A 121,499-nucleotide genomic window follows, 5' to 3' on the forward strand; every position below is an offset into this window, starting at 1 on the left:
CAGCAGGAACACTGCAGAACAGACCTCGGCAGGTCCTGACTCGGTTGAGTACTTAGTTACTCTGGTCTTGTGCAAGTTAACGTCTCTGAACCTTGGTTCCTTCATCAGCAAAGTGGGACGACGATAGCCCCTATCTTGCAGGAATGAAAGATAAGGTGTCAAGTGACATACTTAAGGAATGGAAACTGCTGCTGAGAGAGAGAACATAGAAGGGGAAGCTTATGAGAACGTGATTTTTATCTTGGAAGCATTGTGCGTGAGGGACTTGGGACAGCTGCCTGCAGGCATCCAGGAGGACATTAGAGGCAGAATGGGACTCAGGAGGGAGGTCTGGGCTGGAGAGAGGAACCCGGGGTACCAGCCTTTTAGAAATAGACCAAGGCAAGGAGGTGAATGAGAATAACCCGAGAGAGGACTGCGGGGGCGGGGGGCACAGAAGGGGAAGGACAGCCGGCGAAGCCATGCCGCACGGAGCTTGCAGCGATGAGAAATCGGAAGCAGTCATCCCACCGGGGGCTGGGGCTCAGCGCGGCGCTTGCTGACTAACTGAGAAATCAGGACGTAAGGGATGATTTTGATAACTGAATCGTTATATAAACATTCCTTTTTGCTTTCTGGTATATTGGAGTAGACAGAGGGAAATACCTGACATCTCTGAATTGTAATCCAGCTGCCTTGATCTCTGATAATGAATGTATGACCTTTATCTTCTGTTTCTGTGATTGTAAAAAAAACTTATGACTAACCTTCATATGTACCCAGTTATCCAGTTTTTCAACTTTGGAATCTTGTAATCACTAAAGACGGCCCCTAATGTTTATTAATGAAGGGTCTTGGGTCAGCCCAGGACTACCCCACCCCAAGTCCAAAGTAGTCTTGATGACGAGACTGGATCTAACCAAAGTGGGCCCTCCTGACCTGCGCAGTAGCTTAGACTCTAACTTACAAGGCACCTATACCTCATTCCACCATTTTCTTACACAAGTTCTGTGACTGAGTATGCAATCCATCTGCACATGCCAATAGCCAGATCCCCTCTAATTACAGCATCTGGGGCCACTGTGCTCATTATCCTAAGCCCTGCCCATCTTGTCTCTAATAAAACTATCAAAATTATTGTAGTTTGGGGAGACAGATTTTGGGCCACTAGGCCATCTGCTCTCCTACTATGCACCTAGTAATAAATTCATTTTCTCCTTGAGTTCTGGTATCTCAGGAATTGGTTATTGTGTGCATTGGACAAAAGAATCCAAGGCTTTTGTCGGGTAACAATCTGAGCATACAGGTAACCTCTATAAATCTCAATTTTCTCATCTATGAAATGGGATGCTATTGATAATGGCTACTTCAAAAGAATTTGGTGAACTAACCTATGTGGAATTTTTTTTTCATGGGCAGGCACCGGAAATCAAACCCAGGTCTCCAGCATGGCAGGAGAGAACTCTGCCTGCTGAGCTACCGCGGCCCACCCTGGAATTGCTTTTTAAGCTAGAAAAAGCCCTTGTAAGTGATCCCTTGTGATCGATTCCTCCCAGACTGAAGCAGCCTATACCTAAAAGCAGGATAACTTTAACAGTGTCTCTTTGTCTCTGGCATCACTTGCTCGTAGGAAGCTCAGCAAATTCAAATTCCTCCTGAGCGGTTTGGAAATCCCTGGTCAGGCGGTACTGCCAAGGAGCCTGTCATGCTCTGAGTGCCCCACACCCCAACCCCGAGAGGAATGGGACCCCAGTGCACAAGTCTTCAGGTCCTCCATCACCTGACCCCCACCCCCACCCACTCTGGCTGCACCTGCTGGCCCGGGGCTGGGTCCTACTCCCGGGACAGCTGTCCAGCCAGCAGCTCCCTGAGCCTCCTGGGTTCCATATGCGGCAGGTTCTGCTGTTCTCCTGTGTTGGCGTTTGACTTGGGGGCATGTGGAGGGAGACTGACAGCTGACGGGAGCCAGCGTGGCAGAGATGGGGCAGCTCAGCCCCCTAACGTGGAGCCTCTCACAGTGGACTGTGGCAGGATCCCTGGTGCGGAGGAGCTGCTCTACCTCCTGCCATGCAAACTGTTTCCCAGTTTCTTTTCCCGCGTGTCTTCACAATAAACTCCTAGTGTTTACAGTACCTAAGAGTGTTGCTGTGTCTAGCCACTTAAAGGAATCTGTCATGGGAGAATCTCAAGCTCCTTTGGGAGTTTTTCTAGAGTAGAATGCATGGACGACTCACAGACTGGAGAGAAAGGTAATGGCTATTGACAGGGGGTTGGTAAAAAGAATCGTGGCACCCCAAGAGCACTCTGACTCTTCTGCAGCTGTAAAAGAGAACGAAGATGTTTATGTACTGCAGTGGTATGATCTGCAAGGTATATTCTTAAATGAAAAGTATGAGGTTTAGAACAGTGTATATAATTTATCACTTGTGTAGCAAAATGAAATTCATAAAATAACTTTGGAAGATCACACATAATCTAAAGACATAGTTGCTTATGAGGAGGGGAACTGGGTGGCTGGGGGATCATTGCAGGAAAAGGACTTTCACTATACATTCTATAATAATTTTCTAAATCTTGAACTGTGAAATTAATTCACCTATTTAAACAATTGAATCAGAGAAATATTTATCTTAAGAGTGTATCCTATCAAGCAGTCTTAAGTTCAAGGATGCCATAATTTATTGCTGTGTGATGTTGTGTAAGTTACTCAACCTCTCTGCAAGCAGTTCTCTCATCTGTAAAATTACAACAGTAATGCCTAAGTGATAGGCCTACTGTGACATTGCATCCTACTTGCCACATTGTAACCATTCACCTTTGATTGTCTAATGTTGCTGTGCTGATTTCAAAGGATTTATGTGCCCTAGAAAAGCCATGTTTTAATCCTACTCAATCTTGTGGGAGCAACGGTTTCTTCCAATCCCTATTCACTATAGGTTGGAAAATTGATTAGGTTATCTCCACGGAGATGTGACTCAATCAATTGTGGATATTAAGCTTGATTAGATGGAGATGTGTCTCCACCCATTCTACGTGGGTCTTGATTGGTTTACTGGAATCATTTAAAAGAAGAAGCATTTTGAAGAAAACTTCAGAACACCATAGAACCACAAAGCAGAGTCCACCAGCCAGTGACCTTTGGCGATGAAGAAGGAAAATGCCTCCTGAGGAGCTTCTGGAAGCAACAGGCCTGGAGAAAAAGCCAGCAGATGCCACCATGTTCGCCATGTGCCCTTCCAGCTGAGAGAGAAACACTGAACATTATTGGCCTTCTTGAACCAAGGTATCTTTCCCTGGATGCCTTAGATTAGACATTTCTATAGACTTGTTTTAATTGGGACATTTTCCCAGCCTAGAACTATAAACTAGCAACTTATCAAAGTCCCCTTTTTAAAAGCCATTCTGTTTCTGATATATTGCATTCTGGCAGTTAGCAAACTAGAACAGTTGCCATTACTGGTTTTCCCACAAGCCATTTTCCATTTCCCTTTTATCCTGTCTCATGTTCCCTAAGCTACAAAATTGCCAAGCAGTGCCAATCTTTTATTTGCACTTTTACTTATTTTTATTTGCCTTCTGCTCTCCCTAAGATAAAGGTCACGGGGGTTAGGCCAGAGAGATGAGTCAGCCCATGCTGTACTCAAAGTCAGCTCTATTTGAAATGGGCTCATTGCCTTTGGACACAGCATAAGCCTGACTCTCTCTCTTCCTTTATGATGAGTTCTTTTCCAAGCCCCATCTTGGTCTCTCAAGCAAAGAGTCTCCTGATTGCCCACTCTGTGGATTCTCTTAGCATTTCTAAATTTCTGGTGAACATACTTTATCTTCTCAAGCTGTTATGACATTACTGTCATAATGTGGCCACTCCCCACCATCTTTAATCACAGTATTTTGCACATTGTTTTCACTGAAGCGTGGCCAGGATTTCATTCCAGCACAGTGATGGCTCCAGGGCTGTGGTGGACAGATGGGGGCTGTGCTGTATGCCCAGGCAGCACCCAAGCCAAGACTGTCCCTTTGTCTTGCTGGCACTAGGGGGTGCTGCCTTGTTTAGCTATTTTCTTAGGCTTCTGAAAGGATGGGCCTGCTGCAGTCACATCTCCGAGTGGACAGTTAAAGCTACAGGAACGTGATTGTGGAAAGGGAAGCTGGGTCTGGGTGACCCAGGGAAGCTGCCTGGTTTTCCTCTGTGGAGAGTATTAATGCACATTCCCAGCCTGGGCTCTGTAGGTCTGGACTGCAACTCCGGAATGTGCATTTTAGCAAACACGCAGGTGATAGTGTTTGAGTATTCCAAATACCAGACGTGGGGAAGCAAGTAAAAGGCGGGGTACAGGCTTAGACTGGAACACCCCAAGAGCAAGAGGCTTCCACTGGCTCTTCAGTTATAATTCAGGGAGATTTGTTTCCAACATGCATTCTGCTGACTCTCACTTGCGGTGGTATGTCTCCTCCCGGGCCTGGGGATCTCTGAGTGGGAACTTACATTGGTTGGATCCTCATCTGCAGGAAATTTTTATGTTGGGTTTGCTCTCTTCAGGGATGAGTTGCAACTGTGTCTGCCTGGAGCTGGGGCCCCTGCCAACCTAGAACCCCTTTGGAACCTCTTCCAAGGTTCTGGCTTAATGTAAGAGTCTCCGGTTTGGCTTTCCTCCCTTGGTGCTGGATCATGGCGCTGTTCCCATCATTTTTCTGAGGGTAGTTCTGTCCTTCCCTGCTTACTCACTATTCCCAACTCTAATTTCCACCAATAGTTTGTTCCTTTTTGTGGGAAGAAATCTTGGAAATCTCGCCCATTTCTTACAAGCCCAGCTCTGTCCCAGTAAGTTTGCTTGATCTGGGAAGTAGGTGTTTGGCAGCAGGAGGGCCCACCAAAGAGATTGGTCTGATGTGTTACCAGTGGGAGTTTGTTTCTGTAAAATGTAGATGTTCTCTCAGGTAGTTCCATCTCCCTACCCCATATTAGTGACAGACCCTTCTAATACAAGAACTTTAGAATTGTCATAGCCCAAACTCCCCTAAAGAAAGTGATGGAAAGATCAAAGGTGATGGTGGAGTTATACATAGAAGATAGGACTTAACAAATGAATATGATTGCTGAATCATTAAGTTGATATCTCTTTTAGTCTCCAGTATTTTAGAACAGCTAGAAATAAAAACCAAAATTGTGGAACTGTAACCCCTGTCAAACTCTGAAATATGTTCTACATCTAATTATAGTGCTGTGCTTTGAAACTTATAGCTTTTTTGTACATATACTATTTTTCACCAAAAAAAAGAAGGAAAAAAAAGTCGATTGTCATGATAAAGAAATTATTTAAGCCCTCTAGCCTCCTATATTTGGGATCAGCTAGAAGGAAAAATCTGAGAGGATCATATGGTAGTCCATAACAAACTCTGGGATCTATCCTGTAACCACTTGTTGAAGAGTGCTCTGAAAATTATTGCTTTTTCCTTTCTTTGCCTTGTATACATATTATAATATACAATAAAAAATTAAAAATAAAAAAAGTAGATGTTCTTATTTCTATGAGATGAGAGGGTTGTACATGCCTTATGGGAGTGGTAGTCACCATGCATAGGCAGTTTGGCCCCCTACACTGCAGGTGGGTTGAAGAGACAGGTACCTGGTTATGGTATGTGTGTTATTCATCATATAATCGCCAGTTACATTGCACTGTGTTCTGCTCTAGGTGTCTTGCTGAAGCCTGACAAGGCAAAGAGCAGGGTCAAGGCAAGTTCTCCAATTCCATTTGTATCAGGACCCACCTTTCCTTCCCTCTTGTTTTAGTGGAGGAAGTGTCCCTCCTATATCAAAGCCCAGCCCTTCCCTGTAGGTTTTAGATCCCACCCTGTAATCTCTTTAAGGAGTTTGCTTCTTTTGGTACCCTCCCTCTCTTGCACCGTCACTGTCTTCCTCTCAGGTAGGAAATGTGCTCTATTTCCCATCTTTAAAAAACCCACTCTGACCTAAAATATCCTAACTCCACTTTTTTTAACTCTAACCCTTTTTAACCAAGTATCTCAAGACAGCTGTCTATACTTGCACCTTCACATCTTCATTTTCCATTTACTTTTGTTTTTATTTTTAGCAAGACTATTCACACACATATTTTCAAGAGATCAGATAGTTCTATAAGACTATCAAATAGTTCTTTAAGACAGCAGTCCTCCGCTTTCCTTCTCCAATGAGAGACAACTATTTATAACTCATTTAGCTGATTTTTCTTTTTGGTGTGTAACTCCTTATTTCTAAATAAAATGTGTTTCTTCTTCTTTTTTTTTTAAAAGACCAGAGAACCAAGAGTTGTTGGTCTTTATCATACAGAAGTGATGACATGCAGCATTAAATGAGAAGGTATTTGGCAGTGAACATTATGCAGATTCAAAATGAAGAAATCTTATTGGGATACAATATAAAAATAAACAGTGACCAAGAGTTGCGAAAAAGAAGTGAACTCAACTTCTATCCCCAATCAAGTTGAAACTTTGCACAGGAAAACCTGGTTTCAAAATCCACACTGAATTATTTAAATGGAAAGAAAAAGTTAAGTCAGGGAGAGACAACACACAAATGGGCTTTTATACTTTTAGAAAGCAAGAGTGGAGCTCTCTTCTGCCTAACATTTACAATTTGTTTCACTTTACACTTTGTTTCTTTTTTCTTTTTTTTTTTATTAATTAACGGAAAAAAAGAAATTAACCCAACATTTAGAAATCATACCATTCTACATATGCAATCAGTAATTCTTAACATCATCACATAGATGCATGATCATCGTTTCTTAGTACATTTGCATCGGTTTAGAAGAACTAGCAACATAACAGAAAAAGATATAGAATGTTAATAAAGAGAAAAAAATAAAAGTAATAATAATAGTAAAAAAAAACAAAACCTATAGCTCAGATGCAGCCTCATTCAGTGTTTTAACATGATTACTTTACAATTAGGTATTATTGTGCTGTCCATTTTTGAGTTTTTGTATCTAGTCCTGTTGCACAGTCTGTATCCCTTCAGCTCCAATTACCCATTATCTTACCCTGTTTCTAACTCCTGCTGGACTCTGTTACCAATGACATATTCCAAGTTTATTCTCGAATGTCGGTTCACATCAGTGGGACCATACAGTATTTGTCCTTTAGTTTTTGGCTAGACTCACTCAGCATAATGTTCTCTAGGTCCATCCATGTTATTACATGCTTCATAAGTTTATCCTGTCTTAAAGCTGCATAATATTCCATCGTATGTATATACAACAGTTTGTTTAGCCACTCGTCTGTTGATGGACATTTTGGCTGTTTCCATCTCTTTGCAATTGTAAATAATGCTGCTATAAACATTGGTGTGCAAATGTCTGTTTGTGTCTTTGCCCTTACATCCTTTGAGTAGATACCTAGCAATGGTATTGCTGGGTCGTATGGCAATTCTATATTCAGCTTTTTGAGGAACCGCCAAACTGCCTTCCACAGTGGTTGCACCATTTGACATTCCCACCAACAGTGGATATGTGCCTCTTTCTCCGCATCCTCTCCAGCACTTGTCATTTTCTGTTTTGTTGATAATGGCCATTCTGGTAGGTGTGAGATGATATCTCATTGTGGCTTTGATTTGCATTTCTCTAATGGCCAGGGACATTGAGCATCTCTTCATGTGCCTTTTGGCCATTTGTATTTCCTCTTCTGGTAGGTGTCTGTTCAAGTCTTTTTCCCATTTTGTAATTGGGTTGGCTGTCTTTTTGTTGTTGAGTTGAACAATCTCTTTATAAATTCTGGATACTAGACCTTTATCTGATATGTCATTTCCAAATATTGTCTCTCATTGTGTAGGCTGTCTTTCTACTTTCTTGATGAAGTTCTTTGATGCACAAAAGTGTTTAATTTTGAGGAGCTCCCATTTATTTATTTCCTTCTTCAGTGCTCTTGCTTTAGGTTTAAGGTCCATAAAACCGCCTCCAATTGTAAGTTTCATAAGATATCTCCCTACATTTTCCTCTAACTGTTTTATGGTCTTAGACCTAATGTTTAGAGCTTTGATACATTTTGAGTTAACTTTTGTATAGGGTGTGAGATATGGGTCTTCTTTCATTCTTTTGCATATGGATATCCAGTTCTCTAGGCACCAGTTATTGAAGAGACTGTTCTGTCCCAGGTGAGTTGGCTTGACTGCCTTATCAAAGATCAAATGTCCATAGATGAGAGGGTCTATATCTGAGCACTCTATTCGATTCCATTGGTCGATATATCTATCTTTATGCCAATACCATGCTGTTTTGACCACTGTGGCTTCATAATATGCCTTAAAGTCAGGCAGCGCAAGACCTCCAGCTTCGTTTTTTTTCCTCAAGATGTTTTTAGCAATTCGGGGCACCCTGCCCTTCCAGATAAATTTGTTTATTGGTTTTTCTATTTCTGAAAAATAAGTTGTTGGATTTTGATTGGCATTGCATTGAACCTGTAAATCAATTTAGGTAGGATTGACATCTTAACTATATTTAGTCTTCCAGTCCATGAACACGGTATGCCCTTGCATCTATTTAGGTCTTCTGTGATTTCTTTTAGCAGTTTTTTGTAGTTTTTTTTATATAGGTTTTTTGTCTCTTTAGTTAAATTTATTCCTAGGTATTTTATTCTTTTAGTTGCAATTGTAAATGGGATTCGTTTCTTGATTTCCCCCTCAGCTTGTTCATTACTAGTGTATAGAAAAGCTACAGATTTTTGAATGTTGATCTTGTAACCTGCTACTTTGCTGTACTCATTTATTAGCTCTAGTAGTTTTGTTGTGGATTTTTCCGGGTTTTCGACGTATAGTATCATATCGTCTGCAAACAGTGATAGTTTTACTTCTTCCTTTCCAATTTTGATGCCTTGTATTTCTTTTTCTTGTCTAATTGCTCTGGCTAGAACCTCCAACACAATGTTGAATAATAGTGGTGATAGTGGACATCCTTGTCTTGTTCCTGATCTCAGGGGGAAAGTTTTCAATTTTTCCCCATTGAGGATGATATTAGCTGTGGGTTTTTCATATATTCCCTCTATCATTTTAAGGAAGTTCCCTTGTATTCCTATCTTTTGAAGTGTTTTCAACAGGAAAGGATGTTGAATCTTGTCAAATGCCTTCTCTGCATCAATTGAGATGATCATGTGATTTTTCTGCTTTGATTTGTTGATATGGTGTATTACATTAATAGATTTTCTTATGTTGAACCATCCTTGCATACCTGGGATGAATCCTACTTGGTCATGATGTATAATTCTTTTAATGTGTTGTTGGATACGATTTGCTAGAATTTTATTGAGGATTTTTGCATCTATATTCATTAGAGAGATTGGTCTGTAGTTTTCTTTTTTTGTAATATCTTTGCCTGGTTTTGGTATGAGGGTGATGTTGGCTTCATAGAATGAATTAGGTAGTTTTCCCTCCACTTCGATTTTTTTGAAGAGTTTGTTTGATAGAATTCTTTCTGGAATGTTTGATAGAATTCACATGTGAAGCTGTCTGGTCCTGGACTTTTCTTTTTAGGAAGGTTTTGAATGACTAATTCAATTTCTTTACTTGTGATTGGTTTGTTGAGGTCATCTATTTCTTCTTGAGTCAAAGTTGGTTGTTCATGTCTTTCCAGGAACCCATCCATTTCATCTAAATTGTTGTATTTATTAGCGTAAAGTTGTTCATAGTATCCTGTTATTACCTCCTTTATTTCTGTGAGGTCAGTAGTTATGTCTCCTCTTCCATTTCTGATCTTATTTATTTGCATCCTCTCTCTTCTTCTTTTTGTCAGTCTTGATAAGGGTCCATCAATCTTATTGATTTTCTCATAGAACCAACTTCTGGTCTTATTGATTTTCTCTATTGTTTTCATGTTCTCAATTTCATTTATTTCTGCTCTAATCTTTGTTATTTCTTTCCTTTTGCTTGCTTTGGGATAGTTTGCTGTTCTTTTTCCAGTTCTTCCAAGTGGACAGTTAATTCCTGCATTTTTGCCTTTTCTTCTTTTCTGATAAAGGCATTTAGGGCAATAAATTTCCCTCTTAGCACTGCCTTTGCTGCGTCCCATAAGTTTTGATATGTTGTGTCTTCATTTTCATTTGCCTCTAGGTATTTACTAATTTCTCTTGCAATTTCTTCTTTGACCCACTTGTTGTTTAAGAGTGTGTTGTTGAGCCTCCATGTATTTATGAATTTTCTGGCACTCCGCCTATTATTGATTTCCAACTTCATTCCTTTATGATCTGAGAAAGTGTTGTGTATGATTTCAATCTTTTTAAATTTGTTAAGACTTGCTTTGTGACCCAGCATATGGTCTATCTTTGAGAATGATCCATGAGCACTTGAGAAAAAGGTATATCCTGCTGTTGTGGGATGTAATGTCCTATAAATGTCTGTTAAGTCAAGCTCATTTATAGTAATATTCAGATTCTCTATTTCTTTATTGATCCTCTGTCTAGATGTTCTGTCCATTGATGAGAGTGGGGAATTGAAGTCTCCAACTATTATGGTATATGTGTCTATTTCCCTTTTCAGTGTTTGCAGTGTATTCCTCACGTATTTTGGGGCATTCTGGTTCGGTGCATAAATATTTATGATTGTTATGTCTTCTTGTTGAATTGTTCCTTTTATTAGTATATAGTGTCCTTCTTTGTCTCTTTTAACTGTTTTACATTTGAAGTCTAATTTGTTGGATATTAGTATAGCCACTCCTGCTCTTTTCTGGTTGTTATTTGCATGAAATATCTTTTCCCAACTTTTCACTTTCAACCTATGTTTGTCTTTGGGTCTAAGATGTGTTTCCTGTAGACAGCATATAGAAGGATCCTGTTTTTTAATCCATTCTGCCAGTCTATGTCTTTTGATTGGGGAATTCAGTCCATTAACATTTAGTGTTATTACTGTTTGGATAATATTTTCCTCTACCATTTTGCCTTTTGTATTATATATATCATATCTGATTTTCCTTCTTTCTACACTCTTCTCCATACCTCTCTCTTCTGTCTTTTCGTAAATGACTCTAGTGCTCCCTTTAGTATTTCTTGCAGAGCTGGTCTCTTGGTCACAAATTCTCTCAGTGACTTTTTGTCTATAAATGTTTTAATTTCTCCTTCATTTTTGAAGGACAATTTTGCTGGATATAGGAGTCTTGGCTGGCAGTTTTTCTCTTTTAGTAACTTAAATATATCATCCCACTGTCTTCTAGCTTCCATGGTTTCTGCTGAGAAATCTACACATAGTCTTATTGGGTTTCCCTTGTATGTGATGGATTGTTTTTCTCTTGCTGCTTTCAAGATCCTCTCTTTCTCTTTGACATCTGACATTCTAACTAGTAAGTGTCTTGGAGAACGCCTATTTGGGTCTAATCTCTTTGGGGTGCGCTGCACTTCTTGGATCTGTAATTTTAGGTCTTTCGTAAGAGTTGGGAAATTTTCAGTGATAATTTCTTCCATTAGTTTTTCTCCTCCTTTTCCCTTCTCTTCTCCTTCTGGGACACCCACAACACGTATATTTGTGCGGTTCATATTGTCCTTGAGTTCCCTGATACCCTGTTCAAATTTTTCCATTCTTTTCCCGATAGTTTCTGTTTCTTTTTGGAATTCAGATGTCCTACCTCCAAATCACTAATTCTATCTTCTGTCTCTTTAAATCTATCATTGTAGGTATCCATTGTTTTTTCCATCTTTTCTACTTTATCCTTCACTTCCATAGGTTCTGTGATTTGTTTTTTCAGTTTTTCTATTTCTTCTTTTTGTTCAGCCCATGTCTTCTTCATGTCCTCCCTCAATTTATCGATTTCGTTTTTGAAGAGGTTTTCCATTTCTGTTCGTATATTCAGCATTAGTTGTCTCAGCTCCTGTATCTCATTTGAACTATTGGTTTGTTCCTTTGACTGGGCCATATTTTCAATTTTCTGAGCGTGATCTGTTATCTTCTGTGGCGTCTGGGCATTTAGTCAGATATCCCTGGGTGTTGGACCCAACAGGTTGAAAGATTTTTCTGTGAAATCTCTGGGTTCTGTTTCTCTTATCCTGCCCAGTAGGTGGCGCTCGTGGCACACGTTTGTCTGCGGGTCCCACCAGTAAAAGGTGCTGTGGGTCCTTTAACTTTGGAAAACTCTCACCGTTGGAGAGGTTCGCCTGCCAAAGTGGCTTGGAAGAGTGCCAGCCGGCCCGGGGTTCCAAACGCGGGGAGGGTTGCTGGCCGCCGCAGCCCGGGAGAGCACCCATCCGAATTTCCTAGTCGGCCCGGAGCGCCAAGCGTGGCGGGAGGGCACCAGCCGCCGCGGCCCGGGAGAGTGCACCGTTCCCAGCCAGACCGGGGAGTCACGTGTTTGGAAGGGACCCCCCCCGTCACCGTTCTCCGCGGCCTGGGGATTTCCCATCCAATTCTCTCAGTTGGTCAGGGGGGCCGCGCGTGGTGGAGGCGCCAGCCGCCGCGGCTTGAAGGGACCGCCTGCCCGATTCTGCCAGCTGGCCCGAGAAGGAGGAGGGGAGGGACTCCGGCTGCTTGCCGCCCCGCCCAGGGAAGCCTGCGCCCCTCGGCGATCTCACCAGAGCTGGTTCTCCCAGACAGTCAACCGTTCCAGGATGGGGTCGCTGTCTTTTTGATCTCTGTCGTGGCTCCGGGAGCTGTTCTGTATCGTTTCTACTCCCCTAGTATCTGTTCTGGAGGAGGAAAGGTGAGGATGGCAAAGTTGTTGAGGACGGTGGCGGAGGAGCCGGTGAAGGTGGAAGAGGGCACGGTGGTGGTTGGAGAGCCGCTGGAGCAGGAGGAGAAAGGAAGGATAAAATGACGGATGGAGCACCGCCGGAGCAGAAGGGGAAAGAGAAGGGCAAGATGGCGGCGGGCGCGCCGCCGGCGGAGAAAGAGGAAGAAGAGGGCTAGATGGCGGCGGGAGCGCCGTCGGAGAAGGGGGAAGAGGAGGGCCAGATGGCGGCGGGAGCGCCGCTGGCGGAGAAAGAGGAAGAGGAGGGCTAGACGGTGGTGGGAGCACTGGCGGAGTAGGGGGAAGAGGAGGGCTAGACGGCGGCGGGAGCGCCAGCGGAGAAAGGGGAAGAGGAGGGCTAGATGGCGGCGGGAGTGCTGGCGGAGAAGGGCTACACTTTGTTTCTTAAATTACCTAAGAGGTAGATACCCGAAAAAAAAAAAAAATCTTAATTGAGTTGGGGAATTTTTTGTCGAGCTAGGTAGGGTTGGGGGAGGGGATAAAGTTATAATCACTAAATTATTCTGTTCAGGAAGATCAGATTAGGCCTGGGTTATCGTATCAGCCCTGTGACAGCCTGTTTTTCTGTAATGGTCAAAAGGCAGATCCATTAAAAGTACGAGCAAACCAAAAACCTATTGTCTTTATATCCCCGAATACTGGATTTCATTTCAAGCTACTTTCGACCCTCTAATTTAGGTCTTCTTTAATAAAGCTTTTCTCTGCCTTCATTACTGGAGTGAAAAACATTTTAGAAATTTGGCCAGAAAGAGGGTTGTGTTGAATCAAGACTGATGACAGGAGAGTATCTGTAACTACAGACAAACTCTTATATACAGACAGGATTTCTCCAGGTATGTGGGGAGCCAAAAAATAGGGAGCAATAAGATCTGGAGTTCTTATGTCTGGACTCAGGGTACAGCTTGCTGCTTTTCAGTAAGTAAAATTTATAGCTTCCTGAGTTCAGTGCAGAGACATTTGAAGGAGTCTGGAGGAAACAGGGCAGGCAGGAGCTAAAGGGAGGAAACGCTCATTCCCCCTCCTCCCCGCCCTTATACATGCTATGCTGAAGGCACAAAGGAGGTGTTCAAAGATGACATTTGTTTTCATTTAGACTTTTGTCCTGATGAATGAGGGAAAATAAGAGAGAGTACTGAATATACTTCTGGTTCTAGAATTGTGAGAACCAGGTCATCAAATCTGGGACATTTTCATTAGGTTAGAAAAGGAAAAATGAGAAAAATCACAATCCCAAAGACCATCTCTTAGCTTTTTTTCCCCCTGTGCTAGTTTGAAGCTATTATGAGCTGCAGATAAGCCATATTTTAATCCTGATCCAATCTTGTGGGGGCAGCTGTTTCTTTTAATCCCGATTTAACATTGTAGGATGGAGACTTGATTAGATTATCTACACTGAGATGTGGTGTGCCCAGTTTTGGGTGTGGCCTTTTGATTAGATGGAGATGTGACCCTGCCCATTCAAGGTGGACCTTGATTAGTTTACTGGAGTCCTTTAAAAGGGGAAACATTTTGAAGAAACCTCAGAGCTGATGCAGATGCAGATGCTTGAGGAACGGTCACTCTGGAGCTGACAGAGACACACACAGAGCCCAGCAGAAGTCGCCAAGTGCCTTCCCATGAGATGTTAAACAGGCCAGAACCCAGAGCTATGTCCCAGAGGAGCTAAGTGAAAGCCCACAGGTGCTTAGAGAGGAAACCACTGGCATCAGAAGCTGGAAGCAATGGAACTGGGCACAAGCCAGCCACATGCCTTCCCTCTGACAGAGGTTTTCCGAATGGCATCAGCCTATCTTGAGTAAAGGTAACCTCTTGTTAGTGCCTTAATGTGGACATTTTCACATCCTTGGAGCTGTAAACATGTAACTAATTAAATTCCCTTTTTTAAAAGCCATTCTATTTCTGGTATATTGCCTTCTATAAGCTTAATAAACTAATACAGCCCCTTATTTGAAGACAGAATTATTTCAATTTGTGTATTGTCTCTCCCTGACTTAGTGTGAAATTTCAACTTGATTGGGGATAGGAATAATGAGACCCTACATTATTTAACCAGAGTCTGAGAGACAAAGTCTTGGAAAGAGCCATGTGTTTAAGATAGGAAAAAACATCAAACTTTAAAAAATGAAATAAATCATTTACTTTTCATCTCATCCGCGGTCTGTGGCTGGAGCAGTCCAAACCTCACTGAGACATTCCTGCTTACCCAAAAGCACACTGGATGAAACTAAGCCAGGAGATGGCAGAAAATATTCATTGGGAGTATGTAGTTCACCCCGTTTATTCCCCTCTGCAATGGAAGTATAGAGAGAAATAAAATCTGCTTATAATATCTGCGAAGTCTATGGAGAAGCCCTGATATTGCTCTCCCCAAACTGAGTCTGATTCGAGAGCAGGAAAAAAAAAAAAAGGATGCAAAAGCATCTCATCGCACAAAACCAGGTAACGAGGTCTCTAACAGTCATCAGTCAGCAGGGGAAAAGGAGGAACCCACCTGCCGGCTTTAGGATTTATTGAATGCTGCCACACAGCCCAGATCATCTCAGTGGCACTAGGCTTGTGCCCTCCACCTCAGGGTCCAGTTCTACCAAGTCCTTGGCTTGACTGATTGCCACATTATACTTCCCATGTGTCAGAGAGGAGGAGACATTCTCTAGCCCTTTGGAGGAATGGGCTAGCACCAGGGGTGCCAGAGTTTGCTTGTCCATATGCTGAGGTCATTTAGCCACGGCTCTGGTAGACCATCTTGCGGGTTTTTTCACTAGTTGCTGCTTCTCTGTAGTACTGGTCACTGGAGGAGTCGTCATGTCATATAGCAGGAAATTATGCCTCTCAGTGGTTAGAGTACCCTTCTCTATGAGGTTCTTTGCAATTTGTTCTCGTACATTCCTCAGCTGGCATTGCAATTTGAAGAGGTTCCGCGTCTCACCAGTGAGTAGCTCTATCCATGTTTGGATGGTTTCTGTGTGTCCTGTTGCTTTGACATGCTCAAACGTCTTATGCGTTATGCAGGAGAATGTCCTCTGTTGGGGTGTCTGACTTCAGCAACGCCCTTCTGTCTAGTGGTCATTTCTTAAGCATGATGGGAAGCTCTAAATAGAGTCGATCCCACGTGGCCAGCACTACCGGGACGCCCCCTCATAGGCCAGGTGATAAGCTGTCCTTCCAGGAAGATGTGTAACCCTCTGCCTTTAGTCCCAGGAACAATCAGGGCAAGGGGGATATCTTTACAGTCTCCAGAGTCTTCTGCACCTGTACTCTTCTATTGATTAGCGTCCTCCCCCCTTTTCCACCTTTACAGAGTTCTTCCTTACACCAAGTGTGAGGGTCTGGTGAGTTAAAGTGGCTGCTTTCATCTGTTTTTCCTTTAAAATATTTATCATAGTCTTTCTTTTGGAATGGCTGTATCTTAACTGTAACTTCATGAGGGCAGGGATATTGTCTTCTTGGTTTTTATGTTCTCCCTAGCCACTAGCACAATGTCTGTAATGTTGTTACTGATGTAATTCCTGGGTGACAGATGGACATAGGGTGCAGCTGGCATTCTACTGTAGGCTGATACCTGCCCACCTTCACCCCAGTCCTGGTAGGGGAGAAACTCCTCAACCACAGAGAGCACAGACTTCCTGATCCTTCAATGCAGAGCTGTGCTACTTCTTGATTCTTTGGTTTTAAGAAGCATCGACTGACTTTCCCTTAGAGAATGAGGATTTAACTTGCTCTCCCCCTTCCCACAGCGCACATGTGTACTCTTCCCATCCCCTTTATCCTGCCTCTAAGGTTGCATCACTTTTCTTAGGTCAATAACTGATTAAGGTCAATTATGACCACACAGTGATATTGAGAGCTGAGTCATATAGTAAGCCAAGATTACTTTTTCTTTCCTATAAAATTAATTTTCCTTGGAATTTTTTTTTAATTTGCTTAGTTTTCTATATATGTATCACTAATTCAGTCACAGGCTGCCATGACTTAGCTCTTCTCTCAAGATGCTATGCATAATTTATTCATTTTATTCTCCTGAATACTTCTCTTCCAGAGTCTTCTGACCTGCTGCGTCTTTTCTCCGCTGTAGGCCACAGCTCTCCAGAACCAGTAATGCCGTCTCCAGGGGCTCTTCACCATCATCCTGGGATTCCTCTTATCTTCCTCCAGGACCCTGGCTCCAAGTTTTCCTCTCTCTTGCTTCTGTAGAACACAACTTCCAGGTACTTCTTGAGAAAAGTGTATAGGAAGAAAGATCTTGTGAGTGAAAATATCATTATTCTAATCCTATACTTAATTCATCATTGTGCTAGAAAGAAAAATCTTGGTTGAAAATAATTTCTTCAGAATTTTGAAGGCAATGCTAGCCTTCAGGGTATGAGGTCATTCTGATTCTTAACCTTCTGATTGTGAGCTATTTTTCAATTTGAAAGCCTATAAGGCGCTTCTCTTTGCCTCCAGTGTTCTGAAACTTGATGAAGATGTGTTTTGGGGTAGGTTTACTTTTATCCATTTTGCCAGGTACTTGGTAGGCCTACTTAATGTGGAAACTCATGCCCTTCAATTCTGGAACATTTTCTTGAATGATTTCATTGTTTATTTCTCCCTTCTGTTTTCTCTCGTTTCTTTCTGGAACTTTTATTACTGGTGTTGGACTTTCTGAGCTGGTCCTCTGATTTTCTTATATTTCCTTTCTGATATACCATCTCTTAGGCTCTTTCACTCCACTTTGTGAGAAATTTCCTCAGTTTTATTTTTCGGTTCTTTTACTGAGGCTTTCATTTTTATCATCATATATTTATTTTCCAAGGGAACTTTTTTTCATTGCTATTTATTGCTCTCTCAATGTGCTTTTTGTTCTTTTTTTTTTTTCATGGTTGCAATATCTGTTTTCATCTCATTAGGGGTTTTAAATGTAATTTTTTGGAAGTTATCTTCTTATATAGTCTCTGTTTTTTCCAAGTAGTTCTTTACTGTTTGCTCTGATCTCTATCATCAATATTAAAGGCTTCTTCACATGTCTGATAATACTTGTCTGCTTAAACTTACGAGGGGGCTATAAAAAGCTGATTTGAAGCTTAGTCACATGGGGAGAGTTTGTCAGCTGCGGGCAATCTAGCTGGGCTGTTTCCTTGGGTAACCCTAATGCCATTAGCTTTCCATCTTCCCTCTGGGCTCGTCAATCCTCCTGGCTTGTGTTCTGGAAGTTGAGGAGGGGAAGAATCTGAGAAGTCTCCACACAGGTAAGCATACCGTTTTTAAATCTTCCTGCTTCAGTGTGGTACCTGCTCTTTCACTGAACCAGGTAAACTCTGAAAAAGATAGACTCAATGTTTATCTTCTATGGAGAATAAATCCAGTTTTCTCTCGGGGTGAGGAAGGGACCATTCAGAGGGAGGGGAGACGTCTTCCTAAATTGCTTTCAGCCAATTCTCCTTAGCTTTAATGCAACCCCCCACCCATCTGACCTTTACTTCCACTTCCAGAGTTCCCTGATTCCACCAATTCCTGGACTTTGGAGGATTTTGAGGTATAAATTGTGTTGGTTTTCAGTTTTCCCACTATTGACTTTGGTCTGCTAAATCAGTTGCTCCTTGTCCAAATGGTTTCCAGCTTTCAAAATTTTGCAATTGTTTTATCCTCTTCCCTTCTCAACTCATAAACATATGGGTTTATGTTAAAGATAGTTACTTCACTGTTGTTTTGTGGGGTTTCAGAAAGAAGTTAAATTAGATGTGTGATTTCCCATTCATTCATCAATCCGCTCTTATCAATATTCCACTCTTATCAAATTCACCAATGATTTCCATGGTGGCTTGGAGTTACATACTTCAGGAAAACATGTTCTTAATCTTAGTCCATTCCTGTGGATGTGAGCCTTTTGTAAATAGGGCCTTTCCATGAGGTTGGTTGGTTAAGGTGTGGTCCAACTGAATCAGGAAGGGCTTTAAAATGGATTACTGGAGTCCTTTATAAACGGAATGAAAGTTAGACAAAGAAGTCATGGGGAGCAGCTAGAAGCTGGTAGTGAAGAACCCAGAGAAGCCAAGAGGAGCCACTGTGTGCATTGCCATGAGTAATGGTTAGGTTTATGTGTCAGCTTGGCCAGGTAATGGTGCTCAGTTATCTGGTCAAGCAAGCACTGTCCTAACTGTTACTGTGAGGACACTTCATGAATTTAAGTAGTCTATAAACTGATTGCATCTATGACTGATCACATCTACAACCAACTAAAGAGAGTGCCTTTAAGGAGACATTTAATCCAATCAGCCAAAGGCTTTAAAAGGAGAAGTGATGACTTCTGAGTCAGAAGACAGAATTTTCATCTCTACTTCAACTTCAGCCAGCCAGCCAGTCCTGGGGAGTCCAGTGAACACCTGTAGTCTGCCCTTCAGCCTGCCCTTCAGAACTTGGACTCATGTATCTCCACAGTTAGGTGAAACACTTTTATAAAATCTCATATTTACAGATATCTCCTGTTGATTCTGCTTCTCTAGAGAAGGGAACAACAAACACAACCTCCATGTTCCCACATCCAATGGACATTTTTCCATCACTGGCTTACACAAACTTTTAGCAGCATGGACAAAGCTGAACACTCTGTTCTTCGTTCTCTTTTATTGGCTTCTGTGTCACCACGCCTTCTTGGTTGTCCTCCCACTTCTCTGATTTCCCCTTTTCAGTTTTCTTCTCAGGTTCATTTTTCTCTTCCCCTCCTCAGAGTGGCTTGATACCAAGCCTTCCTCTCTACTCTCCCTCTGTATTTACTACTGTCTTAGGGAATCTCACACTCTTCCACGGCTCCGACACTGACCTTTCTTTCATTGCTCCTTTTCTTTATCCAATTACCTAATTATCTCGGGCATCTTTTGCTCAATGTATCCAAAACTGAACTCCTGATTGTTTTTCTTTAAACTTGTCCCTCATCAAATCATTCTTCACCTACCCAGATATGCAAGCAGAAATCAGAGAGTCAATCTCGTTTTTGTCCCTTTCCTTACCCCTGGCATCAAAACATCAAGTCATCTCGATTCTCCCTCCATAGTGTGTCTTGAATCTATCCATTTTTCACATCTTCTCTTCTAGTCTATAAGCCACAGTCATCTCTTGCCTTGGCTATTGCAACAGTACCAAACTGGTCTCCCCACACTTTTTATTGACTCCCTAAAATCAGTCCTCTATACAAGTAATCTTTTAAAAACTGAAAATGAGATTATTCACCAATAAAAATACTTCTGTATTTGCTTTTCATGCACTTAAAGCAAAACTCAAACTTGTGACTATGATGTATGTCAGACACCAGGGTTTCTCTACTTGCTGCTTCCTTAAGGAACCACCACTTCTTGGCTCCACAGCCTCCTCCATTTCAGCACACGGAGCCCTGGGGGTGCCAATGCGTAGCTCTCTCTTATCTTTGTATACACTTCATTGAGCTAGAGGAGTGCCAAAGAAGTGAAGTTTGTGCCCTAACATCAAACAGCTTTGAGTGAAACTATTCTCTAAGTTCTGCTTACAGCCTTCTCCTTCCCATAGGATTTGGACACAAGTTCATAGAGAAGAGGAGTTGGGGGAAGGGTTGAGGCATGAATAAGGCAGGAAGGGAATCGGAACAACCAGATTAGGCTGCACTAAGAACCATCCTCTTTCCGACAGCCAAGACCTTGCTTTTTTGAGCAAGTTTGCTTTTCCCAGAAGACTTTCCAGTTTCTCCAATGAATAGAGTCCACCCTAGCCTTTGCCCAGATCTGTTTAGACACATTTGAACAATTTAGCTTTACCTGCCTCCTCCCGTTTCTTTAATGCTCTAATCACCACTTCCCCCCTCCCCAGAATTTCTGTATACATTCTTGAGAGACCAAAACAGGTTATACTGTACTTTCCATATAAGGTTTATTTGATAAGGTGGTTTTCAGTAAGACTTTTTTTTTGTTTTGTTTTATGATCCTAAAATTCTACTCTTATTTGAAATGCCTTGACTAAGAGTACAAGATTTCAGACCTGTGTGATAGCAGTAGTTCTCAAAGATTCATTAAATGAGCTGCTTGCTGGTAGCTAAAACTTGAAATGCACATTGGATAATTCAACCTTACGAAAAATTATATCAAGAGGTAAAAATCAACAATTCAAATGTTCTACCAGTCTGCACATAATTTTTGCTGGCTAGTATCTCCCCACTGCTGCCAAGATACACATCCTATGCAACATAGGTAATAAATCAAATCAAATCATCATTTGTATATTTGTGGCTTGTTCCTGGAATTGGTCATATGATTACTTACCAGGGAGATCTTAACTGTGCAGGGAATGTTTTTCATTCAATTTGCAGTAACTGTTCTATATTTTTCAATTCTGAATAGGATTACACACATCATAGACACTGCTTGGAACTGGTAAATTTCTCCCAAGGCCATTAATCATATCCACTTTTCCTCGCATGAGCAATAGGAGAGCACATGTAGCTTTCCCACAGTGAAGCCACCCTTGGGGAGGACCTCACAGGGGCTCCATCCAAGTCCGTGACACACAGGCCTCCTTAGATGGTTGCAGGTCACCAGCCCCAAGGGAAGAGCTGTAATGTGGAGCTCTGCCTCGTGCTGGAGAGCATGGACCACAGTGTCTTAGAGGCCTGGTTTAAATTCTGGCCTTGGTGCTTCTGATTAATGTTGGACAAGTCCTTAACTTCCCTAAGCCCCAGTGTCCTCATTACAAAAATGGCATCGATAACAGTACCCCCCTCCTAGAATTGTGTGGATCAAATGAGACAGTGCATGTTAAAAGTGCGTAGCATACAGGGACTGGGATGCATAAGTGCTTCATAAATGTTAGGGATTATTAGGAGGAGGAGCTGGGTGGAGAGGACGGCTGCCTCCCATCCCCAGCCACCACTTAGCTTTGTAATTATTGTGGCCCAGTGGGAGGCAGGACACTGAGATGCTGGTCTAGGAGGCCTGCCCATGTGCACCAAAGGCTATCAGATCTACTGTTTATCAGGATGTGTGCTGTTTCAGTTTGCTAGGCTGCTGAAAGCAAACACCGTGAAATGGATTGGCTTTTAACAATGAGAATTTATTAACTTACAAGCTTACAGTTTCGAGGCTATGAAAAATGTCCAAATCAGGACATCATCAAGATAATTCTTTCTTCCTAAAGACTGTGGCAAGGCATATGGCGGCGTCTGCTGTCTCCCCCTTTTCTTTTAGGTTTCTGTTGCTTTCCGATTCTTGCTTCCACAGCTATTTATCCCTGTATTCATCTCATTTATAGGGAACTCCAGTGAGAAACTTAAGACGTACCCTGGGCTGAAAACCTACTTACAATAAGTTTGCATTCACAGAAATGGAGTAGCTTTAAGGACATGATTTACTCGGGGTACATACGGTTCCAAATCACCACAGGTGCCCTTTCAGGGATAGACACTCCAAGGGCCCCTCGGTGGTTTTCATGGTCACTCAGGATGTAGAACACAGCTGCATCTGTGTAGAAACCAGGTCCTGCCTGTGAGCTCCGCCTCTCAAGCCAGAGATGGAGATGCAGAGAAAGGAAGAGGGGCCACCGTACTTTTAGAGCCTCAGTGGCTTATACCTTAGTTTGCAGCCTCCCTCCACCCCCCACCTCCCTCCACTATTTCTTGTCCTCCTCTGAGGATGCCAGGGTTTTCAGGACATCGTGAGTGAGGATGTCAGCATATGTTTGCAAAGTCAAAAGCAGGATGGAGAGGTGACCAACTGTCCCACTCAGTCAGGGAGACAACAGTGAAAGAATAAATGATTATTTATTTATTTATTGTTAGTGATTATTTATTTTTAGTAAATGCCTTTTATTTATTTTCTATTTGTAGAAAGTGACAGTTACCACTTACTGACCACTTGCAGTGTATCAGTGCTTGTGTATTTAAGCACTTTCCATGCACTATTCTTTCTTCACAGCTGTGAAGCAGGTAGAATTTTTGTTTCTGTCTCACAGAGGAGGAGACTGAGGCACAGAAAGGTGTCCATGGGCTTGCAGTTATAAGTGTCAAAGCCAGAATTTGAACACAGGTTTGTTTTGGGGGAAAAAAGTAAAAACCATTCTAAACCTTGATTTAATTACTTCCAGATTCAGGCAGAGTCAGGGCAGCCCACCAAGGCAGTATACCAAAACTTAATGAAAATGTACAGCTCCCATCTTTAAAATATCCCTGGGCTGCCTGACTTCTTTTTCATTAGCTTGTGAGCTGCCAGCTCTCTCCAGAGGCAGCATTTTCACTGGGTAATTACAAAGTGAAAGACCTGATTGTCTGCTCTGTTTTTTTTTTTCCTTCCCCTTATTTACTGTAATCAGAAAGTCATGTTTTTCATTTAGGAGAAGGCAATTACTTTTCTGTTGACTGAAGACTAGAAAAAAGCAAACTGAACCTCATTTCCACATTAATTTTATGGAGACAGCCTTGAGAGAAAGTCTGATTTCCCAGCATCTCATCCTCTCTCTTCTATGTCCGTATAAAAAGCATCAATCACAATAGCAACAACCCAAATGGCATGGATAGAATAAATGACTGAGGTCCTTTTCCCCCCATCTTGGAAATGATGAGTAAAAGTTGCCATCTGTTCCCCTGAGCCTCACTGCGTTATGGTCTAACTTTATAAATAAGTATACTTAATAACCTGTCCTATCCCAGTGAGCAGTAAGATGAACATGAAAATAAGTATGTAGTTTTTCACTTGCCTGGGACGTCATTTTTATTGACTCTGACTGAGGAGGCAAGCGACCCTTTGCAATGGGAGATGAGTTATACCACATCTCTTTAAGGATTGGTGCTCCAACTTAACTGTGGTATAATTAAGCAAAGAGCAAACTAAAATTGTGTAAAAGTTGCTTCCTTTTCTTCCAGAAATGAATCTCAATAATCTGGCCTATTTTATGCTACATTAAAGTTTCTGAGAACCTTCAAGAGTCCTTGGAAACAATTTGCTGCTGAGCTCTAGGCCACGGCCAGAAGAAAGGAGGACATTCTGTTCCATTCCTGGAGCCTTGCCTTAGAGCTCCAAGCCTTGCACTCTGGGGCTCCTTGTATTGTCAACTAGCAATCTCTGTCAAAAGCATCAACTAAAACGTGTTCTGTCTCCTTCAGTTCTTCTCCTTTCATCAGATTGTATTCTTAGAGCTGTCTGCCAACTCTCAAACCACCTTTTAGATTCACATCCTGCTAAAATCTTCATGGGTAAAAGGTGAGGCACAATTAGAGAGAGCCCATAGAAAGAAAGGGAATCACTAACCTTAATAAACACTGTGAAATGTACTGTTCAAATCCATGGAAATGCTCTTTTCCCACACACGTGAGCCCTTCTTCTGTTCTAAAGAGCAGTAAGACTTTACGTTTATGGCCATAATTTTTCTCTTCTTGACATTTATGGTAACCTCTGGCAAATTATACAGCCTTCCTTTGTTCCCACTGAAGAGGAAGTACAGAGGACAATGTAATTAACTTGCTCCTGCAGTAGATAACTCTAAAGGTGCTTACCAGTGCGAAGCCACATGAACTGTTTCATCAAAGCCTTCCTTGGGTTTTCTCTAGGTTTCTAGACTTCTCTTTGGAATTAAACCCTATGGGAATATGCCTTTCTGGCTCTATTCACAGTCCTATTTCAGCCCCCTTTTCTTCTTACCATTGTAATCTCCAATTTGAAATTGTTCTGTCATTTAAAAATCATTCCAGCCTATTCATCTTTATTAGAATTTCCTCTCCAAGCTGTTTTCCTTAGAATTTGGCTCAAATTCCCTTGTGAGTGAACAAATCGGTTATTCATGACATTTTCTTGTTTAAGCTCATATTATACCAAAAAAAAAAAAATCTAATGAAACCAGAAACTTGGAAACAATGGAAACTGCTTTTTCCTATGTTTTAATTTAATTTAGGGTATGATAAAGTACCACAGATGTTAATGCAGAGACTAAGATGGATTCTGAAAAGTTTTGAGACCACCAAAAGGTCTTGTTGAATCTCTTCATAATTAAACCAAAGAAGCTGATTTTTTTTCTCATGAAAACTATTTTATTTAAAGATTTGTGGAAAGTGAATAACTGTATTCTAGAGTGTCCTATTTCACATTTAAGTTTCATTCACTATGTAAACTGTTTTGTGGTAACATATCCAATTACTTTTTTTTTCCTTCCAAAATTCCCTTTCACCGTTTCTAACCTCTCAAATGAAGTCAAAACCTCCTTTATCTTTTTGCCATTTTAAAATTTCAGCTTCCTTTTCTTGCTTCCACTTCTTTTTGTCATAAAGTTTACCCCACTTATTTGAATTATCTGAATTTCAGGCAAATGATTCATTTCTCCAGGGATGGAGTCATTCTTCAAAGGTAAGAGATGCAAATCTCGGTTCTTGGCAATGGTACTTTCTGCCTTCTTTTCCCAGATGTGAGAATGAAATCAGATCTCGTGCTTTGGGATGCTAACTTCGAGCTCTCTTCCTTTACAATTAAATTACAATTTGTAGATTAATGAGGATGTGTCAATTAGCCAAGACTAGGTGCTCAGTGGAAACTGCTTTAAATTCCTCCATGGAAGAGCAGAGGGCTTCGGTCCTGGCATACTCACTGAATCTGGAGTAACGGGGGCACTTGCATTCGAGATTAAAGAAATTTACTGGGAAATCTGAGAGGATGATAGGGTAGCCCATGACAGACTCTGGGATCTGTCCTGTAACTACTTGTGGAAGAGTGCTTTAACAACTATTGCTTTTTTATTTCTTTGCTTGTATAATATAACATATATATATATAATGTATTTGTATATATATGTATATATATATATATATATACGCAATAAAAATGTATATGTTATACAATAAAAAAGTTAAAAAAGAAAAAAAAGAAGAAAGAAAGAAATTTACTGGAGGTCTGTGTCCCATTGACCAGAATTGTTTTTGCTCCTCATTTTAAAAAAATTATTTTTATTGAGAAGTCTTCACACACATAGAGTCCAAGCATAGTATAAAATCAGTGGCTCACAATATCATCGCATAGTTTTGTATTCATCACCATGATCATTTTTAGAGCATTGTTTATCACTCCAGGAAAAAAAAATAAAAAGAAAAATACTCACACATCCCATACCCCTTACCGTTCCCTCTCGTTTACCACCAGTATTTCAATCTACCCAATATTTTACCCTTTATTTCCACCCCCATTATTTATTTATTTTTTTATCCTTATTTTTTTCTGTCCATACCCTGGATAAAAGGTTGCTCCTCATTTTTATTATTTTTTCACTTGAAAGAATTAAAACTTATAAGGCAGTGAATTTATTATCTTTAGTATTTTTCAGGTGGCTAATCCTGAAGTCAGGTTTAGGCTCCTGTCGAGCCTTCTGTTCTCACGTGGCCCCTAATTATCTGCCTCAGTGAAGGTGTCCTTTCTTCAGCTCAGCACAGTTTGGCAGAACTGAGTGAAGCTGCACCACAGAAATAAGACCTCAGAGGTGGGAGGGCTTTGGGCCCTAAAGCCCCCTTCTTCAAGTTTCCATAGAAATGAACAAGTCAGAGGTGGTACCCACCATGAGAAGTTTTAAAGACACAGATGCTTTGTTTTAAGACTCCCATCCCATAAATGCCACTCAGCGACTTTTTTTTTTTTTTTTTTTTGTATGCTGTATGGTGGGGTCACATTTCACTCTTTTTCCATGTGAGTATCCCGTTATTACAGCACCATTTGTTGAATTTGTTTCTTTGTTTAGGAAGTGCATGGGCTGGGAATCGAACCCGGGTCTCTCACATGGCAGGCGAGAATTCTACCACTAAACTACCCTCGCACCCCCAACTCAGCAACAGTTTTAAAAGGCATCACCTACTTTATTGCTCTGAATGGTTTTGGCCAAGGCTTTCCAATTCCCTATTGCAAAGCCCCTTCAGAATAATTCCTTTTTGTTGCTTTTGAACTTGATGAAAAAAAGATGACCAATTCATACCAGTCAAGTTATATATACTGAACAGATGGTTTAAGACATTTATTACAGCTAAAGATTCAGGAAAAAACTCTTTATAAATTACAGAGTTGTAATTAGAAGTGCACAGAGAGCAGTCAGAGGACCCAGCTTTGGGTGAAACTCCAACTCTGCCAGAGATAGCACCTACTCTGAGAGTTTGGATGAGCCCTCAAACTTCTCTGAGCTATGGTTTCTTTGTTGGTAAGTCTTAGAATCATATTAGCTGGAATTCTCCAAATCCATGGTGTTATGTAATGGCAAAAATGGATCCCATGAAAAAACTGGAGTTTTGCTCTGTTTATGAATATGTAGGAATGGTGCTAAGAAATTTTATTTGTAGGAAGATTGTTGGTAATAACATCATAAAGGAAGGAAAAGAAAAGGAGGGAAAAGAAAAAAGAGTAACATTTAACAAACTCTTCCACTGTGCTAGACAGGTTCATGAATCTCATGTGAAAACACAATAATTTCAAGGACTTCTTTCTCATCGGAGATAGATGCCATAGTATCTCCTTTCCCCAAAAGTCTAGGGATAACTAACAGTGATTGAGTGCTTTCTATCTGCTAGGCACTCTTCTAGGCACTTTACACATGCTTACACAACTAATGATCCCCATTTACAGATGAGGAAGCACAGAGAGATTAAGTAACTTGTCCAAGGCCATCTAGCTGATAACTGGCAGAGCCAAATGTCAAACTGAGAGCGTCTTGTCATTCATTCATGAAACAAATATTTGATGGGCTCTGACTGTATGAAGGCATTGGATTCATCCTTCTTGGGAATTCTAAGCTGAATGGATAACATTCTCATTCTTGAGAAGCTTAGACTATACCTAGCAGGTGCTCAAAATATGTGTGAAGTGACCACACCCAACTCAAGCCAGGCAGGGTCTCTTGCCTTTGGAAGATGTTCATGATTCCATTCAAATCAATGGGCTGTACCTGGCAAAGGGGCTTTTTTTCAGATGGGGGCACATCTGCTTTAGAGGCTCCACTCTGGCATTCCCTATGGACAAAGAATCCAGGGGCCATAAGATGCACCCATCTAGAGCTTGAGCCCTATCCCCTTCTAACCTACCTTCTGGGTACCTGGGATCTTGGAAATTCTTGCCCCAAAGGCCCTGAACCTACTTCTAGGGTATATTAGTTTGCTCATGCTGCTAGAAAGCAATATAACAGAAATGGAATGGCTTTTTTTGTGGTTTTAAAAAAGTTCATTTATTAATTAAAAAATAAAGAAACAAAATAAAACATCAACATACATAATCAGTAATTCACAATATCATCACTTAGTTGCATATTCATCATTTCTTAGAACATTTGCATTAATTCAGAAAAAGAAATAAAAAGACAATAGAAAAAGAAATAAAATGAACATAGGCAAGAAAAAAAGAAGATATACCTACCATACCCCTTACCCCTCACTTTCATTGGTCACTAGCATTTCCAACTAAATTTATTTTAGCATTTGTTCCCCCTATTATTTATTTTTATGCCATATGTTCTACTCCTTTGTTGCAAGGTAGATAAACGGAGTATCAGACACAAGGTTTTCACAATCACAAAGTCACATTGTGACAGCTGTATCATTATTCAATCATCCTCAAGAAACATGGCTACTGGAACACAGCTCTACATTTTCAGGCAGTTCTCTCCAGCCTCTCCCTTACATCTTGAATAACAAGATGATATCTACTTGATGCATAAGAATAACCTCCAGGGTAACCTCTCAACTCTGTTTGGAATCTCTCAGCCATTGACACTTTGTCTCAGCCATTGACACTTTGTCCCTCTTCCCCCTTTTGGTCGAGAAAGTTTTCTCAATCCCTTGATGCTAAGTCTCGGCTCATTCTAGGGTTTTATGGAATGGTTTTTAAAAGAGGAATTTATTAAGTTGCCTGACCCTGGCAATGGCTACTTTAAAGTTCTCTAATGGCTTTCTATTGCTTTTAGGATAAAGCCCAAATCCTTTTCCATGTCCTTTCCATGGTCTGGAACAGACTACTCCTCTATCTCACCATGTGCCGCCCTTTGCTCTAGTCCCAGCTGCCTTCTTTCATTTTCTAGAACTCCCAGGCATTTTCCACACTCAGGTACTCTTTCTGCCTGGATGCCCTTTCAATGGTGATGTTACAAAGGAGCTCGATATGAAAGGAACACTTCATAGAAGTGAGGGAAGCATGCTCTCCATTGGAAATGTTGAAAATTCTCTCTCCCAAAGAGTTGGATCTTCTAAAACCAAAATATTCCAAGGGGAAAAAAATAAGGGCACAGGGATTCAAGTTCTGATGGGCTGGAAATCTCTGTGTTCTGGACAGCCATACCACCTCTACTTCACACAGCTGAAATAATGTTAAAGAGGACTTCCAGGGCCATCTTAAAAGGAGAAACAAACACGTTAGTGCGTTCTGGGTTCAGCATAAGGAGGAGGAGCCCCTGGTCTTAGTCCCCTGAACCTTTGCTCATATCTGCCTTATGGACTCTGACCAGTGCCTGCCAGAAGGACCGTCTTCAACCTGAGTGATAATAATTAAAGTTGTTTGAATTAATAAAAAATATACTTTGTTATTCATTCAGTAACTATATATTGAGGACCTACTCTGTGCTGATCAGTGCCCTGGACTTGGCCTACCAGTGGATGCTATATACTAAATGCTGCGATGTACTCTAGCTCACATTCTACACACTATAGAGGACATGATGGCTACTGTACCTATATTCTATATACTTCTATATATGACATACTTTGTAATAAACAGGTATACACTACAGTCTATGTACAATGGGTAATGTACACAGTATACCATATGTGTAGTACATATACTAGCACAGTGTTTTGCTATAAGGGGTATGTCAATGAATATATGTTAAATGAATGACTATGATAATTAATCTAATTTATTGCTGACTAGATCAAGCAGTGATTTTATGTTTTAGATCAATTCACTTAATCCAACCCAAGCCCCATTATCATTGTTTCCCAAGTAGTGAAATCCAAATGAATGCAACTGCAGATAATATGCACTCATATTATCAATTATACAATTTAACATGTGTATAATGTGCAGGTAACTGGTCTATTCAGAGGACATGCCAGTTAGAGTTATCATCAGTATGTCAGTGTAAGTAAGAAAGAAAGTAGTGACCAAAAGTCACTTCTACACCTCACTATGCTAAGACCGTTTCCTCTTTTATTTTATTTTGAAAAATAGCTTATATACAAAACAATAAATTTCAAGGCACACCACAGCAATTAGTTATAGAACAGATTTCAGAGTTTTGTATGGGTTATAGTTCCAAAATTTTAGGTTCTTCCTTTCAGCTGTTCCAAGACACTGGAGACTAAAAGAAATATCAATATGATGATCCAGCATTCATACTCATTTATTAAATCCTATCTTCTCAATTATAACTCCACCTTCTTCTTTGATCTTTCTCCTAATATTTAGGGGTTTTGGGGCGATGCCCATTCTAAGTTTTTCATGTTGGAAAGGGCTGTCAATAATAGGGGTTGGGGGATGGAACTAACTGATGTTCTGGAGAGGGTGGCTCCTCTGGGTTTCAGGACTTACCTGGCCTACAATCATCTGGATGTTGTAGGTTTCTGGAAAGTAATCATACTGCATGGGACTTTTGTAGAATCTCAGATAGAGCCCTAGGTGTTCTTCAGGGTTAGCAAGAATGGTTTGGGTTGGGGTTTGGCAAACCATGGTAAATAGCAATATCTAGCTGAGGGTTGCATAAGAGTAGCCTCCAGAGTAGCTTCTCAACTCTATTTGAACTCTCTCAGCCATTGATACCTTATTTTGTAACAATTCTTTCTCCTCTTTTTGTCAGGATAGCATTGTCAATTCCATGGTGCCAGGGCCAGGCTCATCCCTGAGAGTCATCTCCCATGTCACCAGGGAGACTTTCACCCCTGGATATCATGTCCCATGTGCGGGGAGGGGGAGGGTAATAATTCTACTTGCAGAGTTGGGCTTAGAGAGTGAGGCCACATCTGAGCAACAAAAGAGGCTCTCTGGAAGGAACTCTTAGGCATGATTATAGGTAAGCTTAGCTTCTCTGCTACATAAATAAGTTTCACAAGAGCAAGCCTCAGGGGCTTGGCCAATTGACTTGGGAGTCCCTAATGTTTAAGACTATCAGGAGTTTCCCCAGTGGTAAAGTTTAATAGTTTCATATATTTTCTCCTACCTTCAAGGGACATTGCCAATACTTTTTGATTATCTGCACATAATACTCTGGGATGTATCTGGGCATTACATTAAGCTATCCAGACTTATAAGCCCTCATTCCCATTCTGGGCTCCCTGTGTTTGGGTTGTTGAGATGATCTATCCAGACAGGTTGAAGTTAGATTAGGTATTACAGAAAATTTAGGTGCTGAACAAACTAAACCTCCCTTCCTTTGGTCTCATAGAGAGGTGAAGTTCTAAAATACAGACTATGCCTTTCTTATCCCTGTATTCTGATTTACCTTAGTCCTGACCTGATCAGCTTCGTTCTTGACTCTCATTGATAGAAAGATAAGATCTCTTTTTCAAATTCTTTAACAGTTGTTGTATGTGGCAATGCTGACTTTCAGACCTGCAGAACTCCTACTCTGATTCTGAGATGTCACACAGCTACCCAAAGTTCTAGGGAAATATCAGGTTATACATATATAGTATAGCTTCTCAAAATCTAGACATAACAATTATAGCTCCGGACTAAATGTGAATGCTATGAGAGCTTACAATCTAGGCCCAATTCTCTTATAAGTATTTTCTAAATGCGACCATACAATATTTGCTCTTTTGTTTCTGGCTTATTTTGAATCAGATAATGTCCTCCAGGTTCATTCACATCACTGCATGCCTTACAACTTCGTTCCTTTCTGTAGCAGCAAAATATTTGATCATATGTGTACATCACAGTTTACCATTCTACTTCTCAGGCAGGTTATCCTTCAGCCACCTCCATCCATTGGGCATCACGTTTAATGTCCACAGTCAACAGTCCATGTCTCACATTATCTTCACTTGTTATATAATCATCAAAATTCTCAATTTAAGATACTTTTCATTGCTCCCAAGAGAAAAATAACCAATAAACACACCCTCACCAAACAGAAAATCCAAACCTCCCCTTAACTCTTGTCTTCCCCTCCCCGCCCCCCAATTATTTACCCCTGGTATTGCTGTGGTGCTGTTGATATCTTCCTGTTAACATAGCCCATAGCATGCAGTAGTAATTTCCCCCATGCCATGATATTATTTACTCTCTGTACAAGTTCCATAGTTTTGAAATAGCTCATGCAAGAACTTATGTATATTTGTAATGTCAATTGGTAGGACACATGGCTCTACATAACCCCTTTCAATCATGTTCACCTTCAATATGGCAATATTACTTATAGACCCCCTGATGAACTGCCTTCACTTCTATCCATTCTCTTACGTTTAATTTCAACCTCATTAGTTAACTATTCACCCAGCTCTAGCTTTCGTGTATCTCTGGGTCCCCTATATTCTGTATTATAAGCCTCTGAGTTTACCTTTACCAAGGTCATAAAAGCAAAATTATACACTATCTATCCTTTTGTGCTTAGTTTATTTCACTTAGCATTATGTCCTCAAGGTTTATCCATGTTGTCCTATGCTTCAGGATGTCAATTCATCTTACTGCTGCATAAACTTCCATTATATGTATATATCATATTTTGTTTATCCACTCAGCTGTTGATGGGCACTTGGATTGTTCCATTTTTTTTTTGGCAATTGTGAATAATGCTTTATGAACCTCAGTGTGCAAATGGAATGCATGTTTTTAAATACAATTTTATTGAGATATATTCAGACATCATACAATCCATCCAAAGTATAAATCAGTGGCTCATAGTATCATAATATAGTTGTGCATTCATGAACACAATCGATTTCAGAACATATTCATTACTCCAAAAAAAAAAAATAGAAATGAAAAAGAAAGCCCAAAACATCTCATATCCCCAGTCTCCCCTATTATTATTATTGACTTTATTACTCATCTACCCATACACTGGATAAAGGGAGTGTCAGTCACAAGGTTTTACAATCACACAGTCACAGGATAAATGATGGTATATTGTTATACCGTCATTGTCAAAGATCAAGGCTACTGGATTACAGTTCAACAATCTCAGGTAGTTCCTTCTAGCTATTCTAACACATCAGAAACTAAAAATAAATATCTATATAATATTTGATCAGCCTCTCAATCTTCAGGGATATTTGGGCAATGACCATTTTACCTTTTCATACTGAAAAGCGGTGCTGACCTTATGGGTAGAGGAATGAAATTGTTTGATATTCTTGGAGACCCTAGTATCTCTGCGTTTCAGGGCTTATTTGGAAGACTTAAGTTTTTGAAAAAATAAACTTACTAAGAAAATCTTTTATAGAGTCTTAAACAGTGCCTAGGGCATTATTTGGGTTTTCCAGGAATACTGTTGGTTGGGGATTGGCATACTGTGGCAATTTGCAATATCGGGCTGAAGCCTGCATAAAAGTAACCTTCAGAATAACCTCTAGACTTTATTTGGATTCTTAGCCACTGAAACTTCATTTTGTTTCATTTCTTTTCCCCCTTTTTGGTTAAGAGGACACTGTCAACCCCATGATGCCAGGGCCAGGCTCATCCCTGGAAGTCACATGGGGGTGTGTGTAAGGAGAGTAGTGAGTTTATTAAAAGATTTTGGCCCTTTCTTTAAGGGCATTTTCCTTCTTCTACCACCTGTTCTGGGTTCTTTGGGACAGGTAAATTTGCTGGCCCACCCAAGTCTTAGCTCTAGGCCTGAACCCACAGGGTAATGGGGGTGCACAGAGAGGAATGAAAAGCTGAAAACTAGGCAGTGGACGCCAGGAACATCAGGACTGGCCTGTGGGCTTGGAGGGAAGCCAGCTGTCCCTCACAGCCCCCGCCAAAGAGTGTGCTGCGAATGTTGCGGAGTTCCTGGTTCTCTTTTGCTCTCTTGAGAACAAAGTTCAGAGGATCACAGGGTTGCAAAACTGGAAGGGGTATTAGTTACAGCGCGCCCAGGCCAACGATCTCAGACTCTTATGCCCTACTCCCTCTTCCCAAAACCAACTAAGACAGGTACAGGCTCCCAGTGCTCTATAATTCTGCCTTAGTGATATCACTCCAGTTTTCCCCGGTTGTCCCGCTCCACAGCTTTTGGAACAAGAAAGCTTGGGATCCTTTACTAAGAGAGGAAGGAAAGAAGGTAGGTTGGATGGGCAAGAGACTGGTGGCATACTCCTGGCAGGCAGGGAGATCCCCTAGCAGAACCCCCCTCCCCCACCGCACCCCCACGCCGTCTCCCATCTCCTGGCCGTGGCTCCTGCGCCCCAGCTAGCTCTGGTGCCCGGAGACCGGGGACTGGGGCGGGGTAGGGGAGGAAAGCTAGCCCGCGGGCGAGAGTCGGTGGGGAAGGGGAGGGCCTTGGAGAACGAAGGGGAGGGGCGGGCGGGGAGAGGGCGCGGTGGAGGGGGCGGCGGGTGCTGCGGGAGCGCGGCGCTTTGCCGCGGCGCGGGCGGGCAGGCGGGCAGGCGGGCTCGGGGACGAGATGCGACCGCCGCCTCCTCGCCGGCAAAAGCTGCGCCGCCGGGGCTGAGCCGCCGCCCGAACCGCGCGCGAGCCGGGGGGCCGCAGGGCTCTCCCGCTGCGCTGAGGATGGGCTGCGGCGGGAGCCGGGCGGATGCCATCGAGCCCCGCTACTACGAGAGCTGGACCCGGGAGACCGAGTCCACCTGGCTCACCTACACCGACTCGGACGCGCCGCCCAGCGCCGCCGCCCCGGACAGCGGCCTCGAGGCGGGCCCGCACGCGGGTGAGTGAGCCCGGCTCCCCCAGCGCCCGGGAGGCCGTGGTCCGAGCAGTGAGAGGGGAGGGAGGGGGAGCCAGAGGCAGTGGCAGCCCACTGACCCCCGAGAATTCGAGATGCGAGGAGGGAGGGCGCGGGGGTTGGGTAGCGAATGTACAGACAGACGGACTAACGGACCCGAGCCCAGAAATCCGGGTCAGGGGCCCCGGCGAAGGTGGGCTAATCCCCTGAGATCCCAACACTTTACCTCCGCCTGGGCATGCTCATTGGCCGAGGAGGCGGATCGGGTGGGAGGACAGCCCACCGCGTACGCAGGTCTGTCCCACAGCCCAGCCTCAGCCCACCAACGCCCCCGGCCCGCTAGGGTCGCCTGCACCTTGCTTTGGTCCATCCGCCCGTCTGGCCACCTGCGCATCCAGCGGGGACACTTCATCTGCTGGCCGCCTTATCCCCTCTCCTTGGATTTATAGACGAGGGGCCTGGGCTGGAGTTGCCTGGGCGGAGTCTTCCTTATCTGTTATTCTTTTCTCCCTGTTTCAAAGGAGCCCCCTCGCGGGCTTCAAACACCAGAATTCTAGTGCAGGGCAAAATAAATGCACAGCTTGCTCATCACAGGTTCTTCACTTAAGCTTACTTTTCAAGCACTGTTTCATAGTAAAGGACTACTCCCCATCCCAAGGTGCCTCGCTGCTTTATATGAGGGTATAAAACTGGACTATGATTGTAAATTAAATACTCTTACCAGTCACAAATCAGGATATGAAAAAAAAAAAAAGAGCAGACTAATAACTTCAGGATAGAGATGAAAATATTGACCTTACTCATAAACGTGTTGTTGTCATTAAAAGGGAAAAAACCTCACTGCCTACTACATGGTTGTTGTCAAAGCCAGATCAATCTTTGGATAATAATATTTTAATGGTTTCCTGCATCTTTATGTAGTTTCTATCCTTGGCCTTTTTGAATAAAGAAATCTGTGAAATATTAAATAAGGTTAATTAGAAGCAGTGTACATTATAAGGAGGAGGAAAGAAATGTGAACTACCTTGAACAGATAAATAATCCTAAATCCACCTCCTAAATAAGAGATGGCACCTTAATCTTGATAATTAATTGGCCTTTCCATCTTTTTTAGGCTGGCTCCTTTTTTCATTTGAACTTTGTGAATAAAGTTTTTGTAGGAACTGTCAATGAAGGCTGTGCAAGGCATAGCACTGTACTTGTCTCTAATTTTTCTGACTCACGGTGGCAATCATAATGGTTATTTTATGTGGCTGGTGCTTTCAGCAAGATTCCAACTGATGTGTAGTCTGAATTCAGCATCAGAATGAGGATAAGACCAGAACCTTCTAAAGGGACCTGGTAAAATGTTAGGTGGCATCACACTTCCCAAGGACACCTGGTGCTTCTCATAAGTGATTGGCCAGAGCTGTACTCCAGCTATATAAGGTTAGAAAGATCTATCATGAAAAAAACATTAAGCACAGTCTCAGGAATGGTTGATTTTGGTGTTGGGGTGTGTGTGTGTGTAGGTGTGAAAGAGTTATAAGGGATGGCTAAATATGTACATATATGATCTCCAAGACTTTTCCAACATTCATTTGTTTATTTTCCTGCCATCCTGAGTCCTATCCCATCCATTGTGAGCTCTGATTCTTGCAATAGGTAGTTTGGGGACAAGAAACCTCTTTCATGGAACCCTGCCAAACATGGGACAGGTGATTCTGAAGACCTGCCTCACCTGCCTCATTCATGGGGGAGGTTCAGCCCTAGTCCCAGGATAGCATCAAAAAATTGGCAAGCGTCTTAGATAGTATCATTTCAATTCCCTGGAAAATTTCCATCAGCTTCAGGGGAGGGGCCGTTTATGGAGATTAAGGCTGAATCAAGGCTTCCCTTGGAGTTCATTGGCATTCCCGGGGGGCCTTAGAACAGTGGCTTGAGTCCCATGGTTTTTAAGACTGGGAACTAGTCATCTTTAGTGAGAGCGGGTCATCCAAAGAGCTATAGCTCTTCTGTGTTTCAGCCATCCTGGGAAATTAGCCAGGATTCTTTATTATCTTCTACCTCTTGGCTCCCTCCTACCTCCTGTAGGCCATTCCTCCACCCATGAATTCCATCCTGGCCTGCTCGGGGCACCTAAAGCCTGCAATGGCTGTGTTGTACCCAAGGCAAATGGGGATCTCAGTTAAGTTGTCCGGGTGTGGACAGTCTCTCAACTACTTCAGAACTCTTACCCCTAGTTCTTTCAGTCCTCAAGAGTCCTTTTTTCCTGGGCCTCTGGTCAGAGTCTCCTTTAGTGTCTAATGGAAGCCACTTCTCTACTGGCCACCTCAACCTCAGAAACTTTGGGGGCAGGGAATGGATCTGTTGTAACTTCTGTGCTCAGCACACTGTGGAGCATATGCATAGCATGTGGTTGGGTTTCAGGCTTTCTGAATGAATGGGCATGCTGTCTAAACCTGCCCTTTTTTTGAGCTTGGTCCTTTTTCTTTTTAGCTCTTCCTAGGCTCCCTCTATTCTCTTCCTTCCAGCTCTTACTGTTGAAGTTTTCCCGGTTGAATTAGTTTAATCCAGATTCTCCCAAGTGCGTTTCTGATCCTACAGTTTCTCTAGAAAAGCTTTACCCTACTCCACTGAACACTAGCTTCCATTTCTTCTATAGCCCCCCACACCTCAGTTCCCCAGCCATGTCTGCCACTAAGCCCCTATTTTAGCATGTATGCCTTGAAATCTCCCTTCACTTTCTCTTTGTCCAATCCAGATTGAGGATGTAGCACATGACAGGGGGTCAATAAATATTTGTTGAATGAATTCTGCATTTTGCAGAGTAAAGGGGGGACATTTTCCCCCTAGTCCCACAAAAGAAAGTGTTTCTTGCCTCCTCCCAAAGGGATACTGAGTTTCTGGTTCCTGCTTTTTGGAGATCATTTCCAGTAGTCAGCAAAATCCATTAAGTTGTTAAATTAGGCTACTATGTTGGTTAGAATTGAAGACTTCGCTGAAGCCATGGTATCTGGTATCTTTTGCTTCTCTGTGTCACTGAAGCCTGTCTCTGTCACAGGAGGAAATTAAATTGGTTTGACATGATTTAGCCCTCATATATCAGTTTGCCAGATTGATTTTTACTTCTTTTGTCTGATGGGGATTTCCCAAGGAGTCTATGAGGTTACCGTGACCTGCAGGCTCAGCCATTCCATACATTAACAAATTTCTAGCGGTGAACTCTATTTAATCACCAGTCCCTGAGATTACATCCTTAAATGTCCCCATTTGGACTATTATTTAGGTGTTTTTCCCCTTCTAATCTCTCTAGGGAATAAAACATTTCAAAGTTCTCTAGTTTGTGGTTTTAAATTTGCTATAGTAACTCTACTAGTATATGGAAGACTGTGGAATTAGAGATTCGCAGCAAAATGATGTCTCTAAATAAATTGAAGCTCAGTCAAATAAAACGAAGAACACTTACTATTACCATTAGCTAACATTCACTAAAGGCTTACCACCTGCACTTTATGTAAATCAGCTCATTTCATCCTCACAGAGGAAAGGAGAGAAACTGTTACCATTCCCCTTTTAACAAGTGAAGGGATGAGGCTTAGAGAGTGAACAGTGTTTCCCAGGTCACAGGCTATTAAGAGGTAGAGATAGGCCTGGAACCCAGCTCTGTCTAATTCCAAAGCCCATGCTCTTAAATACTGCCTCCTCCATTAATGGGGGATTAACTCCAGAATTCTTGATTTTTGTAGTTGATGGAACTCTAAGTCTAAATCGCATCTCCTGGTATTCCAGACTGATCAAGACATTAAATTTTTTTCTGCAGCCCCACCCCCCACCCCCCGGAGGAGAATTGAATATCTCTTAGGAGAGGAGGCTTCCCTACACTTCTGTGGAGCAGCTCCCCTTGTGAAATCCTCTTCCTGCTCCTTTGTTATTTCTCCCAGGTGAACTCTGAGCCTCTGGGAACCAAGTCGGACAGGGACCACCCTTTCCCTATTATATGAAGACGGCTGATACAGCTCCTCTCACCATCGGTCCTTCAGGCCAAGTGCCTGCCATCCCTTCTGTCATTTCTCAGGCCTCTCTCTCCTGGACCCCGCCACATTCCTCCAGGTGCTCTTTAGTTTGTCACGGTCCCTCCTGATATGAGGAACTTGACTGGCTCCCACTCCAGATGTGGGCTGAGCAGCCTGGGGTGACACGAGGCTTATTATGATGTGGGTCCTAAACCTCCACTGAGGCCAGCACACTCAGCTTAGGTTTCAGCTGTTTTGCTGCTGTTGTCATTGCCATATTATTTTGATCACTCCCGTTAACTCTGTGATTAGTTAAAAACCCTCTGATCTTCCTTCTTAGTCAAATTTGAGTCCATGACATCAGGAAAATTATCTGCTCTTATACCCCTATAGACCCAATGCCTGGAATGGCGACTGGAATATAGCTGGCACTCAATAAATGTTTGTTGAATGAATGAATGAATGAATGACCCTCCACCTCCCAATAAATCTTGCATTTGTACGCTTGATTACAGTCACCCAAACTTTGGGATTTTGCATTTGTTCCCGTTAAAATTCACCTTGTTGGTTTCGGTTTAGTGTTTAAACATGCTGACATTGATTCATTTTGATAAGGCTAGGAAAACAATACTCTGGGTCTTTGTTTCTTTATGTTGACAGACTGAAACTGAAGGACCTTTATTTCCTTCTTTGTTCATGCAATGACCATTTGGGGAAAAGATGATTAAGATGTAAGTGGGAAACATAAGAGTAGACACACTTCAGGTCAGCGTGGCACATGCTGGCGCAGCATGAGGGGAGTGTACCGGGGGAGTGCACGGGACCAAGCAATTCATTCTGCCTGGGGGTCCCTGAGGAGGCATCAGTCTGTGCACAGAACTCTGCATGAACCCAGGAAAGGGAGCAGGGTGGGTCCTGCCAGCCTTCACAGCTAGGAGGGATGAAGGGAGGCCTCCTTCCATAAAAGTATATGTGGAAACCCTGCCTGGAACTTTCTGATGGTTCCTCTGCCCCCCCCCCCCCATACCTGCTACCACTCAAGGTTATATTTTTGAATAATTACTGACTAAAGTTGCCCCCCTTGAGGATGATAGGCTCTGTCAGGTCAAGTAAGGTGTCTTCCTGTTCACTATTGTACCCTAGTACCTATATGGGGTGCCGCAAAGTATCTCTCTTAGGTGAGTAATGAGTCCATTTCTGTCTTCCTGTAGGTCCCCGAGATGATGTCTTCTTTCCTCAATAAAGTGGTTTCCATTGGTTCATCCTTTGGGATTGGTTACATAATAAGAAAGCATCCCCACCTTTCCTGTGCCCCTTTCCCAAAACACGTGCCTCTTTTTTATATTTTTTATATTATTTCCCCAAACACCTGCCTCTTTGTATATTGCAAAAATCACTACAAGAAACAGATGGACACAAACCTAGTCAACTTGTGAAGGTCCAAGAAGTCTCGGCATGGTCGTAGGCAGAGCTGTCACATCCCACCCATTTTCCTGCATGGGCTCCCCTGGTGCTTTGGTGAGCCCTGTGAGGGCCCTGGTCACATCACTGGACTGGTTCATGCCTCTGTTTCTCCAAAGCGCCTGGGAGCTTATCCAGTTCATCCAGGCTCATCCAGGACCACATTATTGACCTTTGCATTCCCAGCATCTACCATATTTGTTAAGTTATTGTAAAAATAAATGATTATTGCACCGAGTGAAACAAGCCAGACACAAAAGGACAAATATTGCATGATTCCACTTATATGAAATATCTGGAATAAGCGAATTCATAGACCCTGCATGCAGGTTTGAGGTTACCGGGGGTTTGAGGAGTGGGGAGGATGGGAGTACAGCTCAATGGGTATAGAGTCTCTATTTGGGGCTGTTTTGGTAATGAACAGTAGTGGTGGCCACAGCACCGTGAAAGTAATTAATAACAGAATTGTACACTTAACAATGGGAATTTTTATGTTATATTTATGTTACCACCATAAAATGCTAAACAATGAATGAATAAATGGATGTATGATCTGGAAATGCAGATGAACTTTGTCTGTCTGTCTCATAACCTCCTTCTGAGTCTTATCTTGGAGGCTTTGACCTTAGACATCTGTCCCTGGAAACTTGTCATTGCTGGACAATAGATAAAGCGATTTCAGCTTTCACCAGAGAAGAATTTCGGGTGACTGTACTGCCAGTGGGGTAGGATCCCGAGTGTATTCCAGGACTCTCACCTCCCGAGCTTTTCCCAGGCATGGCCCAGGTGGGAGGGGCGGAGGCCAGTCTCTCAGCCGGGCGGGTGGGCTTTTCCTGGCTTCTGCTGTGTTCACCACCTTCCGGGCCCCCGAAGGTCTCCCCCTTTGTCCTGGGCCCTGTGCACCCTGGGACCCGCAGCACCTTCCTCTAAGGCCTCGCTGCCCATTAGTGAAGTTGGGTGTCTGCATCAGTTGCTCTTTGGCCGATGTGCCTGGAGATTCATCCCCAGAGACTTTCTGGGTCAGGCCCACGGTCTCTTGCCACCCCCAGATGACCATTTGACATCCTATGGTAAAATCTGACCCCGTTAGGACCCCCACAGCGTTCCCTTTTGCCAGTCTGAATGCCACCTTTGCTCCCGGTGCACCTGAGCCCAAATTGTGATCCTTTCTAGCTTAACTACCAGCAGCATTCGCCTCCCCCCAGGCCCTTCTTCCCCTCTCCCCCACATCCCTGCCACCCCCACCTCTCTGGGCATAAAGCTCTTCTTGAATGAATTTTATGAGCACAAACACTGTGAAGGTTCAGAAATAATGAGGGAGGATTTCCATTGTCACTTTCTCACACTCCCTCCTGCGATCGAACCTGTTTCCTTGCTGCTCAGATTCAAACAGCATTTACTGAGCATCTACTATAAATGTGAGCATTTTAGTTTTATGCACATGAGCTCAAATAACCCTCGCAATAACCTCTTACACCCCTGTCGTCACCATCTTCCCGATAAGCAGATTGAGGTTCAGTGAGATTAAGAGGCAGAGCGAAGTCGTACAGCTAGGAGGTAGGAGAGCCTGGATCAGAATTCAGGTCTCTGGTTTCTAAATCCAGAGCCGTTCCATTTTACTGTAACTGCCAAGCATGGATTCAGTAGCCCCCACCCTTATCCCCATCCCAGCCTCTTTTGGATTTATTGAAAATATTAACCTCTTGGAATAGGAGCCTCCTGCTGGTGTCCACAAGGCTGAGGACTCATGTCCTTGAGGGGACGCCTGCAGCTCTGCAGCCTTTCACTCCCCTCTCCCTGTGCTAAGTGACCTGTGCCATCACTAGGGCAGGGACACAGGGGGCAGCCAGAAAACCATTTGCATTAGAATCACTTGATGGGCTCATTAAAGAGGAAGAGTCTTTGGGCAGAATACTTTTTTTTTCTGCTTGCAAAATTATAAAAAAAAAAAAATTAGAAAATATAGAAAAGCAGAAGAAAATAATACCTCTGCCAACATTTAGGTTTCCTAGTTCAGATTGTTAACCTTGATGTTTACAGTACATACTGCTTCTTATGTGGGGGTTGTGTTAAAGGTTAGGGAATATAGGATAAATCCCTCAATTGCTTGGAAGCTCAGAGGCTAAGAAGAAATAATTTTTTGTTTCTTTTTGTGTTTAGTGAAATATCTGGAGGTAGTAGGGGCCAAACCAAAGTGTGTTGGAATGGAGGAAAAGCAAGGGTGTAAAGGCCATGGATAAGTGGAGGATTGTACCCTCCTTTTTTGTTTCTTTCAGTACTGAGCAAATGTAGTTGAATTCAGATAAATTAAACACCAGGTAAATGCAAATTGTGGCTCCACTGTATGTAATTCCCTCATGCTTCTCCTCCTCCTCTCCCCACACCGAGCTCATGCTGAGCATGCTGGGTTGCATATTCTGCCCAGCTGTTTTCTGGAATTTTTAGTCCTTTTATGGATGTAGAAACATGGCTAATGCATGTGTGGTGTAGGGACCGGCCTCTGTTCAAGTCTCAGGCGTCTCTGAGGCCAGGCAGTTGGCCACCTGGTTGATGTGACATCATACCCTTCCCGCTCGGCCTCTGTGTCAGGTGGGGTAGGTATGGAGAGCCTGCCGACATCCTGCCATGTGGCCTCTGTGTCATGAAACAAAGCCAGAAGCCTGGCAGAATTCCCTTAATCCATATCCATCTCCTTTACTAATGGTGCCAGTTTCTCCCAGCTTCTGGGATTAGCTGTTTATTAATGTTCACCTTTGGTGTTGTGGTGAGGCTTGGTCTTTTTCTAGGTCTTGTATAGTTGGGCAAGTCTGGGTTAGCGGTTGCTAGCCAGATGCCCTCGGGCCGGAAGTTCAGTAAGGAGTATAAAGAATCTCTTGAGGATCCTTTTCAAACCACTGCCTGGCCCTTTGATACAGTCACACCCATAGCACCCAGTCAGATCTGGTCTCTCTGTTTATGACATTTTACATTTCCTCCCCCCTGGTGAGCCATCTTTTTACACTTATCATAAACCCAGGATCCCTCACCTCCCCAATCTTGCACTGGGCTTATTATGCCAACCACAAACTCTGGGTTACCCTTCCCCTTTGCTCCTCACAGGCCTGTTGCTGAGCTGCCGGCATTGCTGGGGAAAATTCATGAGTGTGGGTGATTGTGTCCGGTAGAAATTCATGCTCTCGAACCTCAGTTGTCTTCATTGCCTCTAGGTAATTCTATCCATTCCTTATTAATACGCTGTGACACTCCCCATACAATAGCTTCCTATTCTGTACTGTTCTTTCTCTCTCAATGTGGAGAAAAATTGAAGACTTGAAGTGGATTCTCCCATCTTTCCCTCCAGTCACCTGCCGTGTGTGTGTGTGTGTGTGTGTGTGTGTGTGTGTGTGTTTTGAGTCCTCAGAGTTTTTCTTCAGCCGTCCTCTTCCCCTTCTCTTCCCGGTTGGATTCTAAGTGCACCAACGAGGTTGCACCTTGTCATAACCATATGCGAGGACATCACAGGCAGTTCCACTGGGTGAAGGTTCACTTCTCTGCATCTCCATCGGCCCTACCTGAGTCTAAGCCTCTGTCTTCTTTCACTTGGACCTCTGCAGTAAGCTGATTGTATTTCCACTCTTGACAACTCGTTCTTCACATCATAGGGGAGTGGTATTCTGAAAACACCTATCAGGTCCTGTCACTCTCCTGTTTAAAACCCTCTGACAGCTTTTGTATTAGTCTCCTGTGGCTGCTGTAATGAAGTACCACAAACTAGATGGCTTAAAACACAGAAATGTGTTCCCTCACGGCTCTGAAGTCCAGAAGCCTGAAATCAAGGTGTCAGCAGGCCAGGCTCTCTCTGAAGGCTTTAGGGGAAGACTCCTTCTTTGTTTCTTCCTAGCTTCTCACATGGCAATCCTTGGAGCTTCAGGGCCTGTAGCTGCATAACTCTAGTCTGTCTCTCCATCTGTGCCTTGCCTTCCCCCCATGTCTGTGACTTTTCTTAAAAGGACACTGATCATACTGGAGTAAGGATACTGGTCATATGGAGTAAGGGCCTACCCTACTGCAGTATTACCTCACCTTAACCAATTATACCTGCAACAACCCTACTTCCAAATAAGAGCACATCCTAAGATACTGGGGGTTAGGATTTGAGCATATCTTTTTGAGGGGCACAATTCCACCCAAACCAGCTTCCCACTGTATGTAGAATAAAACCCTAACACCTTGCCATAGCCTCCAGGGGCCCGCCTGGTCCCTACCAGCTTCTCCTGCTTTGCTCATATTCTTTCTTTTTCATTCAGTATGTTCCGGCCAGGCTAGGTTCCTGTCTGTCCTTTGAACTCCCCAGCCCCGGTCCTGCTGCCAGGCCTTCCCACTTTCTGGAATGTGCTCTCCACCTTCTCCTTTTATGTGGTGACTCCACTTCGCCCTTCAGCTCTCAGTTCACGCCTTCGGAGAGACCTAACATCTGTCCAGTTATTTCCTTCCTAACACTTACCATAGTCTGTCATTATTTTGTTAGTTCTTTATTTCTTGACTCCTTGAGGTTAGGGGCTTTGTCTCACTCTATGCTGTAATATTCATGCTCAGCGTGGTTCTGGCATAGAGTTATACTCCGTGAATATTTGTTGAATGAACGGAACCTTTTGTATCAGTTAGAATTGTGTTTGGTTGCATAGAACAGAAAGAAACCAGGCTAACTGTGACTTCGAAGTAGAGGGTTTAATTTTTCCACCTACTAAGAAGCCTAGAGGTAGTCAAGCAGGCTGCTCTGATGCTAACAAAGACTAGGGTTCCTTTGAGTTTATTGTTCTACCATCCTTAGAGTGTGAATTTCATCTTGTGGTTATAAGATGCTGCACCATTTCATTTCAGGTAGAAAGAAGGGGAACTGGCACAAAGGAGCCTGAGTCTGTTTTCTTTTTATTTGTAAAACAGTAACTTCCCCAGAGCCCAGTTGGCTGTGCTTGGGTCTCATTGGCCAGAACTGAGATACGTGGTCATTCCTGGCTGCAAGGGAGTCTGGGAAATCAACATTTTTAACTAGGCATGTGTCAGCTGGAGAGTATTGGGGGTTTTTTATAAAGGAAAAATGGGGAGAACAGATACTGGGTAGGCAGCCAACAGGGTGGTTGCATCTTTCATCCTAAAGCTGTGGTTGGAAAGAAAACTAGAAACCAAGGTGACGTGGTTACCAGTATTAAGATTTTTCTATAATAAGAATTGTGTTTTAATTATTCCCATCTTTGAAGTAAGTTCATAAAAGTCAATATGCAGAAAAGTTACATGTGCTAATACTGAACTAATTTTTTAAATAATGCAACAACATCCTAAACTTAAATAAATTGTTTAGAATGCTCTTTTGGTGCCAGACTCTGCTGTGTGCTGAGATGCCTGGGGGACGTTGTTTTGCTCTCTGCTTCGTTTTCCTGTGAGATGAATGCCAGCCGGAGACTGACGTGCCGGCTGATGTTCTTTGACACAAATGACCAATTAGCGCGTCTGTGGAGGTTTGCCAAGTGGGGTGACGCTACTGCTCGGGCTGGGGGCTGCTGCCGCAGAAGCAGCAGACAGCGCGTTGGCTAATTGGAAAAGTTGACAGTGTTTCCTGTGGAAGTTCTAAAACACCCTGCTGTCCTGTCTAGGGCCTGTGGACTTTAGTGCATGAGGAAGCCGCAAGGATTCGTAGAGAATCGCGGGGCTGCTTGGGAAACCGGTCACCATAGCAACAGTCCGCAGGCAAGCGGCCATCACCTGTGCACCCTTCCTAAGACCAACAATTCAGGTCTCAGCGCCTCGATAAACAACACGCGTGTTTGGAATCGAGCCCTTATTCAATTATTACCTCCAAGAACCACTATTCAATCACCATCTTCATAGCAGCCAATCAGATTTGCTCACTGTGGTGAGAAATGACGTGTGTGCCAACACAAATGAACGCAGCCACTGACCTCGTGAGTGTGGCTTCTGTTTACTGTGTGCCCAGTAGGTGCCAACCAGCACGCATTTATTTCCTAATTCTGTTATGTCTGTTTTATAGATGGATAAAGTCAGAGCGGCAGGGCCACGCTCCTGAGTGCCCGCAGGTCTTGAGGGCCTCTAAACCCATCTCATCCTGCACCCTGTGCCCTTTCCATGGTGACACTGGCAACAGCTATCTGACTAGCATCCCTGCCTCTGGCCTCTCGCCTTCCAATCCCTTTTACACTGTGGCCAGCTGGCTCTTCCTCAAGCATGGCTGGGGTCATCATTGTTACTGTGCTCAAAGGCCTTTCGTGATTTCCCATTGCTTAATGAAGGCACATATCCTAGCCTGGCATTCCACGCTTTGTCCCCAGCTCCATCCTCCATCTCTGCAGAGCCACTCCACTCAGCCTGACTCATGGCCTGCACCCTTTACCTGAAGTACCTTGTCCCACTGTCCATTGCCACCTCGTAGAGCCCATCCACTCCTGTGCTTCTGCCTCAGCCACGTCTTCCCCTCCAGCACACACATCTTAAGACACTTACTCTGTTTCTTAATTTTCTTGTGTGTGACCACGGCTCACCTCTGCTATCATACTGTATACTCTTTAAGTGTTGGGCAGCAGACTCCGAGGTCGACTTTTCTTGAAGAGAACTCTAGGGAACCACACCTGTGAGGGATGAGGGAAGCAAGACTCAGCAGAGAGGAATGGCTGTTGCACCAGGGGCCTCAGCTGATCTGCAGGGAGCTCAGAAGCTGGGCGGGCCCTTCAGAGAAGACCCCAGAGCTGACAAGGCCAGGCCTGTTTACTCTTTGCCCACTCCTGTGCCAGGTGATTCTGAGGCAAGAGAGGTTTGAGGGCCATTGGCCTGGACCCCCAAGGCAGTGTGAAAGAGGAAAAGGAACATGGGCTTTGCAATTATCAGCTCCAGACTTCACACCCACTAATATTTTATCCCATACTAAAGTACCAGACAATGTGGAATGAACAAAGTGAATAATGGGAGTATGCCAATTTCTCACTTTTAAGGCAGTCGTTACAGGTGATTATAATATCTCTGGCACCATTAGGCCATTAAGGTGTCAGAGATTTTGTTACGCAAATCAGATTCTCCAGTTGGATGGATTTGGAAGGAAAACTCTATTATGGCTCCACCAGAGTGAGACATGGGTGCCTGAAAATGAATTTCATCTGCTTCCCTTTTCTCTCCAGAGCTCTACCCTGTTATGGGGTCCCAGGAATGTTCCCGTCCATTCAGCAGAGGTCACTGTTCATTCAGGGGCTGGACCCTGATTCAGATAGTGCTTCTTCTCAGTGTGAGGATGCTGGGGCCAGGAAGTGTGAGAAATAAACATCTCCCTTGTGTCTTCTGGGATTCACTCACCTTTCCTTAACTCGCAGTTATTGCTGTAGTCCATAACGCCAGGGTTGGGGGGTTTTTAAAAGTTCCTGTATGTCTGGTTGGTTGTGAGTCTGGGTAGCTGATGAATGGGTTGCTGTGATGATGTTTACTTTTCTGAATCAGGTGTTTGTTCAGAAGAGTTTTTGTAGAGAGGCAGGGGAGCTTCTAGCCATTACATAAGGCTTCATAAAACTGCTTAGAGAAAAGGCTTCATTTAAATAGAAGCTACTGAAAATGTTAACAAAGGGAATCTGAGGGAGCTGTGCCTCATGCCCTTTATCTTTTTCTTTTGCACAAATTTAAAATTCAAATCCTGACTGTTCTTGGTACCCCAAAATCCCATAGCCATAAGCAGACCGTCATTTCGTTATGTGTGCACAGTTCTGCTCTTCCACAAGCTTGAGGGCTCCTTGGAGGCAGACGATGTTTTGTTTATTGTCTGGTTTCTAAGAAGCCTTGCACTAAAATGCACTCCATTTGTATTTTCTGAGATTGATAAGATAGGCACACATTTACTTTGTTATTCTATTTTGCATTTGAAGAACATGATGGGCTGTTGCATGGATACAAAACTGCGGCATTTCTCCATGGACATTTAGCCATGTGGTTGCATGGCTACAAAACTGCATGATCCACCTGATTGACTTCACTGCATGACTGTATAGCTGCATAATTATGTGGCTTCTTACCTGCATGAGAAGCATGGCTGGCCGGCCACAGTTTGCACAATTGCATGCCTGGGTGGCTACTTGAGTGTCTGTGGCTGTGTAATTGCAGAGTCATTTGGATCCATAGTTTTGACAGAAGGCCTTCCCTTTGCTTTCCTGTGAGTTACATCATGATTTCTACCAACACTCTGAGGCTGGTTGTGTTCTCCATAGAGCCACCAATAGCATCTGAGACAGGAATGCCTCATGAATTGCTCAACTTAATCCGTTGACCCTGCCACCAAATGGCCATAAGGCTCCTTTGTCTCCCCAAAATGCTTCTCCTCCCCTAACTTTCCCAAGTGCCATGCATCCAAGGAGATGATAGCTAGATGGTTAAAAAATGCTCGTTATGATCCTTTAGCTGGAAAATTCTTAGTATCATCTTTGGTAGCTAGAAATGCTTATTATAATCATTTCCCTCAAACAGCTTTGATTTATTTCAAGCCTAAAAGTCCTTGCTGGCATAATTTGCTGTAATTAATCTCAACTCTTTACTCTCTGCTCTTGGTTACATTAATGAGATTTTTTCCCAGCTCTGTTTGTACAGATAAGATGTTACCCAAAGGAGAATGAACCCTATATGGAATATATATCAATGCCTTCTTCCCTCTGAAGGATGAGTTCCAAGGTCTGAATGGTCAGCAGAGAGGAAAGGCAGGGCTTACCAGAAAACAGGATATCCTGACCAAACAAAATTGAAGCAGGCGATCATTACTCAATTTTAATGATTCCTTTGACTTTTACTTAGCTTTTTTTTTTTTTTTTTTTTTTGGCATGGGCAGGCTCTGGGAATCGAACCAGGTCTCCGGCATGGCAAGTGAGGATTCTGCCACTTGAGCCACCGTTGCCCACCCTACTTAATTTTTGTCTTTCCTTTTTTCTGCATTCTTCTGTCCCCTTGCCATTGATTGTTTTGTCCATTTGGACTATAAAAGCTCACAGCACCTTCCTTACTTTGAACTGGTCTTGGAAAGATTTTTTTTTTCCTCCAGTTCCTTATTGATGCATCTTGAATAAACTCACCTTCTCACCCAAGCAAGGAGACTTGTTTCTCTGTTTGATGCGGGGTTAGGCAGGCCAAACTATACAGGAATATGATTTTATGATGGCAACGGACTACAAAGACATTGTATTCATCAGAAGAAGCTTATAACTTAAAGGGATTCAAATAATCATTAAATCCAAGCCCTGCATTTCTTTTTGTGAGGTCAACAAGGCCCACATTTTATGAGGTACTTGGATTTGGGGGTCTTGCCTGAATTCCTACAGCTTGTCAGCAGCAAAAGTGAAATGAGAATGCATTTTCATATTTGTAAAATGGGGATTTGTCTTTATATAACATGTACATGTATATTTCACTTAATTTGAGCCAGGCACTGTTCTAAGCATATAATAAAACTTATTGCATACTTGTAGCAGCCCTGTGAGGTCCTATCACCCCCACAATGAAGATGAGGCCACTCAGTTTAGTTGGTCAGTCCTCTCTTTGTGCCTTAGTTTCCTTATAATAAAACACCCTCTCAGAGTGATTAAATGGAATAATATATGTCAATCCTCAAGTCTCAATAAGCGCTCAATTAATGTTAGTGAACGTGTGTTAGCCCCGTGACTGTCCCCTTGCGCTCCTCCCACCATCCTCCGCTGCATCTGGTTACACAAGTTCAACTCCTGTCCAGTTGTCAGAGGTCTAAATCCCATCCCCGTAGGCCCTTCATTGTTTGGTTTTCCGTGGGTGCAGGACAAGGACCTGCTTGAGGAGAAGAGGGCATCCTGCACAATGCCCTTTAGAGACCCAGAATTTGAACATCTGCCCCTCACTGTCTTGCTTGATTCTTAAAATCCGCTTGCTTTTGTAACCTTTGTTTCTGGCACTTTCTGCTCTTGAAATGCTGCAGGGCTGCCCTTTGTTGCTTTTGTCTCCAGGAGTGGGTGAGCAGAGGCAGAAGCTGAGAATTTGTCATTGTAAAAGAGAGCAGGAGAGAGCCCTGCTTCCGGGGACTGTTATTTCAGGCCTCAGGAATATTTTCATTATTTCCTGGGCCCTCCTTGAGTCAGGGTTTGAAGTAGAGGAGATAGTGGGCAGGGGAGGAGAAGGACCTGAGGGCAGACGTCATTTCTCAGAATGGGGAAGGGACTCTCGGAATGGGGAAGGGACGCTGTTAAGGAAAGTCTCCCACAGTCTGTGCACTGGGGAGAGGGAGATGGTGATACTGTTTTCGTGAAATACGTGATTTGATTTTATTTTTAAAAATCCCTCAAGTGCTTAAATAAATATCTTTGTACACATCCCTGGGTTGTTGGATTTGTTCAAACCCGGTGAACACATTAATCATTAATAAAGTATTCAATTCTTTTTGAAGACCTGGTAATGATTCTCTTTCAAGAAAATCATACCTATTTAATCTTTCTAAATACAGCACTAAACTGGGTTCATGATCGACAATGCCTGAAGTCACTTTCCGTGCCACAATCATTGGACACATTAGGATGTTTTCGTTGAAATAGACTCTGAAAATACATGTCTTTCAGGTTAATTCTAATGGTTTGGTAATAAGACAAATTGAGAATCTAATTATGAGAAAAAGCGGTAACTGGGGTGAAATGTAATCCTTTGCCTTCATGAGTCACAGAAGTCCATTATTGTGTCCCAGACAGTGGCATGGATATTTATTTAGTAAACTAAGTTTTAATTTTCTTTGATGCATGTTTTGATGTTGGGATGCTGTAGAAATAGGCATTGTTGAAGATAGAGCAAATAACTGATCTCGTCAGGGAAGTTACCTACTTTGGACCCTAGATGAATGAATGAATGAAAGAATGAATGAATGAATTTGTCCCGCTCTTATTTATGGAGCACTCACAAAGTGCTAGACAGAGTCCTAGGCACCCATGACAGACCTGTGAGGGAAGCCTTTGAGGAGCTCACAGCCTAGGCAGTGCTGTCCCAGAGAACTTCCTGTGAGATGTAATATTCTGTATGTGTGCTCTCCAAGGCAGTTGCCACTATGTTTGACTATGGAGCACTTGAAATGGGGCTAGCGCAGCTAGCTAATGTTCATGTGCTAACATTATATGTAATGTTAATTAATTTAAATTTAAATAGCCACCTGCAGCTAGTGGCTACCATATTGGACAGAGCAAGTAAGAAGATAACTGACTCCCACTTTAATTCATTACAATTGTTCTAAATGCTACAAAAGAGAAGTCAGATACTATGATAAAATAAAACTGGGAAATGTACCTTAATCTAAGGGCCAGCTGAGACTTCCCTGCGATTTTGACATTAAGCTAAAAAACAAAGAATGCTTGGGGTTCACTAGGTTGCAGCTGGTATGGGGAATGTTTCTATCATAAGGAACAGCATGTGCAATGGCCTTGAGGCAGGAAGAGTTTAGCACTTTCTAGATACTGAAGATGATCAGTGTGATTGGAGCATCATGAAGGCAGGGAGTGAGGAGAGGCAGGATTGGGGAGGTCAGTAGGGCTCGATCCCATTGGACCCTGTAGGTCTTGGATTTTATGCCAGCCATAATGAGAAGTCTTGGAAGGGTTTTCAGCAGGAAAGCATTTTGATCTAATTACATTTGTAAGAAGTTTTTCTATTTTTCAAGGTTATACATGCACAGAGTTTAGAGTCAAATAGTTCTATGAGGATTGTTATGAAAATCCACAGTCCCTAGCTTTTCTGTTCCCTAGAGAAAACTGCTTTCAACTCTTTAAGTTAATTCTTTTGGCATTTATTTCCATGTCTGTAAATAATATGCAAGTCTTGCTCTTTCTTGATTTTCCAGTTTTAAGACAGTCTGTTGATTACCTTCATGGTTACCCAGTGTGCTAGTTTGAAAGTCTTGTGTACCCCCAGAAAAAACATGTCTTTTAATCCTGATTCAGTATTGTAGGGTAGAAACCCTTTGATTAGATTAATGCATGGAGATATGGTGTGCCCAATTGTGGGTGTGGCCTTTTGATTAAATGGAGATGTGACTCCGCCCATTCAAATTGGATTTGAATTGATTAGTTTATTGCAGTCCTTTAAAAGGGGAAACATTTTGGAGAAGGCTCAGATGCAGATGCTTGGAGAACAGTTGTTGCAGAGCTGACAGAGATGTAGACATCTGGAGACGCTTGGAGTGCTGGCAGAAAGAGAGCAGAGGTCACCATGTACCTGCCCATGAAATGCTGAGCTAGCCAGAACCCAGAACTGTATCTTAGAGGAGATACGTGAAGGCCCACAGATGCTTAGACAGGAAACCACTGGCATTGGAAGTTGGAAGCAGCGCAACTGGGAACAAGTACCAGCAGATTCCAACCACCTTGTGACAGACATCAGTCTTTCTTGAGTCAAGGTGTCTTTCTCTGAATGCCTTAGTGTGGACATTTTTATGGCCTTAGAACTGTAAACTTGTAACAATTCCTTTTTAAAAACCATTCCATTTCTGGTAAAGAGCTGTCTGGCAGCATTAACAAACTCATACACCCAGCAAAATTGAACATTTCATTCTTTTACCTGCATCCCCACTGCTCCCACACCCAACTTTTTATTTCTCCCATCCCTCTAATATAGTTGTAACATAATTCATTTAGATCAGTGTTCATTGTTTGTTTTATTGTGACTTTGAAACACTGAAGCATATAATATGCTATGATTAATTTTCCTTTGACATGCAGTATTTTATTTTTGCTGCATTAGGATTATCTTTTTTTTTTTCTTTCCATTTTGAACTCATCACCAATTCACATCAAGCTCTCCAGTGGTATAAATCTCCTTTCAACATTTGGAGCACAATAGGGATTTTATACATTTTTTTTTCTTTTGAAGAAATCTCCCTTGGAACTTTCCGACCTGCTCCAGTCTGAGCTGGTTGCTCCTCAGGTTGGCTGTAGATCTCTTGGTTTGAGGTCTTTCTTCATAAATATCCTGAGGATTCCCTTGGCCTCTCTCTTGCTCTGAATCAGTTATGTATTTCCTGGATTCTGTGTCTTCTTTCTTGGTTTCCTTTGTTTGGCTGAGAATATCTTCAAGTAGCTTCTTATGTGGGCGGTAATACTTTTGAGGCTTTGCAGTACAAAAACATCTTTATGCCTTCCACAAGGCATTGATAATTTGGCTGATGTCAAAGTCTAGAATGGAAATAATTTTCTCTTAGTATTTTGAAGGAATTGTTCTGTGCTTTCTAGATTTCAGTGTTGCTATTGAGAAGTCTGAGATCACTCTGATTCTTGATACTTTTTATGAAATGTGACCTCTCCACACACACACACACACACACACACGCGCGCGCGCGCGCGCACTCCCTACCTAGCCATCAACCTTTTTATTTATTTGGAATCTAATAGCCTTCAAAAATGGAAATATTTTCTCAACTTATTTTTTCTCCTAGACTGGTCCTTTAATTTTCTTATCTTTTCTCTCCTGTATTTCATTTCTTTGGTTATTTTGCTATACTTTTTTGGGAGATTTCCTCAACATTATTTCCCAATCACTCTGTTGAATTTTTCATCTTTCCTATTTTATTTTTAACTTTGAGAATGCTTTTATTCTCTGTTTGTGCCCTTATATGGCATCCCATTCTCATAGTTTCAATGCAGTATCTCTTTTATCTCTATGATGATAACTTTAATTAGTTTTTTTTTGTTTTTTGTTTTTTGTTTTGCCTTGTATAGTCTTTGGTTCTTCAAGTTTTCCTCCTGTTTGTTTTGCTGTCTCTCATTTTGGGAGCTTTTCTCAAATGTCTGGTTAGAGGCTAGTTTTAGTTTGCTAGGCTGCTAAAAGCAATATACCAGAAATGGGCTGGCTTGCTAAACAGAGCATGCAGTTCTGAGGCCATGAAAATGTCCAAATCTAGGCATCATCACGATGATACCTTCTTCTTGAAGACAGGTAGTCAGTGATCCTGGGCTCCTCTGTCAGGTGACAAGGCACATGGCACATTTGTTGGTCCCTCCCTTCTCTTTCAGTTTTTGTTTCTTCCAGTTTCTGGCTTCAGTAGCTTCCTCTCTGTTCCTGTGGTTTTCTTTCTCAGCTTCAGTCTCTTTCTCTCTGTTTCTCTGAATTTCATTCTCTATATTATAAAGGACTCTAGTAAGAGGATCAAAACCCACCCTGAATGAGGTGGGTCCCATCTTATGTTAAGATCCTATCACCAAAAGATCTTATTTATAATGAGTCCATACCCACAGGAATGGATTAACATACTTTTCTGCGGTCCATACAGCTTTAAACCATCAAAAGGCAATTTGCTTGTATCTAAGAGAGGGGATTAAGTCGTTGGTTGGAAACTCTGTACACAAGAGCGGGACTTGAGGTCTGTGTTCCTCATGGTACAGTGACCTGCCTGGGTCATTCCTTTGAGGAACGTTTGTCATCTGTATTAGGGAGACAGAAAGTCTGCAAGCGAGATCTTAGCTTGGGGCTCTTCTTTCCTCACTGTTGTTCGTCACTCTCCACAAGCTCCAATTGTTGCCTGGCATTTATTAATGTGTCCTTTAGAATGTGCCTCTTCTGGCTCTTTGGGAAAAGCTATAGCCCCAGGGCAATTGAAAAAGCCCGGTGGTGGCAGCCAGCCCAGGGAGGGAGGATTAAGTAACCCAAATCACAAGTAGGTCCTTGAAAGAATCCCTGTGGGACAACTAGAACCTGGATTGCACGGAAGAATTTGGGGTCTCATTGGATTCTGGGGTTCCTGGTGGCCTTGAGGAAGAGGTAGCAGGTTATAGAGGAGAGAGTTCTGTTAGGCTCCTTGTCGCTGGGAGATTTTCCAGTGTTTGGCTCAAATGAGTAGAGATACGTTTGAACTTTTTTTTTGTTATTGGCTTTCATAAACTTCAGCTAGTTCTATTGGTTTTACAAAGAAGTTGGGTGGGTATTTAAAAAGTTAGTCAGAAAAATAAGACATGCTACATAGTGACAGTTTTATAGCATTCAAGAAACATTAGACATTTTCTCAGTGTAACTGTCAGAAAACTAGTGATATGGAGAACAAATTCCTATTCCAGGGAAAATCACTTTCTATTTCTCAAAGCAACTTCTATTTCTAAGAATACTAAATCAATAACTTAATATCCATCCATTATAAAACAGAACTTGTTAAACAAAATGAAACATCAACAAAAAACAGGCTAATTTAATTCCAGCATTTAAATGGAGAATTTTACAATTGCAGTTGTAATTAGCTCTGCTCTGCTGACAAATTCCACGAAAACAAATGTAAAGGATTTTTTTTTTAAAGAAATAAACCCACAGAGACAAACAGAAGAGGAGAGAAGACATACAGGCATACCTCGGAGATACTGTGTTCAGGTTAGAGTGAGGACCTGGCTGAACTTGGGAAGCCCAGGCAAAACCAGATTTCCCACCAGAGCTCACTATTGGTGGGGAAACATCCCCAAATCTAGATTTCAAGACAGAGCTGAGTACATCAGCCCAAAGGCAAATTCTCCAAAAATAAGTTTCCCAATTAGAAAATTCATTGAATATATAAGGACTTTCCCCAAGTTTTGGTTCTGCCCTTCAGTTTTGCTGCAGCTGCTTTGTCTTAGAATTGTTAAGTCCAGCCATCTTTTAAGTGCACCTGACTGGGCTTTCCTTTAAATCCATTTTTGAGCATTGCGACAGTGGCTCAGCAGGCAGAATTCTCACTTGCCATACCAGAGACCCAGGTTCGATTCCCAGTGCCTGCTCATGTTAAAAAAAAAAAAAAGAAAAGAAAAAGCATAAATCCCTTTTTGCTGTCCTCTCCCTCTCTTTGGACATACAATCTGCTGCTCTTGTTCCTGTCCCAACCCCTTCCCCTGTCCTTGTCTGCTCTGCTTCTTCCTGGGACAGAATGATAGTTCCAGCAAACTTTCTGGACAGAATTTAAAATAATCATCTAACAGTGTTTGGGGAATAAATCATTTGGCAATTTTTCAGTGAAATGAGGATTAGACGAATTGGCTTTTGGCAAATTGACCTTTTAGTGAATTGATTTTTGATGAATTATTATTTGACATAATGACCCAGAGGCCAGACATCCTATCCAAGAAAGCATGTTTTGCTTTAGGCAGACAGGATAAGGGTGTTAGAATTAGGTAACCCTGAATTCTCTTCTGATTTTGCTTCTTACTCACTGAGGCAGACTTCTAAACATCTTTTAAGTTCCTTGTCTATAAAGTGTGGATAATAACACTACCTTCATAGGGTTGATGTGAAGATTAAGTGACCCCAGGGATGACATGGTTTTTTAAAAATTGCAATTTACCTAAAAAATACACATTAAATTAGGTAAAGTTATTCTTTACAGCTCATAAATGACATGAACCAAAGAACAGTTTACAAATACAGGACCCACAAGCTAGAAAGCTGGTACTGTTCCAGATTACATCATTAATTTAGTATGAAAGATAGTGTGGTCTTGTAGAAACTCGATTGCTAATGTTGGTTTTAATGGCAGAAAGATAATGCTTGCTTATTCTTTTTCACTTTTATCTACTTGATCCTTTTGATTTTTGAGCACATGGACCATTATTTGAGTCATCATCATTATCACTATTTTTCATTTAACACCGAGGCTACTTTAACTACCACTACACTTCCTGCAAGCTGGTGCTGTAAGGATGGGAACTGCAGCACAGGGGCTTACAACATGGACGTCAGCATTTTGGGCTCAGCACCCCTGTAGTAGCTTGTGCTGGGGTGTGATTCCATCTTCCCGTCCTTTTCTCCAGTTCAGTGACTGAAAAGTTTCCATGCCTGATGCCGTTTTGCCTTCATGCATCGATCTCAGTTAGACTTTAGTATCTCCTTCATTCCTTTCTTTGTATTTCAAGACTGTGAGCGGGGTTGGCGCCAACAAGGCCTTAAAAATACTGCAAATGTGAGCACCAAATCATGAAATTGTACCAAATTGAGATCATCTGGATGATCCCAAACTTGTGTGCGATAATTTTTTCATAATTATCGTCCAAATGCAAGCACAAGAATATATCCTTTCCCCACCCCAGGAATTTAGTGACTTCATTTTGGGGCATGCTGACCAAAATATAGGAAAGCATTCAGCATATTGCCAGCACTTTGTAAAGGGAAATTTTTATGAAATTCTTGCCAAAACCATCCACAAAGGCCAGATTCCTTATAGTCCTAGTTAAATATTTGAAGTTAAATCAGCTGGATTTTAATGATCCAGTTTTTGAACAAATTAAAAAGGGATTGAGAAAAAGGCACTCAACTGACAAAATGGAATTTGAATCTAAGTAACTTTATTAACAGTGGTGTCAGAAGTGAGTAAAGTGTTCTGCAGAGTGCAAAGTTATTTTTGGTCCTTGCCTCACAGGGCTTCAATTTATATAGGAACCAGAGGCCCACAAGAAATTGCTTTTATAAACCTATCACATAAAGTAGGAAGAGACTAGGAAAAGGACACCCATTCTCAGAATAAGCAAGAGTTAGCCTTGTGGAAAACACTGGTGACCTTGATCCATACACAATGAAAATTGGGTGCTGGGAAACGGAACAGCTTTCAGAAGATTTAGGCCACAGAAGCTCATGACTAATTAGACTCTGAAAGGGGGCTGGATCCTGAATCCATCCTCTCCAGCCTCCTTGATCAAGGACAAATTCACAGGTTCCAATTTGGTTGTCAGAGAACTTTTGGGCACATCACCAGTATATTCTGGGAATAAAGGGGAAAGTCATTTGCGGGTTTGATGAGAACAAAGGGAAGTAAGTCCAGTGCATGTCACAGCAGGTGCAGCCAGGGGCCAAAGGGCAAAGTCAGTTGCATGCCAATTCCTGGCAAATCATCTTAGGGGCCTCCTTCCTTCACACTGCTCACAGCACAGTCTGCTGCTCTTCCAGCCAAGAAGTTTATGCCTCTTTTGCAGGGATACCAAACAGCTAAATGACTTTTGGGGGATTACTTTGTGAACTGCAGAGATGTGGAAGATGTGAAGAAGATACCCTAGATGAATGTGGTTGGAAGTTTATAGTGTGCAAAAGGTCATTCGTAAATATTTGGACCTCGAAGAGACCTGAGGATGCAGAAGGACGCTTTTTTAGACTCACTGTAGAAGGTCCCCAGGCCAGCTTTTTGTGAGATGCCCTGCGGTCAGATAAGCTTGGGAAATGCTCCATATATGCATTTCCATTCTTGGGAAAAACATCTCCTCTCTTGGAGAGTCGTGGTGCAGGTTAGTATATTAAAGACTGAAAAATCCTACAGTAAATAAACCTGTTTATCTTTTGTAGTGGGCTGAATGGTGGACTCAAAGATATGGCCATGACCTAATTAATCCTTAAAACATGTGAACATTATTTTATATGGCAAAAGAGTGAATATTACCATATATGGCAAAAGATGTGACTAAATTAAGGATCTTGAGAGAAGAACTTTTGTTGTATCATCTGGGTGGGCCCCAAATGCGATCACATGTATCCTTTTAAAATGGAGGCAAAAATATAGTTTCAACACTACACTGCACACACAGAGGAGAAAGTCGTATGAAGGTAGAGGTAGAGATTGGAGTAATGCTGCCACAAATAAGAAAGGCCAAGGAATGCCTGCAGTGGAATCTGGAAGAGGCAAGGAACAAATTCTCCCCTAGAGCTTCTGGAAGGCACATAGTCCTGCTGATGCCTTGAATTTGGACTTCTGGCCCCTAGAACTGTGGGAGAATAAATTACTGCTGTATTAAGTCACCAACTTGGTGATCATTTGTTACCACAGCCTCAGGAAGCTAATTAGCCTTTCTGTTATCCGAGTTGCCCAGAATTAATAGTTTATTAGGTTTTTTTCACAGAACACCAGTTATTCCAGCACTTACTAGTCTGAAGAATCCACTCTGGGAAACAGCAGTTTAGATGAATTCGTGAATGACTGATCCAGAGTAGAGTTACACTGACATTTGCAAATCTGGGTCCATTCCTAATCTGCTGGAGTCTACCACAGAATGACCACAGCTTCGGGCCACCCTGATGTCTTCTTTTGGTTCACCCATCAGAAGGGGTTTTCTGACATTTATTGTTGCCTCTTATCTAGTAAATATTTGTACTGTTTTATATCTATGAGATGTAATACTCAGAGCTTGCTGTCATCTCTCTCCCCCTCCCCCTGCAAAAAAAATGTCACACAGCTCATAAATGTTCTCGTGGATGCACTATCTTAGCTTCTTAAGTGTTTTGGGGATCTCTCCCAAAGTTGTTTATTTGGGGGATAAGAGGAGATCTTCTCTCTACTGCTGCACTGCACAAAAATTTCAGGATTCCTAGAGACAAAAACCAGCCAGAGGATTTCCTGGGTTCTTCTGTTCCCTATTAAATCCAGTGCTCAAACAGTTCTTAGCTATTAACCACATCGTATTCTGCTCTCTGCCTGGAGGTGACCACTTCAAAGGACTGGGTGGTTTTAAACTCCAAGGTGGAGCTGCTTTTTCCTGATATGGTTTGCATTCACAGTTGGACCTTTGTAGGGGATCGCTAAGCCATCTATTCATCAACTGGTGCCTTTAAAAAACTTTCCTATAGGCTACCAGGGCAGAAGGTTTGGCTATCTCTATAGCTTTTCCCTAATTCCACTCCATTTCCATGGATTAATCCCATTAGATCTTACCAAGGGCAAAGTCCCAGAGGAATTCTTAATGGACAAAGCACTCTGTAAATAGATTTAAAAATGTACCTTCAGTAGGGTACCACCATCGGAGTTTCTAAACCAAGAATTTTAAAGTGGAATGTTCAGATGTCTCTTCTCAGTGCTAACATGGAAAACTACAGAACAGATGGTCAGTGACCTCTGACTATTCTTGCTGAGGAATAATGGTCATAAAAAGAATAGAACATTTCTATAAGAAGAACACAAAGGTATTGCTCGTTGGGGTAATAAATGGATCAGACCCCCAGGAGAGGATGTTCCTGACCCTTTGGCTTTTATTGATGCTTCCAGACAACAGGGCCAGCTTGGGCTTGGAAGGATTTCTGTCTTGGTGCATTCATTTCAAGTGACAGAAACCCGCATTTAAATAAACTAAAATAGTAAGGAAATTTGTATCCTCACATCATGACAGTGCTGAGTTTGGGTGACTCAGGGTGGCTTGATTTAGTTCCTTTCTGCCCATCTAGTCTCAGCCCAATAGCAATAAGATCAGTGCAGCTGCCCTTCCCCCCCAACACTGTCCAGAGGAAGAAGAGTGACTTTCTCATGTTGATTCTCTTGAAGGACAAGAAAACATCCCCACTCCACCCCCCTTCAGGTTCTCCATAGAGTTTTTTGGCCAAATTTAGGTTATGAGACTCCTCCTGAATCAATCATGACAGTTGGGGGTGGGGTGAGCCTAATGAACAGACGATGCCCTGAGGCCGGAGGAGGGCCGGGGAGGGAGGGTGGGTACCTGTGGACGATCAGGACTCCGTGAGGCAGGGGAAGAGGGGAATGGATGCTGGATAAGCGGTCAGCAGCATTCGCTGCACATCTCACTGAGCTCCGCCTTCAGGGTCTACTCAAGGTACATGACTGTAACGTGGATCCCAGGTTTGTGGGCAGCAATAACCGCATTGGAAATGGCGACCCATCTCCTTTGTGACTCAGAACGATGGACCATTCCTGACGGCTTGGTTTTTCCCCCGGAGCTGGACCCCTTAGGGCCTCAGGAGAGACCTGCCTGGGAAAATAACATTGTTGGATTAGGTCCTGGAAGTCCTATCTCCAGGCAATTGTGGACCACCAGAGAAACTTAGATGCCTTTATGTGGAAAAGTATTAGGCCACCTTTTTTTTATTAACAGACTGTTCTAGCACAGATATTTTTCAACCATTTTGAGTTCAGGATCCTTTTATAATGTCAGACAACTTTGTGATTGAGAAAAATTGATGGAAAAATGGACACAGTTTTTTCATATGATTCATTTAGTAATGTTTTGAAATCAATTTGCTTTTTTGAGTCCATCTCCATTTGGAAAGCAGTAGTTAACATGTGAGGCATAGCATTTACTCATTCTATAGGCAGTGCTTAATATGTATTAGAATTTGCAGACCTCACGATAATTCCACCTGGCAGTGGTTCCTCAGCATGATGTATCATGTGGACAATTATCAGTCCCCTGACCAAGTTATTATTGGCCAGCAATGAAGTGAGAAGCATAGCCAGTGTGGCAAGCTTTTCATAAATGTGTCACTGTAGGTTAGACCCTTTTAGGGTAGGAGCCTTGTCTTTTTCACCTGTTTTTGGCTCTATTCCCACTTCTTTTTTATTTTTTTTAGATTTTTACTGATAAAACTTAACATACAAACATTCTTAACATAAACATTTCATACATGGTGAACAGTCAAGACTCACAATATCATTCGTCATCATGATTATTTTTTTGAACATCTGCTTCACTCCAGAAAAAGAAATAAAAAAGGAAAAACTCATACATACCATACCCCTTACCCCTCCCTCTCATGGACCACTAGTATTTCCATCTACCCAATTTATTTTACTCTTTACCCCCCCCATTATTTAATTTTTTATCCATATATATTTTTTTACTCATCTGGCCATACCCTGGATTAAAGGAGCATCAGACAGAAGATTTTCACAATCACACAATCACATTGTAAAAGTTATATCCTTATACAATCATCTGCAAGAATCAAGGCCACTGGAATACGGTTCAACAGCAAATATCTTTTGAGTGCCTGTTATGTGACAGCTGCTGTTGGGAACATTGGGGAATATACTAGTGACAAAACAAATAAAAATAAAAAAAATCCTTGTCTGCATCTTTGAAAATTTAAGATGGGTGATTAAAAAATCAAAAGGAAATTTATGTAGTATGTTAGAAATAAGCGCTGGGGGCAGCAATAAAGCAGGGCAGGATAGGAAGCATTTGTGGGGAAGAATAGTCCCTACTGGAGAAGGTGAGGGAGTGCACCAGTCTTGTTAAAGACAACTGAGGACCCACACATACCCACTGTGAAATCTCATTTTTCTCAATCTCTTCTCATTGACCCAACATTGGAACCTTTGCTCTTGCTATCCTGTCTCTATAGAAGACGAGATGGAAGGCGCAGACCAAGGACCATCCCTGCTTCTGGTTAGTCCCTCCCAGCCTTTTCCGGCTGTGGGCTTTTAACTCCTAGGCTTTTGACTGACTGAAGATTCATCTTACCTGAGGCACGATCCAGGATGCTTTTCATTATGCCCTATTTCAGTTTGCTGAAGCTGCTGGAACGCAATGTACCAAAGTGGGTTGGCTTTTACAATGGGGATTTAATAACTTACCATTTACAGTAATTAGACTGTGAAATGTCCAACTAAAGGCATCAACAGGACGATACCTTCTCTGGAGAAAGGCTGCTGGCAATCCGGACTTCTCTGTCACATGGCCAAGCACATGGCAACGTCTGCTGGTCCTTCTCTCCTGGGTTTGCTTTCAGCTTCTGGCTTCAGTGGCTTCCTCGCTCAGCTCTTCTGGGGCTTTTTCTGTGAAGTTCTCTTAATTTTATCTCTTAGCTTCTGTATGTATTTTATCCTCTTATAAAAAACTCCCATAAGGGGATTCAGACCCATCTTGAATGGACAGTGTCACATCCTAATTAAAGGTCCCACCCATAGGAATGGATTAAAAGAACGTGGCCTTTTTTGGGTATATAACAGCTTCAAACATGCCACAATACTGCTCCCCATTTCAGAGGAAGAACCTTTCAATACAAAACATTGCTTTTTTGAGGGCAGAGCTTCTGGAGTTTGCTTCCTGCCTTTATTTTTGTGCTGCCTTTCCTTTGCTAGACTTGCTAAATGATTTTTAGCTGATGGGTATTGGCTTCTTCACATGTGTTTCTCGCTTTGTGTGGGAAGAAATCAGACATAAATATCCCTTCATTTATTTTGCCAAGGTTTTCCTTTGGGCTTTGGCTGTTGTAGAAAGGGATATTTCTCAAAATCTATAAAGAAGGAGGGTGGAAGCATTTGGACCTCAGTCCTCTTGATAACCATCTAGCCAGTGCAAAACGCCCCACCTTCTCAGCAGTTTATGTTCGCTTGGAACCCGAGTTTCTGGTTTTTGCTTCAAGTTCAGATGACCAGTATTTTCATGATGTGAATAGGGCAAGGTGATGTTTGGAATCACAGAGACCAGAGTTCTAATCCTTGCTCTGCCTCTTCCTAGGCTGAGATTTTGACAAAGCTATTTAACTTTTCTGGATCTTGTTTTACTTATCTGTAGTTTTGGAGTAATAAGAATACTTGTGTGCTAAGTGCCAACATTCCAAGGTGTACTCTTCAAAGTCCATGCTGTGGAGATACTCAGAGTCTCCTGGGACAATCTAAAGTTGGTGTTTAGAGTAAAGCAGGGTTTCTCAACCTCTGCACTCTTAACATTTTAGGCTGGAGAGTTCTTTGCTGTGTGGGGCTTTCCTGTCCATGGTAGGATGTTTGGCAGCTTCGTTGGTCTCTACCCACGATAGACCAGTAGAAACCATCCCTCCCCCTGCATTTGTGACAACCAAAAATGTCTCCAGATATTACCAAATGTTCCCTGGGAGGCAAAATGGCCCCTATGAGAACCACTGGTTATAGAGGTTAAGAATCAGGCTGTGGAGTGGGAATGTACGGATTCATATCCTGGCCTCACCTGGATTTGTTGACATTCTCAGTTTCTTCATCTGTAATGTGAAGATTAAATGAAATAATGTAGTGCTTGGGGCACAGTTGCATGCTCCTAAATATCAGCTATTAGTAGCGGTGGTAGTAGTATTAATATTTCAACAGTCAATTACAATATTGGTAAGTTCTATGATAGAGTAAGTACAAGGTACGGTGGGAACATGCAGTGGGATTGGGAGGGTTGTAGGCAGAAAGAACCGCATATGCAAAGGTACTGTGTGTGTGTGTGTGGGGGGGGGGTGAATATGAAGAGTTTGGGGGAATTCAAGGGACAGTAAATGAGATCGTTGGTGCAAGTAGGGACCAGATGGTGAAGGGTTTTTCTGGTCACAGTAAGGAAGGTGGACATCATCCTGAGACCTTGAAGACACTGAAGAATGTTCAGCAAGATCAAATTTTTATTTTAGAAGATTTTTTTGAGATAGGTTTTGAGTGGGGGAGAGACTGGAGGTGATGAGACTCTTAGAATAAGCCACCAAGAAATGATGGTGGCCAGAACTGAGGCAGTAACATCTGGCTGTCTTTGGAAACAGATTTCACTTTCTCCAAAATGTGGCATTTTTTCCCTAATTTAATTCCAATAATGAATATTTTTTAGCAAGCTAGATTATATTTGGGGGAATTTCAAGTTTTATTTGAAAGCACATTACATGGTAAATTCTCTTAAAATGTCTTCAAATAAGGCTTAAACACCATCACAGCCTATTATCATTGCAAAATACTTCAAGGGTTTCTATGCTATTGTATATAAGTGCCTGCAGTTCCCACATCAGACAAAAAACATCTACACAACTACGTTGAAATAATATTGACATTGTTGGGTTGAGATACAAGTGTTGATTTTCTAATTGATGAGGATTTCATTCTTTTTTTTTCTACTAAGACTTTTTTTTATATAGCTGCGCATTTATCATCACAATTGACTTTTTTTTTTCTTTTTAGTGAAAAATAGCATATATACAAAAAAAGCAATAAATTTCAAAGCACATCACAAGAATTAGTATAGAACACATTTCAGAGTTTGGTATGGGTTATAATTTCACAATTTTAGGTTTTTACTTCATTGCTGTAAGGTGCTGGAGACTAAAAGAAATATCAATATAATGATTCAGTAATCATGCTCATTTATTATACCCTACCTTCTCTGTAAAACTCTACCATCACCTTTGGTCTTTCTTCCACTCTTTGGGGGCATTTGGGCTATACCTTTTCTAACTTTTTCATGTTGGAAAGGGCTGCCATAAATATAGGGTAGGGGAATGGAACTAGTTGACATTCTGGAAAGAATTATACAATGGATTTATCTGGTCCAGGGACCCATCTGGTGGTTGTAGGTTTCTGGAAAGTTACACTAGTGCACAGGACCCTTGTAGAATCTTATATAATGCTCTAAGTGTTCTTTAGGATTGGCAGGAATGGTTTTGGTTGGGGGTTGGCAAACATGGTAAATAGCAATATCTAGCTGAAGGTTGCATAAGAGTAGCCTCCAGAATAGCTTCTCAACTCGATTTGAACTCTCTCAGCCACTGATACCTTATTTTGTTACACTTCTTTTCCCCCTTTTGGTCATGATGGCATTGTTGATCACATGGTGCCAAGGCCAGGCTCATTCCTGGGAATCATCTCCCATGCTACTAGGGAGACTTTCATCCCTGGGTGTCATGTCCCACATAGTGAGGAGAGCAATGATTTCATTTACAGAGTTGGGCTTAGAGGGAGAGAGGCCACATCTGAGCAACAAAAGAGGTCCTCTGGAAGTAACTCTTAGGCATTTTTATAGGTAGGCTAAGCTTCTCTGCAACATACATAAACTTCACAAGAGCAAGTCTCAAGATCAAGGACTTGGCCTATTGATTTGGGTTTCCCAGGTGGTAAAGTTTAATAGTTCTATATATTTTTCTCCCATCCCTCAAGGGACTTTATCAATACTTTTTGATTACCTGCTTAATATATTCAGAGATGTATCCAGGCACTACACTAAGCTATACAGGATTCCAGGCCCTCATCCTTATTCTGGGCTCTCTGTATTTGGATTGTTTGAATGATCTATTAAGACAGGTTGAGTTAAATTATCTGCTAATTTTATTAGTTGAGTAAAATTTATGTACTGGACAAAATAAACCTTTCTTCCTTTGGTCTCATAGAGTAGGTGAAGTTATAAAATACAATGTCTTCCTTACCCCTGTATTCTGAATTACTTAATGCTGACCTGATTGGCTTCCTTCTTATCTCTAAATACCAGGTTATACATATATAGCACAGCCTCTCCAAATCCAGAAATAACAAGTACTGCTCCAGAGTAAATGTGACTGCTATGAGAGTTTACAGTCTAGGCCCCAATTTTCTTATAGATACTTTCTAAATGAGACCATACAATTTTCACTCTTATTTCTGGCTTATTTTGCCTCACCAAATGTCCCACAGGTTCGTTCACAATGTTGCATGCCTCACAACTTCATTCCTTTTTGTAGCAACACAATATTTGATCATATGTACACACCATCATTCACCATTCTACTTTTCAGTCAGTGCATCCTTCAGCCACCTCCATCCTTTGGGCATCATGTGTAATGTCCAAAGTCAACAGTCCATCAAAACTCTTGATTTTAGACAATTTCATTGTTCCCCGGAGAAGAATAACTGATAAACACACCCTCATCCAAACCTCCCCTTAACTCTTGTCCCTCCCCTCATTATTTATTGCTGTGGCACTATTGATGTTTTCTTGTTAAACATAGCCCATAGCATGCAATAGAAGTTTTTCCCCTATACTCAGAAATTATGCATTCTTTATAGAAGTTTCTTACCTTTAAAGTAGTTCATGGAAGAACATACTTATATTTGTGGTGTTAATCAGTGGGACACATGGGTCTGTACAACCCCTTTCAATCATGTTCACCTTCAGTATGGTAATATTACTTATAGAGGCACTAATGAACTGCCTTTACTTCTATCTATTACCTTATATTTAAGTTCAAACTCATTAGCTCATTACCCATCTCTAGCTTCTGTATGTCTCTAGGTCCCCTATATTCTGTATTATGAGCCTCTGATTTTACTTTTACTATGAGCATAAAGGTGAATCATGTAGTATCTATCCCTTTGTGTCTGGCTTATTTCACTCAGCATTATATCTTCAAGTTTCATCCATCTTGTCACGTGCTTCAGGACGTCATTTCGTTTTACTGCTGCATAATATCCCATCATGTGTATGTATGTATATATACTGCATTTTGTTAATCTACTCATCTGTTGATGGGCACTTGGATTGTTTCCAGCTTTTGGCAATTGTGAATAATGCTGCTATGAACATCAGTGTGCAAATGTCTGTCTGTGTCACTGCTTTCAGCTCTTCTGGGTATATACTGAGTACTATTGCCGGGTGACTGGGCAACTCAATATTTACTTTTCTGAGGAACTGCCGGACTGTCTTCCATAGTGGCTGTACCATTATATATTCCCACCAGCAGTGCATATGTGTCCCAGTTTTTCCACATCCTTTCCAACATTTGTATTTTCCTGTTTGTTTAATAGCAGCCATTCTTACTGGTGTGAGGTGGTATGTCATTGTAATCTTGATCTGCATTTCCCTTAGCTAATGAAATGAGCATCTCATCTTGTGCTTTTTAGCTGTCTATATTTGCTCTTCAGAAAAATGCCTATTCATATCTTTAGCCCATTTTATAATTGGGTTGTTTGTTCTTTTGTTGTTGAGTTGTATGATTTCTTTATGTATACAGGATATCAAACCTTTATCGGATGTGTGATTTCCAAATATCTTCTCCCATTGAGTTGGCTGCCTCTTTACCCTTTTCACACTCTTTTAAGGTGCAAAAGCATTTGATTTTGAGGAGTTCTCATTTATCTATTTTTTCTTTTGTTGCTTGTGATTTGGATGTAAAGTTTAGGAAGCTACCTCTATTAATAGGTCTTGAAAATATTTCCCTACATTTTCTTCTAGGAGTTTTATGGTACTGGTTCTTATATTTAGGTGTTTAATCCACTTTGAATTAACTTTTGTATAGGGTATAAGAAAGGGTCCTCTTTCATTCTTTTTGTTATTGATATCCAGTTCTCCCATATCCATTTATTGAAAAGACTATTTTGTCCTAGTTTAGTGGATTTGGGGGCCTTGTCAAATATCAGGTGACCATAGATTTGGTGGGCTATTTCTGCACTCTCAATTCTATTCCACTGGTCAATACTTCTATCTTTGTGCCAGTAGCATGCTGTTTTGACCACTGTGGATTTATAATAAGCCTTAAAATCAGGAAGTGTTAATCTCCCACTTTCTTCTTTTTTTTTAGGATAATTTTTAGCTTTGGGGTCTCTTTCCCTTCCAAATGAATTTGATAACTAATTTTTCCATGCCTTCTAAGCAGTTTGTTGGAATTTTGATTGTTACTGTGTTGAATCTTTAGATCAGTTTGGGTAGAATTGACATCTTAACTACATTTAACCTTCCTGTCCATGAGCAGAGACTGTCTTTCCACTTGTTTAGATATTCTTTGATTTCTTTTAGCAATCTTATGTAGTTTTCTGTGTACAAGTCCTTTATATCCCTATTTAAGTTCATTTCTAGGTACTTGATTCTTTTAGTTGCTATTTTGAGTAGATTTTTTTCCTTAATAGACTCCTAAATTAGATCGTTTCTTGTATATAGAGACAGTACTGATTTTTGCACACTAATTTTATATCCCGCCACCTTGCTGAATTTGTTTATTAGGTTAAGTAACTTTGTTTTAGATTTTTAGCATTTTCCAAGTATAGTATCATTTCATCTGCAGATAATGAAAGTTCTATTTCTTCCTTTTCAATTTGCGTGCCCTTAATTTCTTTTCCCTGAGATCCAATTCAGATTTTTCCATCTTTTTGCCATTTGCACTTTTGTGTATTCAAAATCAGTTGTCCTGTCCTCTAGTTCACTTATGCTTTCTTCTGCCTCTTCAAGTCTGTTGTTGTGTGTCTCTCGTGTATTTTTTATTTGGTCTACAGCAAAATAATCTCTGTGATATCTGCTGTTTTTCTATTTATTCTTTTAAATTCTTCTTTATGCTCTTCTAGTGTCTTCTTGATTTCTTTATGTCATTAGCCAACCCACTGATTTTATTTAACAGTTATATGATACCTTTGGTTAGTTGTTCCAAAGTCTGTGTGCCTTCTCTGTGTTTTAATTTAGTCATTGGACTGGGCTCTATCTGTTTGCATCTTCATATGCTTTGTGATTTTCTGTTGTCTTCTAGGCATGTAAATATCTTAATAGGTTTACTTTGTAAGTTGACTTCCTTCAGTAGTCTAAGATTTTGTATTTGTGGATGGGTGTGGAGCAGGATACAGGGTGTGTGGCAGGACACAATAGTGCAGCGATGAGTATAGGTACAGGTTGGGGGTGCTACGCTGGTGCCCAGGAGCATGAGGTGTGGGGTGTGGGACTGGGGAGGTGTGGTGTGGGGGCCATGGGGGTGGAGTGCAGCTTGGCCAGGCCTTGGAGCACAGGTGCAGGGTGTGGCAGGGAGACATAGAGGTCAGGTGTGGTGGGATGTGAATCAGGGGGGTTGTGTGAATGTGCGGGGGCTGGTACGCAGGCAGGATGTGGATGGGCCTGGGGAGTGAGGGGGTCATGGGTGTCAGGGTGTGGGGTTCAGGGTACAGAGGTCGTGGTACAGGGAGGGTGGGGTGTGAGTGCATCCTTGTGTGGGTGGAGGTGCTCCAGGGGGACTGGGATGCGTATGCGTCCATGTGCAGGGGCGGAGCACAGGTCGCAGGGGTTGCAGGGCATGGTTCGGGGCGTGGGGCACATGTGCACGTGTTGTGTGGTATGTGGGGCCCTGACACTGTGCGCAGGTGTGGTGTGGGGTGAGGCAGGGGTGCATGCAGGCTCAGCATAGGGGCTGTGTGGCACGGTTGCACATGGGAGCACCTGTCGGGTGTGGATCTGTGTGCTTGTGCCAGGGGATAGAACAAGGGTGTGTGTGTGTGGGGGGGGGTACAGGGGCTGCGGGTGCCAGGGTTGAGGGGTTGGTGCACGAATACATGGGTGCCTGGGTGTGCAGGACATGGGTGTGTGCATGTGCTGGTCTGGGGTGCTGGGCCCTGGTGTGCGCATGTGCAGAGCTTGGGGGTGGGGTGGGGTAGTGCTTCTGCATGGGCTGGGGACGGATATGGCCTACATCCGTGGGTGAGCACTTGCACAGACCTGGGTGGGTGGGTCAGGGGGCTCACGTGTGGGACCAGGGGGTGGGGTGCAGGGTTTGAGGGAGCGGGGCACAGATGTTTGGGTGCTGGGGCGGGCAGGATGTGGGTGTGCGTGGGTGCAGGTCTGGGCTGAACGTCTGATGTGGGAGGGTGGGGGCCAGAATGTGCACTTGTGCGGGAGAGGTCAGTTGGGCTGAGGTGGTCATGGGTGGGTGTGTGTGGTGGGGACTCCTGGAGTACAGGGTCAGGGTGGCAGGGGCAGGGTTCAGGGGCATGGGGGATGGGTGGGTTGTGGGGTTGGGGTGGCATGCATGGGTGTAGTGCTTCCAGGGAATGAAGCCTGGCTTACTTCCTAGTCCCCGTCTACCTGTCCGTGCACTCCTGAGGGCTCTGGGCCTCCATTTGGAAAGAGATACGTTAGGCTCTTTGCACCAGCTGGATGGTCTTTGGGCCTGATGGACTCTCGGGTCACTTGCAGCCTGGAATTGCTGTCCTGATTGCTTTTCTGTCCCTTCTCTAACTGTTCCTTGGAGCAGGTGAGGACTCAACCTATCCTGTTCCTCCATCTTCCCAGAAGTCCCCGATAATTCTTTGTTGTAAGGGTCTGTGCTGTGCATTGTAGGACATTTAGCAGCAGCCCTGGCCTCTACCCGCTAGATGCCAGAGGCAGTCCCCTATTGATGACCAGTATGTCTCCAGACATTGCCAGATGTCCCCTGACAGCAAAGCCACCCTAGTTGAATACCACTGTGCTAGATTCTAGGTCCACAGACCAGAGGACCTTTAGGTGGGCTTGTTAGGAAGTGTTCCTAGCATTAAAAAGCCACATAATCATCTCTTGGCATAATTCCCAATTTGGGGGTACTTATTCTTCACAAATAAAATACTGATTTCAGAGTCACTCTGCTGGACACTGCGCTGTATTAGAAGTCACAGAATTTTTTAAATTATTATTTTTTAAATGCAATTTTATTGAGGTATATTCACACACCATAGAAACCATCCAAAGTATACCATCACTGGCCCACAGTATCATCACATGATTGTGTATACATCCCCATGATCAATTTTAAAACATTTCATTACTCCAGAAAGGAAAACAGCTAGTTCATGGCAGAGTGATTTTATTTAAATAAACCCTGTCTTTCTCCAAAAAGGATTTGAGGCCATCATCATGGAGTCATTAGAAACTTGTGGGCACCCCTCCAATGTGGCCTCTCTCTAAACCGACTCCACAGTGAACTCACTGCCCTCCCACCCCCACCCCCCATGTGGGACATGACTCCCAGGGATGTAAATCTCCCTGACAATATGGGACATGACTCAGGGGATGAGCCGGGACCCAGCATCGTGGTATTGAGAAAGCCTTCTTGACCAAAGGGGGAAACAATGAAATAAAATAAAGTTTCAGTGACTGAGAGATTTCCAATAGAGTCGAGAGGTTATCCTTGAGGTTATTCTTATGCATTATTTAGTTTATGGTGTATTGGAGTGGCTCGAGGGAAGTACCTAAAACGGTTTAACTGTATTCCAGAAGTCTTTATTCTTTTTTTTTTTTTTTTTGGTTTTTAATAAAAGGGAATTTATTTCATTAGTTCTTCAGAGGAAAGGCACCTAACTTTCAACTGAGGTTCTTTCTTACGTGGGAAGGCACAGGGTGATTGATCTCTGCTGGCCTTCTCTCCAGGCCTCTGGGTTCCAACAGCTTTCCCCAGGATGATTCCTTTCTGCATCTCCAAAGGCCTGGGCTGAGCTGCGAGTGCTGAGATGAGGTGCTGAGCTGCTTTTGGCTGTGCTACGTTGTGCTCTCTCATTTAAGCACCAGCCAATTAAATCAAACATCTTTCATTACAGCAGGCACGCCTCTTAGCTGACTAGTATTTCCCACTAACACAAAAACTAAAAGCCTTGTAGTGAGCTTTGAGTGATCAGCATTAGACTTGATGGAGACCAGGTAAATGTTCTCTTGGGTCCATTTTGAATCCATCTACCATCAGTGGAACACTGCTCATGATCTTGGTATTTTGATCAGAATACATTCTTTGTCACATAGCATTCCACTTATTTTCTTCTTGTCATACAGAATGGACCATTGTTCAAAGGCATGCAACCTGGGGGAACACTGATATCAAAATTCCAGACGTCCATATGGGTCATGAGCATAATGATTTTTCCGTTCCTTCAAGTCATTCTTGACTCGATTTTTCAATAGCATTCACTTGATCAAAATTCTCATGCAGCCCCTTAAAATGTCAAAACACAATGTTCTCCTTGATATTTCTTTGCTTGACTTTCCAAGGGGTCTGGTTTTCCTCCTTCCTCACTGGCTTTCCATCTCAGTCTTTGCTGGTTCCTTCTTTTCTCCCTGGTTTCTTAATCAGAAGTCTAGATTCTTGAAGCTGATTGTATAACTATATAGCTTTTACAATGTAACCATGTGATTGTGAAACCCTTGTGACTGACACTACCTTTATCCAGGGTATGGACAGATGAGTAAAACAATAAGGACAAAAAATAAAGAAATAATGGGGGAGATAAGGGGTTAAAAAATTGAGTAGGTTGAAATATTAGTGGTCAGTGAGAGAGAGGAGTAAGGAGTACGGGATGCATGGGCTTTTCTTTTTATTTCTTTTCTGGAGTGATGAAAATATTCTGAAATTGATCAAGGCGATGAATACACAACTATGTGATGGTATTGTGAGCCACTGATTGTATACTTTGAATGAACTATATGGTGTGTGAAGATGTCTCAATAAAAATATTAAAAATTAAAGAATGTGAAAAAAAGAGTCAATAAGGCAAATGCCAAAACCTGAAGAAGAAAATAATCCAAAACAGCAGATGCCTGACCAAATTCTAAAACCTTATCTATGGTCTATTAATTTAGGAATGTTTGTTTAAATTATTCTGCAGTTTTTACCAAGAACTAAGCCAATATATGTGCTTATCAACCAGTATTCTCATAGCATGAAGATCAGTCAGGTCCAGACTGTTACGAGGTGAGATCTAATGTAGAAATCAATTAGATGTCCCTGAAATCTAAGTCACTGAACAACCAATAAACAGTAACCTCCATCAAATGCCATATCGATGGACCAGTGTCAGCAGCTGCTCCCCATACTTTGTGAACAGTCTTACTCTATTTACACATATGTAATTAAAATTGTAATCCTAACAAACAAACCAGAAGACCTGTGAGCCCCAGCTCTACCCAGGCATTGTGCTTGATACTGGAGCCCTGCCCTCGAGGAACTTGCCATGGGCCCAGGGAGATGAGGCTGTGGGCAAACAATGACTGGGGTGGTGGATAGTCAGCAGGGAGAGTGGAAATAGTAATAGAGGGGGATGCCCTCAGGATTGTAGGGCACAGAGCAGTCTAATGGGACTGGAATTCCTAGGTCCATGGTCAGAGAAGGTGGCTGTATCCACTGAAGGAGCCCAGAGTGGTTGCTTTCTAATCCAGAGGAACCGTGAGGCCTGTTAGGAGCCCAGAGCATGGGGCAGGCCTGGGCCTGGTGCCGGCATTACTTGCTGGCCCAGCGGAGAATGATGAGAGAGTGGATGTAGACAGGGGGAGCTGGGAAGAACACCGGGGAGAAAAAGAGCAGACCTGTAGCCAAGAGGGCCTGCAAAAGAAAACAACGGTGTGAAAGCAAGGCAGGGTGGAGCGTGGCGGTGCCAGGCGTCCGTTGTTATTAGTTGGTCATCGTGGGCTTCCAGGGAGCTGACTGCGGAGCCCCTGGATCCATCTGGCCGGCGGCACGAGGGACTCATGTGCTAGGCCTCAGGGACAAACTGGCCTTCTGGCCCTGGGACTCAGATGGTAACCACGGAGCAAAAACTTGGCAGAGAGTGAATCCATGCCTGGAGGGCACAGGAGCTGCTTCCAAGATATATCTATGCAGATATTAGTGGGTGGCCATTACAGGAGGGAGGCTTCCTACTTCAGTGTCTTTTAAGCCCTTGCCTCTCTCCTCACCACTCACTCCAGGGTCCAGGGAGCAATAATCTAGAAAATAGGGGTCAGGAGGATTTAGGGAGAAGCTCAGACAAGGGGCACAGAAAGGGAGAGAGCAAGGTCAAAGCTGCCAGGAAGTACTTTGGATTTCGGTGGGGCTTCCCCTTAACAATCATATGAAAATTACAATAGAATTGAAAATGAACCGAGACAAAAATGTTCAGATCCCCGATTTTTAGCCACATTTCAAGGCAGGGTTACAGTGAGTGGTCAAACACATATGAAATGACTTTTCTGTTCTTTCCTTCCTGGGTAATTGGATTAGAAAATTCTATGAAACCAGCCTCCTCGGTTGCAAAACCCCTGAAAACAAGGCTCGATAGTGGAAAAAGGGGAGAGAGCTGTTCTTTCCCCGCCTGGTAGAGAAAACATGGAGTTTAGGTTGGGTTAGGGTTCTGAGGCCTTGGTGGAATATTTCAAGGAAGAGAAAGACAAGTTTCAGGACAAACAGTGGAGATGCAGGAGCCATGGGTGAGTTTCTCACGGGGTTCTCTCTCTGCCACTCCCTTTGTTGTGCTGTGGGGTTAGCAGGGGATGAAATTGTAATTGTGGTTAATCTTTTGAAACATTCCGGGGTGAGGTAGGCTGTGCCTAAAAAGTCCTGTGAGTGGCTTGAGGTAATACCATGCCATTAATAAAATCCCCCATATTCTGTAGCTAAATGGTCGCTGCCTTAGTGTGTCCTGCTTTCCCAGGACCGTAGGGGGGCACTGCTGAAGGAGATTTGACCCTATTAATCACAAAATAAATGAGAATTTGGTTAATAGTAGTTAATATAAAAACTAACATTTATTAGCACTTTCCATGGGCCAGGCATGCTGCATGGATCATTTCATTTTATTGTCCCAGCAATCCTATCAAGTAGGTCCTATAATACACTCATTTTATAAACAAGGAAATTAAGGGATAGTGAGCATAAGCAACTTGCCAAAAGGTCACACAGAGTAACTGGAGGAGCCAGAATTCAGATTCTTCAGAAGCGGTTATTTCTTTGCCACTTGCTGGAGGTCACAGTAAGCTCTTGCTTTGTCCCATGGCTGTGTGCTTTTCCCTCACTCAGACCTTCGTCAGACAGTTTGTGGGGAGAGCTGCCTATTGGTGGTGCCTGCTTTGCTACCAGGTGCAAAGTTTTGGGTCCCTTACACCTGGGACTTTGCAACCAAAGTGAAACTGAGAGCCTCCAGACCCTCACCACAGAGTAAACCTTATGCTGTTCGCTAAACAGGCAGATGTACAAATCTGTATTAGAGGGAGTTTGCAGTCTCATTCAGGGGCCGACTCCTGAGTTCTCCTGAAGAAGATTTAGGGTAAAGCCCTTAGCTGGGAATGAAACATGAAAATTCCTTTATGCTTTTTCCAGAACCTTTTTCCTTTTGTCCTCCTCATTTTACATCCTTTCCTGTCACACTTCCCACCCTGGCTTGCCATAGAATTTATATCAGAGAATTCTCCATTTCTTCATCTGCACTTATGTAATATCTACATTTGTTTTTGAGGCTATTGTATGAGGCTCTGGCCGGCTCTCTTTCCAGTGTTCTATTGTCTAGATCCACACCATGCTAGAATTTTTGAATGTTCACTCCTCTTTGGTATAAATTCTTCAGTGTCCCTGCTTCAGCCGCTCTTGCAGCCAAAACGGCTTTTCTCTACCTCATGCTATGGTGTAGAAAAGAGGGAGGAGGTTGAACAGGTGATTATATATAGACCATCTGGGCTTTTGTGACAAGAGAACAAATTTGCCATCTGAAAATAAATGATCTCTAATGAGACTTGAATGTGTGTTGAAAAGGAAGTGAAAAGACTCGCACTGTTTTCATGTTTGCCCGAATCTGAGGTAGGAGCAGGTGGAAAACACTTTTCATCCCTACAGCTGATACAGTGATATAGAGAAAGCCCTGAGGACCCCTCAGAGCCAAAAAACCTGTGCCCTGCTTCCTCTCTGAACTCGGCCTCTCGAATTTTCTTTAGATGTCTTTTGAAATTTGAAATCCCCACCGAGGCAGCTGATCCAGGTAGCTAATCAAGCCCCTAGTTCATTACCTTTGATCCAATATAAAATGAAGCCCCCCCTACTCTAGCCTACCTGTATAAGATAGCAAACCCCTGTCCAATCAATAATAAGAGTCAAGCTAACTTCCTTTTTATGTCTGTAAAAATCATCTGCCATCCCTAGAGCCCTGAAGCTACTTCCATTCTTGCAAGTGCTCTGGCTTCCTTTGCTGCAGCGAAACTTTGGTGTCCTACATGAAATGCTGTAGCCTGCAAACTTGACTCTGATTTGTCTTACCATGCAGCATTAGGCTGTGAGCGCCTGGGGGCAGGGGTGCTGTCTTATTGTGCTGCACTCAGTTCATCTGGCTCCACCAGAGGGCGCTAACTCACCAGGAACCTCCCGAGGCCTGCATTCATCTTAAAGTGTTCATCAGTGAGGAGGCTTTCAGCTGCAAGGAACGAAATGCCCTCCTAGAGACTGCTTCAACTGTAAGGAACTTATCATCTCCTGCCACGAGACAGGTAGAAGCAGAGCTGCTCCCGGGGTGGCTAACTGGGCAGCTCAGCACCACCAGGCTTCCAGGCTGTCTTCCCTTATCCTCCCGCTACAGCACTCAGAAGCAGAAAAGGCAGTACCCTCCTTTGTCTGGTTGCCAGAAGCCACCCCGCCCCTCCGCCATGACCTTTGCATATCACGGAACAGTATTAAATCACATTCTCAGCCCGGAACGATCACTGGGAAAGGAGAACACATTCCCCTGATCATCACTGGTCTTCACGCTACCCCCCCCCCCCCCCCCCCGCCTGGGGTTGGGGGAGGGGCGCAGGGAGCTGAGAAAGCCAGGGTCAGCATTGCAGCCTCTCTGTCTCAGGAGATGGGGTCTGCCAAGAAGGATGGGGAATGTCTGTTGAGTGGTGTGCCAGTTTGAATCTGTTGAATACCCCAAAAAAGCCAAGGTCTTTAATCCTCATTTAATACTGCTGGGTGGGTGCTTTTTGATTGTTTCCATGGAGATGTGGGTGGTAACTTTTGATTAATGGTTTCCATGGAGATGTGTCTCCACCCATTCAAGGCGGGGCTGTTTACTGGAACCCTTTAAGAGGGAACCATTTTGGCAAAGGTTTAGAGCCACAAGAGTCCACACAGCCAGAGACCTTGGGGGAGGAGAAAGAAAAATGCCACTGGGGGAGGGTCATGAAAGAAGAAGCTAGGAGAGAAAGCTAGTAGATGTTTGCCATGTGCCCTTCCAGCTGAGAGAAACCCCCAACCTTCATTGGTCTTTCTTTTAATTTTTATTTTGGCATGGGCAGGCACCGGGAATCGAACCTGGGTCTCTGGCATGGTAGGCAAGAGCTCTGCCTGCTAAGCCACCATGGCCTGCCCCAAATCATTGGCCTTTCTTGAGTGAAGGTAACCTCTTGTTGATGCCTGAATTTGGACGTTTTCACAGCCTTAGAATTGCAAACTTGCAACTTAATTTCCCTTCTTAAAAGCTGTTCTGTTTCTGGTATACTGCATTCTAGCAGCTTTTTCAAACTAAAACAGGTGGGAAACCAGCAATACTACAAAGATTCCTTTGCGAAAAGGCCAAAGATGAGGGGAAGTGGAGGATAACAGGGAAAAGTCTGATTTCTCTTTCTCTTTTAGATTCAGCCACTTCCAGATCCCATTGCCTTATTCTCCTGTCTCTGGCCATCGGCTGTTTGCTCTCTTGCTTTTGTACTTGCAAAGAGAGTCAAAAGAGCCTAAGGGCTCTGCCCGCTCAGAAGTGCTGTGTAGGAAGCTTGGCTACACGTTGGTACAGGGAGTGAGAAGGTGGAGGTGGAAGGACTGCCTCTGGGGAGGGGAGAGCAGACAGCAATACAAGGACCAGGTGAGCCGCATCTCGGGAGAGCATCTCAGGCCCAGGTGTCCTGGAGTGTTTCCTGTGGCATGTACACATTCAGGCTTCAGTACTGCTGCCACAGAATTACAAGCAGCGGTCGATTCTTTTCCAACACAAAGGTTGGAATGAGGAACTATCCAGTCTCACCACCCCTGCCCCACAGCTCCTCACTCACCTAGACGTATAACTGCTGAAATTGGCCCTAAGCATGGAAGTCACGGTCACGTCACATAAGCCAGCAGAGCACTGTTGGGTACTAGCAGAATTCCCGGGTGTGATCCCTGAGAGCAGGATGGGAAAACACCCATGATGACAAATGCATTCGTTTGTTATTGCTGCTGTAACAAATTACCACTAATTCAGTGGCTTAAAGAACCCAACTATTTTTTTTTATCTTATAATTCTGTGGGATAAAGGCCTGACACGGATCTCCTGGGGCTAAGTGTCAGCAGGACTGCATTCCTTTCTGGGGGGACTCCATTTCCTGTCCCCTTCCAGCTTCAAGAGGCTGCCACATTCATTGGTTCCTACATCCTCAGAGCCAACGACATTGCATCTCTCCGACCAATCTTTCCTAATCATTTCTCTCTTTGACTCTTCTGCCTTCCTTTTCCACTTCTAAGGACACCTGTGATGACAATGGGCCCACAAGAGTAAACCGGGATAATTTCCCTATTTTAAGGTCAAATGATCAGCAACCTTAATTTCTTCTGCCAACTTAATTCCCCTTTGCCATATACTCCCACGTATTCATGGGTTTTGGGGATTAGAACATGGCTCTCTTTGCGGGGGGTGGGGCACAATTCTGCCTCCCACACTATGTCAGCAGAGTTGTGGTCAATATATACGAGAGCTGTAGGGGAAGAGATCTGCCGTTTATTGACTGTCTACTATGTATCAGACAGTAAACTAGATGCTTTACATATTATCTCATTTAATCTCCCAACATCTAATTTACAAGGGGGAAAACACTGTCTCTGAGAGGCTTGGTGACATAACTGTGACTGTGGAACTCAGTCCCCATGACCTGTAGCCCACGCTGCCTTCTCCTACTCCTTATTCCTACTAAATAGGCCCAGGTGCTTCAAAATGTTTGTGAGCTCACATCAGTGTGTGTGAGAGTGAGGGACAAAAACATGGTAAGAAATGACCTTCTAAAATTGAAGCTAAGGAGAATCAACTTAAAATAGATGACAGCAGGGCAGTGCGATGGTGACTCAGCGGCAGAATTCTCACCTGCCATGTCAGAGACCCGGGTTCAATTCCCAGTGCCTGCCTATGTTAAAAAAATAAAAATAAAAAATAGATGACAGCAGCCACTGGAAGGGGTAACCCACCCAAGAGAGAATTTGGTGGCTGGCTGCCATCAATTTAAGGTGATTAGGGTATGAGTTGAAGCGACTCACCTGGACTAAAGCACAGGGAACTGTCATTTATTCAGATGACTTATAAAGGCCTGGCATTGAGGGGAACTTTGGGAGTCTGATCAAGGTGGGATCTGGGTAATGAGAATGTCTTGGTTTTTCTCCAGCCATCTGGACCAAGAGAGGAGAGACGTCCTGTGCCCTTGAGCACATGTGTAATGATGGGTGGCAGAGCATGTCCCTGTCCCAGGCCCCACCGTGTCACCAAAGCTTGGGTGAATAGCTCCTGATTCTTTGTGCTCTCCAAGCAGCTCCCTGCCTGCTTTGGTCTCTTTCATAACTGATTGGCTGTTCACAAAAAAACATGATTTAAAACCTCTACCAGGCCCTGATTGCTGCAAGACCATCATTTGACTCAATCCAGAGTGGCCTCTTCTCTCCCTTCATTACCTTCACCAGCCCCCAGCTGTGATCTCTGCCCCCTGTCCAGCAGCCCTGCACCTCCCACTTCTGCAGGGAAATTGATATGTAATCGCATTCAAATTTTCATTCTCTCAACTTTTCTATTTTTTCTCTATTTTCACCTTCTTTTGGGCTGGTTTTTTTTCTCTCACTTTTGATATTTCTCACTATACTAGTTTGGAATGTTTGCATTCTCTTTCTATTCTAGTGGTTATCCTAAAATCTTAATCCTTAAATGATCAAAGTCTGAAGTTTATCAGTATCTTCTGTTGTTTCTGTTAGTTTAATTCATTCCCATCACTGGGCTCAAAGTTAAGTGGATTCCAAGAAACTGCAACGCAAGACCTTTCTCTGATCTGGGAGATTAGAGGGATTGGGACTGTAATCTGGGTCTACATGATAACTGTACTTCCCTTCATTTTAGAGAAGATTAGACCACTTCTTGCCATCACCTCAGATTTTTGTTGGTCCTTTCTCTTTGATTACCAAGTAATACCTTCTAATGCATTTGTGGAAAAACAAGCAATGCTAGGGTCCTTTTGCACCTGAGTTTAACCTCAGTGGTACTAAGGAAGCATTATTATTATTTTTATGGCCAAGGTCTCCCTAGCCAGCTGGTCACCGCATTACCGTCTCACAGGTGATGTGAAGACCAGGATCACTGAGCCCTCAGTCAGGCGCCAGGTGTGCATCCTTCCCCTGCCGGGACCCTGCGCTCACAGGTCAGCTGCATTTCCACCAGAGATGTCTCAGCTCTGGGGAAAAGCTCCCACATTGCAATTCCATAGGTACCGAATGAGCTCATCTAGAGATCTGCTTTACTGCCTGTACCTGCCTTACGTTAGTGTTAGTTTCTTTCACCTTTCCAAATACACCTGCGGGAACCACCGTCTTTCTCAGTAAGGGAAGGACGATCAGGGCGTCTCGGCCCCCGAGGTCAGTGGGCCCTAGAACCAAAATGTGTCTCTAAAGGGAGGGTCGCTCCCTGCCTGCAGTTGTTCAGTCAGAAAACACATCACTGCAAGTCTAAGAACTCTGCAAATTGTGAGACCATTTTAATAACAGCTTTTAGGAGGGAAAACACTATGCAGATTAAACGTGCACATCAATTAGAAAATACATTCAAATTTCAGAAATATAAAAATGTGCTAGTTAGAGTGGCAGAATGCTCGCTTTCCACGTGGGAGACCCAGGTTTGATTCCTGGACTGTGCACTACCCCCACTCCTACCCCCCCCCCCCCCAATGTGCTAGTTGGGATTCAAAAAGAATTCCGAGTATCTTCTAGGTGTTGGTGATAAGTGTAGTGGAGAGTAAGCAGGGAACAGCCCCTGCCCTCAGGGGGATCACAATCTAACAGGGAAGACAAAAGGAACTGAATCATTCCTAAAGTTACCACAAGTCTACAAAGGACTTTGAACCTGAAGAAGCTGGTGCTGTGGGAGTGGGCTCCCGTGAGACCCTGGGGCTCACGCGCCTGCTCTTCTTAGCCACGTAGGAAAGGTGGGGCTGTGCCTTCCACTTCCGTTTAGTCTGATCACTTCTTCCTCTTCTCTGCTTGCTGCCAAGGTCTTGTGTCAGCCCTCAGGAGCCCTCAGGCTGCGTTCTCTGCCTGCACACGATAGGCGTCCAGTTGAAATGGTGAATGGAGTTGTAGAATTGGATGTCAAGCCCCTTTGGGGCAGACCAAGCCTCTTCGTCTGTGATTGATAGCAGGATCCAATGGACACCTGTGGAGCCCCTTCCCACTCCCCCCCTTATGGAAGTTTAGCTAGCAAGGGATAACCTCCTCCAAGCACTTTCTCTGTGCTGTCCTCACATTCATCCTGTGACGTGGGGACCGGGATCTCTGCTTTACTGCATAAGGAAACTGAGGGTTGGAGATGCCACTTGCATAATATCACATAAGTAGTTGGTGGTGGAGGTGTTGGACCCCAGCAAAGCCAGTTCTCATTACACTGTAACATCGCAGAGTTAGACACATACAAGGTCAGTAAATAATGTGAGTAAATGAGTCTGGTTCCCTTGGGAATCTCCAAGGGAAGGGAATTCCTGCTTGTCACCAAGCTCCACTTCTGTTGCCTGTAGGGGTTATTTTCTGACTGAGCCAAGGCCATCTTCACCCAGGCTAGTCTTCCTGCTGCCCTGGAGACTCTTGATTATTTTGCCCAGGAAACTCCTTCCTATTCCCTCCGTCTCCCTGTACACATACTGGAAGGTCCAAGCCCCAGAAATGAAAGACACATTGAGTTTAAACAGTGGTCTCTGGAGTTTGTTGCCCTGCGGCTGTGAGTACATTTATTTGTGACCGAGAGAAAGGCAGTGGGCAATCTTGAGCCGAACTTCTGATCTGGTTCAGGGTTATGGGATTTTCTGAGCTTAATTCAAATTCTCTGAGGTCTCACCGGCCTCTGGGCCCAAATGGGCTCAGATGAAAAGCAATAAGCATGTTTCTCTCTTTCTTCCCACCACTTCTTTTCTCTGGACTCTGGCCCTTTTGCAAAGTCCCCCAAAGTATTTTAGGGGTTCCCAGACTATGGCTCGCAAATAAGACTGGCCAGCTGCATGGGGGCCTGTTTCTGTTTTTTATTTTTTTATACTTTCTGCTGTACATGCTTCTCCTTTTCCCTATCCCCACCCCTACTCCCAGCACACACACATTCTAGGCATCTCACATCTCCCAGGCACAATTATTTTGGGCATTTGGGCATCACTACCACTTCCTGCAGGCACTGAAGTCCCCTTTTGTTCTGCAATTGCTGCAAATGCTCTATGGTTCTCAAACTGGGGCGATTTTGGCTCTCAGGGCACATTTGCCAACATCTGGAAACATTTTGGGTTGTGACAATGGGGAGTGTTACTGTTACCTAGGGAGTACAGCCAGGGATGCTGCTGGACATTCTACAATGCTCAGGACAGTCCCCACAGCAAAGAATTATCCAGACCAAATGTCACTAGTGCTAAGGTTGAGAAATGCTGCTCTCGAGTCCAGGGGATCCAGTCTGAGCAGAGTTATATCATGATGGAGGAAAGAAGCCATCCTTCCCTTGTTTGTCTTATGGTGTAATCTTAGAGTGCTCCCAAGTAGTGTTGTCATAAATAGTTTTTGACAAGCAGCTTTCTCAGTTTTTGCTTCTGTCCAGACAGATGAAGATTCCACTTAAAATTGCTCCTTCTCTCCAAACTTTGAGATTTTGCTCATCTTAGTTACGCGGCAACGCTTGCTGGGCGTGGCTCCTTCTCCTCGTAGTACGTTTTTTTCCAGAGGCGCCCCAGCGGAGACATGCTGCGTGCACCTTATCACTTTGTACTGTCATGTCTGAACTCCAGTGCAAGTTATGGCTTAAACTCCGACAAGGAGAAAATCTTTTGTGAATTGATATGCAGGTCTCACAGACCTTGGATAAATGTAACTGAAGGTTAGGGTCGAGTTAGGACTGTTTTTGATGACAAGTGATAAATCAACAACAAAGAAAACTTTAAAAAGGGACTATCTTGGTTTGCGTAGCAGAAAGGCCACAGGGAGGACTGGCTTGGGGTGAAACTGAATTCAAGTCTTCCTTCAATGATGTCACAAGGCCTGATGTCTCCGCCATCTCTCTCAATCCTCCTCTGCATTGGCTCCATTCTCGGAGAAGCCCTTCTCTCATGACACTGCAGCCCCCGATTCAAGTCCAACGGGAAAGAGAGAGCCTCGTTTCCTGCCGCTCCTGCAAAGGTGCTAGATACACTGTGATTGGACTGCCTCAGGTCATGTGATGCTGCTGAACCAATTGCAAAGTCTAAGAGAATGCCAAGTGGTGATTGGCTTCTGCTTCAGCCGTATGCTCCAACTCAGACCCCACAGTCTGAAATTGGGAGGGTGGGGTCACTGGAAATGTTGGGGTGATGGCTTCCAAACATGGCTTGGAATCTTAGGCTCTGAGTCCTGACTGTGGGATGATAAAAGTTAGGTCAGGAAAGAAGTCTCTAATGAAGAATAGATCCTTTTAAAATGAGGAGAAAGAATGAATAATTTTGTGTTTAAATAAATCAGAACGGGTTTAGGGAGCAAGTGGGCCAGGACTGTAGGGAATTTTAAAGGGATCTAACAGAAAGGAAACATGCCTGCATGTTCTTCCAGTTATATTTTTTATAGCCACATGAAACTAGGCATATACTCCCCTTTGCCAGTCTTTCAGTATCTGAAATTTATAATTACTTTGTGTGACTTTTGCTTCATAATATGTGAAGATATTTTCAGCTGTAAAGAGTTCCTATGTTGTTCTATGGTTTAATGTATTCATATTTTTTTATTTTGAGTTCCTATGTTGTTCTATGGTTTAATGTATTCATATTTTTTATTTTCCCCCAATTTGCTTGTGAAATCTCATATCTTTATTTTAATAGGTGACTTTCTAAAACAATATTCCACCGTTTTCTTGGAAAGTCAGAAAGTGGCGATTGAAGGACTTTTAATTTCCATTAGACTTCAGTGTGCTTTTTCTCAACATATCCAGTATGAGATGAGCAATAAACATACCTTTTTCACAAAATAAAAAATTTTAAGAAAAAAAATGCCCTGTGCCTGTCTCACAGTCCATAGTGAGGCTTAAACAAAATAAAGCGACTAGTTCAGTGCATGACACATAGTAGGCTCCTTATTACTACAAGCTCCTTTCTGTTGATTTCTAGACCATATACAAACTCTTACTGAGGAAAAAATGGAATATATCCACTTGTTTGTAGAGATGGTGACATTTATCATTTCCAAAAGATTATAAGGCTTAAACCTAAGTTTAAGCATCTTTAATCCTAAAATATATAATTTAATAATTACACATGAACTAGAGAGCACACCGAGTAGGAATTTGTTTTAAAGTCGTTACCATGTTGTTGCATTTCCCAAGCTTTAAATGAGAGCAAGAGCTAAAATGCTACGAAAAGAGGAACTGGCTTGAAGGTAACATGATAAGTTCATTTTGGACAAATTGAATTTAAGCTGACTGGAGAGGCCTTCAGGTAGAAAAGTTAGGCTATAGCTGGTTCTGTAAGATTGTCGACTTCATTGTCTAAATGTCTTCCCCCTACCTTCCCCCTGCTAAGTATCTCTTGAATCCTTCTTTTCCTGTTCAAACCCCACCCCATCCCATTGTCTTAGTTGAGACCCTCATCACCTCTTGCCTCAACTGTTGGGACTATCCTAATTTTCCTTCCCCCAGCCTTTTAATCCATTCTCCATGTCTCAAATATTCTTTCATGTTTTCATATTGCCCATAATTTTGTTGTCCCGATTACTAATTCAGTAGTTACTTGGGGTTATTATAAAGCATTACAGTGTATTATCAGTGAATGAGATCCCCTTTACTTCTCTCCAGGAAAAACAAGTAAAGTATTAGATTACTTTCTAATAAATTTTGAGTGCTGAATTGTTGAATCCTGTTTCTTTTGATACGACAGCACTCTGAGACCAGACCACAAAGTGATTTGAATCATAAGGACTATATTGACTTCTATTTCTGACTCTCTTACCAGATGTGAGTATCTTGAGGGCAAACACCATAACTTATTCCTTCATGAGTTTCCAGAGCCTGATGAAATGTCTGGCATTTGCTGGGGCTCAGTAAATACTGGCTGAGATGAACTGATAAGAGCAGAGAGTTGTGGTGTCTGAGAGAGGAATACATTAGAACAGAGTTGGGGACAAGATTCTCAGGTTGGCCATCTTCTCCTCTGCGATAGGTCACCCACATGTTCTGATTTTTCTGGAGAGAATCCACAAAGCCATGGTTCAGTAGTGTAGGGCTCAGAATAAACCAGTTTAATGAGGGTCCCAGAACTGCATCTGAGTCCCTACGTGGCCTTGTGTTCCCAAGGTTTTCCATAGCACTACCCACCTTTTTGTAGATCCCGGAGGTCTGATCCAGATATTTTGAATGGGAAACTTGAGCAATAAAACATTTGCCACTGTTTTACTCTGCAGGAAAACTACCTTATAGGAAAATTCCCAGAAGGATCTTTATCTTTCTCAGCCTTCATGTCCCCTGGTTTTATGATGTAGAACTTTTCACAGAACTTTTGTTTCAAAGTGGAGTCTGTACATTTAGGATGGGGCCAGGTCACATGAACAAGTTCTTAACTTTACAGATGATAATGCCCAAATTCTTCCACTGGAAAAGCCACCTCCTTCTGTAAATATGAAGAACTATAAAATGATCTAAATCGAAGCCAGCTGCTCCTACTCCCAGAAGCCTGCTGGAACTTGTCAAAAAGGGGAAGCTTTAACTTGACTCCTCAGAAGAAAAAAGGAAGATTAAACCTGCTTTTAAAGCTATCCAAGGAAAGCTGCAGAGACAGGAACTGGGGAGTTGAGTCAATGACTGTATTTCAGAAATATGAAAATTAAATGAGCCCAATAGGGATCCTATTTTCCGCTTCATGTAGAAAACCCACAGCATCACTGTCTCATGAAGCTGCTGCAGAAGACGTTTTGAATATCACCAACTACTTAAATATTAATAGTGGGCCACGTGACTAGTAGATTGTCAGGCTTCCTCCTTTTCATTCTCGCTGCATCCTTTTGAAATTGTTACTGAAAACCTTTTCATATACATTTTCTTATACCTGATTGTCCTAATTAATTTTCTGTTGTTTTTCTTTTCATCCCTTTTTTTTCCAAGTACTCAGTTGCATTTTGCAGGTGTGTTTTGTTGTTCTTGTTTGTCAAAAGCCATGTTTCTGAAGTGGGATAATTTCCAACCACAGCATTTGAGAGTGTCTTCCAATTTGATGAGTTCAGCTGGGAAGATAATCATCTCAAAATACAATCAGGTGGCTAGGAAGCAATGCGGCCTCAAAGGTGGGGGCTCTCCTTGGTGGATTCCTGTCTCCAGCCATTCCAAGGTTTCCACTGCCCAGAGGACATCCAGACCTCTCCACTTAAGGCCACCCACGGTTTGCCCTCTGCCTCTCCTAGGTCATTACCTGTGTTGCACTTTGTCACCAGCAACACCAGATGCCACCACAGAGGGCAAGGCCCGAGCCTCTCTCCCTCAGCTCTGCCCTCCCCCAAAGCAGAGCCTGACACTGGAGAGGTACAGTGACTCTTTGGAGCTGGGCTGCACGAGCTGCCCAGGAGTCTGCTTTTCTCTGGTTCTGTCCATTTCTCTTCAGCATGACAGAGGACCAGCTTGCCCAGCCCCAGATTATCTATCCTTCTAAAGAAGGTGAGGCACAGAGAACTGGTGAATGTTGTGCTTTATTTTTTTTCCCGTTACATGCCACATATCGACCCTCTGACGGCACACTATGACCCAGTTTACTGTGGGCACCAAGAGGCTCAGTCACAAGGTAGAGTCAAATCCAGAGACGTGGCAATGAAGGAAAAAACCTCAGTTCAAATCCTTCTCTGTCTCAAAAGAAAAATATTACAAAGAAAGGAGTTCAATTTTGATACACACCAAAATCTCTCTGAAATTCTTTTACTCTTAGACTTTCTTACAAACCAGGCAGCAGCTTTCCTTTCCTCACATCCCACTCCTTCCTCTTTCTCTCTGTGACATCACTCTTCTGTCATCCCATCATCTCCACCTAAACCCTATTAAATAAATCAACGCAATTGCTCTCTTTTCTTTGCCTTCCATTCCACTGCTTAGTTATCTGTATTCTCCCACCCAAAGCAAGCAGTCAGGTTGTTCTAGCAAACAAGAATCCTTTGCCTTTAAAAGATTGGTGGAGAGAGGTTGCAAATACAAATGTGACATCTTTTATTTTATTCCTGTCACAGAAGAATGTGAATTTAAGTTACCATGTCCCTTCTCCTACAGCCAACTAAGTTTTAAACCTTATTATTAATCACAGTGCAAAAGATACTCTTCCCTGGGTAAGGGATTTTAAGCAGCGGTCAGCAGGAAGCTGGGGATGCTTCCTCAGTGTGTGACCGGGGTCACAGCCTCAGAAGTGCCCTTTCCTTCTGTGACGCAGCCTCCTGTGGCGAGAGGAAGGGAAAGCCCAGCGCCCCCAGCAGCCCCGACACAGTGTTTGCCAGCCCTGCCACCAGCCCTTCCTGTCGCTGGGCTCAGGGTGACCTTGACTGACCTGAGGCTATTGGGAAATTGCTTTTGCCAGAGTGCTCCCCATCTTTCTGCAGCCCAACCCCCCGATGGGCAAAATGATGGCTCAGGACATTCCCAGGGGGTCTAGGGGGTCTTCATGTCCACACTCAGCCCCAAGGCCTGGTGGGGGGGAGGCATAGCAGTGTGGAGGGGTGCGTGGGTAAGGGGCCAGCAGCCAATGACAAGTCCCTGCTGGGGGCTGACTTCACTTTGTGTGAACCCACAGGAATAAGAACAACCAGCGTGTTTCATGTTTGCACTTGATTCCTTTTGGAATTTCAGCTGTATGTTACATCGAGGGAGAAAACATTTTAACAGAGAGAGAGAGGTCTAAATGGCCCCTTCTTCCTGCTCTGACCACGTTCAGCTCTACCAACCTGCTCAGCAGTTTTAGACTCATCAGGCCTCTCTCGAGGGCTGGGTCTGGCCGTGAACAAGATGGTCTTGGTCCTCGTCTTCGAGGAGCTCAGTGGCTGGTAGGGGCAGTCACAGAAGAAACCATCCCAACAGTGAGGGCTCCGGGGAGGGGCTGCAGGATACTCTGGGAGGCAATAACAGGGAAACCAACCCAGGGTTGGGAAGGAGTCTGGGAAGTCCTCTCGTTACATTTAATCAGAGATTAGCTAGGCCAAGGAGAGAGCAGGGGAAAGGAGAAGTGAGAGGTATTTTGAGTAGAAAACAGCCTCGATAAGGCTGTGAGGTGCCTTTGATGTCCATAAGGCTGGAGCACTGAGCAGAGGGGCAGGGGACCTGATGAAGCCAGAAAGAGAAGCTGAGCTCGCAGAGCCTTGTACAGACACAGGGACTTGGAATGTTACACTAAAGGCATTTACAGATGTTTCGTTTCATTCCTTCTATTAACCTTCATGCCACAATTTATTTAGTAGTTACCCAACTGATGCATGGTTTTGTTGATTCTATTTTTCACTGTTTCAAAGAGTGCTTTGAAATCTCATCCTCAACAAGCCTCTTTGTGTGTGTGCAAGAGATTTTCTATGGTAGATACTCAGGGCTAGAATTGCTAAGTCATAATGCAATGCACATTTAAACTTGACTAAGTTCTGCCAGTTACCCTCCAGAATAGTTTTGTTTGCACTCCCGCAACTGTGTGTGAGAGAGCTCATTGACCCACAACCTTTCAACATTTAGGATTATCCAACTCCCTAATTTTTGCCATTCCAATGGTTAAGAAACAACGTTTTTGTTTAAATTTTGCATGGTTCCACTTTCTAGTAATCCTTAAATAAACTGTGAGTTTCCAATTAGATTATAAAAGCATAAAGAATTCAGGTAGGGCAGAGTTTTATAGCTCCTAAAACACAGCACAGTGCTGGACACACTCAGTAGCTGATGGAAGGTTGATTGCATTGGGTGATTTTAAGATTTCAATAATTAAAGTAATTTAATCGACCTAATCCTGTAATTTTGATGGACTCAAGTGTACTTTTTAGGTCTAATAAAGATATAATATCACCAGTTTAAAAAAAGGTGGGCAATGTGGTGCCAGCATGGAAAGAGCCTACTAAAGAAGCTGGTTATACTAAACTCAGAAAACTTCAAGTTCTTAAACAACGAGGCAAAGAGCTGCCCTTTCCTTAAAGGACCAAATACCCCAAAAGGGATTGACCAAGGAATACAAGAAAACAGAGAGGGAAATTAAATGAGAAGACTCTTTCCCTAAAGAAAATTTTTACTGATTAAGCAAGAAAGAGTCCAAAAGGCATGTCATTAAGCCTGGCACTAGGCTAGGTGCCTTTGGAGCAATTCAAGGGTGATGCCTCCAGGGCGTTTTTAAATCCCTGACTAATTAGACTTGCCAACTTTGTGGAAAGAGGCCAGGCCACAAGCAGAACACCTTGACTAGATATCTAAAGAAGTAGAATAAGAATGAAAGTTCAAAGGAAGGCTCCCCATCCAAGCAGCAGTGCAGCCGCGATGGGCTCAGCAGAGTCACCGGCTGCTCCTGAGAGGGGTGTGTCCAGCTGTGCCTCAGCCAGGGGCAGGAAGGTCCCAAGGTCCCCTCCACTTCCCCCACCCCCAAATCCTGGGACTCTGTTCCCAGGCATCTGGGAGTCACCCTCAGAAAGTGTTCCATGGTGAGGGTGCTGCTTGTAATGGATGCCTGCGATTGGAAAATAGTTCCCTGGAGTAGTAGTTTTAGTCCGAGTAAAAAGATGGGAGCCAGACTGGGTCACAGGGAAGAGGAACAGAGAGTTATACAGGTGGATGGATGACTCAGTGCCTTTTAAACGTTCCCTACCTTGTCTTGCCCTCCTTCTCGCAAAAGGTCTTGTGCCAACAGGCACTCATATTCTCGTCTTCCTTCTTCCTCCAAGGAGAATTCAGTCCTTGTCCTTCATCTTCATGCATCCTTTAGGGTGCAAAATTAGAGGACGAAGAACTGGGAGAGCAAGAAGAGGGAGGTGGAGGTTGGAGGATTTAGCTGAGGAACTGTAACCTCTAGTGCCTGGCGCACAAGAAATGTCGAGATAGATTGACTGAAAGAGAAAAAATAGGAATGAATAAGCAATATGTGGTGAGAAGATGAAGGCAGATGAAGGAGGGAGGAAGCTGAGTAGAAATGCTGGTAGATAAGGGGAATCAATGAAACGGCGTTATGGTATAATCTCATGTCTTAAACACTATGACAGGAGTGTTTTTGTGAACATTTGGGAGGAGGCTCTGGAAAAGTCCAAGGTATCATTACGGTCATAGCAACATTACATACCTTACGAGCAGTGAGGTGGGAAGTGCACTTGATGAGTGAGCAAGCTGAATTTTTATTACAGTCTGGAGCACCCACAGTAATTAACACAGAATCAAGCCAGGTAATGGCTGTGAGCTGCAAGCTTCAAGGAAGGGAGGCGCAGACAAGGGGATCAAAAGAAGAGAGGACAGGGTAAACCCTGGGAGAAGACAGATGCCAAGGATATTAATAGGGAGAAGGAAAATGATGTGTGACTGCGCCTCTTGCTGCTTCCAGGTCATTAGCTTGTTTGTTGTCTCCAGAGTGTCTCTTTGGGGAGAGAAGAATTCAGGCCTGATTTCACCAAGGACAGACAGGATTCCCTTTTTTAGCTGGCTGTCCTCTCAGGTCCGGCTGTTGCTCTCAGTGAGCATCTTCCTTCCAAACGCGGGGAAGCTGTTTCCATCAGACGCCCAGGGACAGATGGAACTGGCTGGTGATTCATCCCAGGGAAAAACTGGCTTCCAAGGCCCTCCTGGTGAGGACTTTGGCCACTTAAGTTGTACTGCCGTCATCCTTAAGGACTATATAAGTGCTTTAGTAAGTTTTCCCCCCCTGACCTTTGCTGGTCAAGTCCCAATGTGCTTTTTATTTCCTTTAGTCAGTGTAATATTTCAGTGCATTGCTCTAATTTTTCTTGTTTGTTTTTTTCAATTTTATTGAAATATATTCACACACCGCACAAACCTCCCAAAGTATGTAATCACTGGCTCACAATGTCATCATATAGTTGTGCATAATATCCATGATCAATTTTAGAACATTTTCATTACTCCAAAACAGAAATAAGAATAAAAATAAACAAATAAAACCAAATCCTCCCCTACTCTTTATCTCCCCTATTGTTGACCCATAGTATTGGTGTAGTACATTTGTTACTGTTGATGAAAGAATATTAAAATAAGACTGTTAACTATAGTCCATAGTTTGCAATAGCTATGTTTTTTCCCATATACCCCTCTATTATTTTTTTACATTTGTAAAGGTTCGTGGAGGAACTTATTTATATATGTGATTTTAAACAATCAGTTTCAATCAAATTCATCTACACTGTTACTGTTACTTATAATCCCAAGAATGAGCTACCATCACCTCTATCTATTTCTAAACATTTAAGTTCAACCTCTTTAACAATTCTGTGCATATTAGGTAACCTCTCCCCCTTCTCTAGCATCTGTCTGTTTCTAGATACCCTATATTCTACATTTTTTCCCCACGCATGCTTTTAGTATATTACGCATTTAACCACAGAGTGGATAAAAGGGGTATCAGCCACAAGATTTTTATAATCACACAGTCACAAGATAAAAGCTGTATAGTTACACAGTCATTATTAAAGATCAAGACTACTGGGTTACAGTTCAACAATTTAAGACTTTCCTCTGGCTGTTCTACTATTCTAGAAACTGAAAAGAAATATCTATATAATGATTCAGTAGTGATAATCATTTGTTAAATCCTCCCTCTCATTTGATCGACCTCTCAATCTTCAGAGGTTTTTGGGCGATGACCATTCTAACTTCTTCAAGCTGTAAAGGGGTGTCAACATCATGAGGTAGAGGAATGCAACTGGTTAATATTCCTGGGGAGACTGATTCCTCTGGGTTTCAGGACTTATCTGGGATAGGAACAATATGGAGATTTTAAAATAAACTTAAGTAAAATTTTTATATAGTCTTAAATAAAACCCAGGTATTCTTTAGGGTTTTCAGGAATTCTCTTGGTTGGGGCTTGGAATATTGTGGCAATTTGTAATATCTGGCTGAAGCTTGCATAAGAGTAACCTCCAGAATGACTTCTTGACTCTATTTGAAACCTCTTAAACCTTGTTTCATTTCTTTTCTCCCTTTTAGGCAAAAAGGCATTGACAATCCCACACACCAAGGACATGTTCATGCCTGGGAGTCATGTCCCATGTTGTGAGGGAGACATACACCCTTGGAAGTCAGGTCCCATGTAGGGGGGAGGGTAGGGAGTTTATTTGCAGAGTTTGGCTTAGAGAGAGAGAAACCATATCTGAACCAAAAAAAAAAAAAAAAAAAAAAGAGGTTCTTTCAGGATGATCCTTAGGCATAATTATAGGCAGGCTTGGCTTATCCATTACAAAATTAGTTTCATAAGGACAAGTCTCAAGATCGAAGACTTGCCTTATTTAATTGGGAGTACCTAATGCTTACGAGAATATCAGAAATTTCCCAGTTGGGGAAGTTTAATATTTCTACATTTTTTTCTCCAGTCCCTAAAGGGATTTTGCAAATCCTTTTTTTATTTTCTGCTCTAAATACTCTGGAATGTATGAGGGTATTACACTAATTATAGAGGATAACAAGCTCTCATTCTCTACTTTAGGCTCCATGTATTTAGGATGTTTAAATAATCTGACTATACTGGTTAAATTAGATAGTGTGCTACATAAAATTTAAACTTTGGACAAAATAAACATCTCTTCTTTTGGTCTCTTATAGAAGTTGAAGATTTAAAATACAGACAATATCATCCTTTGCCCTCTAATCTGCTTTACATTAGTCCTAACCAGATCAGCTTCATTCATGTCTCTAATTGAAGTCTGATCTCTTTTTCAGCTTCTTTAACAGTTGCTGTATGGAATAATGCTGACTTTCAGAGCTGCAGAACTCTGAGTCTCAGGTCCCAGACAGATATCCAAAGTTCCAGGGAAATACCAGGTTATACACATAGTGCACAACATCACAGAACTTAGTAATAATGCTTAAAACTCAGGAATAAATATGACTGCAGAAGAGCTTACAATCTAGGCCCTAATTTTCTTATAAGCATTTTCTAAATGAGACCCTAGAGTACTTGCCCTTTTGTTTTGGCTTATTTTGCTCAACATAATGTCCTCCAGGTTCATTTATCTTGTTGCATGCCACATGACCTGTAGTTGCACCATTTTCCATCATATGTATACTCTACAGTTCACCCTTCTGCTCTTCAGTCAATGGATACATCAGCCACCTCCATCCAGTGGCCATCATGAATAACACCGCCATAAACATCAGTGTGTATTTTGGTTTTGCTAATGCTGCCAGAATACAAATATATCAGAAAATGGGTTGGCTTTTATAAAGGGAATTTGCATGTTACAAGTTTACAGTTCTAAGGCCATAAAAAATGTCCACCTAAGCATCCAGAGAAATATCCCTTGATTCGAGAAAGGGCCAATGACATTTGGGGCTTCCCTGACAGCTGGGAAGGCACATGGTAGCATCTGCTGGCTTTCTCTCTTTGCTTCTCATTTCAAAATGGCTTCCCAGGGGTGTTTTCTTTCTGCATCTCCAAAGGTCTCTCTCTGTGTCAGCTCTGACACTTTCCAAAATGGTTTCCTCTTAAAAAACCCCAGTTAGTGACCTACCTTGAATGGGTGGAGATGCTTCTCCATAGAAACCATCTAATCAAAAGGTCCCACCCACCATTTGGTGAGTGACATCTCCATGGAAACAACTTAATCAAAAAGATCCCACCCAATAATGTTGAAGGAGGGTTAAAGAACTTGGTTTTTCTGGGATACACAACAGTTTCAAACAGGCACAGAGTGCAAGTGTCTAATGGTGTCCCTGCTTTCAGTTCTTCCAAGTATATTCCTACTAATGGGATTATATGATCATATGGAAACCCTGTATTTAGCCTCTTGTGAATCCACCATACTACCCCCCACAGGGGCTACATCTTTCTGCTTCCCTACCAACAACTCTACTCATCATTTTTTAAATAACAACTTTATTCGGATATAGTTCACATCCCATACAATTCACATATTCAAAGAGTACATACAATTAAATGGGTTTTAGTATATTTACAGAGTTCTGCAACCATCGCCACAATCAGTTTTAGATAGTTTCATCACACCAAAAGGAAGCTCTGTACCCTTTAGCAGTTACTCCCCATTCCCCCCATCCTCCTCCAGCCCTAGGCAACCACTAATCTACTTTCTGTGTCTAAAGAGTTGCCTATTTCTGAATATCTCATATAAATGGAATCATACAACAGGTGGCCTTTTGTGGCTGGCTTCTTCCATTTATCATCCTATTTTCAAGGTTTATCCATATTTTAGCATGTATCAGCACTTCGTTCATTTTTAGGGCTGAATGACATTCCATTATGTAGAAATACCACATTTTATTTATCCACTTACCAGTTGAGGGACATTTGAGTTGTTTCTACCCTTTTTGTATTATGAAAACTGCTGCTATGAACATTTGTTTACAAGTTTGGTGGGGGCATAAGTTTTCATTTCTGTTAGGTATATACTTAGGAAAGGAATTGCTGGGTCATATGTTGACTCTATTTTTAACCTTTCGAAGATGTTCCAGGTTATTTCCCAAAGTGGTTGCATCATTTTACATTCCTGCCACCTTTGTAGGAGGGTTCCATTTCTCCATATACTCATCAGCACTTATAATTTGTCTTTTTAATAATAGCTTTCCTAATGGGCATGAAGTATTATCTCATTGTGGTTTTGATTTGCATTTCCCTAATAGCAAATAATGTTGAACTTCTCTTATGTTTATTGGCCACTCAGATACCATCTTTGGAGGAATGTCTATTTAGATTTTTTGCCCAATTTTTATTGAGTTGAAAGAATCCTTATCAGATATATGATACTACCTAATCAGGTATATGACTTGCAGAAATTTTCTCCTATCTATGGATTGTCTTTTCACTTTTTTGGTGGTACCCTTTGAAGCATAAAAGTTTTCAGTTTTGATGCGGTCCAATTTATCTATCTTTTGTTGTTGCTTGTGCTGTTGGTGTTATTTCTAAGAAACCATTGCCTAATCCAAGGTCATAAGGATTTATAAATGCCTATGTTTTCTTTTGAATGTTTCATAGTTTTAGCTCTTACATATAGGTCTTTGATCCATTTGAGTTAATTTTTGCATGTGGTGTGAGATAGGAGCCCATTGTCACTCTTTTGTATGTGGATACCCAATTGTCTCAGCACCATTTGTTGAAAAAATGATTCTTTCCCCATTGAATTGTCCTGGCACCCTTGTCAAAATCAGTTGACAACAAATGCGAGGGTTACTCATCATTTTTAAAGAAGATGCTTATATTAGTCGTAGAAAAAGTCACATATTAGTTCCTTTCACATAGCAGGAGCTCGGTATATACTCATCAGATTGAGGAAATGACAGACACCTCCCCATTCTAAATTATTTTGAAAGATGAGACAAATTCTCAGGTACTGTCTGAGTAGTTGCACTTTCTTTAATTTTTTAAAGTGCATTTTATTTTCTAAGAAGCACAGTTTTACACATATGTAATATATATTAAAACATTTTAAGATTTACTGTATCATATTTAATAGACATTTAGACTAAAAAAGGTATTTTAACAGTTCTACTAAGGTTGTATTTTTCAATCTCAGTTTCTCTCATTTATTGAACTCTTTCTACATGCCTTATTATTTTAAAATTGTTTTGGTGCATGGTCTGGGAATCAAACCCAGGTCTTCTGCATGAAAGGCAAGCATTCCACCGCTGAACCACCTGTGCACCCTTACATGCCTTATTTTTTTTTTTAATATTTTTCTATTATAAAACATAATATACATACAAAGGAAAGAAAGAAAAAAGCAATAATTTTCAAAGCACACTTCAATAAGCAGTGACAGAACAGATCCCAGAGTTTGTCATGGACTACCAATCCACCATCTCAGATTTTTCCTTCTAGCTGCTCCAAAACACTGGAGGCTAGAAGGAATATCAATATAGTGATTCAGCAGCCATACTCGTTTGTTAAATCCCATTTTCTCTGTTATACCTCCTCCTCCTTTAATCCTTCTCCCAATCTATAGGGCTGTTTGGGCAATGACCGTTCTGGCTTTCTCATGTTAAGAAAAGGTGTCCATACTAAAGGAAAGGGGAATGAAATTAATTGATAATCTTGGAGAGGATGGTCCCACTGAGTTTCAGGATTTATCTGACCTAGGAACCTTCCAGGAATGATATGTTTCAGGAAGGCAAACCCAGATCATGAAATCTTTATAGAGCTCAGTTGGAGCCCTAGGTGTTCTTAAGGGTCAACAGGAACCATGCTGATTTGGGTTTAGCAAAGCTCGGCAATCAGCACTATCAAACTGAAGTTTGCATATGAGCAGCCCCTGGAACAGCCTCTTGACACCATTTGATGTCTCTTGGTCACTAATGCCTTATTTTATCACACTTCCTTTCCCCATTTTGGTCAGGAAGGCACCATCGATCCCATGGTGCCAGGGCCAGACTCATCCCCTGGAGTCACACCCCATGCTGTCAGGGAGACCGTCACCCCTGAATGGCCTGTACCACATGGAGGGAGGGGAAGGAAATGAGTCTCCCTGCAGAGTTGGGCCCAGAAAGAGAGAGGCCACATCTGAGCAACAAAGAGATTTCCTGGAAGCAACTCTTAGGCCTTGCTATAGGTAATGTTAGCTTTTCCACTACAGATATAGGTTTCATGAGGGCAAGACTCAAAATCCAGGGCTTAGCCTATTTTATTGGGAGTCCCTAAGAAAGTACCCAGTGTTCTAGTTTGCTAGCTGCTGGAATGCAATATATGAGAATCAGAATGACTTTTAAAAAGGGGAATTAATAAGTTGCTAGTTTAAGTTCTAAGGCCGAGAAAATGTCCAATTAAAACAAGTCTATATAAATGTCCAGTCAAAGGTATCCAGGGAAAGATACCTTGGTTCAAGAAGGCTAATGAAGTTCAGGGTTTCTCTCTCAAGTGGAAGGGCACATGGCAAACACAGTCAGAGTTTCTCTCTCATCTGGAAAGGCACACGGTGAACACTGTGTCATCTGCTAGCTTCTTCTCCTGGCTTCCTATTTCATGAAGCTCCCCGGGAGGTGTTTTCCTTCTTCATCTCCAAAGGTTGCTGGCTAGCGGGGTCCCTGCTTCTCATGGCTATATCATTCTTCTCTGCCTCTCTGAATCTCTCATTCTCCAAAATGTTTCCACTTTTATATGGCTCCAGTAAACCAATCAAGACCTACCCAAATGGGTGGAGACACATCTCCCCTAATCCAGTTTAACAACCACTCTTGATTGGGTTACATTTCCAGGAAGATGATCTAATTACAGATTCAAATGTACAGTATTGAATAGAGATTATTCTGCCTTTATGAAATGAGATTTTGATTAAAACAAGGCTTTTCTAGGGTCCATACATCCTTTCAAACCAGCATATCAGCATTTCCCAGATGGGAGAGTTCAATAGATATATAGAATTTTATATATATATATATATATATATTTCCCCTTCGGACCCTCAAGGGACTTTACAATACCTTTTAATTATCAGCCTACCATAGTCTGAGATGTACCCTGGTATTAAATTAAGCTATACAGAATTACAAGGCCTCATCCCCATTCTGGACTCCAGGAGTTTGGGTTGTTTAAAATGAATTATCCAGGGAGGTTGATTTAGATTATGTATTACAGAAAGTTTAGGTTCTAGATCTAATAAACCTCTCTGCCTTTGATCTCATACAGTAGCTGAAGATCTAGAGCACATATGCTATCATCCTTATCCTTTTCCCTACATTCTAATTTACCTTAGCCCTAGTCAGATTGGCTTCATTTTAAACTCTAATTGAGGCCTGATGTCTTTCTGGGTTACTTCCACTGTTATTATATATAGCTGTGCTAACTTTCCAGGCTGCAGCACTCCGTTTCTGGGTGTTTGGTGTGCACTTTATTTAATTTTTGCTCCAGTTCAGACAAATTGTCCTCAGACATGTGTCCAGAGTCTGAGCCCAGACGGTTTGATGAACCACAACTTCATTTGATGTGATTTGAAGGTTTTTCTTCCCAAACCGACTACTAAATCTTAACTCTGCTTTTCTCTCATTTAAGAAATAGCTTGTAGGTGGTTTCTGATGACTTTAGACCAACTCTTCACCAAAGAGGATGAGGTGTTCGGAATAGGACTCAGCTTTTCTCCACTGCCATTTTAAATTCCTGTGCCCTCCCCCTCCAAGTCCAAATTCCAAAATAGCAAGAAGTCATTGGTTGCAATTCATCAGCAAGTTGCTTGGGAAGCAGCTGTTTCTCATCCCTTGGCACTGTTAGTAATTTGGCTTGACTCCTGGGTGGAATGAAAATGTTGTAAAGGGTGTCAAGAAAGACAAACTCCAGGGGTGCACAGATGACTCTTAATTTACTGCAGTAGAATTCACTGTGGAAAACTTATAGATGGGCATTTTGCCAGCCACTTTCAAGACTAGCATGTGTGTTTCTGTCTGTGTTAAGAGCCTCCAAGTGTAGTCTTTAGATTCCCCTGCCTGAGAATCACTAGGGGAGGAGGATCAGAGCAGGAGGGGACTTATTGAAAGGCATATTCCTGGGCCCCTAGGAATCAGAAGTTCTGGGGTTTGAATATAGAGATCTGAATTGTTAACAGGAACCCCAAGTGGGTCTCATGCATACTAAAATTTAAGACCTGCCTACATTGGAGAAATTTCTCCTGAAAGAAAATGTAAATACTTGCAAAGACCACAAGCTTTGGAAACATAAGGAATCTGGATAAAACTTCATTTTCTTCTCCCACCTCCCAGGCTTGGGAGCGGTGGTATGGAATAGAAATGCAGTTGGGACTCGGGGTCTAGTGCCATACAGCTTTCACAACACATCCCACCCCAACCCTCACCCCACCCCCCAGTCTGGGGTATTTGACACTCAGCTAGGGTTGCCCGATAAAATTCAGGACAGCTAGTTAAATTTGAGTTTCAGGTAAACAACAAGTAATTTTTTAGTATAAGTGTGGCCGCAGTGCTGAGGGCGTTTTCCTGTGTCCCGGGCTTGGTGGGAGTAACTGCAGCTTTGTCCTCACCAGATCAGCTCTGTGGAGGGATCTGGGACATTGTTCCCAGATTGATATACAGCCTTGGTGCCTCCTCCTCCAGCCATCTGAGAAATTTGCAAGCAGCCTGGACTTACTTTTAGTAAGTTCCTTTTCTACTTTAATTCTTGCTTAGAAGCCTGACTGATAAATCATCTGTAACTCCCTGCTCAACACCGTGCCATCTGTCCTCTGTTCTCACCACCCCCTGGAGCTCTCCCTGGAGTCATCAGAAACCTCCTTTTTCTATGCCTCTGCACCCTCCTCTGGTGGAAGGGGGTAGAGGACACGGAGCTTCCACAGCAGCCTGGCAGGGAGAGAGCTAGAGGAAGAAAATCCTGCCTTCGGTCTGCTGCCTCCAGGCCTCCACACATTAGGTAGTGTCTCCCATTGTCAGAACCCAGCTGAAAGCCAGAGGCAAGGAAGCCTGTGACAAGGTCTCCTGGGGCACAGAGAGGGTAGAGAGGCGGGGAGAATGGGGTTTGAATGGGGCAAAATGAATATATCCAACACATGAACAGTAGACACCATCTTAGGTCCAATTCCCTAGAAGCAGAGCCTGAGATGGGGATTTTTGTACAAGTGATTCATTGGGGGAGTGCTCCCAGGAGAACCACAGTGGGGAGCAAAGGAAACAGGGTGGGCCAGGGGAAGGAGCTGGGCAAAGGTGTGATTTGAGGAGACATCTCACCTCAGCCCAATCCGGGATGCATTAGAGTGTTGAGTTGCCCCACAGCACCTGTCCTGCACAGAAGCAAGGGAGCTGGGCTCTTGGACCCCCCAATACTTTTAGTCCATCACTGGCCAGGGTTGCCCCTGATAGAACCTCAGTCTGGCCTCTCCAGGTGTGGGTCTACCTTTTGCCAAGGACAGGCCTCAGGAGAAGGGGCAGGCATGAGGCTTGAGCAGCCAGCGTCCACTGCAGCTGGGGGACAGTTGCCGCAGTCCAGTGAGCACATCTGGGCAGGGCAGCGGCAGCATCTGCGGAACAACATACATCTTCTTGTTAACTAGGGGGGATCTCTGGGTGGTGAGGAAAAATTATTTTTCCTTTGTGCTTTTCTGAAGTTTTACAAATTTTCTAACATTGCCTCTATTATTTTGGACTTAGAAAATACAAGTCAAGTTCAATGAGCGCAGTGCAAACACCAGGCTTGTCGCAGCAGAAGTAGCAATAAATGGTCCCACACTCCTGACCCCTCTGTGGTGTGACTCCTCACACTCTGACAGCCCTGGTCAGATGAGCTTTGCTTACTGTCTGGCAAAGCCAGTCCCCAAGCCCAGGCCCTGATTCTCTGCTTGTCCTCAGAGTTTCTCTGCTTGCCTGCCAAAGCTCAGCAGGCCGGTCATTTGGCACTTAGTGACCTCTGATTGTGTGACTCATAAATCAAGAATAGTAACTAACGTGGCTAGTGGAGAGGGTCATGAGGAAGAGACAAGGATGCTGGTGGTGAGCCATGAATGATAATGAATACAACGTGTGTGTCAGACATGGTTAGAAGATTTGCATATGTTGTTTCATTTAAACCCCATTAAGTAGGAATTGCTACTCTCACTTAATAGATGAGGAAGTACTGGACTAGAGGTTAAGGAACCAGGGTTCTAATTTTTGTTCAGCAACCAATGAAAACTGAAAATGCTGCGCCAGATGAGCAATTTTCATACTGCTTCTAGGAATCCTGAGTTCTAGCCAAGATGCCTGGGGCACGGAGGGGATATTGAGAGGGAAGGACTGGCCATGTGCCCCTCCACCACAGCAACTCCACCTTAATCTGTTTTAGCTGTTGGTAGGGCCTGCTTCCTGGGTGTACAACCAGTGCAGATGCACAGGGCTCCACGCTCAGAATGGGTTCTGTGCTTAGGTTTCAGGGCTCTGTGGGTGCCATCTTGAAAGTCTTAATGATTTTATCTTTGCAGTGTATCTTTGAACTTTACTCTGTAAGTGAACTCTGATTGGACCATGGGGCATGTGCCTCCATTGTCTTGGAGCTTTGGCTCGTGTGTGGTTGCACTTTCTGCTGCCTCCCACCTCCTTGGGATCTGTTCTCCACAGGCTGCTCCTTGGCCCCTGGTGCCTGGGGTCTGACCTTTACTGTCCCACCACCACTGTTGCCCTCTGCCTGGGATGGCAACTGGATTGCATTGGCAGGGGTTGGGGATGGGCGACGTTACATGCCCTCTGTCCCCTGAGGAGCCTAGACATAGGGAGTTTTGGGGTCAGTGCTACCTCAAAGCATCTCAGGATGAGACAAGGTAGTGACCATCCTCCTGTCCCAAGCCAGCAGCACTATGGTGCTTTCAGTGGACAGCTCATTAGGGACTTCTTGCTTACCCTTAACCCAGGTACTGAGTCATGATCCAAATAGAAAATGGTCACGTTCATATTGCACACTGTGGCAAACAGCCATGGACCACTGACCAGGAGCAGCCTCAAGTCCATCCATCAGCCCCAAGGGCTGAATGCAGTTCCACCCCACACTTGCACAAGCAAGGTTCTTGTCTTGGGCTTGTGCTCCTGATGCCTACCTCGTGGCAAAATAAAAATTGCTCAACACTCTGGGGAAAGGATTTTGTTTGTCTTCCCTAAATTTGATTAATAGCAAACAGACCAACACCCCAAAGGATATACAGACAAATGACTTAACAATTAAAAACACATATACAATTAGACAATGTGCATAGAAATAATGACATAGAATTTCTACTAAACAAAGAAGTATAAATTTAAGATTGAGATACTTTAGTTTCTTAAAGTGACAAAAAAAGATAATGAAAAGACTCATTTTTTTCTTAGGGTCTGGGGAATATGGGCTATCTCATATTCTATTGGCAGAAGGTCAATTGGGTATTGAAGAAAGATTTATAGAGTGAAATTTGGCAATGTGTTGCAAAAAACTCAATGTGCATATCCTTTGACATTTTGAAGACATTGTTCCATAGTCTTCTTACATCTAATGGCCATTAATGAAAAATCTGATGTCAATCTCCTTCTTGATTTTTTTTGTCTTCTTTTGAAGCTTTTCTTTATCATTAGCATTCTTAAATTTCACTATGATCTGTCTAAGTGGGGTTTCTTTCTTTTCTTAAAAAAATTTTATCTTGACAAACACTTCGTAGACTATTTCAATCTCTTATCTCATGTCTTTCTTCAGTTCTAAGAAATCCTTAACTATTTCTGTGATATAATACTTCCCCTCAATTTTCTCTACTGTCCTTCTAGAACTTGTATTAGGTTAAGGCTGTAATTTCTAGAGCTCTACCCATGTCTCCTAATCTGTTTTTCATACATTCATTTATACCTTTGTGCTGCCATCCAAGAGAATTCCTTGGCTTGATCTTCCAGCTCACTAAATTGCTCTTTAACTCTGTCTACCTTACTAGTTTTTCTTCCTAATTTTTTCTTTCATGTCAATAGTTAAGATTATTATTTCAAATAACTTTAGTTGATCTTGTTTTGGCCACCCTTTTTCTCATTTTGTGATTATATTATCCTTCCTCATTTTTTTCTGGGTAGACTAATTATACTAATTTAAAATTCTCTTCTGCATGCCATACTATCTCCATCTTCTTTGACAAAGGGTCTTCATATATAGAGTTTGGTATTTTTTATGGCACAGGTCTTACTGAAATGTTTATCTTGTTTTTGGGCTCATTTTTCTCACTGAAATTTCCTGCTGGAACATCAGCTGCATCTGTTTGAGAGGCCCACTTCCAGGACAGGGATGGGAATTACTATTGGCTTAGTTCTTGGCACTGTTTTTATAAAGCCTGTGTCCTTGGCATGGCTGTTCTCTTTTGCTTGGGGGTGGGGGAATCACCAGCTCTTTAGAACACTGCTTTTTGCTGTGCTGAGCTGAGCCCTTTACAGACATCTCCAGCATTGCCATCTGGCCTGAGCTGGGGAATAATTAGAACAGCTGACTTTCCTGGCTGCTCCTGGTGTCCCTGTGGCTGTCACTGGGCCTCTGCCTACTCCTGGCCTCTCTCCTTGGTGCTGCCCTCATGCCTCCTGGGGCTTTTTCTCCTTCAAACTAATCCTCTAAATCCTTCATGGATTTTCAGGACATTCTTTTTGTTTTTTAGTGAGGCTATATATTTTTTAAATTTCTATCTCTGATTTCTTGGTATGGGAAGGACACATGTTCAGTCCAACATGGTGAAATGGAATTACACAAAGTCCCTATATAATCTTTAAACCAGTAATCCCACTTCCCAAGGCAGTAATTCAGAATTAAACCTTAATACAAGGAGTTTCATCACAATAACACTTATTATAATGAAGAAGTAGAGACAAATTATAGGGGATTAGTTAAAGAAATGGTAGCATATTCATAAACCAGTATGAATAATAAAACCACTGTGAAATATAATGTGGTAGAATATTTAATGGCATGAGCAAATGCCATCAATGTATTATTAAGTAAAAATTTCAGGTCACAACATTATTTTAAAATCTCATGTGTTTTTGGAGGAAAGGGTGGTTCTGTAGGGTGGGATTTCTGGCAACTTTCATTTTCTCTTTTCTGGCTATCTGTTCTTCCCCCAATCTGGGGGATTATTTGCAGCCCCTGGTTACCCTCCTTTCATCTCCTCCCCAAGGTGTGCTGGAAGATGGCCTGTCCTCCAATGGCGGTCCCCGACCTTCAGCCCCAGGTGGAACTTCCAACCCTGAGAAGCAGCCAAGCAGTGGGAACCAGGGCCCAAACCCTCAGAGCCTCAGCGCAGGTACCCTGACCCAGAAACAGAACAGCCTTCGGAGCACTGAGGTAGGCGGATTGCAGCGCAGAGCCGGGCGTTGTGGGTGGGGTGGGGGCGGGGGCGGGGGCGGAGCTTGCTTCAGGGAGGGGCCAGGCGGACGCTTTGTCCTAGGAGGGAGCAGTGACCACTCACGTTGGCAACTGAAATTCTCCACCCCTACCGCTGTGAAAATTGTTGTAAACAAAGAACGAGGTCCACCCTCCACCGGACCTTCGGACGTTCGGCTTCCAGGGGTTATTGTTTTGGGTTGAATCAGCGGAAACAGGTCCATGATATTTCCACTCTAAAGGAAGTGTGTGTGTTTGCTTAAATGCAGCTTGGTCGGAGGATCTCCTTTTCTGTCGCGGCCTTTGCCAACTTCACTGCGAGGGCTGAGCTGATTACAGGACCCAGTCTCGGGCCAGGCACTCGGCCCGCCTCCGGGTGGCAGGGTGGGGAGTAGGCAGGAGAGGGAGGGAGAAGACCAGCGTGATGGTAGAGGGGCCCGGCCGGGTACCGGTACCTGGGAGCCTCCATCCGGGCAGTCAGGGGGAGGGTCCCGGCAGCTGAATGTGGTCTGGTGCCGTGGGAGAGACAGGGTAAGGGCGTCCCTGGGCCCGGCCTGCGTCCTTTCTGATCCTTCCTCTTCTCCTAGGACTGTTGCTGAGTAGTGTTCCTCCTGCCGCCCTGACTGCTCCCCAGTGGGAAGCCCGCGGGTGCAGGAGGCTGGGCCCGGAACCAATGCTTAGGAAGCCCAGCTCAAGGCCTGCATTCTCTTCCTCCTCCAGCTCAACCTCTCCCTACCTGTTCCTCACCTTCTCCACCCCAGCCCCCTTGAGAGCCCACTGCTCACCCTATGCACAGACAACATTTTTCTCCCCTCTCTCCTATCAAAACCTATGGTCCTGTCCCTTCAGGCCAATGCCATGTGCTTTCTGAGGATGCACATGGTTAATGATGGATCTCTTGCTCACATCAAGAAAGTTATCACTTTCTATTTTATTCAGAAAACCTGTTGCAAATTCAGCTCTAACGCTCATTAACTAAGTGGCCTAGTAGGAATCATGTGATTTCTTAGAGTCTCAGGTTTCTTACCCACAGAATAGAAATAATCCTCAAATGAGAGAACAGAGGCACATTCTTTATAAGCTGAAATGTGCTCTAAAAATGCAGTAAGGATTCACAGGGGGTGGCTGGGCACGTGGCACCGTAACCCAACTAAATGAAGCACCAGTGGTGGCCCTTCAAACACTGTAGGAGGTAATGGGTGGCAGCTTGGTCTGAGGGTAGCAGTGGCCTTCCTAGAACTGTGTGCATCACTCTGCAGGCTGCTGCCTCCTTAGCCTGTACATAAGGCTCATTAAGTCTTCCTCGAGCACTGTAAAATAAGCATCATCCCCACTTTATAGACAAACAGACTCATTTGGTTGCGGGATGTGGTCAACACTATAAAGTGCTGGAGAGGGGTGTCTGACGTTGAAAAAGGTGACTGTTAGAAAGGTGGAGCATAAGAGATTTTAAAGTACTTTTTCACTGAAAAATAAAGTATTATTCAGTTATTGCCACAATAGTGTTACATAATGGTGTGCACCAACATTCAGTGGCTTAAAACAACGTTCATTTTTTCTCTCTTCTGGGTCAGCTGCAGCTTGAATAGGCTAAGCCTGACTTCAGGGTCCAAACTACACAGGTCGGGCTCAGTCTGTTCCATGTGCATCATTCTGGGAAGCAGGCCAAGAGAGCAGCAGCTCTCTGAGGTGGTGTCTGCTCAGAACTATGGCAGAAATCCAAAAGGACCAGCCACAGTACTCCTCTCATTCCGTACCTCGCCTCACTCTGTGCCCACTAATGCTCTTATTGACCAAAGCAAGTGCCAGGGACCAGCCCAGCAGCCACAGGGCAAGGAAATGCACGCTGTCCACTGCTGTGGAGGAGCAATAATGCAATCCACTCCACATAACCTACAGAAAAATGGACAAACTCATAAATTCAGGGAATTTTCATAAAGTGACAAACTCATGTAATCATCATCCATTTGACAGAGAAGACCATTAACACAACCCCAGAAATCTCCACTGTGCCCACTCCCAGCCACCGTCTGCCCCTCACAAGGTGACCACTCTTCTAATTTCTAGCATTAGAGATCAGTTTTATTTCTGACATTAATATAAGTGGAATCAAATAGTATATGCTTTTTGTGTAATCTCTTGCTCAATATTATGTTGTGAAAGGAATCATCTGTGTTGGTGTGAGTTGTGATAATTTGCTCATTTCCATTGTTATGTATGCTCCATACTATGGAACACCACAATTTAACGATTCTTCTGTTGCGTGACATTTGGGCTGTTTCCAATCTGGAACCATTGTAAACAGTGCAGCTGTGAGTGTACTTGTGCTTGTCCTCAGGAGGACGCTCACTTCCTTTGGGTCTAGGAGTGGAACTGCTGTGTCATTGAGGAGGAATCCATTTGGCTTTAACAGATACCAGCAAATCGTTGTCCAAGGTGGTTGTAGCACTTCACAGTGTAACCAACAGTGAATGAGTTCCGGTTATGGAATTCAGGACTTTTAAACCAGTAAGCTGTGCTTACTCCTGTCTTCCTTAGGTCTGTGATAGCAACAAAATATTCATTTGAGTGCCTTCTTGGTACCACATAGGAAATTAAACCCTTGGTTATATTGTCTCAGTGAGCCATCACAATGGCTCTAAACTGTTGATATTATTGTTTCCAGTTTACAGATGACACATTGACACTTAGAAGTACTAAGGAAAGCACTCCCCACACCACACACACACATGGAGTCTGGGGCCTGGTGGGACTCTCATAGGAATGGAAGCTGTGTTGCAGGGAGTGGTGGCCGCACACACCTGTCAAACACCATGTCTCCCCAGATGATGCAGGTTCATAAGCAGTCCATGCAGCTTTTGTTTTCATAATTCAATGGACAATGGCTGTGTTGTAACTGTTCCCAAAATAAGACCAGGGAGCAAATAATGTCGGTTTTAAGTATTCAAACAATTGCTCGAGTCTTGGACTTCTGAGACCTCACCAGCCACCAGACGTCCTGAGTCCCAACAAGGCCATAACAAAGGTTTCCCTTATAAAGTGTCAGTTTACAAGGTTTCCTCACTGGGACACCCAGGTGCAGAGAGGTCAAGCCTTGAGGATCCACATGCTCTCCTGGGAGGTGAAAATCTCATTTCCTTAAATCAGGGATAAGCCCTCTACCAAGTTGTGTTTGTCAGTAGTGGTTAGAACTCAGGATTATGTGGTTAAAAGATAAGCCCTCTTTATGTAAGCAGTAGAAGCTTAGCCTACCTATAGCAATGCCTCAGAGATACTTCTGGAAGACCTCTTTTGTTGCTCAGATGTGGCCTCTCTCTTTCTCTCTAAGCCCAAGTCTGTAAGTGAAGTCGATGTCTACCCACCTACATGGGACATGATATCCAGGGGTGAAAGTCTCCCTGGTGACATGGGAGATGACTCCCAGGGATGAGTCTGGCCCTGGCACCATGGGATGAACAATTCCATCCTGAACAAAAGGGGGAAAAGAAGTGTAATTAATAATATATCAGTGGCTGAGAGAGTTCAAATAGAGTCGAGAGACTAAGCTGGAGGTTGCTCCAATGCAAGGTTCAGTTGGACATTGCTGTCTATCATAACTTGCCACCCCCTAATCAAAACCATTCCAGCCAATCTTAAAGAACACCTAGGACAATATATAAGATTCTGCAAAGTTTCCATGCACTAGGGTAACTTTCCAGAAATCTACAACCTCCAGATGGGTCCCTGGTCCAGATAAGTCCTGAAACCTAGAGGGCCCAGTAATCAGATAGTTCCATCTCTTTACCCCATATTAGTGAAAGACCCTTCCAATATGAAAAAGTTAGAATGGCCATGGCCCAAATACCCCTAAAGAGTGGAATAGAAAGATCAAAGGTGATGGCAGAGTTATATAGAGAAGGTAGAGTTTAACAAACGAATATAATTGCTGAATCATTAAATTGCTATTTCTTTTAGTCTACTCTAGCATCTTAGAGCAGCTAGAAGTGAAAATCTAAAATTGTGGAATTGTAACCCATACCAAACTCTGAAATCTATTCAACGACTAATTGTGGTGTGCTTTGAAGTTTATTGTTTTTTTGCATATATGTTATTTTTCACAAGATAAAAAAACATCAATTCTGATGATAAACACATATTTATGCCTTCTAGCTAGAAGGAAAAATCTGAGATGATGGTATGGTAGCCCATGATAAACTCCGAGTTCTGTCCTGTAACTACTTGTTGAAGAGTGCTTTGAAACTATTGCTTCTTTTCTTTCTTTGCTTTGTATATGCATTATATTATATAATAAAAAAAAGTAAAAACAAGGACAAGCCCTCGGCATTTCTGGGAAATATGTCCTGGAACCCGGCTCAGATCTGGTGGTGGTGGTGGGAATGCAGTGAGTTTCAGACCACCTCATAAGACATTTTAGGGCTGTGAGGTCTTTGCTTTATATATTGTCAGATGACTCATTCCTTTGTGTCTTCATTCAAAAATTATTCCTTGAGCATCTACCAACAGGATTTAGGGGTGGGCCATAAAAAGAGCACATTTCTCTTCCGCTCCTGAATTCAGAGCCACTTCCTGTGCTTGTCAGATACTTATAGTTCCTGGGGATACAGCAGTGATCCAAACTGATTGTGTCCTTGTCCTCATGGAGCTTCTATTCCAGGGAAATAGAGTCAATAAACAGGCAAACAAATACATAATATGCTAGGTAATAGTAAGAGTTATTGAGAAAAATAGAGCAGGGTCAAGGATAAGAGTGCCACCCACGTTGGTCAGGGAAAGCTGCTGTGTGGAGGTGACGTTTGAACAGAGGCCTGAAGGGGAGCCAGCTTTCCTAAAGGAGGCAACAGTAAGTAGAAAGGTCTGGGGCCCGACAAGGAGGCCAGTGTGGCTGGAGTGGGGAAGGCAAGAGGAGAAGAGGAGAGAGAATGCGGGAAGAGGCAAGGAGTGGAGTACAGCTCATGTAGAGACGTAAGGAATTTGGCTTTTAAAAAAGTCAGCTTTATTGGGTTATAATTTACATTCAGTATTCACCAGTTTAATGAGTACAATTCCATACATTTTGATCATTTTGATACATATGTACAGTTATGTATATATGGATATGGAAATGATATAGAGCTTTTCCATTACGTCAAAAAGTTCCCTTGTACCCCTTTTCAGTCAGACCCTCTCCCCACTCTGGTCCTGTCATCCCCTGATCTGCTTTCTGTTGGGATAATTTTGCCCTTTCTAGAATTTCAAATAAAGGAAATCATGCAATGGCTAATCTTCCTTTTTTTTTTTTTTTAACTTCTTTTATTTACCATTTTGCTTCTGAGATTCATCCATATTGTCATGTCTATAAGTATTCTTTTTAATTGTTGACTATTCCATTATGTGACTATACCACAATTCACTTATCTATGTACCGATTGATAGACAACTGGTTTACTTCCAGTTTTTGGCTATTACAAATAAGGGGGCTAAGGACATTCAACTATAAGCTATCATGTGGAAATATGCTACAACTTCCCTGGATAAATAACTAGGGGAATTGCTGGGTCATACAGAGACTATATTTTTAATTTTATAAGACATTGCCAAGCTGTTTTCCAAAGTGGCTATACTTTGAAATGTGCTCATAATGACTGAGAATTCCAGTGTCTCTGCATCCTCACCAACATTTGGTGTGGTCAGTTTTTTTAATTTTTAGATTTTTAAATTTAATTCTAGAGAGTGTGTAGTGATATCTTGCTGGGATTTTAATTTGCATTTTCCTGATTAGTCTGAGGACCTTTTTATAAGCTTACTAGCCATTTGCATATCTTCCTTGGTAAAGTGTCTATTCAAATCTTTTGCCCAATTTAAATTTTATTATTGAGGTATAAGAGCATTTTTTATGTTTTCTAGATACAAGTACCTTATCAGGTATGTTTTGCAGTTATTTTCTCCCAGTCTATGGCTGTGTCTTCATTTTCTTAACAATGTCTTTCACAGAATCAAAGTTTTAAATTTTGATAAAGCCAGTTTATCAATTTTATCTTTTCTGGTTTGTGAGTTCTGTGCCTGTCCAAGAAATTTTGCCTTCTTGTAGGCCTTAAAGATTTCTTCTTTAGTTTTCTTTGAAGTTTTTATTGTTTTAGATCTTAGATTTGATTATAATCCAGTACAATATTGAATAGAAGTATTGAGAGTGGACATCCTTGCCTTGTTTCCAACCTTAAGGGGAAAGTGTTCCTTCTTTCACCATTAGGTATGATGTAAATATTAGGTATTTTATATGTGTCTCTAATCTGACTAAGGCCTTTCTGTCCCTTATTTGGTGAGAAGATTTTGTTTTGTTTTGTTTTAAATGTAGACTAGGTAATGAATTGTGTTAAAAACTTCTTCTGCGTCTGTAGAGATGATCATATTGTTTTTATCTTTTATTCTTATAATGTAATGAATTACGTTTTCATTAGTTTTTTAATGTTAAGCCAACCTTGCATTCCTGAGATTAACCCTACTTATGCATGCTGTATTATATATTTCTGGATTCAGTTGCACATATTTCATTAAGGATTTGGCGGAAGGAGGCAGTATAGTTCTTATCATTCCCCTGAAATAGCTCGTGAGGGACCTTGATCTGTAGTATTGTCATCATTGTCGACTTTGTCAGCTTTTTATGTGAGGGTCGTGCTGGCCTCATAGTGTTGCGAAGTGTGCTCTTCTGTTCTGTGGAAGACTTTGTGTACAATTGGTATTGTTTCTTCCTTAAATATTTGGTAGAATTCACTGGTGAACCCATCTGGGCCTGGATTTGGGTGGTGGTGGTGGTGGCTCTTAACTAGGAATTCAATTACTTTAATAGATATAGGGTTGTTCAAATTATCTATTTCCTCTTGGATGAATTTTGGTTCATTTGGCTTATATCTTTCCATGAGTTTTTCCATTTCATTTAAGTTGTCAAATTTAATGGCAATAAGATTGTTCATAATATCCTCTTATTGGGATCTATAATGATGCCCTCTCTTTTATTCCTGATGCTGGTAATATGTGTTCTCTCTCTTTTTTTTTGATCGGTCTGCTTAGAGAATTATCAGTTTCATTGATCTTTTCTGCACCATCCTTTCGGTTTTCCTATACCCTCCCCAACCCTTAATAAATAATTCCTTTGTTAAGTTACCCAACTTATTTCCTCTTTCCTCTGGGATCCTGACAGATGCTGGCAATGATTGAACACTGAAAACTGGATTTAACTATGTCGTGTTGTCTGCTTCAAGAGTTATTTCAGTGGCATGGTGAGAATAAGAACTTTCTTGGAAAGGGTTTAAAAGAGAATAGGAGGGCGGGCCACAGTGGCTCAGCAGGCAGAGTTCTCACCTGCCATGCCAGAGACTCGGGTTCAAATCCTGGTGCCTGCCCATGCCAAAAAAAAAAGAGAGAGAGAGAGAATAGGAAAGGATAAGTGAAGTAGGAAGTAGAGAATTTTGCTGTAAAGGGAAGCAGAGAAAATGAGCAATGGCTAGGGAGAAATGTGAGATTGAGGTATAACTTCTATTTCTTTTCTTTTATTAACATGAGTAATTACATGGCATTTTTGGGTGATCATGGAAATGATCCAGTAAAGAGGGAAAAGTTGAAGATGAAGAAGAAGGGACAATTTCTAGAGTGACAGAATATGAGAGAATGGGATCTATAATGACACATTGCAAATGGCAGAGCCAGGATTCACACCCAGGCCTGCATAATTCCAGAAAACAAAAACAAAAACCTATGAGATTAAAAAAAAAAAAAAAAAAACTGTGAGATTTACAACTGAACTTTATTGCCTTTAGGGTAAATTAGATAATCCTAAATCTCTTCCTGTTACGAAATTCCTACTCTATGATGCCCGAATTTTGAGCCATCCCAGCCTTCCCTCCAAAATGACCACTGTACCCAGAAACAGGAACTGTTAGTTGAGAACCAAAGCACAGAACATCATATCCTGGTGTCTGTTGTATGTATTGTTGTCTCTTGACTTTCCTCAAGCTATTTGTCCATCTCCAAGATGCCACTTACTTTGAAAGGCAGAGTTTACATTATTGTCTTCAACTGGTCATCCCTATGTCACATTTTTCTGCCATTCCAATGCTCTGTCCTCTCCACTACCCCATCCTTTCTTCAACCAATACAGTTTACCTCCATTTCCAGTCACTGTGGGAGTTATTTTCAGCTGGGGTCTCAGGTTTAAGCCTGCAGACCTCATGGAAGCTTCCGTCCAGCTGAGCTATCTCATACCAACACAGCTTTCATCTATCTAGAATCTGCCCAAAGAAAATAGTTTTCCTTTTCTCTCTGAAGCCTTTGACATACTGTCTTTTCCTAGCATGTCTCTGATACTCTGGCCTAAAACTTCCAGCATTTCCAGTACCTGACTCACTCAATATCCTCTCTTCCTTTGCTCCCCGAAGAGGACCCATTAGCTTTTTGCAGCTTGCCCCGATGCGTCATCAGGCCAGCTGGATGATATTTCTTTGGCAATTCTTTGAAGCGCTCATTCTCCAGAAGCACCTTTTTGTGGAGCATGCATCCTCATCCACATCCCTACCATGGATTTACATCAGTAAGTTTTGTAAAACTTTACATCAGTACTTTTTTTTAATTTTGGATTTTCAAGACAAGTGTGTGCATGTGTTAAATAAAGGCAATCCTTTTAGGTCTCAAAAATGTCCACATAGATTTCTTTATAACCACCCTTTTGATTCATTCATCAAAGATTTATTAAGCACCATCTAGGTGCCAGAAACTATTCTAGTGCTGAAGATCCACAAGTAGACAGGACAGATACGGTCTTTGCTTTAATGGAGCTACCAGTTTTAATGAGGGGTGAGGGTGGGGAATCACATAATAAAGAATAAATAAACAAAGCATTTATAGACCCAGAATGGTGCTATGAAGGAAATAAGAAAGGTCCCCAGTGTAGGACAGTACTTTATTTAACATAGATGCCACCCCACAGTTTAAATCTCTTTCTGAAGGGTGATAAAAGGCTCCTAAAGTTGTTAATGCAACTGCACCTTATCTTCTGAGCCCTTCCCCACATCATGTCCATCAAACAGTCTCCCTTTTTCCAATTCCCTCTGGCTCCTGCCTTATCGCTGGCGTTAATAGGTGTTAACTGGCAAAAAGAATGTGACAAAAATGATCTTTCACAAATTGGAACTGACAGTCTCAGTGGGTTGCTCTTTCCTTTTTTATATTATGCTTTCATTTCCTCAAGTAACTTGGGACCTTATTGACCCCACAGCCTCTGATAAATCATTGCTCCATCTACTTCACCACCTCTCTTCCTTAGCTACATAAACAACACAAGAGGAAGCTGTGTAGTTGCTTGTCCTCTCCTGTTACTCAATTGTTCAGGAAGTCTGGACTGCCTCCAAACGTTTACTTTCCACCTAAATGTGCCATTTCCTTGGGTTTAGACCTGGTTCCCCACCCCCATCTCCACCCCAGAATGACCTCCTCAAGTATTCAGCTAAGGTAGAAATGGATATGTTAACATAGCTCTGAGCACACACAGCCCTGAGTATGTGACTGCACTCCCAATTAGCCTTCCTGTCTTCAGAAGCTGCATATTTTCAAGTTGCTTTATTATTCTTGGCAAAGTGACCAGACCATGCTAAAGGAATTAGCTGATGTCTGAGCTGATCTCAGCTAAAACCTCTAACTCCCACTCCTCTACCTCCAGTGTCTGATTATTGTCAAGGCTTTGCCCTAAGAAAAATGGGTGAAGCGGGTGATGGTGGTGCAGTGGCAGAGTTCTCGCCTGCCACACTGGAGACCTGGGTTCAATTCCTGGTGCCTGCCCATGCCAAAAAAAAATAATAATAATAATAATTTAAAAAAAAATGGATGAAGCCCCCCAGAGGTGACTGTGGTAAAAGAAGGAGCCCCCCCCAACCCCCCCATTCAAGAAAGGAGGACAGGACCAGCCCACGATTTTTCTTGGACAGCAGTAATATGAGATATATGAGGGAAGAGTTTAGAAAGTAAATATGAATCTCCTAGAAAAACATAAACACATTAAAAAGAGGGAGAGAACAAAGAAACCACTGGAGAAAACCAAAGAGAGAGAGCAAGAGCTGTTAGAAGAGTAGTTCAGTGCACTAGCGTGAGCCTGGGAAAAAGGAAGGAATTGAGCAGTGCATGTGCATGTGTGTATAGTGCTTTCCACAACCCATCTATGTGTTGGCTGCTGCCTTACGTAGATGGAGATTTGCAAGACTCACTGTTTTCTAAGCGTCTGCAGAAAAATCAGTTCAATTAGAGGCCAAAGACCTCCATATTCTTTATATTCCTCCTTTGCCCTCTAGCCTACTTCAGGGCTGTACACCTCGTAGATGATCAGTAACAACATACTGACTGAGTGAGACCAGTCTAGTAATTCACAGTTTTCCCACAGCGTCATCTGCCAGCACCAGCCTCATATGATGGCTGTTCTATGAGAGCCCCGCTTCCTTTTCTCAGGCAGGTTCTGCTGCCTTCCTGATGTTTTTTCTTCTCTCTGTCTGAGGTTCAAGTCGAAAAACAGCAATTCTTTTTTTTTTTTTTTTACAGACTAATATATTTTATGAATATGGATGCAAAAATCCTCAGCAAATGTCCAGCAACATATAAAAAGAATTGTATACCAATTTCAAACCCAGTGAAATTTATTCCAGAAATGCAAGGGTGATTTCAAATGATTGAACATAGAGTCACCATATGACCAAACAAACCCACTCCTAGGTATATGCAAAGAGAAATGAAAACATGCATCCACACAAAAACTTAAACATGAATGTTTATTAGCTGTATTATTCATCATGGCCAACTGGTGGAAACAACCCAAATATCCATCAACAGACATTTGAGAAAACAAAATGTGTATACCATACAATGGAATATTATTTAGCCATAAAAGAATGAGGTTCTGATACATACTGCAATATGGATGAACCTGGAAAACGTAAGTAAGATAGGCCTGTCTTCTGAATGGAAGAAATGTCCAGAATAGGGAACCTACAGAGACAAAAGTAGATTAGTAGTAACAACTCCTTTTAGTATGTGCTACCTGATAGCTTAAAATACCTAGGCTGAGGCAGGATAAGGAAGTACCCTGCATGGGGCTGCAGTCTGTGCAGAATTTGCCCCAGTCTTGGGGAATTCTTGAGAGTTTTCCGGATGTATAGTTTGATCTCTTTCTTCTGAGACCAGCAACCTGACCCTTGTATCAAAAGTTCCCTGGCTGACCTTGCTCTGATGCCAAAAACTCCATGAAGCAACAGCAAATAAATCCATGGAATTCTAGGGACAGCCAGAGGTTTGTTAATATCTGTCTTCTTGTTTATTTTTACATGGGCAGGCACAGGGAATTAAACCCGGGTCTCTGGCATGGCAGGGGAGAACTCTGCCTGTTAGACACCATGGCCCACCCTGTCTGTCTCCTTTTAATGGGAATTGACTGGGCAGGAGAAAAGCAGCTTGAGTTTTGGCTCACAAAGCTCTAGACTTTAATCCTTTGGGAAGGGAGAGAAGAGGCAACTGATATTTTTGGAGTATCTACTATGTGCCATACACACTGTCATGATGTCATCTAATGCCACACAACTCTGAGTGCTCAGCAGCTTCCTTCTCCACCTGGGAAAATGGAGGATCAGGAAGGTTATTTGCTTGGTCAGCGGAGCATAGGAAGTAGCGGTGGGCTGTGCTGGAATCGGAACCCAGGTCTCTGCTTCCAAATCCCACATTCTTCCCATTACCAGAAACATTATGGTGGAGAATTTAGAATGAGTTTCAGCAGGGCCATGGAGACAGGATGGGTACCTGGAGCCATCAACTTTGGTTTGACTTATGACCTGTATGGACGTCGACCTTGGGCTAATGCTTTAGCCTGAGTGACTTCAGCCGCCTGGCTGGGAGAGTGAGCGCAGTGACATTCCCACCTCTCAGGGATGCTGGAAGGAACAGTCAATTAGGAGTATCACTGAAATCCTGTCGGAAAAGTTCTAGGACATTTAAGCAGAGCAAAGCAAACAACTTCTGTTCCAGGGATTTTTTTCTTCTTTCCTTCTTTCTGAATATTTTCATTCCAACATTCTTCATCAAATTGTCAGTGGAGTATATATATTGTATGACATATGCTGAGTTAGATTCTGGGGATTCATTGGGAATGGGGTCCCTACCTTCTTGAAGCTTATAATCTAATGAAGAAGCAGAAGAAAAGCTAGTAAGTGAACAAATCAATGTATAATTCAAACCATGGTTAATGGCCAGGAAGATTATAAGGAGTATCACTAGAGAGTACCCAAAATCCCTGCAATATCCCATTGAAATTATTGGCTGTAATTATCTCTGGAGTAAGGACCAGGGGGCAGACAGGGGAAGCAAGTACTACTTTTTTTGCTGTGCCCTTCTCTGCTCTTTGAATCTTGTTTTACTGTAATTAATTATTACATTTATAACTTGTATCAATTAAATGTACATAATTTTTTTCTTTTATAACTTAGAAATACAAGTTATAGAAAAAATTTGGTGTCTGATAAATCGTAATCTCAGTAAGCTGTGCTTGTCTTCATTGTTTGTAAAGAACTGTGAGAAGGTTCCTGCAGTCCCATGTTGGGTACAGATACATTTGTGGTGTCAGAGGAAAGCTGAGAGTATCTCTATTTCCCTTTGGGGGGAAGTGGGAAAGGCCGAGCGGATTTGGCTGTGCTCTCTGAGTCAGCCCTCACTTCCCTGGGAATCAGTCTAGATCACTGACTTCTGAACTCCAAGGGAAACAAGCTCATCTGGTTTTGAGACTGCTTCGGAGTTAGCGCAGTCAAACTGGCTACTCTTGAGAGATTGCAGCCAATAGATTACTTTTAATTAAAGAGGTCGTATCAAGAGGACTAAAATCTACAATTCATGGTGGAAGGAAACTTGCAGAAATTAAAATGAGGCTAGGGAAGAACAGAAAAACTGTCAAACTGGAATGAGAAATAAGAGGTGGCCCATTAACAAGAGTGAATGGTGATAAAACTCACAAAACAAGAATATTAGAAGGAGAAGAAGGATTGAAGTCACAGATAGCCGCAAAAGAAAAGGTGCCAAATAGATTTCTCTCATCATTCATTCAGGAAACGTAAGATTTTTTTTTTAAACCGGTAATTGTAATAGGGACACATTTCCTTTTCCTGTCATTAAAAAAGGAGTGGGAGGAGGTGTGAAGTAAAACCACATCAGAAAGGAGAATATCTAGGTTGTCCAAAGTGTCCTAAATCCAAAGGGACAAAATGGTATAATCAGTCCCAGTATCTCTATGACTCTTTTCTCATAGGAGGAAAAAGCAACTTCTCAGAACTTCTAGAGAAAAGAGCTGGCACTTTATTCTCCTTCTCATCTTTTTCCTTCTCATCTGGGCCTGAAATTTAAGGCTTCCAAGTGATAACCAGATGACCCCCTGAACTTCTCAACCAACCCCACCCCATGGGGAGCTCTGAAGCTCTAGTGGCCCCTCAGAGGTATCCTGCTTTGAGCCTTTATATTTCCACGTGGGCCAGCCTGGGGTGGGGGGGACTTGACCTTGGGTGTGGTGGCTCTCCGCAGCTGAGGTTACCCCTGAAGGCACCGACACCTGGAGGCCATTTGCCGACTGCACTCACTGCTGCCGGACAGGTCCTTCCTGGAAGTAGGGTTGGGTGGTCCAGGTCTGTGTCTGTCCACTGATGGGGCCAACCCACTGGCCCCTGGCACCCTTGCTCCAGAGCAAGGGCATAAAATTGTCCTCTCTAGTTAAAGCTTTTTTTTTCCTTTTTTGGAGAGTTTGGGGGTTTGAGGTCTGGGCACATATAGTTGAAGAGCCTATGGTTTAGTTGCTGCTTTAATATTTAGTATTAATTCTGGACATTTATCATTGTTTTATCTTCACTTGGAAATGAATAGTTGATCCTACTTTTGGCTTACTATAGTTACTAGGTTTTGGGGGGTTTTTATTTTTCATTTTTATTTAGTGGCAGGTATTGTGTTAAGTACCTTACCTGCATTATCTTATCTAAATTCTTACAATAATCTAATGAGGTAGGTACTGTATTATTATTCCCTATTTGTAGATGAAGAAACTAAGGATCAGAAAGGTTAGAAAAAACTTTTCCACAGTAGAATCATATTTTAAAAGTTTGTCTGAGTCCAGAATTCCAGCCCTTAACTAAAACCTACTGAAACCTCTCACATCATCCGTTGAACAGACCTTAGCTGATGAATTCATTCATTCGACAGTGTTTTATTGAGCACATTTTGTGCTCAGCTCTGTTGTAGTTTGGTATTAGAGATTCAACAAAGAAGCCTACCAAAAAGGGCCATGTGCATGTGTTTTTGTGGGTCATTCTTCCTGCCTCTGTGTGTGTGTGTGTGTGTGTGTGTGTGAGTGTGTGTGTGTCTTGTAATAATCTCAAGAGCTTGATGCAAACCTGGAAACCTTTGGACAATCCTAGTAACTCAATTCATTGTTTTAAACTCTTTAACAGGCTAAAAGAGATGCTAAGCGGATGTCTGCAAAAGAAGTCACCATTAGTGTTACTGACAGCATCCGGCAAATGGACAGAAGTCGAAAAAGCACAAAGAACTGTGTTAATTAGCAGAGCGTTCACACAGAAGGCCAGATGGACTTCTTTGGTGCCCTTCACAGTCCCAGATCCTGCCAAGGAAACTTGAAGAAGTGGGTGCCCCTTGCAGAACGAGAAAGCTGCTGCATGCCTTGAGAGACTCTCTCTTACTTGCCTGCACAGTTGGGACATCTTCGGCCTCTTGTTGATCACATAAATGTACTGGCACAGCACTCCTCTCGGGGACTAAACTGCAAATGTACAGTTCAGTTTGCCTTTTTGCAACGTGTGTAATATGGTCCAGAGTAAAATTGGTGAACTAAAGCCACAGGCCGGTTTGTGAAACAGAGAAAAGCAGGAGGGGTGAATTCCCTGGGTGAAAGCTTCATAAGTCACTTCCAAGCAATCCTGGTCACAATAGTATGCACTGTTTCAGGCAAGTTTACCTTTTATTCTTTTTTAAAAATACCACCATCACGAAGCTTATTGTGTTTACTTAAAAGTTGGCTTTTATCCAAATCTAAGCTATGTGAGAACCATGAAACAGGAAAACTCCCTGTTACTCTTGTCTCCATAGCTCAATATGAGACAGGTTCAGATCCAGTTTTACATGAACCAACACCCACAGGTGTCTCTGGGAGGTCTCTAAGTACCTGTGATGCAGTCAGGTCACATCCGCCTCTCATCTGCCTTCATTGTCCTCCCAGGCCGGCATCCATGTTAGCCTGCAACCCATAATATCTAGGTTAATGGGGGTCAGTTCATCCAATCTATGAAGACCCTCATGGCTCAGCCAGACATTGCATTTTTTCGTAGCTTTCTTACTCCCTTTGCTTGTGTTCTTGAGGGTTTTCTTTCTCCATTCAGGTTATTTACAATTGTTCATCAAAGACTAGAGGGAATCATCCAGGAACATGTTGGCAGAATACATAGCTTCTTTTTTGACTTCTCTGTGCACAGCCCCAGGATTGTGTCACACTGGTTTCTAAAAAAGTAGTGACTTTAGAAAACCAATCCCTGGTTGATGTGCATTCATACTGACCTGAGATTGACATGCATTGTGTTAGAAACCAGGTAGCTCATGAGTAAGAAAGATGTTTTAATGGGAATAATTTCCTAGCATTTTGTTAAACATGTTTTTCTGGAAGTATTTTCCTCCAAACTATTTTAACATGATTCTTATAGGACTGTTAACATTCTGGGATTGGGAAAAGTAGGACTAAAGTTGTACCAAACTATACCAATAAACTCCATGTTTAGCTGAAATAGGCAGCCTGATGGTGTGTGTTTATGTAACATGGTCCAAAGAATTAATATAAGCAGGTGAAAATTCAGGTATCATCCTCCTTACCTGCCAACTCTGTTATTCCTTAAACACAAGTGGGTGGTATCTGTCATTATTCTCTCATTCTTTCTTTCATCAATGGATTGTATCATTATTTATTAGGCATTTAATGCCAACTCGGTGTCAGGTACTGTGCAGATGTTTAGGGACTTGGACTCTGGCCAGTCATGATTCTATGTCCTGAATCTTAACCATAGACTTAATAACTTGAGACTACTCTAAGAGATCGTGTGTGTTGTGAATTGCTCTCCAATGAAATCTCACTTTCATATTCAGGGTAGGTTTGTATCTTAAACTCCAGACATGAGTATTCTCCTAAGCACTGTACAAGCCTATCATATACACAAAACCATTTTTTCCCCAAACCTCTACCATTTGGTGATTCTTTGAGAAAGGGCTTTTAGGGAACTTCACATTCTAAAAAGTAGAAATAATAAAATAAAAGCCTGTGACTCGGCTCCACTAGATTACTCAGCAGAAGCTCCCACCTGACAAAAGTTGGCAATGATCCTACAAGGTCAGGGCCTGTTCTTCCAGGGTTTCCTTCACTAGTGACTGCTTCGGCCATGGACAAAGCCTAATTTTCTCTTTACAACTTTGCTTTGCATCCGTTAACTGCTGCCCGTTGTTTGGAATTTATCAACTTGAGAGGCTATCTTTGATTTATATAGAAAGAGTTATTTGCTCCTTGAGGAGAAGGGAATGAAGGGCGTGTAATCTGCCTCTCCAGAACCGTCTGGAATTCACTAAACAATAATCGGAAGTTAAACCATGATGCTGAATATTTGTGTGTGTGTGTATGATACAGGAACTAACTTACTAACCTGCTAGGATAACACTTTCCATTGCAAAGTTTGTGTCAATAAAGCCATTAATTTCAAGCATAGATAGGCTGTTATGGGGAATCTTTATTGGTATCTTAGATTTGTATGTAGAGCAGTTTAGATTTCTTTATTATTTTTTTTTTACAAAGGCCTTTTATATAAGCAATCCCTGTGAATTCTTGTGAAGTAGGAAAGGAGAATGCTATGAGTCCCAAGTTACAGCTTTAAAATTACACGTTTCATTCAACTAGTAAGTGATATAGCAAGACTCAGGAGAGGGAAATCTGCAAGTCCAGAACACGGTGCCTCTCAGGGCAAAAAGTTCTCACCAGGGCTGGGACACTCAGCCCAGGATTACTGGAGGGAAATTTTCCTGAGCCTAGGCCTGGGCCAATGCAGCGATTGGAGAAAGCCAGTGAGCTCTTGGGGAGTTGGGTTTGGCCCAGGCTCTCTTGTCCGTCCAGAGAGGGTGACCCTGAACCAGGGTGAGAGGGCATGTCAGTGAAGGAACATGGCCAGAAAGTGGAAAGCGACTTCGCAATTCAAAGGAGTCCCCAGGATGATGGAAATTACACCTCCAGGAAGAGCTGTTTGGACTTAAAGGTAATGGTTTCCATGGCAGCCAGGGACCTGCCCCAGCTGCTGCCAATGCCCTGAGCACCCCCTCAGATGTGCAGTCTGAGGACTGTCCCTCCTCCCCTCTCCCCTTTTCCGTGCTCC

At 42.6% G+C, this 121,499-nt stretch overlaps 1 protein-coding gene and 1 pseudogene across 2 annotated transcripts; one reads left to right on the forward strand and one right to left on the reverse strand.

The window, feature by feature from the left end:
- Positions 1-15,146: 15,146 nt before the first annotated feature.
- On the reverse strand, positions 15,147-16,820 carry LOC143686857 (Golgi phosphoprotein 3-like pseudogene; annotated as a pseudogene).
- A 17,519-nt stretch (positions 16,821-34,339) lies between these two features.
- Positions 34,340-120,030, forward strand: BAALC (BAALC binder of MAP3K1 and KLF4). 2 transcript variants are annotated; one of them, XM_077167410.1, is made up of 3 exons: positions 34,340-34,496; positions 103,844-104,010; positions 118,533-120,030. In XM_077167410.1, the coding sequence occupies exons 1-3, from the start codon at positions 34,340-34,342 to the stop codon at positions 118,641-118,643; spliced, it is 435 nt and encodes a 144-aa protein (XP_077023525.1). In that variant the 3' UTR covers positions 118,644-120,030. The 2 variants fall into 2 exon arrangements, with proteins under 2 accessions (XP_077023525.1, XP_077023526.1); XM_077167411.1 differs by lacking the exon at positions 118,533-120,030 and adding an exon at positions 117,347-117,472.
- Positions 120,031-121,499: the final 1,469 nt, after the last annotated feature.

This window comes from Tamandua tetradactyla, chromosome 6 (assembly GCF_023851605.1).
Source record: "Tamandua tetradactyla isolate mTamTet1 chromosome 6, mTamTet1.pri, whole genome shotgun sequence".
In the NCBI taxonomy this organism is placed as follows: domain Eukaryota; kingdom Metazoa; phylum Chordata; class Mammalia; order Pilosa; family Myrmecophagidae; genus Tamandua; species Tamandua tetradactyla.

Coding starts and splice junctions, on each gene's coding strand:
- BAALC (XM_077167410.1), top strand. CDS start 34,340: ATGGGCTGCGGCGGGAGCCGGGCGGATGCCATCGAGCCCCGCTACTAC. Junction 34,497..103,843: donor CGAGGCGGGCCCGCACGCGG/GTGAGTGAGCCC, acceptor CTCCTCCCCAAG/GTGTGCTGGAAGATGGCCTG. Junction 104,011..118,532: donor ACAGCCTTCGGAGCACTGAG/GTAGGCGGATTG, acceptor ACTCTTTAACAG/GCTAAAAGAGATGCTAAGCG.